This window comes from Hyperolius riggenbachi, chromosome 1 (assembly GCF_040937935.1).
Source record: "Hyperolius riggenbachi isolate aHypRig1 chromosome 1, aHypRig1.pri, whole genome shotgun sequence".
Lineage (NCBI taxonomy): Eukaryota > Metazoa > Chordata > Amphibia > Anura > Hyperoliidae > Hyperolius > Hyperolius riggenbachi.
The window spans coordinates 602581271-602725449 of record NC_090646.1 but is presented as its reverse complement, the minus strand read 5'-3'; the positions used below and the strand labels follow the sequence as shown (position 1 = coordinate 602725449).

Genomic DNA, 144179 nt, shown 5'->3' with positions numbered 1-144179 from the left:
TTTTACTTATCATTTCTATCTTGTTTCTTTTCTTTTATTGCCAAAAAGCAGAGCTAATCATTCTCTTTCTGCTGGCTGACTGACTGTCGTGCAATCATAGTTCCATCCTCACTTGGGAGGCTTCTGCTTTCGAGCTGTGCCAATGGCAGCGCAGCTATTGAGCCCTGCTCCCATCTTTATTTTGTTGTCATCATCCATGAATTATCCTCATTGTTTTCTGCATTACTCTTTCTCTTACATTTTAAGGCTTTTCTTGACATTCTTTAATCAAAGAACGTTCTGTTCATAAAGTAATAGTTAACTAAAACTTTGGGGCTGCACAAATAAACCTCAGGATGGTATCTTTATCACTGCTTGGGCTTATGTAGTGTCAGCATATTTTGCTATACTTTACAGAGTACACTAAGCAATTCTCATTACTCTTTGTGCTTCAAAGGGACTCACAATCGTATTTAATGTCCCATTCAAAATATGAACCGATACTATAATCGATCGAATTTGCTGGAGATCTATTGCACCCAACATATCCAATTGATCCACTTTCAATCAATTTTGGCCAGTTTATTGATAGAAAGTGTAGTCGGACGTGACAAAACAATCTCTGTGGGAGCACACAGAGCAGGAACGGAGGGGTATCAATGAATGCATTGTGTTGCGTTTAACCAAGTAGAGAAATGTTCGCAGTTCAGTAAATGCTCAACAGATTTCTGCTTAAAGCGGATCTGAGATGAAAAACTAATTATAACAAGTAACTTGTCTATATATATCTTATCTAAAGTTTAGACAGCTTCAAAAGTTATGATTATTTATTCCTGTGATTCAATGCGGGCAGCCATGTTCTGTTTGTCGCATTGTCACAGGCTGAGGGCTGGAGATGCTATCAGCTTGCCTGTGTGTAAATTCAGTCTCCTCTGCCTCTGAAATCAATGGCTAGTAACCTCCTCCTCCTCCTGCCCAGACTGAGCTCCCATAAGCCCTTGCTACAGTGCCAAGACACAAAAGGAGCTGTGGGCAAGGCTTGTTTAGTTTAGAGTATTAAAACAAAACAAAAACAAGTATTTGGCTTAGGGAATGTAACGATCGGTGTAACACAGACAGGATCTGATTACCGGTGATCTGCAGTATCACCGAGAATACAGATATATACCCGATTATTGATGATCTGCAGTATCACCGATAATCAGATATATCTCTAACCTCTGGACACCTGAGTAATATGAGTGTTTGGTGCAACAGTAATATTTGGAGGAGGGTCCCCGTAAAGGGGATACAAGGCAGTATGGGATACTGCCCGAAGGACAGGCTCCTTCCTCGGCCTGAGGCTCCCAAAGGGGGGGAGTCAGGCTGAGTGAGGGAAGGACCAGAGTGTGAGTGACACCAAGGGTGGAGTGTCACTGACAGATCTGTGAACTATCTCTAAACAGAGGAGATAGTTCTCGAGGTCGGACTAGCCAGGTCGGCAACAGACAGACAGATAAGGTACAAAGACAGAAGGCTAATTCGGTATCCAAGACAGGCAGGGTTTGGCAAAGGGATATCAGATATGCGTGGTACAGAATCAGAAAGCAGAGGGATGGTCAGGAAAGCAGGTCATAACAGATAATATACAATGCCTAGTCTCGGTGTGAGCTCCGTGATCATCAACACCCTGGAACTAGTCTGAAGAATAACAGAATGATAATACAAGTCCCTAATCTGAGTGTGAGGTCCGTGATCATCAACACCCTGGAACTAGTCTGACGTATATCAGGTTGATAACACAAGTCCCTAATCTGGGTGTGAGCTCCTTGATCATCAACACCCTGGAACTAGTCTGAAGTATAACAGGTTGATAACACAAGTCCCTAATCTGGGTGTGAGGTCCTTGATCATCAACACCCTGGAACTAGTCTGAAGTATAACAGAGATATAACACAAGTCCCTAATCTGGGTGTGAGGTCCGTGATCATCAACACCCTGGAACTAGTCTGAAGTATAAGAGAGATATAACACAAGTCCCTAATCTGCATGTGGGGTCTGTGATCATCAACACCCTGGAACTAGTCTGAAGTATAACAGAGATATAACACAGAATCTGACAAAAGGTCTGAGTGCTTCCACGTAGTGATCGCAACTGCAGACAACCAGAGAATGACCAGCACCCAGTATATATAGCAAAACGCTCTCCAGCGCCTCCCCTAAGTGCTGGACCAATGGGAACTGGTTGAATCGTCAGCTGACTCCCTTCTGGCTGTCATAAAAGTTCTGCCTCTCTGCGCGCGCGCGCGTCCTTCTGAACCTGTGTGGACTATCAGTCCCAGCCACACCAGACATGTGTTGCAAATCACCGCCGCACCGCTATCAAGGCATGCGGTGGTTCCTCCGCGTTCGGCCATCTTACTGGATGTAGGCCTATGCGTGCAAATCGCCGCATTGGACGCGGAATCAGCCGCCCCGTTCTGAGTACACGCGGCGGCTTTTCCGCGTTTCCTCACAGGGAATGCCCTATAAACTATATGAAAGGAACACAATTATGCAATGAGTAAAAGTTTATCTCGGATCCACTTTAAAGAGGACCTAAACTCTTTCACAGGAGACAAGGAAAACACAGAGAAACCCACCCTATTTCTATTTAGAGATAACAGCCTGTCTAATTCTCCCTTATCTCCTAGTAATGAGCTACTGTAATTTGAGCTCTCAGCCCTGTCTGGACTGTGTTGTGGTGTGCTGTTCAGACAAGCTGTATGTAAACACAGGAGGTTATCCCTAAATGTGCTCCCAGCAAACCAGGAAGTAACTACACTGCAGCATCTCTGAGGAGTTGTAACAAATATTTTTTTCTGTAAAGGTTATTATGCAGTTGCTTATCTTTTAGAGCAGAGAGGAAGTCCTGAGTTTAGGTCTGCTTTAAATATGATGTGTTGCTATCTGCTTGAATTCCAATTGGAAAGGTATCGACTGGCTTGGCGAATCAGGTTCTAATCAAACCTAAGGCCAAGTTTGAGGTAATTTATTGAATCTACCAGCATGTTTTTAGGATTTTGAAGAGAACTGGAATAATAAATAAATCCATCCAGGAGAGTTGTATGATTTAAGACTTTCTAGGGCCCACTACAACAGTACCACGGTACCTTGGCTAAACATACTTTGCTCAATCTTTATATGTCATCATTTGTTTTGTTGAAGATATTTCTTTACCCACTTCCAACCAACATGTTTAAAGAAATGTTACATAAATTAAGGTGGCCTTCCTGAAAATGTTTTTATTTTTCAAAGACAAAAATTGGACAAATGTATTCCAAAACAGTTAGGCAACAGTTAGGCAATTCTCACTTCAGAGAAGAGGGAGATGTCCCCAAACTGGTCTTCCTAAAAAAAAAAAAACAACTCAAAGGGGGAGCACTTCTCTTAAAGTGAACCTTAAGCTAGAAAAAAAAAATAATTTTACTCACCTGGGGCTTCTACCAGCCCCCTGCAGCACTCCTGTGCCCTCGCAGCCACTCACTAATCCTCTGGTCCCCCGCTGCCAGCTAGTTTCGTTTTTGCCGACAGGCACATCAGGACTGGCCATGCGTATCTTTTTCCGCATTACCTACTGTAATTAGCGCTATTGCGTACCGGAACGCGTACAAAGATACGCGTTGCCGCATTACCTACATGTAGATATGCGGCAACGCGTATTTTTGTGCGCGTCGCGGTCCGCAATAGCGCTAATTACAGTCAGGAATGCGGAAAAAGATACGCGTGGCCAGTCCTGACGGGCCTGTCGGCAAAAACGAAACTAGCTGGCAGTGGGGGACCAGAGGATTAGTGAGTGGCTGCAAGGGCACAGGACTGCTGCAGGGGGCTGGTAGAAGCCCCAGGTGAGTAAAACTCATTTTTTTTTCTGGCTTAAGGTTCACTTTAATGCATGTAGTACCCCTTAATATGAGAGGTAGAGGAGAAAGAAGCTGCAGCTTCAGTGGCAGGAGAGCATGTTGGGAGTGTTGGCTGCTTTTCCCTATAGGCCAAGTGTACCCTTCAATCAACTGTGTCGTGAGACCTTCAATTGGTTACCCATGAAAATAGTTCCCTCCTGCCTTATGTGCTGCTTATGGGTTTCCTTATGTGCTGCTGATATAATGTATATATTGAAGATAGCCATGGTTTGATTTTAAAGATCACCTCAAAGGCAGAGGACCAGTTCTCTTTGAGCACCTTGCTCCCTCAACCAGGATGTAGCAGATGAGCAACATCTTTTTCCTCACACTGCCCATTGTTCTGCTAGTCCGTGCCTACACCCCATGTTTGGTTACGTACCATGTCATTGACCTCCTTATCCCTCTCCTCATCACCAGACTGAAAAAGAGAGACAGTAAGAGATTGCAGTTCAATCTCTGTATTATATAGCTTGGCTATCTCCCTCTGATTGGCCCTTTCCCCAACAACACTGCTACCTGCTGCTGTATGTAACGATCGGTGTCAGCACACAGAGAGAATCTGATTATTGGTGATCTGCAGTATCACCAAGAATACAGATATATACCTGATTATTGATGATCTGCAAAATCACCAATAATACAGATATAGTACTAACCTCTGGACACCCAGCAAAAGAAACACAATAAAGACAGTAATATCACAGAAGTGTGGAAATATCCACCTCACGGCAATTCCTCATATATATCGTGAGTGTTTAGTGCAACAGTATACTTTGAGTAATCCACCTGATGAGCAGGTGGTCCTTGGCAGTGTGGGCAACACTGCTTTTTAGAGAAGCACAAGAACCTTCCAGCAGCCTGTGATCTTCCCAGGGGTGGAGTCTCAGGCTGAAGGTAGGAAGGACCAGTGAATGAGTGACACCTGAAGGTGGATGTCACTAGCTGATCTGGAGACTATCTCCTAAAGGGGAGAGATAGCTCTCGAGGTCGGGCAAGCCAGGTCGGCAACACACGGACAGACAACAAAGTACAAAGACAGAAGACTGATTCGGTATCCAAGGCAGGCAGGGTTGGCAACGGAATATCAGATATGCGTGGTACCGAATCAGCGAGCGGAGGGATAGTCAGGAAAGCAACAGGTCATAACAGATATCAAAAAATGCCTATTCTTGGGTGTGAGGTCCGTGGTCTCTACACCCTGGAACTAGTCTGATGTATAACAGAAAGATACACAAGTTCCCTAATCTTGGGTGTGAGTTCCGTGGTCTCAACACCCTGGAACTAGTCTGAAGTATAACAGAATGATACACAAGTTCCCTAATCTTGGGTGTGAGGTCCGTGGTCTCAACACCCTGGAACTAGTCTGAAGTATAACAGAATGATACACAAGTTCCCTAATCTTGGGTGTGAGGTCCGTGGTCTCAACACCCTGGAACTAGTTTGAAGTATAACACAATAATAACACAGTTGTAATCTGGCTCAGTGTGAATTCCCAGGTCCTCCTGGTTCAAACACACTGTTGGATCTGAGGGTCAACACACACCATACAATCTTGGTTGTTCAATCTTACCACTTTCATGTAGTATAAGAGCTTATCCAATCAATCATTCAAGGTATTTTCAATCTGTTGGCCCTTATACTACATACATTTGGTAAATCTGTACAATATTTAAACACACCTGAATTCAATATATTCACAACTAAGTACCTTTTGGAGGAACCAATAGAATAAAACGTAACTTTTACTTATTTATTAGATTAAAAGGAAATCGGCGCAGACATTACTAATAGTGAACATGTGAAACAATTGGGTTGGCGGACAAGGGTTAGTTGTCACACGGACAGGCCTGCCAAGATCCCAATAAGAAATTATTAAACCCCTACACCCAGAAACCCTACATGTTTCGTTTCATTAATAGAAACTTCGTCAGGAGTGAGCAGTAGTAAAGTGTTAGAGTGCCAAACAAAGTGCTAAAATAATAAAGACATATTAACAATCACATGATACACATATTAGAGTAGTAGCTAGTATGGCCCCCAGTTGGCAGCCAAATGAGCACTGACCGTTTGAGCTGTCCTTATATACTGTGGAACCACTCGCATGGAATGCTGGGAGAGGCGGTATCCAGGCACGCCCCAGACAACTCCCCCTCGCCAACCACAGATTGGCTTAGAGGAGCGTCACTCATGACTTTAGCCAATGAGGAGCCCAGCTATAGAAGCCTATAATGTTGCAGAACATGGCTAGAAATTGCATTAGGACGCTCAAATTAGAGCTAACGCTGCTATAAGGAATAACCTACCTAATGTGAAGAACCTGGGTTGCTAACGGCGCATTTGAGGGTATTAAAAGCCTTAGGAAACCCTCGTTCGTAAATGCTGGATCCCCATTGGTCAAAGAAGACGCCAAGGGGCGTGTTGGAAAAGCAGCCTATCAGAGCGCATCCACCGCCATCCGGGCCAATAGGAAGCCGCCGCATGCTCTGCTCGGCCTCCGTGTATCCCCTAATACGCCCTGGCAGTGAATAAATTAAATGACGTCACGCAGAGAGCGGCCGTAGTCGCGTCTATGCACGTAACCAGGTTGCCAGGCCAACCGTCCTTGTAAACAATAACACACGTATCTCTGCCATCAGCGTGTGTAGGCTGGAATTCTGTAGAAGTTACAGTATGGTTTAAATAGAGGATGGTGCGCTATATAGGATATTAGACTCAATCCGAATAAAGAAAATAAATCCCAATATCGGAGTGGTAAGTGGATTGCATATTAACCCTCCGTTACGTATATACCCACCTATGCATTATTAATAAAGGCAAAAGTCCCAAGAGGGGACAATTAAACCATCCAGGGTGCACATGATAATGCAAATTATTTTTAAAAAGGAAAACCTTTATATTATGCCTGTAAAAAAAGGGGGGGGGGGAACGGAGGTGTTATATTGCCACAACCATCAAAGTCACTACCAAACCTCTGTTATTAAATTAAGGAAAACGGTAGGAAAATTCCAAATATAAATGAAACCATTTTCAACGCTACTAATAGCTCATAAAGAGGTCAGGTAAAGCCAGAGGACGAAGGGAATTCCCATGTAGAAAAAGGGGAGAGACAAAACAGCACAGATAAAAAAGGGTAAAGGAGAGCTAAATGAAGGGAGCAAAGGTGAACCCCTCATTCATACCATTGGGACTCAATGTACCCAGACGATAGATCCAACGAGCCTCTAACTGTCTCAATTTTTGGTCCAGGTTACCCCCTCTTGGACCCATCTTCCATCTCTGTATTACCCAAAAGCGTAGGCATGTCGGATCACCACAATGTTTTTCCACAAAATGTTTAGCCACTGATGTTTTACGTTTATGATGGATGTCACCAAGGTGTTCCATGATACGTGTTTTAACTGCCCTAGTAGTCTCACCTATATAGAGTAGGGGGCAGGGGCATTGTATCGCATACACAACGCCTTCTGTCTCACAATTAAAAAAATCAAACAGCTCGAATGTACGGCCGTCTTTGGGGGCGATGAAGTCCTTACATTTCTGTACATTTATGCACGCCTTACATTTCCCGCATTTGTACATTCCTTTTAATGGGCCACTAAGCCAGGTTTTCTTCGCTACTCCTGCGCCCTCACCTTTCATAGATAGAAAGGAGTGTGTTATACTATCACCCAAATTTTTCCCCCTTCGGTAGGTGATTTGTGGTGCCCGTGGTAGGTATGTATTCAATTGTGGATCCAATTTTAGAATTGACCAGTGTCTGCCCAAAATTCTTTTAATATTGTTGGACTGGTTAGAGAAAGTGCTAATCATTCTGGGTTTGTTTTCAACAGACAATCGATCCCTATTTTTTGGTATCAGTAGGTCCTTCCTTTCGATACCCTGTACTTTCTCATAGGCTCCAGATATTACTGTTTTTGGATATCCACGTTCAGTGAACCTTTTTTCCAGAGTAAGACACTCTTTATCAAAATCTGACTGATTTGAACAATTTCTGCGGGCCCTAAGGAACTGCCCCTTGGGGATACCCCTCTTAAGTGGTTCTGGATGGTAACTATCCCATGCCAACAAAGAGTTTGTAGCCGTTGGTTTGCGATATATCTTAGTATCCAGACCACCATGGTCATTCTTGGTGATCTGTACATCAAGGAAACTGATTGTGTGTTTATCAATCTCATGAGTGAAAAACATTCCAATATCATTACGGTTGAGTTGGACTACAAAATCAACGAAAAGATCTCTGGGGCCGTCCCACAAGATGAAGATGTCATCTATGAAACGGCCCCAGAAGATCACATGGGAGGTATAGATCGCAAGTTCCTCTGCGAACACTATGGTGTCCTCCCACCAACCCAGAAACAAATTTGCATATGAGGGGGCACACGCCGTCCCCATAGCGCATCCCCTTACTTGTAGATAGTATCTGTTCTGGAATAGGAAATAATTGTGTGTAAGAATAAATTCAATTAACTCCAGTACAAGAGAGGAGTGATCTTTCATATGAATGCTCCTTGTTCTGAGGAAGTGTTCAGTAGCCCTCAGTCCTAAATCGTGGCCAATGTTATTATACAGAGATTCAACGTCAAGACTGGCCAACCAGACATTTTCTGTAATGTGTACATCATGAAGTTTATTTAGTAGGTCCATTGTGTCCCTAAGGTAGGAAGGCAGGCTTTCCACGAACGGCCGTAAGAAGAAATCAACATATTTACTAGGAAACCCTCGTTCGTAAATGCTGGATCCCCATTGGTCAAAGAAGACGCCAAGGGGCGTGTTGGAAAAGCAGCCTATCAGAGCGCATCCACCGCCATCCGGGCCAATAGGAAGCCGCCGCATGCTCTGCTCGGCCTCCGTGTATCCCCTAATACGCCCTGGCAGTGAATAAGTTAAATGACGTCACGCAGAGAGCGGCCGTAGTCGCGTCTATGCACGTAACCAGGTTGCCAGGCCAACCGTCCTTGTAAACAATAACACACGTATCTCTGCCATCAGCGTGTGTAGGCTGGAATTCTGTAGAAGTTACAGTATGGTTTAAATAGAGGATGGTGCGCTATAATGAAAACACACTAGCCATTTTGAATGACCTAATGGAGGAAAATAGGACAGGGGAAGTACATCTGGGGGCACAGAAAAGCAATCTGACATTAAAAAGTAAATTTTGCCCTAGCATAAGTGGGTATGCCACTATTCAGACCTTTGTAGACACGGTGGTAAGAGATCTAGAGGATCTATCAAGGGAGAAACATAAGAGTAGTCAGAAAAATCTGAACAGGGATGAACAACAGGTACTGGAGAAATTAATGAAAAATGACAATCTAGTCATAAAGAAATCTGACAAAGGGGGAAATATTGTTGTGATGTCTCGTGAGTCATACATTAAAATGTGTACAACAATCCTGTCTGACCATAAACAGTATAGGAAACTGGAAAGTAACCCCACAAGCGTATTTGTCAATAAACTTGAAAAAGTTTTAAAGGAAGCAAAATTGAAAGGAACTCTGGATAAAAATGATTTTGATTGCATTATAAATAAGTCCCCGACGACGGCTACCTTTTATGCCCTCCCTAAAGTACATAAAAATTCCTCCACACCACCTGGACGACCTATAATATCGGGGAATAACTGCCTAACCGAACAGGCTAGTAAATATGTTGATTTCTTCTTACGGCCGTTCGTGGAAAGCCTGCCTTCCTACCTTAGGGACACAATGGACCTACTAAATAAACTTCATGATGTACACATTACAGAAAATGTCTGGTTGGCCAGTCTTGACGTTGAATCTCTGTATAATAACATTGGCCACGATTTAGGACTGAGGGCTACTGAACACTTCCTCAGAACAAGGAGCATTCATATGAAAGATCACTCCTCTCTTGTACTGGAGTTAATTGAATTTATTCTTACACACAATTATTTCCTATTCCAGAACAGATACTATCTACAAGTGAGGGGATGCGCTATGGGGACGGCGTGTGCCCCCTCATATGCAAATTTGTTTCTGGGTTGGTGGGAGGACACCATAGTGTTCGCAGAGGAACTTGCGATCTATACCTCCCATGTGATCTTCTGGGGCAGTTTCATAGATGACATCTTCATCTTGTGGGACGGCCCCAGAGATCTTTTCGTTGATTTTGTAGTCCAACTCAACCGTAATGATATTGGAATGTTTTTCACTCATGAGATTGATAAACACACAATCAGTTTCCTTGATGTACAGATCACCAAGAATGACCATGGTGGTCTGGATACTAAGATATATCGCAAACCAACGGCTACAAACTCTTTGTTGGCATGGGATAGTTACCATCCAGAACCACTTAAGAGGGGTATCCCCAAGGGGCAGTTCCTTAGGGCCCGCAGAAATTGTTCAAATCAGTCAGATTTTGATAAAGAGTGTCTTACTCTGGAAAAAAGGTTCACTGAACGTGGATATCGAAAAACAGTAATATCTGGAGCCTATGAGAAAGTACAGGGTATCGAAAGGAAGGACCTACTGATACCAAAAAATAGGGATCGATTGTCTGTTGAAAACAAACCCAGAATGATTAGCACTTTCTCTAACCAGTCCAACAATATTAAAAGAATTTTGGGCAGACACTGGTCAATTCTAAAATTGGATCCACAATTGAATACATACCTACCACGGGCACCACAAATCACCTACCGAAGGGGGAAAAATTTGGGTGATAGTATAACACACTCCTTTCTATCTATGAAAGGTGAGGGCGCAGGAGTAGCGAAGAAAACCTGGCTTAGTGGCCCATTAAAAGGAATGTACAAATGCGGGAAATGTAAGGCGTGCATAAATGTACAGAAATGTAAGGACTTCATCGCCCCCAAAGACGGCCGTACATTCGAGCTGTTTGATTTTTTTAATTGTGAGACAGAAGGCGTTGTGTATGCGATACAATGCCCCTGCCCCCTACTCTATATAGGTGAGACTACTAGGGCAGTTAAAACACGTATCATGGAACACCTTGGTGACATCCATCATAAACGTAAAACATCAGTGGCTAAACATTTTGTGGAAAAACATTGTGGTGATCCGACATGCCTACGCTTTTGGGTAATACAGAGATGGAAGATGGGTCCAAGAGGGGGTAACCTGGACCAAAAATTGAGACAGTTAGAGGCTCGTTGGATCTATCGTCTGGGTACATTGAGTCCCAATGGTATGAATGAGGGGTTCACCTTTGCTCCCTTCATTTAGCTCTCCTTTACCCTTTTTTATCTGTGCTGTTTTGTCTCTCCCCTTTTTCTACATGGGAATTCCCTTCGTCCTCTGGCTTTACCTGACCTCTTTATGAGCTATTAGTAGCGTTGAAAATGGTTTCATTTATATTTGGAATTTTCCTACCGTTTTCCTTAATTTAATAACAGAGGTTTGGTAGTGACTTTGATGGTTGTGGCAATATAACACCTCCGTTCCCCCCCCCCCTTTTTTTACAGGCATAATATAAAGGTTTTCCTTTTTAAAAATAATTTGCATTATCATGTGCACCCTGGATGGTTTAATTGTCCCCTCTTGGGACTTTTGCCTTTATTAATAATGCATAGGTGGGTATATACGTAACGGAGGGTTAATATGCAATCCACTTACCACTCCGATATTGGGATTTATTTTCTTTATTCGGATTGAGTCTAATATCCTATATAGCGCACCATCCTCTATTTAAACCATACTGTAACTTCTACAGAATTCCAGCCTACACACGCTGATGGCAGAGATACGTGTGTTATTGTTTACAAGGACGGTTGGCCTGGCAACCTGGTTACGTGCATAGACGCGACTACGGCCGCTCTCTGCGTGACGTCATTTAATTTATTCACTGCCAGGGCGTATTAGGGGATACACGGAGGCCGAGCAGAGCATGCGGCGGCTTCCTATTGGCCCGGATGGCGGTGGATGCGCTCTGATAGGCTGCTTTTCCAACACGCCCCTTGGCGTCTTCTTTGACCAATGGGGATCCAGCATTTACGAACGAGGGTTTCCTAAGGCTTTTAATACCCTCAAATGCGCCGTTAGCAACCCAGGTTCTTCACATTAGGTAGGTTATTCCTTATAGCAGCGTTAGCTCTAATTTGAGCGTCCTAATGCAATTTCTAGCCATGTTCTGCAACATTATAGGCTTCTATAGCTGGGCTCCTCATTGGCTAAAGTCATGAGTGACGCTCCTCTAAGCCAATCTGTGGTTGGCGAGGGGGAGTTGTCTGGGGCGTGCCTGGATACCGCCTCTCCCAGCATTCCATGCGAGTGGTTCCACAGTATATAAGGACAGCTCAAACGGTCAGTGCTCATTTGGCTGCCAACTGGGGGCCATACTAGCTACTACTCTAATATGTGTATCATGTGATTGTTAATATGTCTTTATTATTTTAGCACTTTGTTTGGCACTCTAACACTTTACTACTGCTCACTCCTGACGAAGTTTCTATTAATGAAACGAAACATGTAGGGTTTCTGGGTGTAGGGGTTTAATAATTTCTTATTGGGATCTTGGCAGGCCTGTCCGTGTGACAACTAACCCTTGTCCGCCAACCCAATTGTTTCACATGTTCACTATTAGTAATGTCTGCGCCGATTTCCTTTTAATCTAATAAATAAGTAAAAGTTACGTTTTATTCTATTGGTTCCTCCAAAAGGTACTTAGTTGTGAGTAAATCTGTACAACCAAGATTGTATGGTGTGTGTTGAGCTCAAGGTCTGAGTGCTTCCACGTAGTTTTCGCAACGGCAGACAACTCGTGACTGTCCAGCAGTAACTATATATAGAGTAGCGCTCTCTGGCGCCACCCCTAAGTGATAGACCAATAGCCACTTGCTCTGAGGTCAGCTGACCAGCCTGGTCAGCTGATCCCCCCTTGACCGTCATAGAAGTTCTGCCTCTCAGCGCGCATGCGCGTATTCCTGAATCTGTGTGAACTAACAGACCCAGCCACACCAGACGCATGCTGCTGCGTGCAAACCGCCGCACTGGACACGGAACCAGCCGCCTTGCTATCAGTACACGTGGCGGCCTTTCCGTGTCCTCTCACAGTACCAGATGCATGCCTCTGTGTGCACCCCGCCGCGCTAGACGCGGAATTAGCCGCCTTGCTGTCAGCACACGTGGCGGCTTTTCCGCGTTCTCTCACACTGTAGTCTTTTCCTTTTTGTCTGCCTGAAAAGACATGTTGTTCTTACATGTTGCTTCTAAAAACTTCTGTTCTTTGTTTAATTTATTAGCCAATAACCAAGCATATTGTGATAAAGTTCATTATTTTCTGTAATGTACTGATAAACATTAGACTTTCATATATTTTAGATTCAAATACACACAACTGAAGTAGTTCAAGCCTTTTATTGTTTTAATATTGATGATTTTGGCATACAGCTCATCAAAACCCAAATTTCCTATCTCAAAAAATTAGCATATTTCATTCGACCAATAAAAGAAAAGTGTTTTTAAAACAAAAAAAGTCAACCTTAAAATAATTATGCTCAGTTATGCACTCAATACTTGATCGGGAATCCTTTTGCAGAAATGACTGCTTCAATGCGGCGTGGCATGGAGGCAATCAGCCTGTGGCACTGCTCAGGTGTTATGGAGGCCCAGGATGCTTCGATAGCGGCCTTAAGCTCATCCAGAGTCTTGGGTCTTGCGTCTCTCAACTTTCTCTTCACAATAGCCCACCGATTCTCTATGGGGTTCAGGTCAGGAGAGTTGGCAGGCCAATTGAGCACAGTAATACCATGGTCAGTAAACCATTTACCAGTGGTTTTGGCACTGTGAGTAGGTGCCAGGTCGTGCTGAAAAATGAAATCTTCATCTCCATAAAGCTTTTCAGCAGATGGAAGCATGAACCCACTTTTGAACCAGAAACAGCGGCAGAAGCACCTGACCTGGGCTACAGAGAAGCAGCACTGGACTGTTGCTCAGTGGTCCAAAGTACTTTTTTCGGATAAAAGCAACTTTTACATGTCATTCGGAAATCAAGGTGCCAGAGTCTGGAGGAAGACTGGGGAGAGGGAAAAGCCAAAATGCCTGAAGTCCAGTGTCAAGTACCCACAGTCAGTGATGGTCTGGAGTGCCATGTCAGCTGCTGGTCTTGGTCCACTGTGTTTTATCAAGGGCAGGGTCAATGCAGCTAGCTATCAGGAGATTTTGGAGCACTTCATGCTTCCATCTGCTGAAAAGCTTTATGGAGATTAAGTTTTTATTTTTCAGCACGACCTGGCACCTGCTCACAGTGCCAAAACCACTGGTAAATGGTTTACTGACCATGGTATTACTGTGCTCAATTGGCCTGCCAGCTCTCCTGACCTGAACTCCATAGAGAACCTGTGGGATATTGTGAAGAGAAAGTTGAGAGACGCAAGACCCAACACTCTGGATGAGCTTAAGGCCACTATCGAAGCATCCTGGGCCTCCATAACACCTGAGCAGTGCCACAGTCTGATTGCCTCCATGTCACGCCGCATTGAAGCAGTCATTTGTGCAAAAGGATTCCCGACCAAGTATTGAGTGCATAACTGAGCATAATTATTTGAAGGTTGACTTTTTTTGTTTTAAAAACACTTTTCTTTTATTGGTCGGATGAAATATGCTAATTTTTTGAGATAGGAAATTTGGGTTTTCATGAGCTGTATGCCAAAATCATCAATATTAAAACAATAAAAGGCTTGAACTACTTCAGTTGTGTGTATTTGAATCTAAAATATATGAAAGTCTAATGTTTATCAGTACATTACAGAAAATAATGAACTTTATTACAATATGCTAATTTTTTTGAGAAGATCCTGTAAATCATGAATTCGAGTTCACGAGTTCAACAAAGGTGTGTGCATTTTAAAAAGTTGCCTGTTTAAAAGGGGCGCAGAATAGCTGTAGTAGAATATTGGTAAATTGACCAATATTTAATTACATTCATATAGTAAAATATCAGTAATATTTACCAATATTTTACCAGGACCTAAACTCTCCCCACTCTTACACAAAAAGTCAACCCCCCCTCCCCCGTGGTGCCTAACTCTTAACCTCACCTCTCCTGGTGCCTAACTTTTAAATCCTGGTTGGCGCCTAACCTTAATTCCCCTGGTGGGCACCTAATCTTAATCCCTCGCACCTAACCTTAACACCCTCCCCCAACCTAAGCCCCGATGTCTGCACCCGCTATAATAGCAGGTGCTGAAGCCACCTGCTATGTGGAATGCGGCTACTAATAGCAGGCACTTATTAGTTGCCCAGGGGGGTTATTAGTTGCCCGGCGGGGGGTGGGGAGGGGTTATTAGTTGCCCACCAGGGAAGGGTTCTATGTGAATGTACAGGTCCTTCTCAAAAAATTTGCATATTGTGATAAAGTTCATTATTTTCTGTAATGTACTGATAAACATTAGACTTTCATATATTTTAGATTCATTACACACAACTGAAGTAGTTCAAGACTTTTATTGTTTTAATATTGATGATTTTTGCACACAGCTCATGAAAACCCAAAATTCCTATCTCAAAAAATTAGCATATTTCATCCGACCAATAATAGAAAAGTGTTTTTAAAACAAAAAAAGTCAACCTTCAAATAACCTTCAAATAATTATGTTCAGTTATGCACTCAATACTTGGTCGGGAATCATCTTCAATGCAGCGTGGCATGGAGGCAATCAGCCTGTGGCACTGCTCAGGTGTTATGGAGGCCCAGGATGCTTTGATAGCGGCCTTAAAGAGGAACTGTAACGACAAAACGTCCCCTGGGGGGTACTCACCTCGGGTGGGGGAAGCCTCCGGATCCTAATGAGGCTTCCCACGCCGTCCTCCATCCGTCAGGGGTCTCGCTGCAGCCCTCCGTGCAGCGGTGACGTAATATTTACCTTCCTGGCTCCTGCGCAGGCGCTCTGACGGCTGTCGGCTCCGAAGTAGGCGGAAATACTTGATCACCGTCGGGTCTGTTCTACTGCGCAGGCGCAAGTTTCCGGCGCCTGCGCAGTAGAGCGGACCCGACGGAGATCAGGTATTTCCGTCTATATCCGTGCCGAAAGCTGTTCGGAGGGCTGCAGCGAGACCCCCGTGGGACAGAGGATGGCGTGGGAAGCCTCATTAGGATCCGGAGGCTTCCCCCACGCGAGGTGAGTACCCCCCAGGGGAGGTTTTTGTTGTTACAGAGTCTCTTTAAAGAGAATCTGTACGATAACATTTTTACAGCAAAAAGCATACCATTCTATTCATTATGTTCTCCTGGGCCCCTCTGTGCTGTTTCTGCAACTCTCTGCTGCAAACCTGGCTTGTAATTGCCAGTTTTAGGCAGTGTTTACAAATAAACTAACCAGCTTGTGATAGGCTCACATAAGCAGAGTGTGTGAGTCATACAGAGCCTGCAGGGGGTGTGTATAGCTTCTACCAATCACAAGCAGCCCTGCACATTCCACACATTCCAGCCTTAGCCCAACTGTGCCAACAGAAGAAAACAGATTAGATCATATAACAGAGATAACACAGCCACTGTGCAATTAGGAAAAGCTGCAGTAAGACAGAGCACATTAGAACAGGCAAAGGAACTTATAGGATAGAAGAACTAAGGCTGAACATTTTGTTACAGAGTCTCTTTAAGCTCATCCAGAGTGTTGGGTCTCTCAACTTTCTCTTCACAATATCCCACAGATTCTCTATGGGGTTCAGGTCAGGAGAGTTGGCAGGCCAATTGAGCACAGTAATACCATGGTCAGTAAACCATTTACCAGTGGTTTTGGCACTGTGAGCAGGTGCCAGGTCGTGCTGAAAAATTAAATCTTCATCTCCATAAATCTTTTCAGCAGATGGAAGCATGAAGTGCTCCAAAATCTCCTGATAGTTAGCTGCATTGACTCTGCTCTTGATTAAACACAGTGGACCAACACAAGCAGCTGACATGACACCCCAGACGATCACTGACTGTGGGTACTTGACACTAGACTTCAGGCATTTTGGCATTTCCCTCTCCCCAGTCTTCCTCTAGACTCTGGCACCTTGATTTCCGAATGACATGCAAAAGTTGCTTTCATCTGAAAAAAGTACTTTGGACCACTGAGCAACAGTCCAGTGCTGCTTCTCTGTAGCCCAAGTCAGGCGCTTCTGCTGCTGTTTCTGGTTCAAAAGTGGCTTGACCTGGGGAATGTGGCACCTGTAGCCCATTTCCTGCACACGCCTGTACACGGTGGCTCTGGATGTTTCTCCTCCAGACTCAGTCCACTGCTTCCGCAGGTCCCCCAAGGTCTGGAATCGGTCCTTCTCCCCAATCTTCCTCAGGGTCCGGTCACCTCTTCTCGTTGTGCAGCGTTTTCTGCCACCATTTTTCCTTCCCACAGATTTCCCACTGAGGTGCCTTGATACAGCACTCTGGGAACAGCCTATTCGTTCAGAAATGTTTTTCTGTGTCTTACCCTCTTGCTTGAGGGTGTCAATGATTGCCTTCTGGACAGCAGTCAGGTCGGCAGTCTTACCCATGATTGCGGTTTTGAGTAATGAACCAGTAATGAACCAGGCTGGGAGTTTTTAAAAGCCTCAGGAATCTTTTGCAGGTGTTTAGAGTTCATTAATTGATTCAGATGATTAGGTTAATAGCTCATTTAGAGAACCTTTTCATGATATGCTAATTTTTTGAGATAGGTATTTTGGGTTTTCATGAGCTGTGTGCCAAAATCATCAATATTAAAACAATAAAAGGCTTGAAGTACTTCAGTTGTGTGTAATGAATCTAAAATATACTGTATGAAAGTCTAATGTTTATCAGTACATTACAGAAAATAATGAACTTTATCACAATATGCTAATTTTTTGAGAAGGACCTGTAGATAGAGGTTAGGTCATAGTGAAATATCGGCAAATGTTACCACTATTTCACTATATCTATTAAGTTGTAGAATATCTGTAAATTTACCAATATTCTACTACTGCTATAAAATGCTTCCTTAACCAATTTAGTTTCATTTTCACCTGCGCTCAAATTAGCGAATGCCGTTTTCAAATCTACGACCAGGCGCTGATTATCCACCCCGTCATCTACTGCACCACTGTGAGGAAACGCGGAAAAGCCGCCATCTCTCGAGGTGAGGCGGCTGTTTCCGCGTCCAGCATGGCGTCACAACGCGGAAAAAACGCCGCATGCCGCATGGGCAGTGCGGCGGAATCCGCATTGGTAACGGCGGAATATACATCAGAGGCGACCCCCGCATTAGATACATTGCAAAACAGTACTGGTGTGGCTGGGACTGATAGTCCACCAAGATTCAGACTTACACGCGCGCGAGCACAGAGGCAGAGTTTAAATAGCAGTTAGAAGGGTGTCGGCTGACCAGCTGGGTCAGCTGACAAATTCCACTGCTCCCATTGGACCAGCAATTAGGGAGGTCCTGGAGAGGTCCTAGAGTATATATACTGCTGCTTGTTCACTTGCTCCTTGTCTGGCGTTGCGTTCACATATGTGGGAGCACCCAGATCCGTAGTTAGATCCGTTAGTGTGCCGGGACCAGCTGGAGCTGTAATCCTACACTAAGCTAGATTCTGTTGATAGCTAAAGTACTAGTTTGATTGTGATTATCTGTTATGACTTTTGCCTGCCTTGACTATCCTCCTGAACTCTGATCTTGCACCTCGATATTTATGATACTCTGTTGCCGAACCCCGGCTCGTTCCTTGACTCTGCTTCTGCCTCCTGATTTTGTACCCCGATATTTCTGATACCCCGTTGCTGAACCCTGCCTGTACTTTGACTCTGCCTTTGCCTCCTGATCCTGTACTTTATCTGTCCGTGTGTGTACGACCTGGCTTGTCCGACTTCGAGAACCGACCTTACCGTTAGAGGCGGTTCCTCGCTCTGTTAGCGATCCTTCCTCCTGAGGGTCACTTTCAGATATCCCTTCCTACTGTCAGTCTGACTCCTCCCGTCTTGGAGAGCTCAGGTCTGCGGAAGGAATCTGTACAGTACTCCTTACTGCATTGAGGCCTTGTCCTCTAAGTGTTACTGTTACACTAAACACTACACTCTACTCAGGTGATCAGAGGTTAGTTTGTATATCGGATTATCGGTGAGACTGCAGTTCACTTATAATCTGGTATATATCTGTATTTCCGGTGATACTGCAGATCACCGGTAATCAGATACTCTCTGCGCCCACCGATCGTTACAACCAGTAGCCAAAAAGCATGATGCCCAATTAATTTAGTCGGAGCCATCATAGGTACAAATTACATTATGATTTATGGCGACACCTAATGTAAATATCAGGCTCTGCACACTCTTCAGAACACCAACAACAGAGCAGCATACATCCGTCCATCTATCTTCTGGCCATATTGCACAGATTGGGTGGAGCAAATCTGCAGACAGCACACAGAGGTCAGACTGAGTTCAAACTGCTACCGGTTAAGGGCACTGTTTTTGACACAGGAGACCTGGGCTCTTCCTCAGACTCTTCCTGTTCAGTAAGCCAGTTCCTATTCAGTAAGGAGACCTTGGCCCAAACTCCCTAACACAGCTACTGCCTACTGAGCGTGCCCTAGTGGCTGCAGCTCTGGCAATTTGAATATGTCAGGAGAAAAGCGCAATATAAATGTTCTTTGGCATCAATTCACCAAATGCTGTTCGATAAGACTGCATTCGGTATTTTAGACTTTTGTGTGTTAATTCATCAATATTTTCACAGGTTAATTCATCAATATTTTCACAAATTCGGTAGGTTCCCAAAGCCCAGTTGTTGGTAACAGCAGGGTGTGTGTTGTTACATGCTGTTTTCTGTGCAGAAACAGCATTACAATAGTAAGAGGCATCCTGACATCTCATTAGATGTGCATGTCTTGTTATACTGCCTCTGCTTGCTCTGAATCTAGTCTCCATTAGTCTTTCTTAACATTTTATTTATTTGCCACAGCTTAGATGAATTTCAAGAGACTTTACACATGCAATGCTTAGGTTATTTCCCCATTAGCTCCTTATTTCCCCCACTAGCTCCTCTGTATTTTCAAACAGGAATTTAAGATGTTAAACTGCTGAAGGGTGGTAGGAGAAGCCTGTTTTGTACCGTAATATCTCTGCTCACTGCATGGGGGATAGGAAACCTTCAAGTGCTCTGTAAAATCAGCTGTTTTCAGCATTACCAAATGCGGTAATGCTTGGTGAATTGATGCCTTTGTCTTGTCTTGACTTGGGCGATGTCACAGATGGTGAGACTCCAGAGAAATAATGGTGGCATCAGGAAATGGTAGTCTCATTTCCCATTAAAGTTATAATACTGTGCAATTGCACAGGAGATAATGATAAATAAAGGTAATAAATAAAAAAAATACAGCTTAAAGCTACTGTAAAAACTTTTGGTGTGTTACTTTAATTTAGAGCAACATTTCAGAATCTGATACTCAGGATGACTTTTCACGTTGTGTAATTTCATTCCATATCTGTTTCTGATCGTATTAAAAATAACAAGCTGTATCTATCTCAGATTGTGCGAAAATATAACATTCTGGAGCAATACTCCAAAGTTATTAATCATAGCAGACCTGGACCTCTTTCATCCCATAATGTACATTATAGGGCGAGATTTATGTGCTTCTAATTAGCTTTGTGTGGGATTGGAATCAGAGGAGACGGGTGCGTAGTTCTCTCTGTACCTCTGTGTCATAGACGCTAGTACAGTGGGCTCTAAACATAATTTATAATACCCAGTTGAAGGAAGTTTAGAAAACTGAAGGTAACAAATTACCTAACCATGTAAAGGTGAAAAAGAGCAAAGGAATGGTATGTTTCTGTGTCAGTATAACATAAAACCAGGTGTCAGGAGACAGGGCTGTGAACTCTGTGGAGCTGGCTCTGTTTCTAGCAGTCATAACTTATTGTTACGGGTACTTTACTTTCAAATTATGACTGGCCATGCGTTACAATTAGCTGTACGAGCAATAAAGAGACAAATAAAGGGCAGGCGAAGCACTTGAGGAGTAGACGGGGAGGATAATTTGATGTTTCACTCTGTGTAAACACAAGACCATACTTGTAAAAACATTTTTGACACTGTCTTCTTCTTGATGATGACATCTGCCAGTGGGGCTGCCGCATAGGAACACCAATTGGTGTGAAAGTTTTAGAGAAGGCCTTTTAGTGTGCTGGACTTAAAGAGGAACTGTAACTAAGGATTGAACTACTTTCCAATCGGTAGCTGATACTCCCTTCCCCAAGCGAAATGTTTACCTTTTTGCAAATAAATCATCAGGGGAGTCTGTATAGCTGATATTGTGGTGAAACCCCTCCCACAGTGTGATGTCAGTACCTAGGTCCTGACAGTTTCCTGTCTGTGATCCACGCGGCATTGTGGGAAATAACAGCTTTTTCTAATTGCCAAGCAACCAGTATCTCCCTCTGTACATATGTATATCTATAAAAAAAATAACCTTTTCGCCTAACCATTGTTATGGGGTGTGGTTATATATAGTGGCAATTGGTGCTGTCATGTCTGCCAGTAGTAAAGATGAATACATGCAGGCTGATCGTGGATCAAACAATATCAACAAATTACACGGCTAATATCATTCATTTCTTGATCTATCTTCTGTTTTGTAACTTCTTGCAATGCAGGGAGCAAAGGAGTGCCAGGGGCATTTCTAGCCACAAAGATCAGTGGCACATGCCCCTTATATTTTCTGGGGTGCCCACATGTCCCCCAGGTAGTGTAGAGGCACCATGGCACCCAGCATGGCACAACACAGTACCCAGCATGCCCCACAGAGGCACTGCAGCACCCAGCATGGCACTACACAGCACCCAGCATGGCACAACACAGTACCTAGCATGCCCCACAGAGGCACCGCAGCACCCAGCATGGCACTAAACAGCACCCAGCATAGCACTAAACAGCACCCAGCATGGCACAACAGCACCCAGCATAGCACAACAGTACCCAGCATGGCATTACAGCACCCAGTGTGCCCCATAGAGGCTCTATAACACCCAACATGATACCATAGTACCCAACATGGCACCACAGCACACAGCAATGGGGGTATGCTGGGAGCTGTGGTGCCTTGCTCTATGTGGCCATATTGGGTGCTGTGATGCCATGCTAGGTGCTGTGATGCCTTTATGGGGGGCATGGAGGGAGCGGTGGTTGTTCTATGAGGGCATGCTGGGAGTTGTGTGCTTCAATGGGAAGCCTGTGGGAGCATGGGAGGGGGTCCACTAGAAGGTCAGGGAATTCTATGGGGGGAGTGTCAGATAACCTGCAGCAGGCCAGGGCACCCAGAAGTAAGTTGCCAGCGCAGAAGCCAGGTAAATCTTCCTAGTTATGTTTAAGTGGCACTGCCTATTTATGTGATATGCAATTTTTTTTTTGTTTTAAATGGAGAGGTTGATTCATCCAACATTTTGCTTGGCAGGCCTACTTAGACCGCTGTTAATGTAATTTTGGCTCCACCCATGACCTCACCCACATTCTAGTGTATGGCCACACCCCCATTTTGTGGCTGGAGTGCCCAAAAGTACCCCTGATCTCTTAGGACCCTAGCAACGCCCCTGGGGAGTGCACAGCAGTTTTACCATTACTAACACAGGGGGTGTTCTGCTAACTCAGTAACATCTGTGGCGGTAAAGGGTTAATTATTATTGGCTTATAAAGCACCAACATATTCCCGTGGCGCTGTAATGTGTGGTGCTTTACCGGTATTAGTAACGGTAAGACGAGTAACTTTGCTGCTGTGTTGTCCATTAGACCCCAATGATCTCTGCTCCATACTAGATGGTTATTTTAGCTGTGGATGCCCTTCACTGTAAAACATCTGATGACTTTTATATGTGGAAGTCTGTTTAGTATTGGGCTGTCTGCTACACCACTGTTACTGTAGCAGCCAGTGCCACCCACCTCACTACTGGCCTTTTATCCCTTTCTCTTGTATTAAGATGCTGGCAATCTTGCTCCAGGGCTCACTCAGACTTTAAATAGTGAAGGAAAAGTAATAGTAGTAGTAGGGTTTTATGGAAATTACAGACAAACAGGGTAAAAAAGAAAAAATGTGCATGGTGTTTGCTTCCTTCTCTTCACACAAAACACAAGAGGAGAGTGAAAGCCAGACAGATATAATTTCTAGTTGCACTGAGATTTATACACTGAAGTTCAGTAAGGCTGCTGTGACCAACACATAGATTAATAATAATAATAATGGCAGTATTTGTATAGCGCCTTTCTCCTGTCGGACTCAAAGCGCTTGCGAGGCAGCCACTAGAGCGCACTCAGTAGGCAGTAGCAGTGTTAAGGAGACTTGCCTAAGGTCTCCTACTGAATAGGTGCTGGATTACTGAACAGGCAGAGCCGAGATTTGAACCCAGGTCTCCTGTGTCAGAGGCAGAGCCCTTAACCATTACACCATCCAGCCAATGTTAACATAAATTAACATTGGTTGCAATTTACTGACCTACCTAATATAAGTGACAGCAACACAGAAGAAAAGGCATTTATGGTTCATTTTACTCCAGAAGAAACATACTTCTTAATGGTATGTTTACATATATTTTGCATTTTAAGATTTTCACGGCAGAGGTCCTTCAACACGTTCAACTCTGAAAAAAATGGAAAACACTGTGTTACGTTTACCCACATAACCTATACTGGCCCACCACAGAGCAATCGCAACGGGGAACAAGCAAAAAAAGGTTGTAGTGAGGGTGGGTAACCCACCAACCATTTTTTTACAGCCTGTTATGTCTGTCAGCAGCAGTAGAGGTACAAAGGGAAGGCAAAGGGAAGTAAAAAAAGCCTTCTCTTGCTTACCATAGTCACTACTGGCGGGCACAGGAGCAGTTATGAAAAACCTGTGCTATTAGAAAAGAAAAAAGTAAGATACCTACATCAGTAGAGGGAAGCCTCCAGAGGCTACTCTGAGCTTTCTTGGGCCCACTGCTGGTCGCTGGGTTCCTCTTCTTCTTTGCGACTGTGCTCCTGTCCATGAACAAGCATGGCTGCACTGTGCAGGCACTCTGACGGCCCACTGTAACACGGAGCTGCTCATGTACGGAGGAAAAAGCAGTGCTCAAGCTCCATACATGGTCATGGACATATTGTAACCTATTTGAAAATGAAAATGGGTAAAAACCAGCTAAGTCAGGCATGTCCAAAGTCCGGACCGGGGCAAAATCCGTCCCGCCCAGTGGTTCTTGGATATCCCCAATCTTGAATTTTAGTGATCACGAATTTGACTCCGCCCACTTACAAACTGACTTGTGATAACAAAAGGGATATCCAGCTCGAGTGCGGTTTTGAGTCGAATAACCGCACGTAATCACAAATCACGAGTCAGTTTTCGTGATTGAAAACCCGCCGAGTTTAATGGCTAATAGCAGAACTACTGCGCTTGCGCAGTGCGGCGCAGACAGCGTGGCGATGATTGACAGCGGCGCTTCACACAGGTGCAGTTAGGACGCCCTCGAGGTCGGCCTGAACAGCGTGCGGGGAGCCTGGGACGGCGACGGAGAGCGGAGCGGTCAGCGTGGGACAGTCGGCTGCAAGGGGCTGGAGAAAGCCCCAGGTGAGTAAGGCTGATTTTTTAATTTTTCCCTTATGACTTCTTTCAGGCTGCTTACACACAGGGACGTTACAGGCGCATGTTAGTGCGCCTGTAACGCTCCTCCAACGCACAGCAATGTAACACAAGTGGGCTGTTCACACAGCCCACATTGCGTTACATGTAACGCTGTACGTTGCCTGGAAAGTGCAGCATGCTACGGCGTTAAAGCGGCTATAGCCGCGTTAGACTGTTTGCACATGCTCAGTGGGGGGCGGAGAGGAGGCGGGGAGAGCCAGCTACAGTAGCCGCGCACATGGCTACTTAATATTCACTGCACTGGCGGCCGCTGATTGGCCGGCGGGACCACGTGATGCGGAGTGTAGCGCCACTCTGGGAGACCTTATAGGGATAGAGCCGCCTAATGCGGCTCACTCTACCGTCCTTTCTTGCAGCACCATACGTTGTGTTAGGTGCACGTTATGCGACCTTAACGTGGCACCTAATGCAACGTCTTGGTGTGCAAGTAGCCTCAAGGACAACTGAAGTGAAAGGGATATGGAGGTTGCCATATTTATTTCCTTTTAAACAATACCAGTTGCTTGGCTGTCCTGCTGATCCGCAGTAGTGTCTGAATAACACCAGAAACAAGCATGCAGCAATTCTCATCAGATCTGATAAGTTCAGGGTCTATGGCTAAAAGCATTAGTGGCAGAGGATTAGCAGGACAGCCAGGCAACTGGTGTTCCTTTAAAGAACATAAATATGGCAGCTTCAATATCCTTCTTGTTTCAGTTGTCTTTTAATATTAACAGAACACATACATTAACGGAATACGTTTTCAGAACTGCATGGTAGATATTTTATGTTTGTATGTATTTCCATGAATTGTGCACATAAATTGCAACGATAACTTACTTTTTGAAGTTTATGGTATAGAGGGTCGCCGTAATAATGTCTGTAGTATATCAGCCATAAAAACGTTTACATAGACAAAAACTGTGCATCAACACTGGCTGGCTTGCTATAAAACACATATATTCCATATATTTTTTTCATTACATGGTGTCACTCATGCGACTCTGAACTATTCCCATCATTTTTATTTATGGTCTGTTCTTTGTGTTTCATCCTGCATAGGTCTCTCTCTGTGCCAAGTTTACTGAGTTTGTCAAAAACAATATTAAACTGCTTATATACAATATATTTATTCTAACTACGCTGTACATTAGATAAATATTTATCATTATAACATACACCAAACGTTATCCTTGAGTCGTGGCTGTTCAATGACCATGCAAAAAGCATTTACATTATGATATTCAAGTACTAAAATTTTAAAGAAATCTGTAAGATGAGAACCAACAAGTATAAATTAATAGTAAAGATTAGCAGCTGTTGTCCTTAATACACCCCACACGTACAAAAACAAGAAATAGGATTTCATATAAGTAATATACAAAAAAAAAAAAGAAATGAAGTGAAATGTGAGTTAATCACTTTGCAAATGAAAATACAGCAACAAAAACAAAACAAAACAAAAAATGATCTAGATATGAATAGCTAAATAAAAACATGACTTGAGCATCTCGGAGATGTAGATGACATAAATATTTACATATAAAACATTAACATTACAAATACAAAGAACTAGTTGGCTCTCTTAAACTTGCACAGAATAGCCTACCCTTGTGCAAAATCAAGAAATGTTGAATCAGGATGATACCATTTATTGGGTAACTTAAAAGAATAAGAGTAAGCTTTCGGCTACCCAAATCCTGTATTCTTATAAGGAACCTGCCTGTTAATGATAATGTTTCCGCCGAGAGCCAGACGGAATCCGCCGCTTTCGGGTCTCTGTGCTTGTTCCCCGCTAATGACGTAGCTGCTGGAACGCAGGCCGCACATTCTGATAGGCGGAGAGCGTGTTCCCAGTACGCCCTCCGCAGATGTCAACAATAGTGAGCTGACTGCGGTCAGCTGACAGCACGTTGTCAGCTGATGCTACAGCTGACACCTAGGTAGGTGTACCGCTGTGTAATTGGATGTGCGGAGTGTGGCCGGCCACTGATTGGATGAAAGTTGTATTTAAGCTTTCAGAGTGCTCCCAGTTATCGCCCGTGATAAGCATAGCTGTGGCTAGTTGCTGGGTGCGCACTCACATTGTCTGAATTACTGGAACTCGACCTTGGCTTCTATTTGACTAGTCTAGTCTGCTGTTACTAACCCTTGCTTTGTTACCTGGATACTCTTGCCTGCTGCCTGGACCAGCCTCTGCCTGTTACCTGGATACTCTTGCCTGCTGCCTGGACCGACCTCTCTTTGTTACCTGGATACTCTTGTCTGCTGCCTGGACCGACATCTGCTTGTTACATGGATACTCTTGCCTGCTGCCTGGATCGACCCTTGCTTGTTTAATGGACATCCTAGTTTATACCTGGACTGACCCTTGCTTGTTGCTTGGATAATCTTGCATGTGGCCGTGCATGAACTCTCCCACGTGCTTCTTGGATCATCCACTCCCAGTCCCTGAATCATCTGTCAGTACTGCCAATTGACGCTGAGGGCCTCAGCCTCCTAAAATCAAGGTACTAGTCCTGTGTAATACTTATGAACCATTGAACTGTGTTATACTTGCCTCAGTGGTGTTCTGGCGGGTTATTGTCCTCTCTCCTTCAGTCTGTATGCACATTAAAACATGGGGGTACCCGTAGTCAGGAAACAAATAAAGTGTCCTGTTCACGCGGGGGCTTGTCTATAGGTGAAGACTGTGGGCCGGGCTCAGAGCCGTGGCTATAGATTGGGACATAGAGACTGATTGGGGGCATAACCTGTCAGGCCTTACAATCCTGACAGGATGTTAAAGCATGCAGCAGTGGCATAAGGACTGCAGTGGCAGCAGTGGCTGTGACTGGGACTGTGCTCCTGGGGGGCCCGCTTGTCCTCCCTGATGTTGCCCTCCTGAATAAATCGCAGTGGGGGAAGCAGCACACACAACTCTTACAGGTTCCAGGCACTGGGGGTCCCATCTGTCCGCTCTGCACTACCTCTGCTCTGCACATCCTGCTTCTCAGATTGGGCTCTAGTGCAGAGTACAGAGTGGTGCTGATGCAGAGCCGACAGATGGGACCCCTAGCGTCTGGAACCTGTAAGAGGTGAGTGTGTATGCTGCCTCTATCATTCCCCACTCTGTAATGCTCCAGCACGGGGGGGGGGGGGGTCTTTGAGGGAATGGGGGTGCTATCCGCCCATAGCCTTTGTGCAGATGCCAAAGCCACCAATGGCGGCCAGAAGCAGCTGGCCACAGCAATAGCCATACCAGTACAGTGGCACATGCTGCGCGCAGTAGTGATCTAGGGCTTACCCTCCAGTATAGCTTCTCTGGTGGTCTACAGTGGGCCAAACATAATGCAAAGTGGGGAATCCACCCGAGGGCCAAATTTGATGGCTCCGAGGGCCAGATTTGGCCCATGGGCCGAAGGTTGACATGTATGCCCTACATGGTATTTGCTGCATGACAGGTAGCGTTTTGGTCCAATGACATCTTGCAGTAAAAGTGGGCATAGATTAAAGGATTAAAGGAAGCGCGCGTTATTTAGGAGCGCGCACCACACCGCACTACCGCGCGTAGTGTGTGGCGCTGTATTTAGCGGGCATTGGTGTCATTAAGCTCACGCTGCTTTAGCAGCACAACTTAATTAGTCAACCCCAATATATCCTGAAAAGAGCTTCAGGTGTGCAAAACAAAACGTTTGTGTTTTGAAGGGAAACTGAATTTTGTGTGCAAAAGTGTTTCATCCTAAGCTCAGGTACGCTTCAACTTTTTTTCTCTCTCTGGACATCTTTTTGCATGCATATTGTAGGAATATATAAGCTTTCCAGCTGCTCGTCTCCTATGTTTACTTGTAAAACACAACAAATGGAAGTACAGAAGAAAATACAGTAAAAATAGGCCTCACTCTTTGATCAATAAAGGCTTTTGTGTGTAATTAGACAGGGGCTATTATCACCAGCTTTCATCTCTGGGAAAAAAAATAAATAAGTCTTTACGGGACGGAGCACAACGTACCTTACAGGCTACACAGAATCAGTGACATGGGCAGTTTGTGTTAATCCCTCGTTTATTTCGGCTTGTAGTCTAATTCTGCCAACAGGTTTATTCGCCTTTTGAGGAGTACCTTAGGCCTACTTTGCAACATGCATTTTGAATGGGGCTGAAAACATGTTGACAAGTTGGTTCCCCAAACACAGGAAGTCCTGTGGACTCAGAGAAGATTACGTGCCCACATGTTCAAAGTGCTTTAAATACAGACAAATCACCCAGTTGCCCAGGGCAAGCTGGTTCAGACTTCAATACACTGACTGAGATACTAGCGGTGCCTGTTAAATGCAAGCAAATGTTTAATAGAGTAAACTTGTCTAATTGTGGGAGAGGAATGACATTACAACAAATGGGATCAGGTGATTTATAAATGGACCAAATCGTAAACTTGTCTATTTTAAGCTGAACTAAAGATCAAAGTACATGTTTATTTATAACCTAAATTAGCTAAATCAGCCTCTGATCAATAATGCAGCCCACCTACAGCCCGACTCACCCCAGTACAAATGTCAAAAGATGAAATGTTCCCACAGGCCCTTAAAGAGAATCTGTATTGTTAAAATCGCACAAAAGTAAACATACCAGTGCGTTAGGGGACATCTCCTATTCCCCTCTGTCACAATTTCGCAGCTCCCCGCCGCATTAAAAGTGGTTAAAAACAGTTTTAAAAAGTTTGTTTATAAACAAACAAAATGGCCACCAAAACAGGAAGTAGGTTGATGTACAGTATGTCCACACATAGAAAATACATCCATACACAAGCAGGCTGTATACAGCCTTCCTTTTGAATCTCAAGAGATCATTTGTGTGTTTCTTTCCCCCCTGAGGGGGGAGTGCATAGCAGAACCACAACACTGAAGAACTTGGCAGCCTTCCAGACACAGGCTGACAAGTCTGACAAGGGAAAGATACATTGATTTATTACAGAGACTGTGATAGTATAAAGTGCTGCAGTAAGCCAGAACACATTAGAATAGCTTTTGGAACTTGTAGGATGATAAAAAACAGGATGCAATTTTTGTTACGGAGTCTCTTTAAACTCTTCAGCTGTGACTAGCCCCTGGATGCAAGGAGACCACCACTCCCCAACAAACCCACCACAGTATAATAAGGACCATCCCACTACAAAGCCATGATGTAAAATGAAGAACAAGAAAAGCCCTGTGCCCCGAAAGAAGTGGTCAACACTATGCTATCTCCAAACTAGATCCACAGATCCTAACAAGAGCCCAGATAAAGCACACCACAGCCAAGAGCGAAGATGGCTATTGTAGATAAATGGAGGAGTGAAATAAAACAAAATCAAAGAAAATCAAAAAAGATAACCATATACCAGTCCCTACAGAGAGAATGTAAAATGGCCCCATACCTGGAAAATTTCCAAAGCTCTCAAGACAGGCAAATCCTGAGTCTGTCCTGAGTCTCTACAGACTGAGTGCTTACAACCTCGAAATAGAGTCTGGAGACTGAGACAGACGTACAAACCCAGAGAGAATAGAATATACCAACACTGATAGAAAAAGACTCTTGAGGATGAGAATAACTTCCTGCTGCACTGCCTCAAATATACTGGAACCAGGGAGACCTTCTTTAAAGGAAACCAGAACCCAAATGAAGATGAGAAAAAGGGGGGGAGCAGGCATGTATGGATAGCTGTCCTGATGCTCTCTGCTCCCCCTGTTCTCCTTTCTGCCCCATCCGTTACCTGTAATTGCCCTACTGCCCGTCTTCCAGTTGGCTTGGTCGGGCATCATTGCACCTGCGCTTATTACAGCATGCAACCGCTGGCGGAAGCGCTCTGCGCATGTGCATAACATCATTGTGATGTAACGCGCATGCGCAGAGCGTTCCTGGCCACGTGCTGTAGTACGCCTGCAGACCGGCCAACGCAGGTGCACTGATGCCCAACCAAGCCGACCAGAAGATGGGGCCAGAGGGCAATTGCAGGTAAAGTAGGGGGCAGAAAAGTGAACTGGGGAATGGTGAGCATCAGGACAGCTCACCACACATGCCTGCTCCCCCCATTTTTCATCTTCATTTGTGCTCTGGTATCCTTTAAGAAATTGATAGAACTATTTCCAGACTTTCACACATTAGAGGACATTCTACTAGGAGAAGAGGAATCCACAGTGACAATCCCTGCACAATGTGTCACAGCATGCCGCAGACTGAGAGGAGCATACATGAACTGTAAACCTGAAAATGTCCATGGACTGCTTAGCCACTGTACCCCTAACCAACCCCCTTCTATGTCCCCCTTTCCCGCCCTTGTTTTGGAAATGCCTGTATGAATCTTGGTCATGCCAATAAAGCTAAATTTGATTTGATTAGATGAGTTGGTGGTGTGCTCCTCTGTGCTGCGTGTGCGCTCCATTACAACAAGCGTCACATGCTAATCATGTGACGCTTGTTGTAATGGAGAGCACACGCAGCACAGAGGGGTCAGCGTGCTTCTGAGCCTCGCACTATGCGCCGGCCAGAAGAGAAGGGGGAAGGGCATACTGCGCACATAGGGCGCAGTATGTCCGGGACAAAGTTCAGTAAAGTCGCCGCACACCAGCAAGTATAGACTGAGAACAGCGGCAGACGGAGGGGGCAGGAGGAACAGCAGGTATGTGCTGATTACTACCTACACAGTGCTGCAAATTATTTTTACCACAACCCTTTGGTTGTGGTATCCTTTAAATGAGTTTTTTGAAAAATTATAATTTGTAACATAGGTGAGAATCGCAAAAACTGCCCATTGTGGTGCAAAAAGTTAAAATATAGACTATATTTTTCTGAAAAAGCATGGGGAACAGTTTTAGAAACAATTACACAGTTTAAGAAACAATTATGTGTTAAATAATGGGTTATTGCAATTGATAAAGTTGGTGTGGAAATGAAAGGTAAAGGTAACAAGGGATATACAGTAGTTGTTTTATATTTACGTAGCGCCCTTTTTAAACGGTGCCAGTAAAGAAAAGATTTGCATTGATGTGAATGTGGTGACCTTTTTAAAAGGCGCCTTGCAGCGCTGGGTCCCCAGTTTGAATCCCAGCCAGGGCGCTATCTGCACAGAGTTTGTATGTTCACCCCGTGTCTGTGTGGGTTTAATCCGGACACTCTGGTTTCCTTCCACACCCTAAAAATATACAAATAAGTAATTTGACTTTCCCCTTAAACTGCCCGTAGACTATATTGGACTTATGACTATGGTAGGGGTTAAATTGTGAGCCCCTCTGAGGGACAGTTAAAGGTCAAAACTATATAATACGGTACTCTGTAAAGCTCTACAATGTTGAGCACTTTATGGCCACCCTTTTATGTGGATAAAGTGCACAGATTTTATGATTAAAGGGAACCTGAAGCGAGTAAAATTATTTAAAATAAACACGTCATAGCTGCAAATGAATATTACATACTTACCTCATCCGTTCCTCTCAGAAGCTCATCATTTTCTTCTTACAGTGATCCCTTCCAAGTCTGACAAGATTTTGTCAGAACTGAAATATACCAGTTACTGTCAGTTATATATCAGCAGCTGTCAGTTACAACTGAATGTGAAAGGTAATGTCCATGTTTCCCTATGGCTCAAGTGGGTGATATTACAGTTTAACGATGTGCTGACCGGGAAGCTGCTATGGGGTAATGGCCATTTTTAAAATGGAGGACGGAGAATTCCTTTGATCACAGTGGACAAACAGGACACAGGAGAGGAGAAAGCGATTGAGGAGTAGACTACACAGGAGGTAAGTATGACCTCTGTAAGGTTATTTTGACTTTTTATTTTCAGTTCAGGTTCTCTTTAACACTTTGCAGAGTTATCCAATCCATTCCCAGTGAACTCACTGTGTCAAGCTGCTGTTTACAATGCTGAAATATTTAAATTATTTACAGACTATTCTTCAGTGTCTAAAAGTCCTAATTACCCTCCAGTTTTATCTACTGCCATGCTTCACACAGATCTATTGATCTAAATGGTCCTAAAGACTATAATTTTAATTATGACCACCATGTAGTTTTATATTTGTTCCCAAAAGAGCACACCTCTTGTTTTTTTGATCTTTACTGTACTGTCAAATTAGAGTCTGGTGGACATCTGGTTTACAGACCGACCTGTTATCACCCATCTCTCCTCTTGTTTATATCTTTTGCTGTTTTTTTAAACTTTTCTCATACCTATCACCCATTTCCTTATTTATATTGCCACTTTCTGACTGTAAACTAACTGTTTAGGGCAGTTGTGGTCAATTTCATCTCTATAAGTAAACTGCTAAACCTTTCATCTTTAAAGTAGATAGTTCAAGACTAGATAAGACCTTCAACCATTGTACTTGTTAAATATGCACAACTATGTCAAGAGGACATTCATTGCTAAGAGTGCATTGTTGCAATGTTTTTGTTAGGGAAACTGCCTTGCTTAAAAGGCATTTCTTGAGCACAGTTGCAAAATAAGTGGCTCTAGTTCCTTATGGGTTCAGACTGTAGAAAGGTTTCAGTCTACTTGACAAGTTCTGCTAGAATATGTTTTTATTTCTTGTGGATATCTGTAATGGTGCCCATACACGGTACAATAAAAACGTTCGATTTTCCTTTTTATTTGACCAAAAGAATCAAATCGAATGAAAGTTGAAAAGAATCTTTTGTTTTTGATCAAGAAAAAAAAACTATTATCCTGTTTTTTTTAAATAAAATCCGATCGGACATGTTGGAAAAATTTTTTATATTATTGTAACGGAATAATCAAACTAAATTATCTAATCAAAAAAAAAAAAGGAAAAATTGTAGCATGTATAACAATAACAATAACATTTCTATAGCACTTTTCTCCCATAGGACTCAGAGCACTTAGGCTCTCTCAGATTCCGTAGTTGGTAGTAGGATGAAGTATTCACACAACAAAAATTATATTTTTGCAAATGCCAAACTGAACAGGTGGGTTTTCAGTCCGGATTCAAACTCGTCCAGAGATGGAGCTGTCCTGATCTGCTGAGGTAAGGAGTTCCATAACGTAGGAGCAGCATGACAGAAGGCTCTGGGACCAAACGTTTCCAGGTGGGTAAGACTAGGGCACCTTCAGACAGATTGCTTCTGAAAATAAGAGTAAAGCACCTTAGTAAAGAAGAAAGCCCAAAATAAGATCATACTTTTTATAATTTAAATATAGATGTCTGTCCTAATGCAGCAGATAATCCTATTTGTGTCTTATCACAATTTTTAAACACATAAAAAAACAGTAAATTGCACTAAAGATCAGAACACCAAGTGTCCCAGTGGTTCTGGAGGTGTGTTTGGCTTTCAGGAACATAAAAGGATGATTTCCATAGTCAGCAGTGATGCATTATGGGGCACCTCAGAAGCACAATCCAACCTGAATTATCGCAAATACCTTCTGGTTTAAGAAGGCAATTTTCTGTTTTGCATAGCATTTTAGTAACAGGGCTTTTTTGGTCCTTTTTAGCCCCTTAAACAAGCCTAGAAGTTCTGGTTCACCATGAGCTGGCTGAGCAATCTGTTACCCCAATGGTCACAATGTCATCATCCATACATAATATAGATGAAGGGCTGTCACATTCCCAGAAGTTAAATCTTCATGTATCTACTGTTAGTGCACAGAGTTAGACTACCCTGCAAGCGTATGGTGAACCAGAACTCATTAGAGTGTGTAAGGGGCTACAAAGGACTAAAAAGCCCACTTACTAAAATGCTAAGGCACAAGCTTTGACCTGAGGAATCGGTTTTGACCATGAAATGCATTGTCTTGTAAAGTGTTTAATAAAGATATTACTAAACTTTCTGAATACAACCTTGCTTGATGTCTACTCCTTGAAGAAGTTTCTTTTAGGCGCCTCCTACCTTCTACAAACTAAGCACCCAGAGAAAAAGCAGTTTTGACCATGAAACACATTGTCTTGTAAAGTGCATAATAAAGGTATGACGCTTGATGTCTACTCCGTGAAGTGGTTTCTTTAGGGCGCCTCCTACCTTCTTCAAATCTCTGTTCTTCTACTTGTTAAAGTGGTGCCACTAACTACCCTTTCTGACTCTAGAATATACATTTAGATACGGTCCCACCTATGGTTTCATGCTGCTTACATTACACTGCTGATTCTGCACTTGTCCATATCTTCTGCACCTGCAACTCTATCAGTGTTGCATCATCGTTCCACAAAAGAGTCATTATTTCCAAGATGCGACAGTGAGACAAGCATAAAAGAAGATAAACAAGGTAAAAAGTATGTCGGGGAAAACATAGTTCTTGTCAATCTACCACAAATCTTTCTCTTGCCTGAGACATGACTCGTTTCTGGAGAAGTACACAGTTTGAAATCAGAAACCTGAGGCTAAGGAGCACGCATTTTTCAAACACGACCCTTTTGCCAAAGCATAAAATATGTCTTACTGGAACATAGCATTTTCTCCCATGTTTTTGTTGTTTTATATTTGTTTTGAGCGCATTCCCACTAAACAATTTTAAGAGAATAATATTCCTTGCTCCTAGATGAAACTGATGAAAGAAGTGAAGCCAAGTTCATATGCTTCAAAAAAATAAGTAAAGGTCTGCAGACAAGCCATATACAGAAGAAATGTTTTGTTTTGTTAACAGCTAGTAAATCCTGACAACCACGATTGGCAATTAATGTGTGTACACACGCAAGATTACAGTCTCCTGCAGAGATCAGGAATCGATCCATCTGTGACCATTGATGCAGGCACATGTACGGGGTGGGGCTCTGGTTATTCAAGAACCCCCCTTTGTGTGACCCATTACCCTAGGCCCTTCCAATGGACTTCCTCCTTATTATGAGGGTGGAGTCTGTGGTGTGGAGTGGACTGGAGTGCTGCAGCAGACTTGCAGTAATTAACTTATACACACTGATCGCCGACAGATGCAGGGACCCAGGTGCCAACAAGTCGGAAGTTCCGCACATCACGTAGCACTGTTGCCATCCTGACATGACAGCAGAGACGTGGCTGCCAAGGAGACAGAGAAGGGGAGGAGGAAACATTCGGCCACAGGTCTGACTGACTCCACACGATTGAATGCAGCCAGCACCTCTGTGATTGAATGTGTCAAGTAGAGGGGATCAGAGGGATGGTTTGGGACAGTGCCCCAACCCCCTATACCCTTCCCTTATTCCCACAACCCCCTCCCCATGTTAACGTTTGTCTTGCTTTGGCAATGCTAAATGTATTTGGTCCTGCCAATAAAGCTTTTTTGGATTTGGATTGGATTTGGTGCAAGATCCATACAACTCTGGTTTGGTATTACTGTGCATTTCTGGGGGTAGGGGAGGTCACATGTCACTGCAGGACGAGGAGGTTGGGGAGGGGAAGGTCCCCGACCACTTGTTGGTTGGTACTACTGTGCATGGGGGGGTTAAATTTGAGCATCCCCCAGGTGAGGACCCTCTGCACGGCCCTGAGCTCAGGGCCAAGCGTTGTTCAGAAGTGTTTCATCTAGACTACATGCTAATTACACATTCTATAGGGTGAGCTGAGCCGCCCATGAGGCGGGTTCCTCAGGCGGCAAAAGTCGGGCGGGGCTGCATCCACCTGCTGGCCGTGGGTGGGGGGCGCTGAGCTGGAGGGGGTCGCAGGCAGCAAGGGGGCAGCGGGCACAGCGGCCTGGAGGGGGGACAGAAGTATGATCAGGCAGTGGGCGGGGATGACTCACCTCTTCTGCATTCCACTCTCGTCACTTCCTGCAATTCCACCCACTGTACTGTAAGTGGACGGCATTGCAGAAAGTGACGAGAGTGAAACGCACGCTGGAACGCGGAAGAGGTGAGCCATCCCTGCCTGCTGCCTGATCATACTACGCTGTTGCGCCTAATAGCTGGAGGGGGAGCGCAGATCGGAGGACCCAGGTAAGAGGGGGTGAGACCCCCTCCCCGCTGCTGTGCCCACTGCCCACTTTCCTGTCTGCTACCCCTCCAGGCTACCTATTCTGCGGGGGGGGGGGGTGTTATTATACTACGTGGGGGAGGGTGCGGCATCTCACAAGTTTGTCTCAGGCAGGAAAATAATGTGCTCACCCAAGACAATACAGTACTCAGGGCTGGATTTGTACTCTTTACCGCCCAAGGCCACTATCACCAGCCACCCTCCTTCAGTATAGGTAGCGAGATGATCCCTCCGCTCTTCCCTCTAGTATAGGTAGCCAGATAACCACCTCCCCCCTTCCCTCTAGTATAGGTAGCCAGATGACCCCTCCTTTCTTCTCTATATAGGTAGCCAGATGACTCCCTTAATCCCTCCTTTTTCCACCCCACTTTTAGTATAGGCAGCCAGCTCGCCTTTACATTGCAGCAAACATCAGTGTCACTCATTTCTCTGCTTGTTTCCAGTGCAAAATCTTCATCTTCCTTTTCATCGCCAATGCTGCCCAAATCCATAGCGGCCAGCCACAATGCAAACATGCACAGAGAGCAAGGTGGCTGCTGCACAGGTGGCTGACAGCAGAGTACCACGGTCAAGCACTATCCTGATCTACCTGCATTGCATCATGCTGCACCAGTTTAGCCTGCTGCTTTGGTGCCCTTGCTCTTGTGGTGCCCTAAGCCATGGCCAAGTGGCCTTGTCCTAAATCCGGCCCTGACAGTCCTCCGTAATCCAGGTCACTTGCTTATTCATCAAGACTGCAGTACACATGCTAGATTTTCAGCAGAGACAGCCCCAACCAGCTTCCTTAGCCAAGAACCATCTAGACTTCACTGAGGTCCCATCAAGGAGCACCGTGTATTTCTGGATGATAAGGCAAATGTTGTAATCTCTCTGATTAAAATTATTTGGAATACAGAAATAAAATTCACAATGCAAGAACTTGAAGGGGTTTTTCAAAAAACCCTTTAAAGACGAACTGTAGAGAAAATAACCTAGTGAACAAAATTATTATTTTTTTAATATTAATTTATAAATTATATAGCCAGTGTTTTCTAGTTGTGAAAATTATCCTCATCCGGATTTACATTCGATTCAATTTATCAAAGACGGCGACATATTTAGTCCTGTCAGGTACAGCTCTGAGGAATATATGGTAGAGATTAGATTGTGAGCCCCTCTGAGGGACACTTAACCTCCTTAAAGGTAACCCCGTGCTGGACACGGGGTAAGCCGCGCAGGAGGATTTCTCAGGCCCCGCTGGGCCGATCTGCATAATTTTTTTTTTTATACACGCAGCTAGCACTTTGCTAGCTGCGTGTTACTCACGATCGCTGCCGCATCAGAGGGTGCCCCCCCTGAGACCCGTGCGCTGCCTGGCCAATCACTGCCAGGCAGCACTGAGGGGTGGATCGGGACTCCCTCTGACGTCTCGACGTCAATGATGGGGGAAGCCCTCATGGAAATCCTGTTCCACACGGGATTTCCGTATGGGCATACACGCCGGCAGCGATCGTCGCGTACGGGGGGACACCGCAGGGAGGGGGAAGCATGTAGCTAGCGCTAGGCTAGCTACATGCTAAAAAAAAAAAAAAAAAAGGTTAAAAAAAACCTCCTGCGGCCGGAAGGCCACGGGAATCAAACCGCCAGGGAGGTTAAAGGAAATCTGTAACAAAGAAAAGAGCTCCAGGAGGTACTTACCTCAGAAGGGGGAAACCTCTGGGTCCTAAAGACGCTTCCCCCTTCATCCTCAGTAGAGGGGCTCCAGCGCTGGGACCCCCCAAGGTTCTCTTCGTTGGCCACTCGTCGGTCTGTGCACATGCACAGTAGCGACTCTCCACTTGGGCTCTGATGAAAATAGCCGAGCCTGATCTGGTTCTCTCTACTGCTCAGGCAGGAGTGATATGCGCCTGCACAGTAGAGTGGACCTCATCGAGCTAGACTTTTTCAGAGAATCACAGGGGCCGAGGCATGCAGATATGCACATTGTGGAATGCCTTGCCTAGACACCCACAATTTTATCAGGTGCCCCCAGGCATTACAATGTACAATGTTTTTTGACGCAAATTGTCACTTTGCAGTGGGGGTAGGTTAAGGTTAGGTGGGGGTAGTTAAGTGTTAAGGAGGGGAGGGGGGGGGGTTAAGTGTTAGACATAGGTAGAAGGCAGTCTTAGGATTAGGTATCAGTAGAGGGAAGTCCAAGGGTTAGTAATCGGTAGATGGCGGGCTTTGTGTGATTGTAGGATTAGGCTAAGACATAGTAAAATATCGGTAATGATTATTAATATTTTAGTATCGGAATTCGGTAGCAGAATATTGCTTATTTTTGTGAGATTCTACTAGCGGCAATCCCCTGTGCCCTTTTTTCAATCGTCTTTTTTACATGTATGCGGTGCAGTCACTCTCTCCCTGGACCTGGACTGCGTCATTATGTTGCCATAAGCATCTTGTCAATACAGTAGCTGAGCTCTGTTTAAGGGGGAGATAGAGATTTGGAAGGTTCCGAAGGAGAGTTGAGCACCGATGACTTGCTGCATATTTTGCAAAATAAGATGCTGTGAAGCGGAAAAGTTTACATGCTCAGCAGAGATAAAAATACTTGGATTTGGAGAATTATTTTGGGGGCTTTTAAACAAAGTTTCAACAAAGATTTTTAAAATAATAAGACAATGGATCTACTTTTCAGTGTTCAATTTTCTTTTTTATGGGGGGGGATTGATCTCAAACGTTTAACCGCAAATACAGTGTGTAGCAGGCTGTGCGTATAGAGACAAGCAGACCAGGTAACAGGTTAATGCGCAGCGGCCAAGCACAAAGGCAAAACCATTGCATTACGCTGGACTGCTTTTAGCATGTAATGGAATATTTGGATTGAAGCATTGCCTAAAGAAAACATTTGTTCCATTTTTCCCCCCTTCTCCTCTATGGCAAAATAAGACATCTGACTGTTTTCTTACTCCACCAAGGTCAATGGAAAAGGGCATCTGACAGAGCAAGATACAATCTGGCCACTTCCAGTATCCTGCAAAACAAATTGTTTGCAGAGAGAGAGGCCTCTTCTACTTCAGCCCTGTAGCGATGAGAGCGAGCGTGCAAAGCAAACCTCCAAAGAGGCAGGCACTGAATCTCACCCAGAGACTTATTTAAAGAGAAGATACACGGAAAACCTGTTTATGGGCAAGTGGCTTGTTTTCAAAGAAAGTAATGTGTGACTATTGGCAGAAGGCATGATGAATCCATATAGACTCAGGTTGTGGTGAGGTTGGCCAAAAAAAAAATGTTTTTCATATGGTTCAATATGTGTTCTGTTATAGAGCAGGGCCTGTTGTTGTGAGTAGTTTGCATTAAAGCAATTCTGAAGTCTCCCACCAACAAAAAAAAAACGTTAAAATAGTCCAGAGGCTTTCTGGGTCCTTCTTCAGGTCACTGTTCTAGTGCTGAGTCCCCCTATGCTTCTGTCTGGGAGCGCAGCCATGAATTAACTCAATGAGACTGGGCATGTGTGATTATGGTCTGCGCCTGCCCAGTAGAACAGAGCAGTACATGAGCGGTTTCGTTCTACTGGGCATGTGCGGCCCCTGTTCACACATGTCCAGTGCAGATACGCATCTTCACTGCTGTACTCCTAGTGATCATCGTAATCACCTAACTACGATTATGCTAAATTTTGTGTACATTTTTTCGCAATTACAAAATACATATATCCAGGCACATTGCATCTAGTTAGGACATTAAATAAGTTAAGGAAAGGGAGGTGCTGAAGGGGGTGTAGCTAGAAAACAGCAAAAATCTATTAACCCTTCGCACTCTCACATGCAAATGTTCAAACAAATGCATTCACAGATTCACTCATCCAGGCACAACTATCATCCCTACAGCTAAGTTAAAAGCCGGGGTTTTAGTTCACAGAAGAATGCATTCTTATGCTTAGTCACCTATACTGCACAGAAGTACCCAGGTAAACATAGGTGTCCTAACTCTGGCCCTGTAACATGCATATGTGTTTGTCAGCATGCACACAGCTTATGCTGGTGTATGTGCATGGTGCACATGGATACATTACGTTAGCTCCCTTGTGCGATTGGTAAGATTCACTGTCTGTCCCAGGAGAGGACGTCAGGCTGTGTGCTCCTAATCCATTGATAGGTTTGATGCAATGAATGTGTTTGCATGTCTGCACTATGCATGTTACAGGGCCAGAGTTAGGACACCTATGTTTACCTGGGTACTTCTGCGCAGTATAGGTGACTAAGCATAAGAATGCATTCTTCTGTGAACTAAAACCCCGGCTTTTAACTTAGCTGTAGGGATAACAGTGGTGCCTGGATGAGTAAATCTGTGAAAGCATTTGTTTGAACATTTGCATGTGAGAGTGCGAAGGGTTAATAGATATTTGCTTTTTTCGCAATTAAGCCTATACATAAATTCAATTGATTTCGTAGTCATTCGTAATTTCACATAAACTTTTGCGTGATTTTTGCATAATTTTGTGCTGACTTTGGCAGTGAATAGCAAAGCCCCATACATGCTATTTACAGCAAAATTGCTACACATTTAACCACTTCGCAGCCCGGGTACAGTATATCTACGCTCTTTGAACTTCAGTTTCTCACCCAGAGCATAGATCTACGCACCCCTCCCCCCCCCCCCCGCCGCTACCGCCGCTGCCGCCACTGTCCGTGCTCCCGCTCGTGCACCCCGCCTGCCGGTCGCCCAGAGATCAATGGAACAGGAAAATCAATGGAACAGGAAAATCCATTCCCAATCTTTGATCTCTGCCCCCCAGCAATGATCGGCTGCTTCTATGAGAAGCAGCGCGATCATTGTGAAAAAAAAAAAAGTTTCCCAGCCTCCCTGAACTTCCTGCAAGCGTACTTCCTACGCTTGCAGGACGCATTCACAAAAATGTGGCCATCTTGTGGCCAAAAAGTAAAACTACACCCAAAAACATTTTTCCTATACAAATACATTATTTTACAATATAAATTAACTAATTAACTCCCACACTCCCCAATTGTTACCAATTTTTTTTTGTAATAAAAAAAAAATACAATAAAAAACAACAACATAAATAGTTACCTTAGGGACTGAAATCTTTAAATATGTATATCAAGAGGGTATAACACTGTTACTATAAATTGTGGGCTTGTAATTAGGGATGGACGCAAAACTGAAAAAAATGCACCTTTATTTGCAAATAAAATATTGGCGCCAAACATTGTGATAGGGACATAATTTAAACGGTGTAATAACCAGGACAAATGGGCAAATAAGTTACATAGATTTTAATTACAGTAGCATTCATTATTTAAAAACTATAATGGCCGAAAACTGAAAAATAATGATTTTTTTTCCAAATGTTTTCCTATTTTCCCAGTAAAACAAATTTAGAATAAAATAATTCTTGGCATAATGTCTCACCTAAAGAAAGCCTAATTGGTGGCCAAAAAAACAAGATATAGTTTATTTCATTGTGATAAGTAATGATAAAGGTATAGGCGAATGAATGTAAGGAGAGCTGAAAGGAGAAAATTGCTCAGATGCTGAAGGGGTAAAACCCTTCAGTTGTGAAGCGGTTAAGGAGAATGGGTATAAGTCAGAAAAACTATTTTCCCAAAAAACCTTGTAGTTTTTGTGAAAATCGATTTTACAAATGCAAAGAAAAAATGTTTTTTAAACTCAGAAAAATTACAGTTTAAAACACATTTTTCTTTGCATTTTTAAAATCGATTTTCTCAAAAACTACAAAGTCTTTTTTAGAAAATTATTTTTCTGACTTGTACCCACTATTCTCCTTAACATATGTAGTAATTTGGTGTAAATAGCATGTATGGGGGCTTTGCTATTAGCCGCCAAAGCCGGCTTGACTTTTCGGCACGGTGCGAAAATTACACGAAAATGTACGCGAAATGATTTAATAATACTATTACATACAAATTGTATTATGATTTTCTCTGAAATTTTGCATTACGATTACGAGGAAGCAGCACTGAATTGGTAGCCTGGAAAAGGCGTATATATGTTCTGGGTGCAGGGGGAAGTGAGATACGGCTCTCCCCACACTATAGATAAATATATTCCCCTACTGATAACCTAGCCTGTCCTGTGGCAGCGAACTTCTGGGTCCGACTATTGCTGGCACCCAAATTATGGAGATTTCAGGAGAAGTCCCTCCCTGCACCGCTATAGACCGTAATAACATTACTGTCTATGGCGGTGCCCAAATCAGGTGCTATCCAGCTCACTGCCGGCACTGAAACCACCTGTCTTGTGGAGAAGGACCTGGACTAGAGGCTTCCCAAGTGAGTAGCTAACTTTTTTTTTTGTCTGACTTTAGGGTTGCTTTAAAATGAACCTGAGGTTTGAGACCTATGGAAGCTGCCATATTTAATTCATTTGAAACAATACCAGCTGTCCCGTTGATCTTTCTGGTCTGCAGGATCTAAATCGCACTCCTGAAACAAGCATACAGCTAATCTTGTCAGATTTTTCATAGACATCTGATCTGCTGCATGCTTGTTCGGGGTCTAAGGCTTAAAGAGGATCTGTAACATCAAAAGATCCCCTGGGGGGTACTCACCTCGGGTGGGGGAAGCCTCCGGATCCTAATGAGGCTTCCCACGCCGTCCTCTGTCCCACGGGGGTCTCGCTGCAGCCCTCCGTACAAGATGATGTCATTATTTACCTTCCCGGCTCCTGCGCAGGCACTCTGACGGCTGTCGGCTCCGAACTGCACGGAAATACCCGATCGCCATCGGGTCTGCTCTACTGCGCAGGCGCAAGTTTCCGGCACCTGCGCAGTAGAGCGGACCCGACTGAGATCAGGTATTTCCGTGTAGTTCGGAGCGGAAAGCCCCGCTGGAGCCAGCAAAGGTAAATATTGATTTTACAGTCGGGTCTGTCGCTGGCTGTTCGGAGGGCTGCAGCAAGACCCCCATGGGACAGAGGACGGCGTGGGAAGCCTCATTAGGATCCGGAGGCTTCCCCCACCCGAGGTGAGTACCCCCCAGGGGATGTTTTTGAGGTTACAGAGTCTCTTTAAAGTAAGAGAAGCAGAGGTTCAGCAGGACAGCCAGGCAATGTGCATTATTTAAAAGTAAATAAACATGCCAGTCTCCATATCCCTCTCACCTTGGGTTCCTTTTTACCAGTTCACCACTAAGGAGTTTTTTCCCCTTATGGCAATTTTCAATGCTCCCCCCGTTTCTTCACCAATACATTTATCACTATTCATCACAACACAATGATCTATAGTGGCTGGATAGTGTAATGGTTAAGGGCTCTGCCTCTGATGTAGGAGTCCTGGGTTCAAATCCTGGCTCTTCCTACTCAGTAAGCCAGCACCTATTCAGTAAGGAGTTAATTGGGTAAGACTCCCTAACACTGCTACTGCCTACTGAATGCGCTCTTGTGGCTGCCTCGCAAGCGCTTTGAGTCCGACAGGAGAAAGGCGCTATACAAAAAAAAAAAAGGAATTATCTATATCTTGTTGTTTTTTTGTTGTTTTTTTTTGTTTGTTTGTTTTTTGCCACCAATGAAGCTCTCTTTGGGTCATGCGTTTTGCAAATAATTATTTTATTCTAAATGCATTTTAACAGGAATAATTAAATAAAATTGAAAAAAAATATTATTTCTCAGTTTTCTGCCATTATAGTTTTAAAATAAAACAGGCTACTCCAGATAAAACCCACACATTTTATTTGCCCATGTGTCCCATTATTTGCAAAATATAACAGTAATATACCCTCATGACATACATATTAAAAAAGTTGAATCCCTAAGGTAACTATTTGCGTATTTTGTTTTTAAAGTCTTTTTTATATATACAAATGTTTTATTTTGGTAACTATTGGAGAGTGGAGGAGATAAGGAAGTAATTTTAATGGGGGATTTATTTATTTTATTGAATTTAATCTATTAGGGTGTATTTTTACTATTTGGCCATTAGATGTCACCCCACTTTATAGTGGACCATAGCTGGCAACATTGTAGCCTAGGCAAGAAAATGAAAACACTCTATTGGTGGCAATGTGAGCACCTCTATTTATGATTTCCAGTCAGGTGTTATAGAAATAACTTTTCCTATGACAAATGACACAGGGATGTGGACTGCATATCCAGTAAATTCCATTCTTCTTTATTCTAACATACAATGAAATGATCTGGGCCGATTCTCTCATGAAGCAAGGTGAAATATTTGCATCAGGCGCAGAGATTACAGGGGCAGCATGTTTGTACTGTGTGTTTACAGTAACTGGCATGCAGTCAGAGTAGGATGAGAAGTGAGAGGAGAGCAAGGTCGAGAGGTCATCATTGGGGAAAAGCAGCTTGTTGTGCCGTGTGAGGAGTCTGACAGTGAGTAAGGAGGGAGGAGGCAGGAGAACAGCAGTGTTTCAGTTGACTTGCACAGCAGAAGGGAGGAGGTGGCACTGCTGTCCTGACTGAGAAGGAATGGACTGGCTGAGGGTGAGCAGTGTGTTTGTCAGAGACTCACAGCCAGCCAGTGTGCTATTGTGTTGAGCTGCAGCATTTCATGTGAGAACATTAAATGAAGCAGAGTAAATTATCGGGTGCTGTGCGATCATTCAAAATAGTGTGGGGGAAGGGGGGCTTGGGGGGGGGGTGCAACATCACAAGTTTGCCTCAGGCAGAAAAAAGTCTAGAACCGGCCTTGGAAATGATCCCACAATAGAGACAGATAGAAGAATGCACTTGTGTACACAATAGGAGCCTGAGTCATCCGCAGTCAAGAAAACAGATTTATATGTGTTACAGGAAACACACAGACAGATGAGAGAGCTGGCACTTCCAGGGGAGAAACCACAAAATAAGGGAAATGGGAAATGGTGCCCGCGGTGCGATCTTGGCAGTTGTATTTCCACTGCGGTGACAAAAACATTACACAAGTCATGTTAATGCACAGAATACCGCTAGCTGCAACCAAACATGTATACAAATATGGTAAGGATACAGCTAGAAATATAACAGAAATAACACATAAATGTCATTAGCTGGGCAAGTTTAGTATGTGGTTTGTGTCTCGGCTGAGTGATACTCTTTCCTCCTTTGCTTTTGTTGTTTCTTGCCTCATCATTTAACTCAAATATATTATATTGCCCAAATATAACATATTCTGTTTCCTGAAGCCTTAAAGGGACACTTAAGTAAAAAAAAAAAAGAGTTTTACTCACCTGGGGCTTCCAATAGCCCCCTGCAGCTGTCCAGGGCCCTCGCCGTCTCCCTCCGATCCTCCTGGCCCCGCCAGCAGCCACTTCCTGTTTCGGTGACAGGAGCTGACAGGCTGGGGACGCAAGTGATTCTTCGCGTTCCTGGCCACAATTGCGCCATCTATGCTGCTATAGCATATATCATATACCATATAGCAGCATAGAGGGTGCTAATGTGTCTGGGAACGCAAAGAATAACTCGCGTCCCCAGCCTGTCAGCTCCTGTCACCGAAACAGGAAGTGGCTGCCGGCGGGGCCAGGAGGATCGGAGGGAGACGGCGAGGGCACCGGACAGCTGCAGGGGGCTATTGGAAGCCCCAGGTGAGTAAAACTCATTTTTTTTGTTTGACTTAAGTGTCCCTTTAAGCCTGGCACTCTACGCCCGACAGAGCCTGCGACATCCCCTTGACGACGGTCGTCAAGCGACGCTTCTTCCTGCTAGCAGGTATGCAAGACGTCTGGAGCGAACGAGATTTCAAGTGATCGTGGTACTTTGTGTTGGAGTCGTCGAGGATCTTAGTGGCCCGACCTACTGTGATGGTCATTTTTGCGGCATGACGCTAAGCGATGTTTATGTGGTCGTGTGTGTCTGTACCCACATTGCAATATCGCGGAAATGAACGCTTAGTGCTCAAAAATCGTTGGGAAAGTCGCGCTGTGGGTACCTAGCTTAACTGTAAACTTCTTCCTTATGTTTGACTACTTCCTGACCCTAACTTTCATGTTAGCTTTTTACTGTAACCTGTGTTGTTCTTCTAAAAGGTTCTCCGTTACCCTCCTGACTTGAAAATTGCTCTTCTACAGCGTACATGTTATAACACCACCAGTGAGCTGGGCGCAGTGTAAAACGAATGACGGCTCTCCCCGCTGCTCCTCAAATTTTTGGCGGTGTTAAGTACTATTCCCATCCGAGTCATAAAAAACTTAAAGAGAGAAAGTAATTTGGATCCAGCGATTGCTGGAACGCCGAGTTACCCTTGAGTGGGGCACACACTATAGCATTAGTGCTTTAGCGGCACCCAGCACTCGCTGAGCACCGAAACCACATCTGATGGGGATGTTCTGTTTTTGTTTGAGGTGATTTCTCGTTAGCAGTGTCTGTTGTATAAATCTTTGTTTTAAAGTGGACCTGAACTCTTGCACAGGACAGAAGGAAAACATAGAGAAATGCACCCTGTATGTATTTATAGAGTTTAGCCTGTCTAATTCCCCCTCATCTGTGACTAATCACAAGTTGTAATTTGATCACACAGCTCCTGTCAGCTTACTGTCATAGTAGATCAGCTAATTGGTAAACACAGGATGTTAACAATATGTCTGCTTCCATGAATGCAGGAAGTAGACAGACTGAAGATTTCTTGCAGGATGTGGTGCAACAAAGAAATGTTTTTCTTTAAAGGACAACTGTAGTTAGAAGAATATAAGAATATGGAGGCTATCATATGTATTTCCTTTGAAACAATACCAGTTGCCTGGCTATCCTGCTAATCTATTTGGCTGCAGTTGTGTCTGAATAACGCCAGAAACAACCATGCAGATCATCTTGACAGATTTGACAATAATGTCAGAAACACCTGATCTGCTGCATGCCTGTTCAGGGACTATGGTAAAAGTATTACAGGCAGAGAATAAGCAGGAAAGCCTGGCAACTGGTATTGCTTAAAAGGAAATAAATATGGCAGCCTCCATGTATCTCTCATTGCAGTTGTCCTTTAAAGATTATTATACTGTTGCATATCTTTTAGGGCACAGCGAAAGTCCCAAGTTCAGGTCTGCTTTATGTGCAGATGAACTTAGCACTTTTGCTCTGAGGAGTTTTTACAGTAAACAATGGAGATGACATGCAAGTATCTTAAAAACAGAGCTTAAAGAGAAACTCCGACCAAGAATTGAACTTTATCCCAATCAGTAGCTGATACCCCCTTTTACATGAGAAATCTATTCCTTTTCACAAACAGACCATCAGGGGGCGTGTATGGCTGATATTGTGGTGAAACCCCTCCCACAAGAAACTCTTGAGTATGTACTCCTGGCAGTTTCCTGTCTGTGAACCTTGCTGCATTGTGGGAAATAGCTGTTTACAGCTGTTTCCAACTGCTAAAAAAGCATGCAGCAGCTACACCACCTGCCAACAGTAAAAATGTCACTATGTAATAAATGTCAGAATGTAAATCAGGGATTTAAAAGATTTTACAATTGGAAAACACTGACTAAATCATTTATACATAATTATTGTAAAAATGAAGCACTTTTTTATTACATTATTTTCACTGGAGTTCCTCTTTAAACAAATAAACACTAATATATCACATTACTTTTAGGGGCTCATTTTAAGATATTTAAGCCACAGTTATAAGATATGTGTTGCCCATTCGTGATGACCCAGAACCACCCGGATCAGTGAATAATGGTGCACAGCGCCTATGCATAAAAAGGGCGCCACATTAAAAAGATACACTTATCGCTATTTATCGTTAGTACTGCATAATAATGGCGCACAGGGGAAAAAAAAAAGAAAAATGGCACACACTAATGTTATTTATCAATAGTGGCACACACTAACGTTATTTATCAATAGTGCCGTTCATTTGCCAAACAGCAGACGTTATTGCACACAGTAACGTTATTTATCAATAGCGCCCTACATAAGCCAAACTGCAGACGTTATTTAACTGCAAAACTGTGAATGGATTTAATGTAACACTGTCAAGGTTAGGGTTAGGCACCACTGGGGGGGTCTTAGGGTTAGGCACCACCAGGGGGGTCTTAGGGTTAGGCACCACCAGGGGGGTGGTTAGTGTTAGGCACCACCAGGGGGGTGGTTAGGGTTAGGCACCACCAGGGGGGTCTTAGGGTTAGGCACCACCAGGGGGGTCTTAGGGTTAGGCACCACCAGGGGGGTGGTTAGTGTTAGGCACCACCAGGGGGGTGGTTAGGATTAGGCACCACCAGTGGGGTCTTAGGGTTAAGCACCACCAGAGGGGTGGTTAGGGTTAGGCACCACCAGGGGGGTCTTAGGGTTAGGCACCAACCGGGGGTCTTAGGGTTAGGCACCACCAGGGGGGTGGTTAGGGTTAGGCACCACCAGGGGGGGGGTTAGGGGTTAGGGATAGGTACAGAGAGGGTTCTGTGTGTTAACGGTAAATAACAATAAGGCTTTAACGTTAAATAACAATAAGGCTTTAACATTAAATAGCGATAAGTGGCAAATGGATTAGCGGCAACACCGTGCGCCATTATTCGCAGGCGCCATTTTCAGATGGATCCAGAACCACCAGGGCATTGTGTACAGAATTAAGAGGAACCTAAAAGCTCTCTACTGAAAGCAGTGCAAATTACACTACTGTCTTTTATAAGAAAAAAAATACTTTTTGTTATAGAATTGCAAATAAAGATTAATGCTGCCTTTCCAAGTCAATTGCATTTTGAATCCATGGCAATTAGTAATAATAGTATGTAATTGCAGAGTCATTGTTGCTCATAATTTTGTATTCTGTATTTTGGATCATTTTTGTATTTTGTCACTAATTATGTATCCTGTATATTGGTGTACACTATTGTCTGTATTATTATGCACCCCATGTTCGTTTCTTACTTTGTACAGCACCACGGAATATGGTGTCGCTTTGTAAATCAATAATAATAATAATCTATATATATAATAGAGTAAGTGCCTCAACCTTCAAGCAAGAAGAAGTAGCGCCCTGCCCACAGGGCCGGTCCAAAGAAAGAAGAAGGGGCTGGTCCAAGCAAGAAGAAGAAGTAGTGTCATATCAAACCAAGGGCAAAGAGGGATAATTTGCATATTCAGTAGCAGTGCATTGTGGGTAACCACACATGTTCACTTATAGCTGAATTATTGCAGATTTGCTTCTGTTTTAAGAAGGAAAATTACACCAAGCTTTGCTTTTTTTAGTAGGAGGGCTTTTTGGTCTCTTTTTTTTATCCTCCTATACATTCTTAGTAGTTTGAGTCACCCTGAGCTGCTTGGTTAGTCTGTTGTACTGGTCCAAGCCCTATCTCTTACAACCTCAATCCCTGCTATGTACTGATGAGGACCTAATGTCTGAAATATGCTGTCACATGTGCGTTTGATATGACTGTGTAACACTTCAAATGCTTGACTTACCAAGGGTAAAAAGGAATAATTTGCATATTTAGTAGTGGTGCATTGTGGTGGGTAATCACAAATGTTCACTTATAGCTGAATTATTGCAGATTTTCTTCTGTTTTAAGAAAGCAAATTACACCAAGCTTTGTTTTTTTTAGTAGAAGGTCTTTTTGGTCCCTTTCATCCACCTATACATTCCGAGTGGTTTGGGTCACCCTGAGCTGCTTGGTTACTCTGTTGTACTGGTCCAAGCCCTATCTCATACAGCCGTATCAATCCCTGCTATGTACTGATGAGGACCAAAAGTCCGAAACAGGCTGTCTACATGTGGGTTTGATATGACTGTGTAAAATTTAAAGCTATATGCTTGCTATACACCAGTGGTTCTGGATGCTTGCTTGGCTTACTAAGGGTGAAAAGGAATTATTTGCATATTTAGTAGCAGTGCATTGTGGGTAACCACAAATGTTCAATTATAGCTGAATTATTGCAGATTTCCTTCTATTTTAAAAAGGCAAATTTTACCAATACAGTGTGTGGCATTGCAGGAAGAGTTGAGTCGTCCCCGCCCAATGCCTCTTACTAATAGTGGCGGCTGCTACTGTGCTTAAGCAGGAGGGGGAGCGCACATGGGGGACCCAGGTGAGGGGGTTCCTGCTGAGCTTAAGCTGGGGGTAGAGCACACATGGGGGACACAGTTGAGGCCCCCTCCCAACACCCCTCCCGCCGATGTGCCCAATACCCCCTTCCTGCCCTCTACCCTCTTATGCGGCGTATGCTACGCCGCGGGTCGGCTAGTAATCAAAATTCTGACTAATCTAGCAAACTAACGGAGGATCCACTATGAGTTAGCAGCTAAAGCTGTGAGCTCAGTCTCCGATTTCTCAAGTTACCCACAACCCCCAACACCTTGGGCATGGCCAAGAGTAGAAAAATGCAGAATTATGCTTTATTGGAAGGAACCCTTGAAGCCGGTTTTGCACTTGATTAGTGTGATGCAATTTAGTGCGCGCACCGCATTGCACCTCAGAAATGAGACTTCATATGACCCTGTGCCACATTGCACCAACAGGGTCATATGCTTAGGCCCGCCTGCTGGGCAGGAAGTACATCATGGGTATTTCCGCCACGTCGTACTGTTAGCAGTGGTGACAAATCTCTCCCGCCAAATCAAGGCGGTTGGGGATACAGTAGTGGACCTTGAGTGGCAAACTGACACTTTAATGGGTCATGTGTGTGGACAGAGGTAGCCAAAAAAAAAGACGCAACTTTCGCAGACAGCTAGCATCTTCCTTGCAAGCTTCCACCTCTGCCATGGAATAATCTCATTTGCTTCAGGGCCAGTGTTTCTTCTTTTTGTCCATCAACTGGACTGCTATGTTGGTAGCGGAAATTATTCCTCAAAGTCGCAAACTTTGTTGGTCTCATTGTCATGAAGCTCCAAGTTTAGTTTGATCATCTCACAAGAAGAGCTGGTTCATTGACATTCAGCTGGTTATTTACCTTTTTTCATCACTGAGGACAGTATTACTACACTATCCACCTGCCTTTTGAACTAGCTTGAATACCTGATAAGGTGTGCATTAACTCCCCTCTTTCTCCAAATGCCTTAAGGTCCGTACACACGCCGGACTGGAGGCAACGACGTGTCCGTCGTTGCCTCCCGCTGGGTGGGCGTTCCAACGACGGGCGAATCGCTCAGAAACAGCCGTATCAGTCCGCCGACAGTGCGTACACACGCCGGACTGTCGTTGGAACGCCCACCCAGCGGGAGGCAACGACGGACTCGTCATTGCCTCCAGTCCGGCGTGTGTACGGACCTTTAATCCCACTTGTTCAACTGGGCCCATATGCAATTCACTTTTTCTCCTGAGTTTTCTCCAAGGTGATATTTTTCAATGTGTCAATAAAATGCCTTTCAAGCCAACAGAAAGCAAAAAAAAATACTCAGAATAATCTTGATAGTACTATTTAGCTACTTTTCAGTACTTTTCACAGCTGAAAAGTGCTAGAAAGTTATTTTAAATAGAAGATGAAAAATGATCTCCTTGGAGAAAACTCAGGTGAAAAAGAGAATTGCATATGGGCCCCTGGTATCCAAGTTTGTATTCCTCACATGGGGCCATATGCAATTCACTTTTCTACCTAAGTTTTCTCCTAGGTGATATTTTTAAATTTGTCAATAAAATGCAAATCAAGCCACCAGCAAGCAAGAAAATACTCAACATAATTTTGATAGTACTTTTGCAATTACTTCTCAGTACTTTTTCAGTTGAAGAGTGCTGGAAAATTATTTTAAATAGAAGATGAAAATTATCTCCTAGAAGAAAACATAGGAGAAAAGTGGAATTGCATATGGGACATGGGCCCATATGCAATTAACTTTTTCTCCTGAGTTTTCTCCTAGGTGGTATCTTTAAACTTGTCAATAAAATGCCTTTTAAGCCATCAGAAAGCACAAAAATACTTAAAATAATTTTCATAGTAATTTATCATTTACTTTTTGGTACTTTTTTAGTTGAAAAGTACTGAAAAGTTATTTTAAATAGAAGATGAACAATTATCTCCTAGGAGAAAACTCAGGTGAAAAAGTGAATTGCATAATGGACCATGGAGTTAAAGGACATCCGAGGTGAAAAAAAATTATGAGATACAGGGCAGCACGGTGGCGTTGTGGTTAGCTCTCTCGCCTTGCAGCGCTGGGTCCCTGGTTTGAATCCCAGCCAGGGCACTATCTGCAAAGAGTTTGTATGTTCTCTCCGTGTCTGCGTGGGTTTCCTCCGGGCACTCCGATTTCCTCCCACATTCCAAAAACATACGGATAAGTTAATTGGCTCCCTCTAAAAATTGGCCCTAGACTACAGTACTTACACTACATAATATAGACACATGGCAATGGTAGGGATTAGATTGTGAGCTCCTTTGAGGGACAGTTAGTGACAAGACAATATATATACACTGTACAGCGCTGCGTAATATGTCAGCGCTATATAAATACTAAATAATAATAATAATTGTATCTATCCTCCTTTTCCTAAAAATGACTTTTTTTTATCCCAAAGTTTTATTTTATATTTAAATCTAATTTTTAACTTTTTTCTGTTCCATGGCCTATTCTCAATGACACCTTCATTGAAGTATGCCAGAGCTCAAATCAATGAATTATTTACCCATTTTGTCTCTTTCCTGTTCTCAGAAGCCATTTACTGACAGAAAAGTGTTTTATGGCTGTAATTACTTATCATTGAGGGTCCTGACCCAGACAGAAACTGTCACTTGCATACCTGATGTTTAACTCTTTCAGGCAGATAAAGAAAAAAGGTAACACAGCCTACTGATCTGTGTGCTTGACACTGTACATACACATGTCTATCTCATCATGTCACAAGTCACCTTTAACTACTTTATGACCGCCCCACGCCAATGGGCGTGGCCGCGGCGGTAGCCCCAGGACCGTCTAAGTCCAGGGGCTGCAGTTTCCCAGGGAACGGCCGCGCGCAGGCACGATCGTTCCCTGCCGCTTCACGGAATGGAGTTCCGTGAATAGCCTGCTAGCCGCTGATCGCGGCTAGCAGGCTGCTTGTAAACGTAAGGGGAAAGAAATCCCCTTTGTTTACAAGCGTACAGTGCTGCCGGGGGAAGCAGCGCTGTACAGATCGGCGATCACCGGCCTCTGATTGGCCGGGGAGCGCCCTCCTCTCATAGGCTGATGCCTATGAGAGGCGGAACAGGACGGATCGCCGTCCTGTTCCAAACTTAGTGAGGGGAGGAGGGAAGGGGAGGGAGGGGGACGCGGAGACAGAGAGCCTCGCTGAGACTGAAGAAAAAAAAAAAAAAGAAAGCCTGCAGCGAATGGACCCCTCCGGCGGCATGTCCCCTAAGGGACAAAAAAAGGAGGTGAGTCCGATCGCTGGGCTCCTAAGCTGGGCTGTGCAGGAGGCTGAAAAGCCTGCACAGCCCAGCAATGCGAAAATTAGCCCGGTCGTTAGGGGGGGTTACCACTGCGGTCGTCAAATGGTTAAGAATTGTGCAGTGTGCCCTTTTTTATATATGTTCAATTTCAGACCCAATGTTCTGTTAAGGCGCGTACACACGCCGGATTCCTGCAAACGACGTGTCGTCAGACCCGCCCGCGGGGTGGCCGTTCTGCTGACAGTTTATCAGTGTGTACAGTCTGTCAGCAGGCTGATAAGGCTGGTTTTGACAGATCCGCTCGTTTGTATGAATCCGGCTTGTGTACGCGCCTTTATTCATCTTTGGGTTCATTCTCCTTAACTCCATTAACATAGATAGTGTTGGTAAAAATATTAACAAAGGATCATGCTACTCCTCTCTTTCTCCCCTTTATGCTTTTTGCAGTTTTGTATTTTTCACCCCCCCAACCTGGTCCTACTTGGCCCCTGCTGACCCAGTTTAGGGTTATCTTATTATTAATCAAGCTCTGAGGAGTTTGGAGGGTTTTTTGCTGTTACCCCCATTTTGGATTCTTCATGCAGAGAATGTTAATATTGTTCCTGGCATCCTCAATCCTCCCGGAGAGAGGTGTTTTATCTTCTTTACTGATTGTACTTTTGATATTAGTAAGTTTGTGCAAGAACACAAAGTGCAGTTATATTTTATGTTAGCAATAATTCCATTCAAGCACCATGGGTTATTCCCCTATATTCTAACAGATATATACTCAGTAAACACACCCCTTCACTGTCATCCCAGATGTATAGAATAATATATCAGAATGTCTGAGACTTTACTGTTCCAGCCAAGAGGCGTAAGGCATGCAAGACTATGTCAAGAACAGACCACTGACATCATAGCTTTGCAGGAGACCCATTGCATCCTCATTTCCACTCCAAGATGCCTCCTCTCCACTCAAAAAAGTCAAAGGAGTTGCCATTTTGCTTCATAACTCATCCCCCATGATGCTCAGCAGGGCATATATCTTATATTATTGGTTACTCTATATGCAAAACATATATGCATAGTTAATGCACAACTTTTTCTGCTTGTGGTTATTGTTTATTGCACTTGTGTTATGATGTTATGTATTAGTTTCAACATTGCCTTTAATCACCATTTCAATACCTTTACCTTGACCGGATAGGCTAACTAAGCATAAGCAAGGGATTCTCTTGACATATTTTCTTTGGTGGATTTATGGAAGGGGTGCCATAGCAACACTAGAGGTTATACCTATCTATTACACATCATCCATCATAATCGAGGATTGTTGCAATTTTTAGTAATCCGGGCAATATAGTAGACTTGATTTATGATAGTCACGTCGCCTGTTCTTAGTCAGCTCATGACATGGATCTCATTGCTTACCATTCCCCAAGATTTATCAAAAAATCTGGAGGCTTCATGAGTCTCTACTATCTGCCTCTTCAAACTCAGCCAAAAAAGCCATCCTGACTTTTTTTTTTTGTATCAATGAAATGCAGGATGTCTTAGGTTAGGTAAAGCCATATTACTGATATTCAACTAGCGAAACTATCCATTGCCCCATAGCAGAATATCTGTAATATTGCCAATATTCTACTAGGGGATTCACTCCAGATTTCTAGACATCCTCTTTTATTGTACGCTTTAAGGTCCTTCTCTATAAAAAATGTGTTCATATCCCTGCCCTGCATCTGGCCTACTTATGCAATGCTATTATGAAGGGAAAGCCTTTACCATCAGAATTTTTAACTTGCCAATTATAGTGATCGCTATGCCTGAACAGGTGGGTCTAAATCCTTTCTGTCAGGCAACTGACAATATAAGGAAATTACACAACATACGTAATAAGTCATGCCCACTCTACTAAAGGCACTGACATAGAGAGGGTGACTAGAAGATTCAAATGTTGTGTGCACAAAATCTCATGCTTACGGATCATAGGTCCTAACCGCCGAGGTCAGGGCCCAGACCGGACCAAGTAGCGGAAACATGGAGTATTTTGGGGGCAAACAGAGGATTTGGTCCAACACTGCTGCACAGAACTTAAAGCACTAGGTACAGTATGTGAGTTAATACCGCCAATTCACTAGATTTAAGGTTAGGCCCTACCCGGAGAGTCTTAGAGTTAGGCATGGGGGGGAGGGTGTTAAAGATAGGCAGACAGGGTTCTCTGTGAGAGTAGGGAGAGGTTAAGTTATAATAAAATATCTGTAAGTGTTAACGTGTACCAGAGACAAAAAAAAAATAAAAAAGATTTATTCATACCTGGGGCTTCCTCCGGCCCCATGCGCACGTATTGTTCCCACACCGCCGTCCGGCCAATGGAGAGATGCGTAGAGAGCACACTTCTCTTGCGCAGACTGGCCCTGACTGGAGTAAGTTACGGGACCCGATACCGGAGCTGCAGGCAGCGGAGGACAGCAGCGTGGGAGCGATCTTTGCACATGGGGCTGGAGGAAGCCCCAGGTATGTATAAATATTTTTTATTTTTTCATCTCTGGTCTTTAAAGATATTTTACTATATGAATGAAGTAGTACAATATCGGTAAGTTTAAATAATATTTTATCACTTTTACGGTTGCTTATTTTACTTAACCTAAAAATAGAGGCTACAGTGGGGAATTGTAGAATATCAGTATTAGAAGCGATATTTTACAGCATAGCCTGGCCATTTGACTAAATGATAACTTCAATATAATTTATATCTGGCACCGTTTTTAACTGAAGCCTTTATTATATGCACACCATAACAAAAACCCTCCGCCTGTCGATTTGTACTAGTTCATAGACCCTTAGAGACTGCTGCCTGCTCACTCTGAGTCAGTCTAAAACACCCCCTTTAATGGAAATATGAAGTGAAAATAAACTTATGAGATAATTAATTGTATGTGTAGTACAGCTAAGAAATAGAATATTCGTAGCAAAGAAACAAGTCATATATTGTTTCCAGTACAGGAAGAGTTAAGAAACATCAGTTGTTATCTATGCAAAAGAGCTTCTCTGAGCTCTAGGACCCAACTTGGTCACTGAATTCTGGAGCACTTATACATCAAAGAAACAGTAACAGACAGCTTCAGATAAGGTTTTTACTTCAGAGAAGTTCAATGGGTCATTAGCTCTGCAAACCACACTCTGTATTTTAAGCTATAAAACAGAGCAAACTGCAAATATGACAATCAGATGCAATGCTATAAAAAATGCTATATAACTGAAAATAAAAATATGAGACTCTTTTCTTTGCTACTAATGGTCTATTAATTATCCGTACTGCTCATTCAATTCATTATGTCATAAGTTTTTTTCCGCTTTAGTGTCACTTTAACCACTTTCTCCACTGCTACAGTATATCTATGTAATCAGTGGCACCCTCCAAGCCACCATGACGTAGATATACTGACTTGTTTGCAGCCCTGCTGTGCACGATCGAGGGCGCTTCAGAGCGCACCCCCCCCCCCGGCACTTTCAGCTGCATTACTAATTTGTAAAAGGGAACCTGTTCCCTTGTAGCCAATTAGGCCACCCCCCTCCCATGAACGATCGCTGCAGTAGTCAACTGCAGCGATCCTTCATCTGTCCTTCATCTGTCCCCCTCTGTGCAGAAATGATGTCATCAAGCCTGGACCTGGTAACCAGCATTACGCGGCTGACTGCAGAGCAGGGATCCGAGGCTCGGACTTCAGGATAGTTGCAGGAACGAGGTGAGGTTAGTGAGGCTGTTTGTTGGAGTTTTTTTTTATGATTTCTGCACGGAGGGGGCTGCCTGATGGCGGGGGGGGGGGGGGGGGGGCATCTGGCTATCAATAATTGGTAGCGGGGGTAGGATATGTAAAAGGGGGGTACATATTTATTGGGGAGCATCTGATTAACTAAAGGGAGGGGGGATCTGGGCACCTGGGGGGCCATAATCAAATACTAGGGGCTCGTTCGGCTATAATGGGGGGGCAGCGCTAATCCTGGGGGTACATCTGGCTATAATGGGGTAATCCTGATCCCGGAAACACATCTGGCTATAAAGAGGGGCACTATTCCTGGGCGTGCATCTGTCAATCTATTCTGGGGCTGGCAAACACAGGGGACACATGTGGCTATGCTAGGGGGCTGATATTGGGGACACATCTGGCTATACTGGGGGGGTGATACTGGGGACATATCTGGATATCTATACTGGGGTGACTTTAACTGGTGGCACAGTTTTTATGTCAATAGCACTTTTGAAGGACACGGGGGCACGTTATTATACACAGAACATGCCTCCGTGTCCTATTAGAATTTGACAAACACACCTCGGGTTCTCTTTAAACATGTGTGTAAACTTCATTATAATAGACTGTTTATTTGGCTGGCATCTGATGCTTTTTGGTGTGGTGCCCCTTTAACATCTTGGCAGACAGACTGCTTGCTTGTATTCATGGCACAGATTTATAACAATATACTTGAGTTTCTATTCTCTATTCTCAACTGCTTTCTTTGGTTTCCGACTTCCCTTTGAAATCTTTATACCTGGAGTCATTAGCTTTAACTCCACTGCAAAGGCCACAAAAAGCCGGGTGGACAAAAGAAGGAGAAGGGGCCCCTTTGTGAGTTACAGTGTGGAAATGTAATCTGTACATAGCAGGTGTTTCACTGGAAGGTACAGAACCTTGTGGCCTCCCTCTGCACAGAGTTTTGTTTGCTTTGAATCCATCCTGCCTGTAGCATAACAGATAGGAACATTCAGTACTGCAGACTGGCCCAGCAGACCCCATGAAAGCACACGGCAATAGGCATTAAAGGGATACTACCAACTTCTTATTTATTTATTTACATATTGGTTTCTTCGAGTTACAGATTGCCCAGCAAGCTCATGGTGAACAGTTGGACAGCTGTATATTTTTCATTGAAGTGTTTACTTTTTTATAGATTTTTATTTTATTTTAGTATTTTTTATAAATACATTTTTTACTTATTTATTTTTTGGGGAAGGGGTATTGCTGATTAAACTAGCAAGTGTTGCATCAAAAAACTCATTTTTTTCTCTTATCACTTTGCTTTATATTTACAAGAACTCATGGTTAAAGTGGGAGTTGGATTATAGGGATGAGCTGTCGACATTTGCAAAGTCAGATTCGGACAGAACCCGGTTAATTTAATTCATGTACACCATTCAAATTCTTCAGGCAACTGATGCCAAAATTCACAGTAAAAAACATTTCTTCCATGGGAGTGTGTGTGTGTGTGTGTGTGTGTGTGTGTGTGGGGGGGGGGGGGGGGCACAAGTTCAGACACCAGAATATCTGCAGGTATCCTGCAGCTCACAGCACTGCCCCTTCCCTTTCTTTCCAACTACAGTTGAGTTTGGCTGTAGCAGGAGCATGTGTACAGAGCATGGAGCAGCAGTGTGTGTACAGAGCATGAAACAGCAGCGTCTGTACAGAGCATGGCACAGCAGTGTGTGTACAGAGCATGGAGCAGCAGTGTGTGTACAGAGCATGGAGCAGCAGCATGTGTACAGAGCATGGAGCAGCAGTGTGTGTACAGAGCATGAAGCAGCAGTGTGTACAGAGCATGAAACAGCAGCGTGTGTACAGAGCATGGAGCAGCAGTGTGTGTAAAGAGCATGGAGCAACAGTGTGTGTACAGAGCATGGGGCAGCAGCATGTGTACAGAGCATGGAGCAGCAGCATGTGTACAGAGCATGGAGCAGCAGCATGTGTAAAGAGCATGGATCAGCAGCATGTGTACAGAGCATGGAGCAGCAGCATGTGTACAGAGCATGGAACAGCAGCATATGTACAGAGCATGGAGCAGTAGCATGTGTACAGAGCATGGACCAGTAGCATGTGTACAGAGCATGGACCAGTAGCATGTGTACAGAGCATGGAGCAGCAGCGTGTGTACAGAGCATAGAGCAGCAGCATGTGTACAGAGCATGGGGCAGCAGTGTGTGTACAGAGCATGGAGCAGCAGCGTGTGTACAGAGCATGGAGCAGCAGTGTGTGTACAGAGCATGGAGCAGCAGTGTGTGTACAGAGCATGGAGCAGCAGTGTGTGTACAGAGCATGGGGCAGCAGTGTGTGTACAGAGCATGGAGCAGCTCTAGGGAAATTAACAGAATAAAGTATGAGCACAGCCCTGTGCCCTTCTGTGTGAATGCTTCACTTTCCCCTTCATTCACAATGTCGGCTGTCCTCATTATTATCTGTATCCAAACTGCTCCTGATCAATCCCATTGTTGGTCGGTCGCACGGGAAATTGTATTATGTGTACCCAGCATGATGTCGTACCATATTATTACATTGTAATGTGTGTGGCTAGGGAAACAGGAAGTGGCTGCCCGGGACAAGAAGAAAGTGAAACATCTAGCAAGGAGAGCTGCATTGGAGACACTGCCAGGAACGAGAAGAGGTAACTATCCCCACACCCCTTCACACATAACTTGCATATAAGCCGACCCCCCTACTTTTGAGGCACTTTTTTTGTCCCCAAAATTTGGCTTATATGCAAGTATATATACAGTACAGGATCTTCTCAAAAAATTAGCATATTGTGATAAAGTTCATTATGTTCTGTAATGTACTGATAAACATTAGACTTTCATATATTTTAGATTCATTACACACAACTGAAGTAGTTCCAAGCCTTTTATTGTTTTAACCTATTTTGGTTCCTGGACGTAGTTTCTACGTCCAGGAACCATGCGCGCTACCGCGCGCTCCCGCGGCCGATCGCGCGCGTGCACACGCACTACCGGGCCGCGGATTCGGTAGCCAGGGAATCAATGTATCGGGCTACGGAGCCCGATCATTGATTCCTCTCCCCCGCTGAAAAAGCGACAGCTTCTCTCAGAAGCTGCGCCTTTTCTGGCCGTTCCCTTCCCGATGCGCCACTCTAAGCGTGTGTTACGCTTAGATTGACGTCATGTAAACAAACTCATGGCCGCCATCTTGTGGCCAAAAAGTAATACTACACCTTTAAAAAAAAATATTTTAAAATGAACACACATTTACATTATAAATCTATTGTTTACCTCCCACCCTCCCAAAACTACCCAAATAAAATGTTTACAATAAAAAAAAACCATTACAATAAAAAAAACAAACAAACATGTAAATATTTACCTAAGGGTCTAAACTTTTTAAATATCAATGTAAAGATGAAATATTTCTATATTTTTTTTATTTTAAACTTGTAAATAGTGATAGATGCAAAACGGAAAAAATGCACCTTTATTTCCAAATAAAATATTGTCGCCATACATTGTGATAGGGACATAATTTTAACAGTGTTATAACCGGGACATATGGGCAAATACAATACGTGAGTTTTAATTATGGAGGCATGTATTATTTTAAAACTATAATGGCTGAAAACTGAGAAATAATGAATTTTTTCCGTTTTTTCTTATTCTTCCTGTTAAAATGCATTTACAGTAAAGTGGCTCTTAGCAAAATGTACCCCCCAAAGAAAGCCTAATTGGTGGCGGAAAAAACAAGATATAGATCAGTGCATTGTGATAAGTAGTGATAAAGTTATAGGCTAATGAATGGGAGGTGAACATTTCTCACGTGAAAACGACGGAACCTGAATGGGTTAATATTGATGATTTTGGCATACAGCTCATGAAAACCCAAAATTCCTATCTCAAAAAATTAGCATATTTCATCCGACCAATAAAAGAAAAGCGTTTTTAAAACAAAAAAGTCAAGCTTCAAATAATTATGTTCAGTTATGCACTCAATACTTGGTCGGGAATCCTTTTGCAGAAATGACTGCTTCAATGCGGCGTGGCATGGAGGCAATCAGCCTGTGGCACTGCTCAGGTGTTATGGAGGCCCAGGATGCTTCGATAGCGGCCTTAAGCTCATCCAGAGTGTTGGGTCTTGTGTCTCTCAACTTTCTCTTCACAATATCCCACAGATTCTCTATGGGGTTCAGGTCAGGAGAGTTGGCAGGCCAATTGAGCACAGTAATACCATGGTCAGTAAACCATTTACCAGTGGTTTTGGCACTGTGAGCAGGTGCCAGGTCGTGCTGAAAAATGAAATCTTCATCTCCATAAAGCTTTTCAGCAGATGGAAGCATGAAGTGCTCCAAAATCTCCTGATAGCTAGCTGCATTGACCCTGCCCTTGATAAAACACAGTGGACCAACACCAGCAGCTGACATGGCATCCCAGACCATCACTGACTGTGGGTACTTGACACTGGACTTCAGGCATTTTGGCATTTCCCTCTCCCCAGCCTTCCTCCAGACTCTGGCACCTTGATTTCTGAATGACATGTAAAAGTTGCTTTCATCCAAAAAAAGTACTTTGGACCACTGAGCAACAGTCCAGTGCTGCTTCTCTGTAGCCCAGGTCAGGCGCCTCTGCCACTGTTTCTGGTTCAAAAGTGGGTTCATGCTTCCATCTGCTGAAAAGCTTTATGGAGGTGAAGATTTCCTTTTTCAGCATGACCTGGCACCTGCTCAGAGTGCCAAAACCACTGGTAAATGGTTTACTGACCATGGTATTACTGTGCTCAATTGGCCTGCCAACTCTCCTGACCTGAACCCCATAGAGAATCTGTGGGATATTGTGAAGAGAAAGTTGAGAGATGCAAGACCCAACACTCTGGATGAGGTTAAGGCCGCTATCGAAGCATCCTGGGCCTCCATAACACCTGAGCAGTGCCACAGGCTGATTGCCTCCATGCCACGACGCATTGAAGCAGTCATTTCTGCAAAAGGATTCCCGACCAAGTATTGAGCGCATAACTGAACATAATTATTTGAAGGTTGACTTTTTTTGTTTTAAAAACATTTTTATTTTATTGGTCGGATGAAATATGCTAATTTTTTGAGATAGGAATTTTGGGTTTTCATGAGCTGTATGCCAAAATCATCAATATTAAAACAATAAAAGGCTTGGAACTACTTCAGTTGTGTGTAATGAATCTAAAATATATGAAAATCTAATGTTTATCAGTACATTACAGAAAATAATGAACTTTATCACAATATGCTAATTTTTTGAGAAGATCCTGTATATTTTAACTCTCCCTGGTAAACTTCTTGATTTTTTTACACGCCTTATGCCAACTAATTCCTAAAGGATGTTTAATTCAAAATAATCCCCAAATCTACTCAATAGATGTATATAACGTGTAATAAATGGATGTGTGTCAGCATGAATATTTAATTTACAGCTCCCATTGACTTTTAATTTTTTGGAACATGAATGGCGGACCGAAATCACTGATTCCCTCATCACTAGCAGGGAGAAATCACAAAGTGGGCAACAATGACAGTACAAACTATCTGAATTATTGATCAGGCTGTTTTTAAAGCACCAGATGCATAACAAAAGGAGACAATTTTGTGTATCAGAAAAATAAAATATGAGTGAACAATAAAAGCAGTTTTCGCCAGTTACCCTATTATAAAAGGCATATGATAAAAGGGCCAATATGGTATCAGGCAAATTGGACGCATGTGGCTTCTAAACAAATCAACTGCTACCATAGACTATTCGAAAATATCGGCAACAAGGGGGAAATTCAGGCACTAGGCTGAACCCGGTAATTATTGTTTTTTGCTCCACCAGGGGGATCTTACGGTTAGGCAGCACCAGGGGGGTTAGGGTTAGGCACCACCAGGTAAGTTAGGCACCACCGGGGCACTTAGAGTTAGGCATCAGGAGAGGGAGGGTTCTGTGTGAGAGTAGGAGAAGGTTTAGCTATAGTAAAATATCGGTAACAATTACTGATATTTTACTAATGAAGATTAACACTTGAAGTAGTAGAGCAGGCTTTCTCAACCAGGGTTCCTTGAGTACTCTGCAGGGGATCCTTGGCATTTTCCCCCATCGTGGGGTAAGTATGATAGAGCACACTAAAATAGGTGTTACTGTAATAAGAAGCACTACGTTGGGGGTCAGAATAATAATGACCACATTAACCACTTCAGGACCACAGTCTTTTCGCCCCTTAAGGACCAGAGCCTTTTTCTCCATTCAGACCATTGCAGCTTTCACGGTTTATTGCTCGGTCATACAACCTACCACCTAAATGAATTTTACCTCCTTTTCTTGTCACTAATACAGCTTTCTTTTGCTGCTATTTGTTTGCTGCTGCGAGTTTTAGTTTTTATTATATTCATCAAAAAAGACATGAATTTTGGCAAAAAAATGACTTTTTTAACTTGCTGTGCTGACATTTTTCAAATAAAGTAAAATTTCCTATACATTTGAGCGCGAAAGTTATTCTGCTACATGTCTTTGATTAAAAAAAAACCATTCAGTGTATATTTATTGGATTGGGTAAAAGTTATAGCGTTTACAAACTATGGTGCCAAAAGTGAATTTTCCCATTTTCAAGCATCTCTGACTTTTCTGAGCACCTGTCAGGTTTCATGAGGGGCTAAAATTCCAGGATAGTACAAATACCCCCCAAATGACCCCATTTTGGAAAGAAGACATCCCAAAGTATTCAGTGAGAGGCATGGTGAGTTCATAGAAGATTTTATTTTTTGTCACAAGTTAGCGGAAAATGACACTTTCTGACAAAAAAAAGAAAAAAAAAAAGTTTCCATTTCTTCTAACTTGCGACAAAAAAAAATGAAATCTTCCACAGACTCACTATGCTCCTCTCTGAATACCTTGAAGTGTCTACTTTCCAAAATGGGGTCATTTGTGGGGTGTGTTCACTGTCCTGGCATTTTGGGGGGTGCCTAATTGTAAGCACCCCTGTAAAGCCTAAAGATGCTCATTGGACTTTTGGCCCCTTAGCGCAGTTAGGCTGTAAAAAAGTGCCACACATGTGGTATTGCCATACTCAGGAGAAGTAGTATAATGTGTTTTGGGGTGTATTTTTACACATACCCATGCTGGGTGGGAGAAATATCTCCGTAAATGACAATTGTTTAATTTTTTTTACACACAATTGTCTATTTATAGAGATATTTCTCCCACTCAGCATGGGTATGTGTAAAAATACACCCCAAAACACATTATACTACTTCTCCTGAGTACGGCGATACCACATGTGTGGCACTTTTTTGCACCCTAACTGCGCTAAGGGGCCCAAAGTTCAATGAGTACCTTTAGGATTTCACAGGTCATTTTGAGAAATTTCGTTTCAAGACTACTCCTCACGGTTTAGGGCCCCTAAAATGCCAGGACAGTATAGGAACCCCACAAATTACCCCATTTTAGAAAGAAGACACCCCAAGGTATTCCGTTAGGAGGATGGTGAGTTCATAGAAGATTTTTTTTTTTTGTCACAAGTTAGCGGAAATTGATTTTAATTGTTTTTTTTCACAAAGTGTCATTTTCCGCTAACTTGTGACAAAAAATAAAATCTTCTATGAACTCACCATACTCCTAACGGAATACCTTGGGGTGTCTTCTTTCTAAAATGGGGTCATTTGTGGGGTTCCTATACTGCCCTGGCATTTTAGGGGCCCTAAACCGTGAGGAGTAGTCTTGAAACCAAATGTCGCAAAATGACCTGTGAAATCCTAAAGGTACTCATTGGACTTTGGGCCTCTTAGCGCACTTAGGGTGCAAAAAAGTGCCACACATGTGGTACCGCCGTACTCAGGAGAAGTAGTATAATGTGTTTTGGGGTGTATTTTTACACATACCCATGCTGGGTGGGAGAAATATCTCTGTAAATGACAATTGTTTGATTTTTTTTTACACACAATTGTCCATTTACAGAGAGATTTCTCCCACCCAGCATGGGTATGTGTAAAAATACACCCCAAAACACAATATACTACTTCTTCTGAGTACGGCGATACCACATGTGTGACACTTTTTTGCAACCTAGGTGCGCTAAGGGGCCTAACGTCCTATTCACAGGTCATTTTGAGGCATTTGGATTCTAGACTACTGCTCACGGTTTAGGGCCCCTAAAATGCCAGGGCAGTATAGGAACCCCACAAGTGACCCCATTTTAGAAAGAAGACACCCCAAGGTATTCTGTTAGGAGTATGGTGAGTTCATAGAAGATTTTTTTTTTTGTCACAAGTTAGCGGAAAATGACACTTTGTGAAAAAAAAAACAATACATATCAATTTCCGCTAACTTGTGACAAAAAATAAAATCTTCTATGAACTTATCATACACCTAACAGAATACCTTGGGTGTCTTCTTTCTAAAATGGGGTCACTTGTGGGGTTCCTATACTGCCCTGGCATTTTAGGGGCCCTAAACCGTGAGGAGTAGTCTTGAACCCAAATGTCTCAAAATGACCTGTGAAATCCTAAAGGTACTCATTGGACTTTGGGCCCCTTAGCACAGTTAGGCTGCAAAAAAGTGTCACACATGTGGTATCGCCGTACTCAGAAGAAGTAGTATAATGTGTTTTGTGGTGTATTTTTACATATAACCATGCTGGGTGGGAGAAATATCTCTGTAAATGACACATTTTTGATTTTTTTTACACACAATTGTCCATTTACAGAGAGATTTCTCCCACCCAGCATGGATATGTGTAAAAAATACACCACAAAACACATTATACTACTTCTCCTGAGTATGGCGATACCACATGTGTGACACTTTTTTGCAGCCTAGGTGCGCTAAGGGGCCCAACGTCCTATTCACAGGTCATTTTGAGGCATTTGTTTTCTAGACTACTCCTCACGGTTTAGGGCCCCTAAAATGCCAGGGCAGTATAGGAACCCCACAAGTGACCCCATTTTAGAAAGAAGACACCCCAAGGTATTCCGTTAGGGGTATGGTGAGTTCATAGAAGATTTTATTTTTTGTCACAAGTTAGTGAAAAATGACACTTTGTGAAAAAAACAATAAAAATCCAATTTCCGCTAACTTTTGACAAAAAATAAAATCTTCTATGAACTCATCATACACCTAACAGAATACCTTGGGGTGTCTTCTTTCTAAAATGGGGTCACTTGTGGGGTTCCTATACTGCCCTGGCATTTTACGGGCCCAAAACTGTGAGTAGTCTGGAAACCAAATTTCTCAAAATGACTGTTCAGGGGTATAAGCATCTGCAAATTTTGATGACAGGTGGTCTATGAGGGGGCAAATTTTGTGGAACCTTTCATAAGCAGGGTGGCCTCTTAGATGACAGGATGTTTTGGGCCTGATCTGATGGATAGGAGTGCTAGGGGGGTGACAGGAGGTGATTGATGGGTGTCTCAGGGGGCGGTTAGAGGGGAAAATAGATGCAATCAATGCACTGGGGAGGTGATCGGAAGGGGGTCTGAGGGGGATCTGAGGGTTTGGCCGAGTGATCAGGAGCCCACACAGGGCAAATTAGGGCCTGATCTGATGGGTAGGTGTGCTAGGGGGTGACAGGAGGTGATTGATGGGTTTCTCAAGGTGTGATTAGAGGGGGGAAATAGATGCAAGCAATGCACTAGCGAGGTGATCAGGGCTGGGGTCTGAGGACGTTCTGAGGTGTGGGCGGGTGATTGGGTGCCCGCAAGGGGCAGATTAGGGTCTAATCTGATGGGTAACCGTGACAGGTGGTGATAGGGGGTGATTGATGGGTAATTAGTGGGTGTTTAGAGGAGAGAAGAGATGTATACACTGCACTTGGGAGGTGATCTGATGTCGGATCTGCGGGCGATCTATTGGTGTGGGTGGGGGATCAGATTGCCCGCAAGGGGCAGGTTAGGGGCTGATTGATGGGTGGCAGTGACAGGGGGTGATTGATGGGTGGCAGTGACAGGGGGTGATTGATAGGTGATTGACAGGTGATCAGTGGGTTATTACAGGGAATAACAGATGTAAATATTGCACTGGCGAATTGATAAGGGGGGGTCTGAGGGCAATCTGAGCGTGTGGGCGGGTGATTGGGTGCCCGCAAGGGGTAGATTAGGGTCTAATCTGATGGGTAACAGTGACAGGTGGTGATAGGGGGTGATTGATGGGTGATTGATGGGTAATTAGTGGGTGTTTAGAGGAGAGAATAGATGTAAACAATGGATTTGGGAGGTGATCTGATGTCGGATCTGCGGGCGATCTATTGGTGTGGGGGGGGTGATCAGATTGCCCGCAAGGGGCAGGTTAGGGGCTGATTGATGGGTGGCAGTGACAGGGGGTGATTGACGGGTGATTGACAGGTGATTGACAGGTGATTGACAGGTGATCAGGGGGGATAGATGCATATAGTACACGGGGGGGGGGGGGGTCTGGGGGGGGTCTGGGGAGAATCTGAGGGGTGGGGGGTGATCAGGAGGGGGCAGTGGGCAGGGGGGGGGGATAAAAAAAAAATAGCGTTGACAGATAGTGACAGGGAGTGATTGATGGGTGATTAGGGGGGTGACTGGGTGCAAACAGTGGTCTGGGGGGTGGGCAGGGGGGGGTCTGAGGGGTGCTGTGGGCGATCAGGGGGCAGGGGGGGGGAAATCAGTGTGCTTGGGTGCAGACTAGGGTGGCTGCAGCCTGCCCTGGTGGTCCCTCGGACACTGGGACCACCAGGGCAGGAGGCAGCCAGTATAATAGGCTTTGTATACATTACAAAGCCTATTATACATATGTGCAGCGGCGATCCGGGTGGTAGTAACCCGCCGGCGCTTCCGAACGGCCGGCGGGTTACTACGAGCGGTGGGCGGAGCCAGTCCCCGGCGGCTGATCGCGTCACGAATGACGCGATCGCCGCATAGCCACTCCCGCAGCCGCCCCCGCCGATGGGCGTATTGCGGTCGTTTGGGCCCGGACTTTGCCGCCGCCCATCGGCTGGGGGCGGTCCTCAAGTGGTTAATAAAAAGCACTAGAATAAGGGGACAGTATAATGAGGTGCACTGTATTAGGAGATAGTGAAATAAAAGGCCAAAACTACTTTTGAAGTTCATGTCTCTTCCAAAATAAATGCAAGGGTTCCTTGAGATCCAAAAATTATTTGCAGGGTTCCTCCAGGGTAAAAAGGTTGAAAAAGGCTGTTAAGTAGAGTATCAATAAATATAGTAATATTCTACTATCGGCACTGTTCTTGCTCCCAATTTCCCCTGGAGCCTGAAACTCACATACGCTCCCAATATGGGCCTTTTTTTACAAAAAATAATTCTAATACATGTATATCGGTTTGGGAGAGAGTACCCATAATGCCATTTTAAATATTTTCATTATAGGGGTAGTCATGCCTTCTTAAGATTAGCATCGCGCTATGTATTATACAGAATAACTCTCAGCTAATATATTTATCCACCTGTCATTCATTTACCCCATAATATCAATAAGGATAAATTAACATTCTTCCAGTCTGACCTGTATGAAGCACTCTCAGAAGAGTCCTAATAAATACACCATCTGCAGGCTATTACGGATCCCTCTCCATGGAAGGAACATGGAATTCGTTCCGCTGACCTGCAGTATAATAGACCTCACAAAATGTTATAGGAATTTGTTTCCGATTTCCTGATGAAATGTGGAGTCAAATGGAGCTGGTGGTGCATGTGGGAAAGTCAGAGGAGTGGAAACATAAGCTGCTTTTTCAAACTTTTTTTTAAATGCATTCAAATTGGGAACAAATTTTGCTTCTGGCTTTTTCAGTCTTGATGCATTATAAGTAAATGGGTGGTGTGCACGATGGTTTTGTTTATATAAAAAAAAAATCATGTCATCATTTAAAGAGCTCATCATCCCCCATGTGTTGATGGTCTGATCACTGATATCGAATACTGTATTTTTTGGACTATAAGACTCACTTTTTCTCCCCCCAAAAGTGGGGAAGAAAAGTCACTGCGTCTTATAGTCCAAATGTAGGGAGTTCCTGACTTGTAAAGCCTGCCAATATGAGCCTCCAACCCGCGGCAATGTCAGGGACTCCCTGTACTGTACCCATGCAGAGGAGCACACAGGAGACACAAAGGGGCATAGAGGAGGACACAAGGAGGACAGAGACAGACACATGGGGGACACAGGACGACGCAATGGGGACAGAGGAGGACACAGGGAGACACAAGAGGTACAAGGGGGCATGAGGTATAACGTGGGCATAATCCACAAGAAACCCCTTGACCATGGATGCACCAGGATTAGTATATATTTTTTCCCCTGGTTTTTGTCCTCTAAACCTTAGTGCGTCTTATAGTCCAAAAAATACGGTATATGTTTTTGAAGGTCCTTTCGCATCCAGATTATGGTTGGTATTTTTTTATGGAAATCATATTACAATAGTCTACATGAGTATTCAAGAGTTTTTTTAACCACCAATCAAACTACCAGCCAGCATTTGGGCCATAGCTCACTATGCAAATGCAATTTATACTTTCTCTGCTCCTAAGCTAGCTCTGCTGTGGTTTCTCCTATTACATGTGCAGTAGCCATCCTCCCATTACATGTACAGCCCTCTCTTGTGTGTGCAACTTCCATGTGCAGCAGCCACTCTTTCATGCAAGGCTGAGTGAGGCAGCAGCTCCCCTCTTCTTTTTTTATTCCCCATTTGTAGCTTCATTTTTTTCCAATATCAGCTTCCTCTTGCGTATGCAGCAACCCCACATCCATGTTCATCCACGCCCTTGAGCATCGGCAGCCCTAGGCCAGATCCTTTGTGCCCTTCCCAGAAATAAGCTCCTGTAGTTAGGTGTTGAACAGATATTAGAAGTGAAATAAACATTAGGTCCGTAATGCTAAGTACGCACAATTTCCCATCCGATTGACGGAATCGGATGATTATTTCCCATATGTCCGATCTGTTTCTTATTGATAACAGGATTCACTTTGTTAAGTCATTGTTGAAAAATGTATCCCATTATCAATCAGCCATAGTTTGGACGTGTACACACAATACAACTTCCCACCAGATTACCCATTAATCAGGTGGGAAATTGAATCTTGAGTACCCAGCAAAATTGGCTAAGCTTATTTCATGAACTTTGACTTCTTATCATTATCTCACCCTGGGTCTTCTGCACTAAACTTTAATTGTGCCTTCAAATCCTATTTTTTATCACATTTTTAGTTTTTTACTGAGTGAGTTCTTGTTGAAAAAACAAGCAAGTGTCTGAAGGCCTCAGGCTCTGGTCAATATCCCACGGGTTCATCAAGCCTCCCATAAAATACTGTCCGTACGCATACAATCCAAATCTGGACTCGACCTTTCTAGGTGAAATCTTCAAAATATCATTCAAAGAGCGGTGATACAGCAACAAAAAAGCACTTGCTTTTTTCTTGTTCTATCACCGCTCTTTGAGTTCTTGTTGTCTCACAGTTTATTAATATTACATGAGCAAAGTTTTGTATTAAATTCTACCCATGAAAAAGCATATGTCTGCAATTACCCAATATTTACCTCACTTGGTATTGAAAAAGGATTTAAGACAGGTTTTCAACTTCTAGCAGATTTTTCCCCATGCATAACTTAGGAACTAAGAGTGATAATCTTCTGATTTCATAGAAAAATTAGCAAAATTTGAGGTGAAAGTTGGTATTTCAATTCAAATTCTACAAAATCAAATTTTGCTGCCAATTATCTTAATTTCCAAACACAGGTTGAAGGCAGATCCGGTTCTCACATGAAGCAAGGTGAAACATTTGCATCAGGTGCAGAGATTACAGGGGCAGCATTTTTGTACTGTGTTTACACTAACTGCATGCAGTCAGAGTAGGAGGAGAAGCGAGAGGAGGGCGAGGTGAAGAGGTCATTATTGGGGAAAAGCAGCTTGTGCTGTGTGAGGAGTCTGACAGTGCGTGAGGAGGCAGGCAGGAGAGCATCAGTGTTTCATTTTACTTGCACAGCATAAGGTAGGAAGTGGCACCGCTGTCCTGACTGAGGAGGAATGGAGTGGCTGAGGGTGAGCAGTTTGTTTGTCAGAGACTCACAGCCAGCCATTGTGCTATTGTGTTGAGCTGCAGCATGTCATGTGAGAACTTTAACTGAAGCAGAGTAAATTGTCAAGTGCTGTGCGATCATTCCAAATCGGAGGGGGGGGGGGGGGGGGATTGGCATCCTCACAAGTTTGCCTCAGGCAGCAAACAGTCTAGAACCGCCCTGATTGAAGGGTGTGGGCAAATAGAATCGTACGTATTTTTTGTTTCATTTTTATTCAAAATAATTCCCTTTTATTCCCACTTTTCCTGCAAGGAGAAGTTGTCATAGAAAAAAAATTGCTTGTCACACTCATCTAGTTCTCATAGTCTAAGACAAGTTGGCCCTCATTCATGAAGCATGTGGCTTAAAGTGGATCCGAGATGAAAAACTAACTATAACAAGTAACTTGTCTATATATCTTATCTAAAGTTTACACAGCAAATCTAGCTGCAAACAGCTTTAAAAGAAAATTATTATTTCTTCCTGTGATACAATGACAGCAGCCATGTTGTTTGCAAACATTACACAGAGGCAGGCTTATCTGTATCTTGAGCACTCAGCCTGGGAAAAAACCTAATCCCCCTCCTCCTCCCTCCTCCCCTCTGCCTCTGAAATCAAGGGCTAGTAACACCTCCTCCTCCCGCCCAGACTGAGCTCCCATGAGCCCTTGCTACTGCCAAGGCTCTCTGAAAACCTGTGGGCGTGGTTTATTTAGTTTATACGGAATTAGAGTATTAAAACAAAAACAAAAAAGTATTTGGCTTGAGGAATGCCCTATAAACCAGCGTTTTTCAACCAGTGTTCCGCGGCACACTAGTGTGCCGCGGAACGTTGCCTGGTGTGCCGTCCTCTTCTCCCCCTCCCGCCCGTGCCGCCGCTGTTATTAGCATAGCAGCGGCCGCTCTCCCCTCTCCGGCGCCTGTATATTCTAGCAGCGTATCTCCGGCTGCTCTGTCTGTGTGATGCGGAAGGAGGGAGGGCTCGGTTTCCATAGTAACGGCGATACATATCGCCGTTACAGGAAGCCGCTGCCCTCCTTCCTTCCGCATCACACAGACAGAGCAGCCGGAGATACGCTGCTAGAATATACAGGCGCCGGAGAGGGGAGAGCGGCAGCTGTTAAGGTAATAACAGCGTTGGCCGTGGGGACGGGCGGGAGGCACTATACTGGCTATCCTGGGGCACTATTCTGGGGCACTATACTAGCTATACTGGGGCACTATTCTGGCTATACTGGGGCACTATACTGGGGTACTATTCTGGCTATACTGGGGCACTATACTGGGGTACTATTCTGGCTATACTGGGGCACTATACTGGCTATACTGGGGCACTATACTGGGGTACTATTCTGGCTATACTGGGGCACTATTCTGGCTATACTGGGGCACTATACTAGCTATACTGGGACACTATACTGGGGTACTATTCTGGCTATACTGGGGCACTATACTAGCTATACTTGGGCACTATACTGGGGCACTATACTGGCTATACTGGGGGGCTATACTGGGGCACTATACTAGCTATACTGGGGGGCTATACTGGGGCACTATTCTGGCTATACTGGGGCACTATACTGGCTATACTGGGGCACTATACTGGGGGGCTATACTGGGGCACTATACTAGCTATACTGGGGGGCTATACTGGGGCACTATTCTGGCTATACTGGGGCACTATACTAGCTATACTGGGGCACTATGCTGGCTATACTGGGGCACTATTCTGGCTATACTGGGGCACTATACTGGCTATACTGGGGCACTATACTGGGGCACTATGCTGGCTATACTGGGGCACTATTCTGGCTATACTGGGGCACTATACTAGCTATACTGGGGCACTATGCTGGCTATACTGGGGCACTATGCTGGCTATACTGGGGCACTATGCTGGCTATACTGGGGCACTATTCTGGCTATACTGGGGCACTATACTGGCTATACTGAGGCAAGTAAACTCCCTACACTGGGGCAACTATGCTAGCTATGCAGCCGCAACTCCGCCCGTCGCCGCCCCCCCGCGCCGTTCCCCGGAGAAAAATTTGGTCAGGCAGTGTTCCCCGGGCCGGAAAAGGTTGGGAACCACTGCTATAAACAATAGGAAAGGAACACAATTATGCAATGAGTAAAAGTTCACCTCGGATCCACTTTAAGTACGGTACATTTTACCAGCATTTATGTAAGCAATTTAATGGATGTTGCGCAAATACATACCTGTTGCTTGTGTAGTACGTGTTACGCTATTTTGTAAGTGACAGCAACATAGGAAGTAAAAGATTTACAGTATATTTACTGTAGGACCAATGCACATCTTAAATGCATATGCACATATGTGTTTAAAATGTTACTGTATTTCACCATAGTGTCCCTAATAAACTAAGTTCTTACATAATCCAGTAAAAAGTCTTAGGTCATCCACATCCACAGTAATAATCACACTGTCACTCTAGTGTACAGCATTAGGAAGTACACAGCCCACACTGTAAGAACAGGGAGGCTTACCAGGCACTGACAACCCAAGCTACGAGGTTGTCATAAGGTGTTAAGGTGGCCACACACGTTACAAGTATTTACTTTTTTTCGATTTATCAGTTTTGATCACTTTTTTATTTGAATAAAAATTTTGATTCATGGGCCCGATGTACCACACACACACATTCGATTTTGACATAATCATGACAAAACAATCAAATAAAACATATTATCATGCTGGTGCATGAAGAGATGTAGCGCGACAATGCAATACACAGTACTAGTGAGAAAGCGTAGTCAGAGACGAGCCGAGGTCGTACACGAGAGCAGATGGCTACAGTACAGAAGGGCTAGGCAAAATCGTAATCAAATAACAGGCAGAGTCATACACATAGGTCAGATGTCAGTTGTGTTGGAAGGATTAAACAGGAGCGAAGACAGAGTCAGGCGGAGTCATACACAGATATCAGATGGCAATAGTACAAAGGGGCTAGGCAGATTCGAGGTCAAAAAGGCAGGCAAAGGTCGGTACACAGATCAATATACAATATTACAAATATATAATACTGACTGACTAGAATACATATATATTGCGCTTATGTTCACAATTTCTCACTAGCTAAGGGCCAAGAACCAGCGAACTGATTAGTATCAAGGCCAATGAGCAAGTAAACACTCTTGCCTTAAGTACCCAAGAGCCAAAAAGCCCACCCCCAGAATTAATAGCACCTGCTGCAAAAGGGTGTCAGCTGATGACATCATAGCTGACACCCCATCAGACATGCCTCCTCAGCCTATAAAGGCTGCTCTGCCCTGCGCGCTTCTGTCTGGACATACTGCGCATGCGCCCGCGCTAATACACTGCCGCAGGGGTGCCGGGGATGCCACTGGAGGATGGCAGAGCGGGAGTCCCACTACGTGAGCGAGTACCGCCAGAGACGTCGCGGGACTCGTCGTGGGACTTGCCGCAGGAAGGTAAGACTATTACACATACTGTATACTGTATATTAGCTTGAAAGTTAAATTATTGTGGATTATTATTCCAACATAACAATTGCAAAACACACAGCCAATATAAAAAACAAGTGGGTAAAGCAGCAAATAAAAATCCTGGAGACAACCTTTCCACAACTGCATCTATTTGAACATCTTTTAATTATAATACTGTAGATGTACACTCTAGAATTAACTTATTAATCATTAGTATTTATTACTTTTTAATTATTATTACCTAAATCTAAACCGCATTCGGTCCTAGTGGAAATGAACCCTTAAACACAGCACTTTTTTCTTCTGTTAGAAGTTTGTATCCAAAACTAAAGCTGAGGAAATTATTAAATTATCTTGTTAACTACCTACGGACTGACGTAGTTGAAATCTACAGTGGGGAGGGGGCGCTGTTTTTCTGACCGGACGTAAACTCTACGTCCCATTTACCGCGCGCCCCCGCTCGTTCCCGCCGCTGTCGCCGCTCGATCGCCACAATGTGCTGCCCTGCCGCCTCTATGACGTCAGAGCACTGTGAGCCGGGCAGGAGCAGTTTTCATTGGCTCCTGGCCCTGTCATTCATGTAAGCCGTTCCCATTGGCTTGCATGGAGTGACAGGGTCAGGAGCCAATGAAAGCGGCTCCTGACCGGAGCGCAGCGCTCTGCCGTCATAGCGACGGCAGAGAGAGCAGCCTGCGGCGGGGACAGAGCGACGTGACCGGTGGTAGCGCCGGATTTTAGCGGTGATTCGTCGGGAAGCTGCAGTTTACTGGACCATCACCTTCTGGTCCTCAAGGGGGCAGAGGGTTATGGTCCCGAAGTGGTTAATGTTATCTTATCAGCCAGTACAACATTATTGGTAAACATTCCTTACAGTGCTTCAACTGCACACACTAGCAGAAGGTGAAACGTCAAAGAAAAATCTTACTAGATACATTATAATACTGTATACTAGTGACCTTAGCCCGTTTAAAAATGGGCTAGGTCCATCATCGCTGCCAGCGCGCACCCGCCCGTCCGCCACACGCACGCACATGTCCGGTTGCCCCCTGGCTGTCCTGCTCCCTGTCCAAAGGGTGTCCCTGCGGCACATGCGCAGTAGCGCAAGTGCAGGGACACACACACACAGACACATGACGCAGAGACACAGGGGTTTTATTTTAGAGGATAAATACAGTAGCTATGCAAAAAAGATGCAGTGGCAGCTTTCAGAGAAGATAAACTGTACTTTGGGAATTTGTAATTTGTAAACGGATGATAAAACCGATGCACAAAAGCAAAAATGATAACTGTATAGAAAAGAAAAAGTAGGAAAATGTGTTTTTATTGACTATCATGTTGTCAGAGTTTAATCCCGCTTTAATTTTAAATGATTGTAAGTACTTCCAATGTGAATATATAAGAAAGAGAGTGGGTTTTTAAGAAACATTTGGTTTGGGTGCTAGTAAATATATTGGCTGTAAACAATAAAAAAAATAACAGTAAAGAAAAATATGTATTTTGCTGAGGCTATGGACCACCAAGGACTTACAGAGGACCACCAGCAGTAAAATACTGATGTAAGCAGACAGATATTCTCCACACTAAAGCAAAGCAATGCAGTGAGTGCACAACACACAATGGCCAAATTGACAGTCCATTACAGTACCGACAACAACTAACTCCCGTAACTATTGTCTGCAGCCCAGACTGTACATAAAATAAACTCACAGTTGTCACACTAATTATGCTCATACACAGGCTGCGAGCTGTTTTCAAACATTTTAATCACAGTGCAAAATTGGGAACACCTGATGCGAGGCATCCCGTGAGAGCCATGCAATTTTCTCCACAAAACCTTTGCCTCTTTGCAACACATGATTTAGGCAACAGAAACAAAAGCTACGGAGGAAATCAACAAAACTAAACTAATATGATAAAAAGGAGTTGGAGACAAGAAACTTCATCTGTAACCAGTTTAGCAGAATCAACACATATGGATGCTAGGGCCCCCCTTCGGGCACTTTTATAGGGTGTATAATATGTTACATGGCTTCTTCAAGTCATTGCGAGGAGAGAGGCCTTACGTAAGAGCAGACTGTACTGACCTTTCAGAAATCAGGACTTGATTCTTATCTCACCAAAAGGTCTAAAAAAGGAATTAGATTGTGAAAGAGGCAGTCTTTCTAACGCTGACATTTGGCAGCCATGCATTGAGTCTCTATTTTTACTTGGAGAGAATTTGTAGAGTTACTTATTTTTAATCGTTTACTTCCAAGTAAACCCTGATTAATTAGATAAATACCAAATAATGTCTATAAATGTTTCACATGTACTTTGTAAATACAGCAGGTGGCGCTATAATCAATGTGAAGGCAAAAGATAGGGAAAGAAAGTCTGCACTACAGCTCTCTCTGCGTTTGGATGAGGGAGGGTGGCAGGATTTACAGCCTTCTTATCCTTTGGCACAGCCAGCGTGCTCTGGCATAAAATAAACAGTCATTAGATGTGGGAGGAAGAATGGGTGAAAAGTCGGCACTGCTGTACGCTGTCTTTTATTCCAAAGGGTGGTTACACATCATACAACATGTGAAGAAAAAATACACATACCATTATGGTGGAGGCTGTGAGCTGGTGGTGGGTGCTGGGCGCAGAGTAGCCTTATGCCGTTTTGCGCTATGTATGCGCTTCTACGGAGGCTGTGACAGTGCGTACAGCAGTGCCAACTTTTCCCCTTTCTTCCTCCCACAGCTATAATCAATGTACAGTATATGCTGTACCTCCTTAGGTCAGAATATAGGTGTTAGAGTCCAGGAACTGTTGACCTTACCACTGAGATAGAACCACCCCAGCGCAGAGTCTAAGTGACCACGGGTCTTCACCAACACTCCCCTAAAGGGAATGCCGGAACACCCCCCTAATGGGGATGCCGCGCTTCGCTGCCTAGTGCCCACCAGGTTGCGCTGAGAATAGCTCCACAGTGATTCAGAGAACAGGTGAATACTGATGGGTGTAGGGCTGATGATAGCAGGCGTAGTCCACAAGGCAGGTCCAGAGGTCGGGGCAGGCAGAAATCAAGGATGGTCGGGGTCACAAGCTGAGGTCAGGGCAGGCGGCAATCCAGGGTATCGGAATCACAAGCCAGAGGTCAGGGCGGGCAGATATCAAGCGGAGTCGAGGTCACAAGCCGGGTCACAACAGGGAATCAGATAATCAAGGTAGGTAGTATACAGGAAACACTAGCCAAACTGCCAGAACTAGCAGCACTGCAGAGAAGGGCAGAGCTGCTTAAATACTGGTGGCCATTAGAACTCTGGCGCCAAAATCAACGCCTGCGCGTGCGCAGTGCACAATGCTCCGTGCACGCGCGCTCCCGCGCATGCGCCGTGCGCAGCGGCGTGTGCGCGCGCGCTACTTCGTGTATGCGCGCGCAGCGCCCCGCGCCGTGCGCCATCTTGGATCTGAGAGGAACTACTAGGCCCAGCGTTCCTCCGCGCGTGCGTCTGGAAACCCCTGCCTGGGCAAGCTGAGAGTCCTTGGCCTGGTGAGTATAACATTGCCCCCCCCCTACGGGCAACCTCCGGGTGCCCCCAGGTCTAGGTTTCTGTGGGAATCTTTGATGAAACTGTTTTATCAATCTGGGAGCATGAACATTCTGGCCCGGTTCCCAAGAGTTCTCCTCCATCTCAAACCCCTTCCACTTAACCAAATACTGGATGGAATTTCTAACCCTTCTGCTATCAAGGATCTGTTCGACCTCAAATTCCTCCACTCCCTCAACCAGGATGGGAGCTGGAGGACAAGCAGTGCGTCCCGGAAAGTCACTAACCTCAACCTTCTTCAAGCAGGAGATGTGGAACACTGGATGGACCCGTAAGGATCTTGGTAAGGATAGTCTGAAGGCCACTGGATTAATCTGTTCCAGAACAGGAAAAGGCCCAATAAACTTTGGCCCAAGCTTCTTTGAAGGGCAACGCAACTTCAGGTTAGTTGTGGAGAGCCAGACCTGGTCCCCTGGTAAAAGACTTGGCCCCTCCTTTCTGCGTCTATCAGCAAATCTTTTACTCTTTTCTCGGGATGCTTTCAGAGCTTCTTGTATTTTAATAAAGTTTTCAGTGATGAAAGATATTCTTTCCTGGACTCCAGGTAACTTGGATTCAGACTTGATATCCAGTAGAAATGAGGGATGGAATCCATAGTTCATAAAGAATGGGGATTGGTTAGTGGAGGTATGGACCGTGTTATTAAAAGCAAATTCTGCAGTAGCCAGTAGTGAGGACCAGTCATCCTGTGAAGCAGAGGTGAAACATCGGAGGTATTGTTCAAGAGTTTGGTTGGTTCGTTCTGTCTGACCATTCGTTTGCGGGTGATAACCTGAGGATAATGAAGAATGAATTTTAAGTTTCTTGCACAGCTCCTGCCAGAACTTAGAGGTGAACTGGACTCCCCGATCTGAGACAATGTTCTTGGGTAAGCCGTGCAACCTGACTATTTCTTTTAAGAAAATCTCAGCCGTCTCCGCCGCTGTAGGTAACCCTGGGAGAGGGAGAAAGTGCGCCATTTTGGAGAAGCGATCAACGACCACCAGGATAGTTGTGAACCCCTTAGAAGGGGGTAGTTCGACAACGAAGTCCATGGCAATGTCTTCCCAGGGCCGTTCTGGAACTGGTAGTGGGTGTAACAACCCCCATGGCTTGGTGCGGGAACTTTTGGATCGCTCACAAGTCTCACAGGTCTTCACGAAGTGTTTACAATCCTTAGAAATTTCAGGCCACCAAAAGGTTCTTAGAAGTAGGTCGAGAGTCTTGGAAACTCCAAAATGGCCTGCGAGTCTATCATCGTGGCAGGCCTGCAGGACCAGAAGTCGTGACCTGTAGGGAACAAAGATCTTGTCCTGGTGATAGTAAAGTCCATCTTTGAGAAGGAGGTCAGGAGGGTTTTCGAGGAGAGCGGATTCTTGCTGGAGGGAGGTACGTAGACTTGATTGGAGGAGTAGAAAATGTTGTGAGGAAAGTATCTTCTCTGGAACGGAGTTAGGGCTGGCCTCTGAATGGAACATGCGTGATAGAGCATCCGGTTTGGTGTTTTTAGAGCCTGGACGGTAGGTTAAGTGAAAGTTGAATCTTGAGAAGAACAGGGACCACCTGGCCTGTCGAGGTTTTAATCGTTTTGCAGAACGGAGATACTCGAGGTTCTTATGATCTGTGAAGATGAGGATAGGATGCTCTGCTCCTTCTAGCAAGTAGCGCCATTCTTCCAAGGCCGCCTTGATAGCAAGAAGTTCCCGATCTGCCACGTCATAGTTCTTCTCAGCACTGTTAAGCTTCCGGGAGAAGAAGGCAATGGGATGAAGAATATCTTTTGAATCAAACCGTTGCGACAGGATAGCTCCAACAGCTATTTCCGAGGCATCAACCTCCAAGATAAAGGGTCTAGAGGGTTCTGCGTGTCTCAAAACGGGTGCTGAGGTGAAGCAAATCTTCAGTTTTTCAAAGGCTTGCTGAGCTTCGGAAGTCCAGTGAAAGGCTTGTCGGGTACTGGTCAGCCGCGTGATGGGGGCCACAACTCGGGAGAAATTCCGGATGAATCTTCTATAGAAATTCGCAAATCCGATAAACCTTTGCACGGCTCTTCTATCAGAAGGAACTGGCCAGTCCAGAATGGATGAGACTTTCTGTGGGTCCATCTCTAACCCCTCTGGAGAAATCCTCAGACCCAGGAACTGGATAGACCCCTTCTCGAACTCACACTTCTCGGGTTTTGCATAAAGTCCATGAGTTCTGAGTCGCGACAGTATCTTCTTAACATGAATGCGGTGCTCCTCCAGAGATGAAGAAAATACCAGAATGTCATCTAGATACACAACCATGAAGTCATCGATGAAATCTCGGAAGATGTCATTCACGAAGTGTTGGAAAGTGGCTGGGGCATTGCATAACCCGAAAGGCATAACTAAGTACTCGAAGTGTCCGAACCTGGAACGGAAAGCCGTCTTCCACTCGTCTCCCTCTCTTATGCGGATTAAATTGTAGGCTCCACGAAGGTCCAATTTGGAGAATATCCGGGCAGTACGGAGTCTTTGAAATAAGTCCGACATGAGTGGCAAAGGATACCGATTCTTGATCGTGATTCTATTCAGCTCTCTGTAATCAATGCATGGACGGAGGGAGCCGTCCTTCTTCTCCACAAAGAAGATTCCGGCCCCGGCTGGTGAAGTGGAGGGACGGATGAACCCCTTCTTCAGGTTCTCATCAATATAGTCCTTTAATACTTGGGATTCGGGCTCAGATAATTGATAAGTCCTTCCAAAAGGGATAGCAGCTCCAGGCTGGAGATCAACAGGACAGTCGTAGATGCGATGCGGGGGTAAAACATCTGCTCCAGACTTGTCAAACACATCCAAGAAGTCATGGTAGGCCGAGGGAACAGAGTCTTTCTTCTCAGAATTCAGGCAGAAGAGAATACCCGCCCGGGGGAAGCAACTGCGAAGGCAATAGTCTGAATGGAAGGACACTCTCCCCGTTCTCCAGTCGATAGAAGGATTGTGCATCTTCAGCCAGGGCATGCCCAGGATAATTGGGAAGAGAGGAGATGGCAGCAAATCAAAGCAGAGGTATTCCTGATGCTCCTCTTGGATAATAATCTTGAGGGGAAGAGTCTCTGTTGTGATAGGGCCAGAGTTAGTGGAAGAACCGTCGGCTAACTGAATGGTGAGTGGTACCCGTTTACACCGGGTTGGAATCTGAAGTTGAATAGCCAGGTTGATGTCTAGGAAGCAGGAGCAGGCTCCAGAGTCAATAATAGCGTTGACTTTAACGATCTCTCCTCTGGGGCCCTGAAACGAGAGAGTGAGAGGGACATGAGAGACCGCTAGGAGTTGGACAATCCTGTCTTTGCAAGGAGATGGATCAGGCTTACCGGTAGGCCTGACCGGGCAGTTCAGACGGAAGTGACCTGATGCTCCACAGTAGAGACACAAGTTGGCAGACCTTCGGCGTTGTCTCTCCTCTTGAGAGATGGCAGGACGAGCCAGTCCTAGTTGCATGGGCTCGGGGTCATCAGCAGCAGTAGCAGGAGTCGGAACAGTTGGAGAATGGGCAGTCTCAGCCATGGAGGGAAACCACAAGGGACGGGTAGGTCCGGATCTCTCCACCCGTCTTTCTCTCAGTCGTCGATCAATTTGGACAGACAGTTGGATCAGGTCTTTCAGGGTCTCCGGTACTCCCACTCGGGCTAACTCATCCTTTAAGACCTCAGATAACCCTTGTCGGAACTGGAACTTGAGTGCCGGCTCATTCCAGGAAGTGTCACCTGACCAGCGGCGAAAATCCGTCACATATTCTTCCACTGGCCTCTTTCCTTGGCGTAAAGCTTGAAGGGCGGTCTCTGCAGATGCCCCTCTTCCGGGGTCATCGTACAACTCGGCCATGGCCTCAAAGAAGGAGGCGACATTATCAACCACGGGATCCTCCCGTTCGATCAGCCGAAGGGCCCAGGCCTGAGGTTCACCCTGTAAGAGCGAGATGATAGCTCCGACCTTAGTCTCTTCACGGGAAAAGGTTCGTGGCAGCATTTTAAAGTGAAGCTGACAAGCACTCCGGAACAAGCGGAACTTAGATCGGTCCCCTGAAAACCGATCAGGTAAGGGTAATTTAGGCTCCGGTATCACACTCAGGGCGCCTTCCCCAGGAACAGGTGCCAGGTTAGCAGCTGGAGCTTGTGCCACTGCCGCAGGAGGGACAGCCGCAGGAGTCACTGGCTGGCTTCGGAGGAACTCCCGGATCTCGGAGTTCTCTTTCTGAACTTCTGCCACTGAAAGTCTTAATTGAGACACCATCTCGCACAAGAGATCCATCTGGGTTGACCCTACACCAGTATTCATAGTGGCTGCTAGTTACTGTTAGAGTCCAGGAACTGTTGACCTTACCACTGAGATAGAACCACCCCAGCGCAGAGTCTAAGTGACCACGGGTCTTCACCAACACTCCCCTAAAGGGAATGCCGGAACACCCCCCTAATGGGGATGCCGCGCTTCGCTGCCTAGTGCCCACCAGGTTGCGCTGAGAATAGCTCCACAGTGATTCAGAGAACAGGTGAATACTGATGGGTGTAGGGCTGATGATAGCAGGCGTAGTCCACAAGGCAGGTCCAGAGGTCGGGGCAGGCAGAAATCAAGGATGGTCGGGGTCACAAGCTGAGGTCAGGGCAGGCGGCAATCCAGGGTATCGGAATCACAAGCCAGAGGTCAGGGCGGGCAGATATCAAGCGGAGTCGAGGTCACAAGCCGGGTCACAACAGGGAATCAGATAATCAAGGTAGGTAGTATACAGGAAACACTAGCCAAACTGCCAGAACTAGCAGCACTGCAGAGAAGGGCAGAGCTGCTTAAATACTGGTGGCCATTAGAACTCTGGCGCCAAAATCAACACCTGCGCGTGCGCAGTGCACAATGCTCCGTGCACGCGCGCTCCCGCGCATGCGCCGTGCGCAGCGGCGTGTGCGCGCGCGCTACTTCGTGTATGCGCGCGCAGCGCCCCGCGCCGTGCGCCATCTTGGATCTGAGAGGAACTACTAGGCCCAGCGTTCCTCCGCGCGTGCGTCTGGAAACCCCTGCCTGGGCAAGCTGAGAGTCCTTGGCCTGGTGAGTATAACAATAGGGTGGTAAAAGTTATCTTGGCCAATCTCTGAGCAGTCCTTGGAGGCAATCACAACTGGCAACTTCCTTTTCTAGCCCTGGAAAAGCCTTGAACTTTAATAAGTGTAAAAGCAGATAGCACTCTGCCAAGAAATATACTGCTGGATAGATGTCCTCAGTGTTCACAGAGGTTTGCAATGGCTTAAATCTCATAACTGTCACTTTTAATTCCCATAATTCCTTGAAAAAATTATTTGCTTAACCTCTTGACGACCGCAGTGCTAAACCCCCTTAGTGACCAGGCCATTTTTAGTAAAATAGGCCACTGCAGCTTTAAGGCCAAGCTGCAGGGCCGCACAACACAGCACACAAGTGATTTCCCCCCCCCCCCCCCTTTTCTCCCCACCAACACAGCTCTCTGTTGGTGGGGTCTGATTGCTCCCCACATGCTTATTTTTGTTTATATAAATATTTGTATTAGTCTTTTTCTAATAAAAGCTACTGCTTCTTTAACCTCCTTGCCGGTTCAACTCCCGCCGGCAAGGAGGCAGCGCAGCACTTTTTTTTTTATTTTATTTTTTTTCAAATCATGTAGTGAGCCCAGGGCTCGCTACATGATAGCCGCTGAGCGGCGGCGCCGGCATCCCCCCACCCACTCCGATCGCCTTCGGAGATCAGAGTAAGCAGGAAATCCCGCTCAGAAAGGGATTTCCTGCAGGGCCTCCCCGGTCACCATGGCGACGGGGCGGGATGACGTCAGAGGAAATCCTGATCCACCCCTAAGCGCTGCCTGGCACTGATTGGCCAGGCTGCGCAGGGGGCTGGGGGGGGGCGACTCGGCGCAGCGGGTAGCAGCGAATCGGCGGGTAGCGGCGGCGGTCGCATACCACACGCAGCTAGCGAAGTGCTAGCTGCGAGTAGGAAAAAAAATTATGCAAATCGGCCCATTGGGGCCTGAGAAATCCTCCTGTGCAGGTTACCCCGAGCTGAGCTCGGGATAACCGGCAAGGAGGTTAAATACTTTCCCTCCCTCCCCACAGCTGGCCAATCATGGCGATCGGCTGTCATAGGCTTCTGCCTATGAGAGCCGATCGCTCTCCAGTGTCCCAGGGGGACAGCCCAGTACAGCGCTGCTGCTGATCGCAGTGCTGTACAATCAATTTATCGATTTCGCCGTCTGACAGTCTCCCGAGCGGCGATTGCCGCTCGGAAACTGAAGGAGGGGTGGAGTGATTTCCTGCACTGCGATCCCCAAGGACTTTACGCCAATCGTCGTTAGGCGGTCCTGGGGCTGCCGCCGTGGCCACGGCAAACGGTTAAAGGTTTATCTCCCTAATCAGGGCACAGTAATTTTGCTGAGCCCCAAATGAATGTCAATGAACAGGGATAGTCAATGAGATGCAAATAATTAAAGAAATGCAAATAAGAGCTGATGCAGGGTCATGCAAATTCTGTATGCAAAAATATGCAGTTTGAAAATAGAACAATAGAACTCCACCTGTTGAGATTTGATTGTTCCATTTTCAAGCTGCATAAATTTGCACAGAGAATTTGCATACATCCCGATCAATGAACTTCTGTCCAATATTGCAACAAAACATCCTTGACATTTTTTAATTTTCAGTTTCCACAACTGTCACAACTGCTTTTATCAAAACGACATACATTTGCAATGCACATTTTCGCATGCAAGCACAAGTAAACATCTCAAAACTTCAAAAAAGAATACAAAAATTACAAAAGCTGAATTTTGCAATTTCCCCATGCATGATTATGTTTTACGACTTTGTGACAAGTGTGAACTGCCCCTAGGTAAATGGCTAAGTTTAAAATTATGCATTGTTTTGGAGGTAAGGTTAATACTATGCATAGTTTAGGACTAGAGGTAAGGATAGTGTTAGGCATAGGTTGGGGTGGCAATGTTAGGCACTAGTTAAAAGGTTAGATTAGTTGCAGGAATAATAGGTTAGGGATGATGGTGTTAGGCATAGGTCAATAAGACTAGTTTTTGCATAGGTGTATAGAAGGATTAGTGTGGAGCATAAGGACCAAACCAACTGTCAATTTCTGCAATGTCTTTGTTAAAAGCAATTTTTTGTCTACTCAAACACATTTAGTCTTGTTTTTTTCAGAACATATAGGGCTTTCTTTTAGCACCATTGAATGAAAACTCATCTGTAATGTGCTTGTTTTTTTAAGAGAAAACATACTTAAAAAAAGAAGTGAAAAAAAAGTATTTTTTGAATTTTTCATCCAAGAATACTTAAGTATCTCAATTGTAGCAGTAACACTTTCAGAAACGGATTGTTCCATATGTTTCCAATGCAGAAAATGTCAAAATGATGTACAGTAGATTATTTATTTTTTTAGGTACACTGCAGGGGCACTAAATACAGGTGAAAAATAAGATTTTAAAACAGAAAAAGTGTTAATTATGCGATCCTAGTGATCAGATGACCAGGAACCAATCAAAACTACTCTTCATTAATTCCAGAAGGTATCAGCTGTCAAAGCGCGCAAGAATGCTGTAGTAAAAATCTACTATGTGTCAGAAACTAGCATTCATATAAGGTCAGTTAATTTTACAATGGGTGGTCCTAAAGTATTTAGGATGCAAGGTTAGACGACACAACTGGAGTATAACACAACTGGTGAAAAGCCCTATTACAGCATAGTCCCCAGTATCCGGCACCGGAGGAGATCGCCTGATGCAGGTTACATGAGCTTTCCGAGTTGCTTGAGCAACCAGCCAAAAAAGCATTAATCCCTCCCCTAGGTGAATACTCACTGAGCCTCCACCGATTCTCTAGGCATGTTCTTTATCACCTCATGGGTTCCTAGTGGCTTTCCGTGCATGGAAGCCAGAGTGTCATCTGACCCACATCAGGTCATGTGACATGACCTACTTGTGTGCACAAACGTTGGAAGCCGCTAGGAGCCTGCGCATTGATGCAGGTTGTCACTGGAGGATCAGTGGAGACTCAGTTAGTATTCTATGCTGGGCAAACCCCCCAGAACGCCGAAAAATAGGGTAATTGATTATTAAATAAATAAATAATAAAATAAATATTTGCTTTTATTGACAATCTGCCCTCAATGCTTATAGCTCTGTGCTGAGATAAACAGATGCCAAGCTTTCAGCACCGAGACCCAAAATGTTTCTCCATTTTATCATCTACGTATTTAGCGTTTCCCCTGAAATTCAACTGTAAAATGTATATTTTATGTCCTATACAAGTTTTATTCGAACACAAGAAAAAAGCAAAGGGAGAGTAGCTTTGCTAGCTTTGCACTGTGCTCACAGTCAGGACACATGGATCTAATTTATGGCTGTGTACACATCTTTCACTGGAGGCCATGTACTAAGATGTCTTGGCTGTAGAAGGGAACAGAAATAAGAAATCCTCCTCAGGACGGAGCGCATAATCACACCAATCAGAGCAGATAAGCAGGGTAGCATTTTTATCTGTCTCAGACTCTCCATCGTAGCCTTCACAGGGAATATCATAGCCGCCCAGTGTATACATTGATCAACCAAACATGAGCATAATGCAAACAAGAGCAGACGTCCCGAGCTAAACCAACACAAATAAAGATTCTTAGCAAGAAAAGCAGCCATGTAAGTATTTGTTTTCCTTGGGCTTTTGGGGGTTTCAGCTTGGATTAAGTCATCCTTGTCACTGAATCAGCCTTAACTCTCTGCACTGAATTAGAATTGAAGTATGCATCTATAGTTATTGTAAGTGGAACAGTCAGCTCAGAGCGGAGTGTAATATAAATAACTTTTAGATGAATGTGTTATAATGCTTAGCTGTTTATGGGCAGATTACAAATCTTTGGCTAACGTCCAAACTAAGGAACTGGTAAAAAGCAGGCTGTCTCATCGCTAAGTACTGTGAATTGCCAACAGGTGGCATAGTTGAGCTCTGCCACTCATTCTGTTGGCTTCTAGAAAGGAAATGACTTTAGGGAAACAGTTACATTGGTTAGAGAAAACAGGGTACTTTGTCAATGGGCATCTCATATACCTCTCCTAAAAACCTACTGACCTAGCTCCAGAGGGCGCTGTTTGTGTACAGAGACCGAATCTTCATTATGATGAATAAGAAGCCAGCCTTTTTAGTAAAACTGGTAATTTTCTTCTACAGACATGGCTGGATTTACCATAAGGCACTGTAGGCACGTGCCTACAGGCGCCTAATATAGGAAAAGGGCTGCTACACATACACTCACCCAGCAATGGGAGCAGGGAGTCCAGACCAGCATCAATTGTACACAAGAAAATCCCGCTGCACCATTGAGTAAGGTGAAAAAATAGAAAATTCTTTATTCCAAGTCCAGCATCACAGTATACAGGTAAAAGGCTCACGCGTATCGGAGCAAGAATGGCTCCTTAACCACCTGAGCGGTCTGGACGAGCTCAGCTCGTCCAACACCGCCGGAGGTCGCCGCTCAGGCCCTGCTGGGCCGATTTTCATCAAATAAAAAGCAGCACACGCAGCCGGCACTTTGCCAGCCGCGTGTGCTGCCTGATCGCCGCCGCTCTGCGGCGATCCGCCGCGAGCAGCGGCGAAAGAGGGTCCCCCCAGCCGCCTGAGCCCAGCGTAGCCGGAACAAAAAGTTCCGGTCAGCGCTAAGGGCTGGATCGGAGGCGGCTGACGTCAGGACGTCGGCTGACGTCGATGACGTCACTCCGCTCGTCGCTATGGCGACGATATAAGCAAAACAAGGAAGGCCGCTCATTGCGGCCTTCCTTGTTTATTCTGGGCGCCGGAGGCGATCGGAAGATCGCCTCCGGAGCGCCCTCTAGTGGGCTTTCATGCAGCCAACTTTCAGTTGGCTGCATGAAATAGTTTTTTTTTTATTTAAAAAAAACCCTCCCGCAGCCACCCTGGCGATCTAATCAGAACGCCAGGGTGGTTAATCATAGCTCACACATAAATGTATCACATGGTATATATAGAGACAGGTAGACACTCCCTATGGGTGTGCCTCTGAGTCTTAAAGGTACATATTTTTGGTAAAACTGTGAAGTATTGAATCAATAGCATACACAAAATAACTGTTAAAAATGTACATACACATAGTAAAAACATACACCAGATAAAAAGGTCTGCATATCATGAATAGTAATGACACAATCTTATTATAAATTCTGGATTGTCATTTAGAGCAACACTCTCTATGTATATTGTATTGTCATAGAGCAAACATACAAATAATGAGGAAAAAACCTCAATAAAACATACTGACATCTGATTTTGCATTTAAAGGGAATGTCCAAGCAAAATAAAAAAATGAGTTTCACTTACCTGGGGCTTCTACCAGCCCCATGCAGCCATCCTGTGCCCTCGTAGTCACTCACTGCTGCTCCAGTCCCCCGCTGGCAGCTTTCTGACCTCGGAGGTCGGCGGGCCGCATTGCGTACATTTTTACGCATTCCGGCTAGTGCAGGAACATTAACACATACATTTTTACACATTACTGGTTCAATGCGTAAAAATTTACGCATTGAACCAGTAACGCGTAAAAATGTATGTGTTAATGTTCCTGCACTAGCGGGAATGCGTAAAAATGTACGCAATGCGGCCCGCCGACCTCCGAGGTCGGCAAGCTGCCAGCGGGGGACTGGAGCAACAGTGAGTGACTACCAGGGCACAGGATGGCTGCATGAGGCTGGTAGAAGCCCCAGGTAAGTGAAACTCATTTTTTATTTTTGCTTGAACCTTCCCTTTAAACCCAAGGGGGCACGTGTGCCCAGTTTCCAGATCCAAAAAGCCTCTCTTCTCAAAAGTAGTTTAAGGATATCTCCACCTCTGGGTGGACGTATAATGCGTTCGATTCCACAAAATGTAAAGCTAGACATGTCTCCCTTATGAGTATATAAAAAGTGTTTGGAAACACTAGACACATGGGTAACATATGACATATTTTTTAAACATCGATTGGCCCCATTAAAATGTTCGGATATTCTTTGTCGCAATGGTCGTGTTGTACATCCAACATATTGGATATTACAACCGACACATGTGATCAGATAGACAACGTTTTCAGTGCCACAATTGATGTATTGTCTGATATCATGATTAGTATGTCCAGACAGAGAGACAAACACGCGAGTCTGGGTATGTACCCTACAATAATGACAAGTGTTGTAGCCACACCTGTAAATGCAAAATCAGATGTCAGTATGTTTTATGTCAGTATGTTTTATTGAGGTTTTTTCCTCATTATTTGTATGATTGCTCTATGACAATACAATATACATAGGGAGTGTTGCTCTAAATGACAATCCAGAATTTATAATAAGATTGTGTCATTACTATTCATGATATGCAGACCTTTTTATCTGGTGTATGTTTTTACTATGTGTATGTACATTTTTAACAGTTATTTTGTGTATGCTATTGATTCAATACTTCACAGTTTTACCAAAAAGTATGTACCTTTAAGACTCAGAGGCACACCCATAGGGAGTTTCTACCTGTCTCTATATATACCATGTGATACATTTATGTGTGAGCTATGATTAAGGAGCCATTCTTGCTCCGATACGCGTGAGCCTTTTACCTGTATACTGTGATGCTGGACTTGGAATAAAGAATTTTCTATTTTTTCACCTTACTCAATGGTGCAGCGGGATTTTCTTGTGTACAATTCCTACAGGCGCCTGTTGATGAAAAGGCAGCTCACTAGTACCTCCCTCTCTTCCCTATACAGAGTCCTGAGTGGAGTGCAAATGAGAGGTTACTCACCCGGGTCTCAGCATTCCACTGACGAGATCTCCCTTCAACTGGGGACACCTCTAGCTACTTAATACTGAGGGTACCTCTGGCTACCTAATACTAAATGTACCTGTAGCTACCTATGACTGGCAAGGGAAGTAAGGGAGAAGTGACAGCTGGGCCAGCCAGCATGCTTATGGTGCAGTGCGGTGGGGGTTTGTAGGTTCATGGAGGGTGAAGTCTAGGGTGCCAGGACATCTGTGCCTATAGGTTCCTGTGAGGTAAATAGAGATGGGCCGAACGGTTCCAGGCGAACTTTGGTGGTTCGCGTTCTTTCCCGGAAGTTCGATTCGCCCCATAATGCACTATGAGGGTCAACTTTGACCCTCTACATCACAGTCAGCAGGCGCATTGTAGCCAATCAGGCTACACTAAGCCCTGGAGCCCCCCCCCCTTATATAAGGCAGGCTTGCTGGCCATTACACTCACTCGTGTGCCTGCTAGAAACAGACTAGGGACAGCTGCTGCAGACTTGTTCTCCTAGGGAAAGATTAGTTAGGCTCTTGGCTTGCCCCTGGCTGATTGTTATTGCTAAAATAGCCCCCCTCAACAGCTCTTTTGAGAGATAATGTTTTCCAGATATGTTTTTTGTTGTGTGTTGCTCACTGACATTATACAGCCCTATCTGTTGCAGCTGGACCTTGGTAATTGTTATTACTGTGCCAGCCAGGCCCTGCCTAACTATCTATACTGGAACACCTACCTACCTACCTAACTACTGGGGCACCTACTTACCTATACGGGGACACCTACCTACCTACCTATACCAGGGGACCTACCTATGCCTACCTACCTATACTGGGTCTCCTACCTATGCCTAGCTAACTACTGGGTCTCCTACCTATGTCTAGCTAACTACTGGGACACCTACCTATGCCTACCTACCTATACTGGGTGTCCTACCCATGCCTAGCTAACTACTGGGACACCTACCTATGATAACCTACCTATACTGGGACTCCTACCTATGCCTAGCTAACTACTGAGGCACCTACCTATGCCTACCTACCTATACTGGGACTTCTACCTATGCCTATCTACCTATACTGGGACTCCTACCTATGCCTAGCTAACTACTGGGACACCTACCTATGCCTACCTACCTATACTGGGTGTCCTACCCATGCCTAGCTAACTACTGGGACACCTACCTATGATAACCTACCTATACTGGGACTCCTACCTATGCCTAGCTAACTACTGAGGCACCTACCTATGCCTACCTACCTATACTGGGACTCCTATCTATGCCTAGCTAACTACTGAGGCACCTACCTATGCCTACCTACCTATACTGGGACTCCTACCTATGCCTAGCTAACTACTGGGACACCTACCTATGCCTACCTACCTATACTGGGTCTCCTACCTATTCCTAGCTAACTACTGGGACACCTAGCTATACCTACCTACCTATACTGGGACTCCTACCTATACCTAGCTAACTACTGAGGCACCTACCTATGCCTACCTACCTATACTGGGACTCCTACCTATGCCTAACTACCTATACTGGGACTCCTACCTATGCCTAGCTAACTACTGAGGCACCTACCTATGCCTACCTACCTATACTGGGACTCCTACCTATGCCTACCTACCTATACTGGGACTCCTACCTATGCCTACCTACATACAAGAAGATAATAAGGTCGTTGCTTCATTGTGGACAGACCAAATTTGATCAGCTGGACAGTCACTGTTGTTCTATCATTGAGCTACCACAGCCCGGCGACCATATGGGCTGGAAAGCTGCCACGGCCTGAACTCTGGCCATGTTGCGCATCAGTCCAGCACGGCCGTCACTACGCAAACAGCTGTTTGCGGTGCGTTACACAGTGAGTTTGGTGTGTCAGTGTGAAGCAGAACTCTAATTACACTCCCTGATTGATGCATACACATGCAAAGATGTTTGAAAGCACTTTAGGCCTGCAATTTAGCATTCAATGTGATTTCTGCCCTTAAAACGCTGCTTTGCATCACATCCAGATTTTTCCCCGGGAATTTGGGCATGTATCCCACTCCGCCATGCCCCCCTCCAGGTGTTAGACCCCTTGAAACATCTTTTTCATCACTTTTGTGGCCAGCATAATTTTTTATATTTTTCAAAGTTCGCATCCTCATTGAAGTCTATTGCGGTTTGCGAATTTTTCCGCAAACCGAACCTTCCGCGAAGGTTCGCGAACCAAAAATCGAAGGTTCGGCCCATCTCCAGAGGTAAATCCGGGACTGCCTACAGAGATGATCAGCCTATTAAGCAGATGCTCTCCTTGCAGGGAACTCATGGAGGAGCATGTCATCGATTTGAGGAGGTGACTGATTTATAAGACTCTGATTGACTGAATATGATCATGCTTTCATGTTTTTATTTGTGCTTCCTGGAAAAGCATGTGATTGAATGTATGAGGTGATTCATTTGTAAGACTCTGGCTGGTCAGGAACAAATGGTCATTTTTCATTTTTGACATGGGGTAAGCTAAGCTATGATTGAGTTCATGAGGTGATTTATTTCTAATACTCTGATTAGCTGGTCGCAGTCATGTGATCATGTTTCATTTGCACTGGCAGCACAGTGGCTGGATAGTGTACTGGTTAAGGGCTCTGCCTCTGACACAGGAGCCCAGGGTTCTAATCCCCGCTCTTCCTGTTCTGTAAGCCAGCACCTATACAGTAAGGAGACCTTGGGCAAGACTCCCATAACACCGCTACTGAGTGTGCCCTAGTGGCTGCAGCTCTGGTGTTTTGCCAGGAGAAAAGCGTAATATAAATACTCTGTGTCTTGTCACTTCTGCCATCTATGCAGGCTGAAACAGAAGCAGAGGTGAAACACGTTTCTGAATAGAAAAATCTCACAGAGGTGCCTGGCTCTTCTACTGACCACATATGCTATTGCTCCGTTGTTATTGCCTGATGAAGCGGGATAAAACCTGTGAAACGCGTTGCATATTTGAAGTTCATAAATAAAATATATTGACTGTCTTTACTACAGTCGTTGTGTGTCTACTTGGAGGAGGTAAGTCCACCACTACCTCCTCAATTTAATTACCAAGAATTTGTTTTTTTAAGCTTTCTTTTATCCTTTTGGCGCCTCTGTTCTCCTGCATAACGTTTCTGAATAGATATTTAAAAACTTGTTTCTACATAAATTCAACTTTTGGAGAATTTCTGTAACATAAACTAATCATATTGTTTCTTTTTGCATACATTCTCCTTGGAGAGAAATAATGGAGAATATGTGACTGGTTATCAGTTAGTCACTGAGGAAAGCAGAGTAGCAGGCCTCCTCTCACAACCTTGTGGCACACCTGCAATGAGGAAGGGGTCTCTGGTCCTGGCCTTAATGGTATAGATGGTCCCCAGACGCTGTGATGTTGTGATGGAGGTGTACTACTGATCATGAATCATCATAGAGATTTGGCGGCAATAACTCACTTGGTAAAGAGTAGGGCTGCTTGAGGTTCCATATGAGGGAAGAATACAGTCAAGGAGGTTTACGTAACAAACGTTTATCACACACTCGATGTTGTTACAGCTGGCAAAGCAGAAGCAGCTTCTAGTCTAGCAATGGAAATGGCAGATAGTAGTAAAGTTATATACAGAACAGCAATGAAATAGGCAGGGTGTTTATAAAGGTGCTAACAGAATAGCAATGACAGAAACAGATAGTGATAAAGCTGCATATAAAATAACAATGCAACATGCAGACGGTCATTTTATTAATCATATTAATTTATACAATGCTGTCTTCTTCCATTAGGCTGCACAGTTAAAGTGATACAAACAATAAATATGTTAAGACTTATGCTGGGCATACACGGCACTTTCTTTCCTTATCAATCGAGCCGCTGATGGTCTCGATTGATAATATCCGAGAGGTCCGATGACCTGCTGGATAGATTCCCCGCTCGTTCCCCGCCGCTCGTTCCCCGCCGGCGGACAATAGCGGGGAATCGAGCGGCTGATAAGGAGCGCCGGCGGGGACGAGCGGGAATCGCGCGGACGAGCAGGGATGCGGCGGCATCGAGCCAACGGCTCGATCCGGCGCATAATTGCATCCAGAAACATGCCGTGTATGCCCGGCATTAGACTACATAGTGCATTACAGGTAATACACTGACTCTCATGTCTCACTTTCAGCTAGATGGACATAGACATACTCCATGTCATTGTTTGGGGTTAACGTTGAACCTCGTACACATGTATGAGGCATGTGCTACGGTGGCGATCAGGGCCCGATCCCTCAGGCCACATTGCAGGGCCGTTTCATCAATGTATTTAGCATTTCCCCTGATATTCAACTGTAAAATGCTTATTTTATGTCCTATACTAGCTATATAAAGAAAGGAAGGAAAAGCAAAAGGAAAGTAGCTTTGTGCTGTGCTTACAGTCAGGACACATGGATCCAATTTATGGTTGTGTGCACATCTTTCACTTGAGGCCATGTACTAAGATGTCTTGGCTGTAGAAGGGAACAGAAATAAGAAAGTGCACCACATAGTCAGTGGTGGCCAGGCCTTCAATGCCATCATCATGCAGCTATTTTGCACTTGTGTCCTCCCATCCTATTCATGGCAGTTACTGTATCTAAGCAGTTATCATGTCCCTGGCACTTAATGTATATGGAAGAGGTGTGTGTGTGGGGGGAGGGTAGCATTGGGATCCCTGCACAGCAATGACTATCTAGTGCAGGTGTTTCAAACATAAATACATAGTGGGCCACAACTGAACTCTGGGACCAAGTCACAAGCCAAACGTAATGCCTAGTGGCCAATTCCGTCACTTATAAAGTTCCCTGGTGACTAATGCCCCTTACCTCCCCTATACAGTTTCCTGGTGTCTAGTGGTCCCCCTCCCTCCCCTATACAGTTCCATGGTGTGTAGTGCCCCCTCCCTTCCCTATACAGTTTTATGGTGTCTAGGGACCCTCCTCCTTCCCCTCTACAGTTCTCTGGTGTCTAATCCCTCCCCCATACAGTTCCCTAGGATCTATTAGCCCTCCCTCCTTTTCCTTTACAGTTCCATGGTGTTTAGTTGCCCTCCCCCCTCCCCCCCTATACAGTTCTCTGATGTTGAGTGCTCCCATCCCTTCCCTATACAGTTCCCTGATGTTGAGTGCCCTCTCCCTTCCCTATACAGTTCCCTTCCCTGATGTTGAGTGCCCCCTCCCTTTCCTACACAGTTTCCTGGTGTCTAGCGGTCCACCCTCCCTCCCCTATACTGTTTCCTGGTGTCTAGTGACCCTCCTCCTTCCCCTCTACAGTTCTCTGGTGTCTAATCCCTCCCCCATACAGTTCCCTAGGGCCTATTAGCCTTCCCTCCTTCCCCTTTACAGTTCCATGGTGTTTAGTTGCCCTCCCCTATACAGTTCCCTGATGTTGAGTGCTCCCCTCCCTTCGCTATACAGTTCCCTGGTGTCTAGTGGTCCACCCTCCCTCCCCTATACTGTTTCCTGGTGTCTAGTGGTCCCACACCCCATACAGTTCCCTGGTGTGTAGTATTTTCTCCCTCCCTCCCCATGTGGCTTCCCTAGTGATCTAGGCTTCACCTCCAATATAACTTATCTGGTGGTCTAGAGTGGGCCAAACATAATGCTAAATGGAGAAACCACTTTACTGATGGCTCTGTGGGCAAGATTTGGCCCACCGGCCAGAGTTTGATATGTATGCTCTAGTGCAGTGTTTCTCAACATTTTATTGGTATGTATCCCTTTTAAAACCCTGTGCTCGCCAAGTACCCCCTAGCATAGTAAATATTATCACAAGTACCCTTTGAGTAAGTATCTATTTAATCGTAGTACATCATAATTGGTTCTAAACAATTTCCAAGAATTACTATTGCTTTGCTAAACATTAATTTGTTTTTTTTTAATAAGATTTATCATTTTCTAAAACTCTAAATGTGTTATTCTTGGTCAAGTATGTCAAGCCTGAGCACCTCCTGGAACCATCAGAAGTACCCCCTGGGGTACGTGTACCACATGTTGAGAACCTAGGCTCTAGTGTAATGATCGCTGCTGCAGCAGGCATTGCTGGAAGTAGTAGTGCTGCAGCTCAGGTAGTTCTCATCTCTTTACATGCAAGCTGCATAGCTTTGTCTGCCTTTCCCTGCTGTCAGCTTGTGACTGATTATCATTCACCTGTGTGGGAATCTGCATGTCTGCTCCCATTGGATGACCTCAGTATAAAGATTTGCTTCCTGCAGGGTTTCCTTGGGTTTTCATAGCTTCAGTTTAAGCCTGTCTTGCTGTCGCTTCAGCCCTCGATCGTGTTTCTTGTTCTAAAGATACTTTGCTGGTCTTTGCATCATATATTGGTTCATTGCCAATATATATGCATACCAGCACGTTTATTATTTTCCTTGTATTTGTGTTACGTTGATACATCAGTGTCGCTGATGTATACGTACACGAACTGTTTATATCCTGTGTGCAGTTAGTCAGCTTTCCAGCACGTTTTGGTAGGTTGCGCGTACCGTGACCACCCGTGCTGAGGTAGTTATCCTGCTCCTGGTCCTGTTCGTGGATTGCGTTTATCTCTGCGAGGAGATAACGAATCCTTCTGAATCCTGTTCTGTTACTGTTTGTGGATTGCGTTCATCTCTGCGAAGAGATAACGAATCCTTCTGAATCCTGTTCTGTTACCATTTGTGGATTGCGTTCATCTCTGCGAAGAGATAGCGAATCCTTCTGAGTCCTGTTCCCTGTATTACTCCAGTCCTAGTCAGCGTTCCTGCTTATGTCATATATCGGTTCATTGCCGATATATACATATGTTAGTCAGACGTTACAAATAGTTTCATTGATAGCTGTAATTGTAATACGCTAGGAAAACATACTTATTGTATATTTGTCTGTGTTACGTTCATCTATCTTGATCCTGCTATTTCCTGACTATCCTGTCCTGTCTTTGTGAGGCACGCCATCGCCGCAACGCATTGGCTGCCTCATTCCAGTCTGTGTTATTGTGGACGCTTGCTTTCACTAAGTAGTGACTAGTTTAGCAAGCGTTCATTCCGTTTACCTGTCCTGATCTCCTCAGTTCTGGTTTGTGCGCTCAGCGCTACTTTGCGCTGAGACGTTATAGCGAAAGCATTGTTTGTGGCTGTCAGATCTGCACCGGCTCTGTGCGCCACAATCTCCTGTTGGAGTCAGTCCTCCCCTCCACTATACTAGGGATAGCCTGTTTCCTTGTGCTAGTGTGTGTACCTCCTCCACGTCAGCTCATGCGTTGCATGCTGACTGTGGAGAATACACCACCAAGCCTTACATCTAGTGGATGAAAGTCATGAAAAAAAACTTTTAGCCACTAGGACACTTAAGCATTAAGCAAGGATTGCAATTGGCCACGCCCCTCATGACAAACACTGTGGTTGCTATACAACTCAAAATGGAGTCTCTGTGTTATCACAATAGTCCTTGGGCCTGATGCAGTAAACTCCAGGAAAGTTGCCTTGCATAGGGAGCTTGATGTAATTTTTTATTCCATTAATAATACAGGGGGACCACCGGCAGTTAACCCATTAGCGGTTCATGCATTACCACGGTGCCCGGCGATAATCAGATCAGATTTTTAAGATCCCCAACGCCTCCCGCGCAAAGTACCATGAACACTTGACTTCCCATTGGTGCCCATTATGTGCCGTAGCGTATTATTATTTATTGTATTTATAAAGTGCCAACATATTACGCAGTGCTGGACATTAGTTTAGGTTACAGACAATATTTAGGGGTGACATACAGCAAAATGACAATACATGAATACAAGAAAGACCAGCTCATGCAGCACAGTATGAGTACAAGGTAATGCTTAGTCACTGGAGGGGAGCATGGAGATTAGGCAAGTTAGGTTAATTAAAATGCATAGCATGATCATGATCAGGTAGGACACATGATCAGATAGGATCAGGTGCAGGATCAGGTAGGACACAAAAGGAGGAGGACCCTGCCCAAAGGCTTACAATCTAGAGGGAGAGGTAGGGACACGAAAGGTAGGGGACCAGAGTTCAGCTGTGGGTTGAGAGCCCTTGTGAGGGGTAGTAGGCCAGAGTGAAAAGGTGAGTTTTGAGGGCTTTCTTGAAGATGTTGAAGGAGGGGGCTGCCCTAATGGGTGGAGGTAGGGAGTTCCATAGTGTTGGAGCAGCTCTTGAGAAGTCCTGGAGGCTGCATGGGACTGGGTGATGCAGGAGGCGTTCAGGCGAAGTTCATTGGAAGAGCGGAGTGAGTGGCTAGGTGTTTACCTCTGAGTAAGATCGGAAATGTAGTTGGACATAGGAGCCCTTTGCAGGTGTTTTGGATTAATTAGCTGCTTAGAGTCTGACACTTTGAGCCTAGAACACTGAACCTTTTCACAAAAATAATAATCAGCAAAATTATAACAAATATGGCTTGAAATATCTCGCTTTGCATGTAATTACTCTATTTTGTACATAAGTTTCACCTTTTAAGTGAAATTACTAAAATATATAAACTTCTGCACAAAATTCAAAATTTTTCAAGCTTCATCTGTAGATCACTTGAAAAAAATCATTTTTAAGCTAAAACTGACAAATTTGAACAGAAATGTGTGTAAATCTGTCAGTGGGACTCACCTCTAATTCTCAGTGTGGCTCTGTATGCTCATGAAAGTATTTGGGGAAAATTAAGGTAAGTTGACTCTCAGTAACCTTACTTGCATAAAGTATAACCTTAAAGGATACCAAAACTGAAACTAATTGAAAAAAAGGGGGGGGGGGCAGCCAGGCATGTGTATGAAGCAGTCCTCATGCCTACCGCTACCCCCGTTGTCTTCTGTCTTCCTCCTATCTCTCACAAATGCCCCTTGCAGCTAATTCCTGGTCTGTGATGTCATGCATTAGTGCACAGGCACTGGCCTGGCTGCGCACGTCCTTGATCACGTGCCCACAGCTGGGTGATCTGCGCATGTGCATGAGGTCCCACTACGTTGTCTTCATGCATAGATTACTCCAGACCATGGGCATGTGATCAAGGATGCAAACAGCCAGGCCCGCACCTGCACACTAATGACCGACCCGGCCGACCAGGAAGCAGCTGTGGGGAGCATTTACAAGAGATAGGAGGGAGACAGAGAAGATCAGGGGGAGCAGTGGGCATGAGGACTGCTTCATATACATGTCTGCTCCCCCCGTTTTTACAATACGCTTCATCTCTGGTATCCTTTAATCAGCACTTTAGGGAGTACAAACAGTGATCCCACAGACAGTGACTTCTTATTATCACTGTTTGACACCTTTGAACATCTGGATTCAATTGCACTGAAAAGGATTCAAAATGCCTCTTCATAAAATATTTGATAACTTTTTCCCCCACATTGAAAAGTAAAATAACAGAAAAAAATGTCAGTTGCCATGAAGTGTAACTCTACCTCCTTCTTCTCTTATTGCGCACAAATATTTTCTGGTCTGACGCCAGACTGAGACAAGCCAATTGCAGTTTTAAACTAGCTGCTCACTTTCCAATGAATGTCATGCTTAGAACTTGTGTTAGTTCCACTGCTTTCTAGTAAGGTCAGATTTATTTTCCCTTAGGTGAACTTTCTTGTGACTTCTATTCCAGAAGAAGCTCTCCCTTTCTATGTGCAGCACCTCCTCCATGTACAGCAGCCTCTGTCTTTCATGTAGATCTCCCTTAGCCAGCAACTTCATTCTTCCATACATTGCTCCCCGTTTGCAGCCATCCTTTTTCATTTGTAGCCTCCTTTTCCATTTGTAGCCTCCTTTTCCATTTGTAGCCTCCTTTTCCATTTGTAGCCTCCTTTTCCATTTGTAGCCTCCTTTTCCATATGCACCAACCTGTGTTCCACATTCAGCCACCCTCTCAGACTGCAGCCGCCCTACACACTGGCCTGTGTGGCTTCTCCAGAAATCTAGCTCTGCTTTCGATATGTGAATAAGGAAATTATTAGGCCGGTTTCAGACTGACGATTGGTGTCCTCGGTGCGGCCCACAGGCCTTTCGGGGATTACCACGCTAGAACGCGGTAATCCCCTTCCATCTGACAGTCAAACAGCAAATGACGCTTGCTTGTGGTCACTTTCTGTTTTGGAAATGCAGAAGTGCACGGAAGCGTGTTGTAAAAATACGCTTCCAACAGGGGCATAGCAATAGGGGTTGCAGAGGTTATGACTGCATCGGGGCCCTTGGGCCAGAGGGGCCCAAGGGGCCCACCCTCAACCACAGTATTAGCTCTTTATTGGTCCTATGCTGATAATATTCACTTCTATAGATTATTAGAATAGCAGTGATCATTAACACACAGTTTCCCATCGCTTCTTGCACCTCTGATACTGTGGTTGTCCTTGATTGGTTTTGGTGTGGCGTACACATTGTTAAGCATAGAGAGCTTGGGGGGCCCCAATGCAAAACTTGCACTGGGGCCCACAGCTTCTTAGCTACGCCACTGGCTTCCACGCATGCGCACCGCATCGCCATCATTTAAAAAAAAAACCTGCGTCAATTTAGACTTACATGACTTCCGGTCCGCCGCGCATCACCGCAGGTCATCGAAGAGGTCACGCAGCAACATAAGTATGCGCTTACTGTAGATCAGTGACTTACGTCACACCACACCACATGCTGTGTGAAAGCAACCATAGGCTTTCACTGACATAGCGATGAGGTACGGTAAAATGACCCACCGAACCGCACCAGTGTGAAAGGCCTCTTAGTGATGACTGAAGATTCACCTGTGGTCCTAATCCTGATCCAAACCCATGTTACCCTCAAAACTGATCATCAGAGCCGGGACAAGGTCCTCCAGCACCCAAGGCTGAGACACCAAAGTGCGCCCCTCCATCCCTGCCACCCCAGCTGTCACACACTGATTGCTATTAGACTAAGAGGTGCCACAGGGCCCACAACCTCCCCAACACCTTAATATCTAGTTATCTGGCTTGCAGTCACTGCCATGTATCCCCTTTTCTTATTTCTTTCTGCTTCAAACACAATTAGGAATGACAGCTGAATGAATTCTGCGCCCCCTCCTACACTGCGCCCTGAGGCTGGAGCCTCTCCAGCCTATGCCTCGACCCGGCCCTGCTGATCATGCATCTACAACACATATCCTAATCTTGATCCTAGCCCATGTTATCCTCAAAACTGATCATGCATCTCCAACACATATCCTAATCCTGATCCTAACCCATGCTACCCTCAAAACTGATCATGCATCTCCAACACATATCCTAATCCTGATCCTAACCCATGCTACCCTCAAAACTGATCATGCATCTACAACACATATCCTAATCCTGATCCTAACCCATGCTACCCTCAGAACTGATCATGCATCTACAACACATATCCTAATCCTGATCCTAACCCATGCTACCCTCAACACTGATCATGCATCTACAACACATATCCTAATCCTGATCCTAACCCATGCTACCCTCAGAACTGATCATGCATCTCCAACACATATCCTAATCCTGATCCTAACCCATGCTACCCTCAAAACTGATCATGCATCTCCAACACATATTCGGAAAAGCAGTAGATGCTTTTAAAATGATCAGATCTCCATTTTATCAATCAAGAAGACCTATCCTATACCGTGTGTGGCCATCTTATATGGAGTATAGCTGTACTGGAACTTATCTCTCTCTCTAGTCATTGTCTGTAGCTAGAATGATTTTACCCAATTTCCTTTAAACAGGTAATATACTGAAAAATACATTTTCCAGATTTTTTTTAACCTGCTCATCTACTGAGGCTCCATCTACCACCAAACAATACCAGAATACCTATAGTTAATAATAAAAAAAACAATCGTAGAAGCAGGCACTAGGTGCATTAAATGCAGACTTTATTGATCCTCAAAATCACATGTAGGATACAAACATCAAGACGGCAGAGGGGGGAAGAGAGAGAGAGTTTTCACAGCCTGACAGCCGTTTTGTGGTACAATGGCTTCTTCAGAGGCCTGATAAAGATTCTCCCTACGATTGATATAGACTCTTCTTATGATTGATTTTGGAAAGCTTCCCTTGCTGTGAGCACAGGTACTGCTAACCAGATCTTCTCACAACCTGCTTGTGTTAAGCACCAGCATCTCACTTCTGTTGTTTTACTAAAAATACAGAATAGCTTTGCACATTTGTTTGAACAGCAGTCCAAAGTCACATTGGCAGCATAATCACAAATAACCTGTAAAATTGCAGTACGCAGACAGCTCACAGAGATTTTACCAGTACTTACTCCATTTATTACCTAGGTACAGGGCCGTGCAGAGGGTCCTTAAGTGGGGGGTGCTCAAATTTAAAAAAGGGGTCTGGCAACATCTTCCCCCGCATGCCCCCCTCCTCGTTTCTGGCTAGCGGGGTATTGGTTGTCATGTTAGTGCTGAATGCAGACGCTGGGTGCCATGTGGGTTCTTCTGGGTGTGAGTACAAAGTGTCATGTGGGTTCTGGCTATGTTTGGGTATCGAGTGTCATGCGGGTGTTGATTGCAAGTACTTAGTGCCATGTACGATCTGGGTGCATGTACTGGATGTCATGTGGGTGCAGGTACTGGATGTGACATGGGTGCGAATACTTGGCGCCATGCCTGTACTGGGTGCTGGTACTTTATGTGCGGGTACGGGTTAAGTGGGTGCTTGGTGCAGATAGTTAGGGCCATGTGGAGGCTGTGTGCAGGTGTGAGTACTGGGTGCAATTTTAGGCATGGGTGCAGATACTTGCAGATACTTATACCTTTATAGCAGTATCAAGCAGACTTTGTGTCTCCTTCCAACCAACTCTTTTGGCGCCACAACCCTCAAATCAGCAGTGATAGGTGCCCACTGTTAGTGGGTTAGAGTGGGCACAGTGGAGCCCACAGTGGAGGCACAGACTCACCTTTCATTACTGGGACCTTTCCCTCTTGATCAGCACCCAAGCTTCTTTTCAGGCAAAGAAGAAGTGGTTACCAATATGCAGTGGTTGCTAAGCATCAGTAGATGCAAAACTGCAGTAAGTGCCAAGGTGCAGTGGGTGCCCAGATACAGTGGGTGGTAAGATGCAAAGGTTCACTTTGTGCTAAGTTGCAGTGGGTGCCGAGATGCCAAAGTACAGTCTGTTCCAAGCTGCTGTGGGTACCAAGGTCCAGTTTGTATTGGGTGTTTATTTGCAGTGGGTGCTATGCAGTATTGGGTGCTGAATGAGTAGCAGATGGTGATAAACAATAGTGGGTGCCATGTGAGTGTTAATTGGTACAGGGATCCATGTGAGTGTTGGACATGAGTGAGTAGGGAGTGTCATGTGTGGTCTGGATGTGTGCCATGGTAGAGTACTCTCCCATATGGGTTCAGACCAAGGATGGGTACTGGGTGCTATTTGGGTCCTGGCCATGGACGGGTACTGGGTGCATATAATGGCTTTGGAACTTGGTGACGTGCGAGTACTGTGCCATGTGGGTGTTGATTATGGGGGTATGTGGGTCTTAGGTGCAAATACTGAGTGCCAAGTGGGTACTGGGGGTGAGTACATGGTGACATATGGGTGATGGATGCTGGATAGTAGGGTATTTGTTGTCATGTGGGTGCTAAAGGCAGATGTTGGGTGCCATGTGGGTTCTGGGTGCTGACACAGGGTGTCATGTGGATTCTGGCTGTATGGGTGTGTATCAACTATCATGAAGGTGTTGATTGCAGGTACTCAGTCCCTTGTGAGTTCTGGGTGCATGTACTGGATGCCATGTGAGTGCTTGGTGTTTGTGCTGGGCACCAAGTGTAGGCTTAGTGCAATTGGAACTACTGCAGATGAAACATGTGGGTGTTGGGTGCAGGTACTGGGTATCACATAGGTGCGAATACTTGGTGCCATGCCTGCACTGGGTGCTAGCTATGGGTGGGCATTGTGTGTTATATGGGTTCTGTGTGCAGGTACTTTGGGTGCTAGTACTAGTTATGTGAGTGCAGATAGTGGGTGCCATGTGAAGGTAGTGTGCAGGTGTGAGTAGTGAGTGCCATGTTGGGACTGGGTGCAAGTACTGTGCCATGTGGTGTGGGTGTGAGTACTGGGTGTCCGCTATAGGGTGAAGGGGTGCAGATACTGAGTGTCATGTGGCTGTTTGATGCAAGTACTAAGTGCCATATTGAGGCCAGATGTGAGTATTGGGTGCAGGGTGCAAGTACTGGGTACTTGCTATAGTGGGGGTTACTGGTTGAATGTAATGTGGGTGCTGAATATTGGTGGGATTGCTGTGGGTGCAGGGGGTGGGAGATCACTGTGGGTACTGCTATAAATGGCATAGTTGCTGCTAGGGGAGGTAGAGGTTAGTGTGGTTGTTGGGGGAGGTAGAGCTCAGTGTGGTTGCTGGGGGAATGGTAGGTCACTGTGGGTGCTGGGGGGGAGTAACTGTGGGTGCTGTGGAAGGTAGAGGTCAATATGAGTGCTGGAGGAAAGGAAGGTCACTGTGGGTCCTTTGGGGAAGGTCACTGTGTGTCTTGGGGGAGGTAGAGGTCATTGTGGGTGCTGGAGGAAGGGGAGGTCACTATGGGTGCTGCTGTGAATGGCATAGTTGCTGCTAAGGGAGGTAGAGATCAGTATGGGTGCTGGAGGAAGGGGAGGTGATTGTGGGTGCTGGGATAGTCAGTGTAGTTACTGGAGGAGGGAGTGGATGCTGGGTGTTGGGAGAGGTCGCTGTGGGCGCTGTCAATGGGAGAGATCACTGTAGGTGCTGTTTTGGGGTTGGGAGGTCCCTGTGGGTGCTGCAGGGGACAGGAAGGTAGCCACTGGGGGAGGGCAAGATCATTGTGGGTGCTGGGGGAGGGATAGGTCAGTGTGGGTGCTGGGGTAGGCAGGATCACTGCTAGAGCTGGGGAGGGAAAGGTTACTGTGGGTGCTAGGTGGAGGGAGAGGCCACTGTGGGTGCTAGGTGGAGGGAGAGGTGACTGTGGGTGCTAGGTGGAGGGAAAGGTCACTGTGGGTGCTGAGGGAGGGAGAGGTCACTGTGGATGCTAGGTGGAGAGAGAGGTCACTGTGGGTGCTAGGTGGAGGGAAAGGTCACTGTGGGTGCTGGGGGAGGGAGAGGTCACTAAGGATGCTAGGTGGAGGGAGAGGTCACTGTGGGTGCTAGGTGATGGGAGATATCACTGTAGGCGCTGGAGAGGGAGAGGTCAGTATGGGTCCTAGGGGGAGGGAGAAGTCACTGTGGGTGCTAGGTGGATGGAGAGGTCACTGTGGGTGCTAGGGGAGGGAGTGGTCACTGTGGGTACTAGGTGGAGGGAGAGGTCACTATGGGTGCTGGGGGAGGTAGAGGTCAGTATGGGTCCTAGGTGGAGGGAGAGGTCAGTATGCCACACTAGGCTTCCTGTTTGGGCCTCTTCACTTCAAAGTGTCCTAGGCGGGGGCGGAGCATCCTGCGGGCGGGGCTTATCGCGGTCTGGGACGGGGCTTATTTTGCGCGCCGAGAGGGGCCTTTTTTGAAGATTTTAAAAGGGGGGTGCCTGGGCACCCAGAGCACCCCCCTCTGCACATGCCTGCCTAGGTAACACACGTTGTTATGGTAACATGCGCTATACATGATATAGACCAGTGTTTCTCAACATTTTATTGGTATGTACCCCTTTTAAAACCCTGTACACACCAAGTTCCTCGTAGCATAGTAAATATTATCACAAGTACCCCTTGACAAAAATATATTTAATCGTAGTACATGATAATTGTTTCTAAATCATTTTCAAGCATTTACTACGACTTTTAATTAGCTAAAATACTAATTTGGTGGTGTTTAAAGTGAACCAGAGACGAAGCATCCTCATGTATTTTACCATATATATCAGTGGGAACATTAGAGAAAACACCTACCCTGCTCTCTGTTTCATTATTTACTGTTCAGATTGCTTCTTATCAGCCCTGATAAAATCCCCGACTGAGCATTCAGTCTGGCTTTGCTATAATGACTCAGCTATAATGATTCCTGAGCACAGCTACAAGGGGGCAGGCTTGGGCTTGAAAAGACACCAGAGAACACAGACTCAGCTATAAATATTCCTGTGCAAAGCCAATCTGAATGCTCAGTCGGGGGATTTTATCATGGCTGATAAGAAGCAAGTTGAACAGTAAATAATGTAACAGAGAGCAGGGTAGGTGTTTTCTCTAATGTTCCCACTGATATATATGGTAAAATACATATGAGGGTGCTTCATCTCTGGTTCCCTCTGGGATACGCGTTCCACACGATGAGAACCTGGGATATAGACTATAGATTACAGGTTAGCTATGCATCTATAAAGAACTCAGCCACAGACTGTTGGCGAGGGATTGAGTTCTGATCCCAAGGGATGGATGTCCTCGATACAGAAATACAGTACTCAAAGATTAATTGTAATAGCTGATACAACTAAGGAGATACAGCAAGACCCCTAAAAGACCCCCCCCCCCCCCCCCCCGCAACTGAAATACTTACCGAACCTCCAGGCGCCACCTTCTACCTTTCCTGTAGCTGCTAGCTGCTTTCTGATGTCCTCTGTGTACGGATACCGGCATGTCATCTGACCTGAATCAGGTCAGGTGACACACCGGGAGCCGTGCATGGATGACGGAAACCAAAGGTAGGTGCAGGAAGGGTAGAAGACGGCGCCTGGAGGCTCGATAAGTATTTTCTACTTTGCAAACCCCGCAAAGCACTGTCCCCGTTATTTCCCTCAAGCATGCCAGTTAGTTGAGATTTCTGGTTGCTTGAGTTTTGTATAATGGGGACTGTATTTTAATTAGTGCATCCTCTAATTCTCCTTTATAAACATCGATGGCTTATAAATGTAACCCGAATGAAACATTCAAACAGTGTTTTAAAAGAAATCTATTTTCTGTTGCTCTCTTAGACATTCAGCAGAGACCCAGACCAAATAAGAAACATTACCTTTCTGAATGGAAGTCATCGTGTTGTTGGAGCACCTCATTGTTCAAGAGCAGCAGAAGACCTGGACATTCTCTTGTGCTGACTCTCGTAGACAGAAAGGGGAAATGGTACAGTGGAAATGGACAGATCTGTTTAAATCCCCCTCTAATCCAGCCCAGAGGGACAAGATCAGCGCAAGTGATGAACATTTTCTTTTATGGTTTATGTTTAATTGTTGTCAGATACATGCTGTGTGCCACTTTCTTATTGTCAGGTTTCATTTTCAGGCAGGAAATTGAAAATAGACATATTTCTCTTCCTATAATCACTCAGCTTTCGCTCTGTTCTTACATCTCTCTGTAGCTTATGGCATTCATATTTTATTTTTAACTGTATTGTTACTACGGTCCTGGTAACATCGACATTCTCTATCTCAAATAAAAAAAATCTATCTATCTATCTATCTATCTATCTATCTATCTATCTATCTATCTATCTATCTATCTATTACACACACACACAAGGTCCTTATTCAATTCACTTTTTCTTGTAAGTGATATATTTTCACACAACCAGAGACGAAAAAAGAAAAGTATCCGTACATACCTGGGGCTTCCTCCAGCCCCCTTCAGGCCGTTGGCTCCCTCACCATCGTCCCAGGCGGCCTCCATACACCTCTGGCTGTCCAGGTATATCTATCAGTTGCCGCCTGTCACCGCATAGTGCACATGCATGGGCTGGCCACGAACGCATGCCCTATCACTCTCCCGTTACCATGAGTATTATGCACATGCGCAGTGCTACTGAAAAGGCGCAGAATGCTCCCGGTGATGGGAGCTTAATGGGGGAGATCGTGCGGCCAGGGCGCAAATGCGCTCTACACACCAACTGGTGGCGAATGACAGGATGGACAGTGGAGGATCAAGGCGGCCCGTGAAGCTGGTGAATGAGCCAATGGCCTGTAAGGGGCTGGAGGAAGTCTTATGTATAGATACTTTTTTTTTTGTCTCAGGTACACTTTAATCAATAAATTGCCTTTTAACAAGCAAGAAAATACTAAGAATAATTTTGGACAGTACTTTTTGACCTACTGTTTTGGTACTTTTTCAGTTGCAGAATGCTGAAAAAATATTTTAAATGGAAGATGAGAAATGATCTGGGAAAAAAGTGAATTGAATCAGGGCCAGTATGTTACATCATCCAAGCAGTCTATAGAAATCATTGCAGACAAAGTACAAAATGTTTCATATTTTATACTTTGCCTAGGCATTTTTCTACATAATACTCAAAGGCGAACCAGACAACGTATGTAGTAAGCAAGGGTGAAGCATTAGTTATATTTATTGTCTTGTTACCAATTATGCTGTTGAATTCCTGGTCTTGGATTTCTTATGATCTTAGTAATATCTGCGTGCAGCTGCATCAAGGGATCTAATCTATGCAAAAATCAAATAGCTCACAATTAATAAAGGAACAAAAATGCTCAGTCTGGACTGTGGCAAATCGGTCAATCAAAATGTGTAGAATTGGAACTGACAGGCTTCAAAACTGATTGTGGCATGTAAAAATGAATAAATGTGTATGAAAAAATGCTGCTCCGCATAAACCATAAACGTAGCCAGAAACCTTCTTGAGTTTTATCTAATTAAGACTAGACCACGCACTTTATCATTTAAAAATCTTTCTACTTGATACATCTGTTCAGAGCACTGTGTTCATGTTAAAGCGGACCTGAACTCAGAACTTCCTCTCTGCTCTAAAAAATAAGCAACAGTATAATAACCTTTAAAAAAAATCTTTGTTGATTTCAGGTGATACAAATCCTGAAATAAATCTGCACTGTTTCGACTTCCTGCTTTCATGGAAGCAGACATATTGCTGACATCCTATGCTTTCAAATCTGCCTTATCTGGCCATGGCAGTCAGGTGACACAGGGTAGAGATCAAATTACAACTTGTGATTAGACACAAATGAGGGGGAATTAGACAGGCTAAACTCTCTAAATACATACAGGGTGTATTTCTTGATGTTTTCCTTCTGTCCTGTGAGTTCATGTCCACTTTAATTTACCTAAAAAGAACCTCATTGTTGTTCCTTATCATAACCTCACCCATTTTGCACTTTGCTTTAATGGGAATTAATCATTCCATAACATGCCTAGGCAAAATATGTAATATTTTAAAATGAAATAAGGCATTTCCAACTTTGCACATATATTTTTTGTTTAAAGGGCACTATGGCGAAAAAAAATGAATACAATTTAAAATATGTGCAAACATGAATAAATAAGAAGTACGTTTTTTCCAGAGTAAAATTAGCCATAAATTACTTTTCTCCTATGTTGCTGTCACTTACAATAGCGGGTAGTAGAAATCTACAGGTTTTGGACTAGTCTATCTCTTCATGGGGAGATTCCCAGGGATTTATTTATTTTCAAAAGCACTTAGTGAATGGCAGTTGCTCTGTCCAACTGCCAAAAAACTGTGTAGCGAGCAGGGAGGCTAGCCAGCATCATGGTTTAAATCCTTTTTAGGGAATATCTTTATAAAGAATAAAAGCCTTGCTGAGGATCCCCTTGTGAGGAAGCGCGGAAAAGCCGCCGTCCCTCAACGTGAGGCGACTGTTTCCGCGTCCAGCATGGCGTCACAACACGGAAAAACCGCCGCATGCCGCATAGGCAGGGCGGCGGAATCCGCATTGGGAACGGAGGAATCCGCATTAGGAACGGCGGAATCCGCATTGGGAGCGGCGGAATCCGCATTGGAACTGGATACATTGCAAGACAGTACTAGTGTGGCTGGGACTGATAGTCCACCTAGATTCAGAGTGACACGCACGCGCGCACAGAGGCTGAGCTTAAAAATAACAGCCAGAAGGGAGTCAGCTGACCAGGCGGGTCAGCTGACATTTTCCACCACTCTCATTGGTCCAGCAATTAGGAAGGTCCTGGAAAGGTCCTTGTGTATATATACCACTGGCTGTTCACTTGCTCTTTGTCTGGCGTGCGATCACATACGTGGGAGCACCCAGATCCGTAGTCAGATCCGTAAGTGTGCCGGCCCGGGACCAGCTGGAGCTGTAATTCTACACTTAGCTAGATTCTGTTGATAGCTAAAGTACTAGTTTGATTGTGATTATCTGTTATGACCTTTGCCTGCCTTGACTATCCTCCTGAACTCTGATCTTGCACCCCGATATTTCTGATACTCTGTTGCCGAACCACGGCTCGTTCCTAGACTCCGCTTCTGCCTCCTGATTTTGTACCTCGATATATCTGATACCCTGTTGCCGAACCTCGCCTGTACTTTGACTCTGCCTTTGCCTCCTGATCTTGTACTTTGTCTGTCCGTGTGTGTACGACATGGCTTGTCCGACCTCGAGAACCGACCTTACTATTGGAGGCGGTTCCCCGTCCTGTCAGGGACACTTCCTCCTGAGTGTCACTTTCAGACCATCCTTCCTATTGTCAGTCTGACTCCTCCCATCTTGAAGAGCTCAGGTCTGCGGAAGGAATCTGTGCAGTACTCCTTGCTGTACTGAGGCCTAGTCCTCTAAGTGTTACTGTTACACCAAACACTACACTCTACTCAGGTGAACAGAGGTTAGCTAGTATATCGGATTATCGGTGATACTGCAGATCACTTATAATCTGGTATACATCTGTATTCCCAGTGATACTGCAGATCACCGGTAATCAGACCCTCTCTGTGCTTCACCGATCGTTACACCCCTATGAAGAGATGGACTAGTCCAAAACCTTCTGTCGCTTCTGTCAGATTTCTACTATCTACTGTTAGTGACAGCAACATAGGAGAAAAGTAATTTATGGCTCATTTTACTCTGGAAAAAATGTACTTCTTTTTTGTTTTTTTCGCCATAGTGCCCCTTTAAGGCTTTGGCATATACTTTCCACCAAAATCTGCATGTCAGATGCTTAGTTTATAGACCTCAGTCCTGACTTCATTGTGTTTTGTATTTTATGGCCAAATTCATTTTCTTGTTTCTACCATTAGACTAAGTTCACGTGGATATTTGAACGGAAACGAAAAAGAACATCAAGTACCAAGTGCCATTTTCTTGGCACTCTGTAAATTTGTTGTACATTTAATGTTGTTTGTCGGTTAGTGTTCTTTTTTTTTTTTTACCAGATGCCTTCAAGAAGACATTTTTTTTAATTCCTGGAAAGGACTCAGACCTTTTTTTTAAAGACCCACTTAAGCCCAAAAACTGAACTCGGCCAATGCTAAAAGTATTTATACTAATTAATATATGGAATTAACTTTTTAAATTGAAAAGTAATTCATGTGGCTGAGCTTGCTGCAGGTGTGCATCAAAATACATTCATGTAAAAAAAAGACGCCCGGGAGAAAGGGTGTGGAAGATTGTTGCTAGCAGAACATGGGTAAAAGTACCAATATTCTACTACTTAATTCTAATAGTAAAATATTGGTAATCTTTACGGATATTATATTGTCTTAACCTAACTCTATTCTCACACAGAACCCTCCCTCTACCGATGCCTAAACCCTAAGACCTCCCTCTGCCGATGCCTAGCCCTTAACCCCCCCCCCCCCCAACCCTAACCTAAACCCCTGCAGCAAAGTCACGATTTGCGGCAAAGAAGGGAAATTTTGGTTCAAGTAGGTGCCCAATAAAATTGCGGTTGGCAAGGCTTGCACATATGCAATTTGTGGTATTACATGGGGGTCTCTCTGTGCCCGATATGTAATGCTGCAATTTGCACATAGGCAAGCCTCGGCCCTCCGATTTTATTGGGAACCTCCATGCGCCCAAATTCCCCTTCTTAGCTGCAAATTGCGGCCTTTGTAATAGGCACCTATGGTGGCACCCTTTTTTCTGCAAGGTCTGCTGCCGCTTTTTTTCCTGTTTTGCTCAAAACAGGCTTAAAGCCTCCCACCTTTTTATTTCCAGTTACCAAAGATGAGGTTTTGCAATGCTAACTACCTACTTTCTGTGAACTACAAGGAACCCCATCCTCATACAGACACAGAATGGCTATCACAAAACTGTATTGTGGATCATCTCATTTTATTTATTTTTACCTTGACTATACAGAGAGATACTTCTTGAGATAAAACAGATATGTGGTAATTTGCGAGATTAAAGTGGACCTGAACTGTTGCACAGGACAAAGGGAAAACATACAGAAATTCACCCTGTATGCATTTAGAGAGTTTAGCCTGCCTAATTTCCCCTCATGTGTGTCTAATTACAAGTTGTAATCTGATCTCCCCCCTGTGTGACATGATTGCCATGGCAGAGATGGCAGATAAGCTCATTTGAAAGCACTGGATGTTAACAATATGTCTGCTTCCATGAAAGCAGGAAGTAGGGACAGTGCAGATTTATTTTAGGATTTGTATCGGCTGTAACAAATATTTTTTCTTCATTAAAGCGGAATCCAAGATGAAAAAACTAACTATAACAAGTAACTTGTCTATATATATTATCTAAAGTTTAGATAGTTTACATAGCAAATCTAGCTGCAAACTGCTTCAACAGTTTATGATTATTTATTCCTGTTATACAATGAGAGCAGCCATGTTCTGTTTGTCACATTACACACAGGCAAACTGCTCTGCATCTCCAGCCCTCAGCCTGTGAAAACTTCACTCTCCTTTCCTCCTCCCTCCTCCCCTCTGCCTCTGAAATCTCTGGCTAGTAACGTCCTCCTCCTGCCCAGAGTGAGCTACCATAAGCCCTTGCTACATGGGTCTGAGTGCCTTGCCGTTTTGGAGAAGCTGTGGGCGAGGCTTGTTTAGTTTATAGGGAATTAGAGTATTAAAACCAAAAACAAAAAAAGTATTTGGCTTGAGGAATGCCCTATAAACAATAGGAAAGGAACACAATTATGCAATGAGTAAAAGTTTATCTCGGATCCACTTTGAAGCTCCCTGCACACTGCATGCAATTCCGATTTTGAATCGTTACTGCATGCTGCGTTTTTTCCCTCCGTTTTTCTGTTGATTGCATGCAGGGAAAATCGGAATTGCAAATCGGAATCGGAATCGCAAAACGGATTTTCATTGTGCAGGGAGCCTAAAGGTTATTGTGCTGTTGTGTATGTTTTAGACCAGAGAGGAAAATATGAGTTCAGGTCTGCTTAAACAAATAAGGAGAGATTACCATAATTTAAAAAAGAAAAGGATAGATAAATCATGAGTTAAGATAAAGGGAGATAAATCATGAGTTAAGAAAGACAAGGTGAGATCATTCCTATCTTTATCCGGATATCTGGATCTTTACTTAAAGAGGAACTCCAGCCTAAACAAACATACTGTCATTAAGTTACATTAGTTATGTTAATTAAAATAGATAGGTAATATAATCTCTTACCCACCCTGTTTTAAAAGAACTGGCAAATGTTTGATTTCATGATGGCGGCCATCTTTTTGGTTGAAAGGAGGTGACAGGGAGCATGAGACACAGTTTCAGCTGTCCTGTGTCCTGAGCACCTCTCCCAGTTGCTAGGCAACATGAACAACATCATAGGAAATCCCATCATGCTCTGCACAGCATCAGGGGAAAAAAGCCCGGGCTTTTCTTCTTTGATGGGTGGAGCTTAGCTAAAAATGCAGCTAAAAATTATGCTTTAGTAAGAAAAACAAAGTTCTGATGCTGTGAAACTGTTAAAGAAACACCAAGCCTTTTCAGTGCTGCTGAGTAGATTTTTAGTCCGGAGGTTCACTTTAACTTCATGAATAAAATTAATTATTTTTTCCAATATTACTTTATAAATCATCTAGTCAGTATTTGCTCACTATAAAATCTGATTTACAATTTTAAATGTATCACATATGGTGACATTTTTACTGCTGGCATGTGCATTACTGCAGAATTTTTTTTGTCGTTTGTTGTGAAGTGAGCAGAAACAACACCGGGTTTCACAGCGTGCTCCGAGGAAGAAGGCATTTTTTGATGACCATCCAAGGTGTGTCAGGGATCAGGCGTGCTCATCAGGGGGCTCTTCAATCAAGGTCTAGAGGATATCTGCATGAACATTATTTTAAAGAATTTATTGGTAGATAAAAATAATAATAAAATACTGTTAAACTGTTTTAGTGCATATGTATATATTTTTTACTCTTTGTGGCAATGGGCAAAGGGTACTAAGGTATCTCAATACCCATGTGTCCCGTGGGGGAGGACATCTGTTAGTTTGCTTGAATTTAAAGGGGGCTTTCAGACACCACCATAATTCCCTCCTCAAGGCCTACTGACACATGCGTGAAGGTTGCTACCCCCCTCTCTAGTGATGAGCATGAATTTTGCATAATCGTTATTTTGCATCGTAATAGCAAAGCCCCCATACATGCTATCATCACCAACATTGCTACAGGAGTAGTGGGAATAAGTTTACATTTTTCGAAAAGACCTTATAGTTTTTGAGAGAATCGATTTCAGTCATTCAAAGAAAAAATGTTTTTTAAACTTAGTAAAATGACATTCTGCACACTAAATTTTTTGCCAAGATTAGAATTTTTTTTTTTATTTTTTACTTGTTCCTTTTATTCCCTTTAATATATGTAACAATTTTGGTGACAATATCACTGATGGGGGCTTTGCTATAAACCACTAAAGTTGACATGAAATAATTCAAAATTACATGTAATTACGCACATTTATGAATGGGTTACGCATAATCACTTGAATTCCCAAAACATAATTATGTGTGGTTGTTACTGCAAAATTTTATGCAACATTTTGTGTAATCATAGTTAGTAAATTACAATCATTACTACCCATTTCCTCTACCAGAAGTGGGGATGAGCCCCTTTTTACATAACCGTGGCCAGGGGTACTCGGGGCAGGGTGATGGAGAGGCTCCACCACATTCTTCACAAAGGTTACCCCTCCAATCTAATAGATCATGTGGGCTGAGGCTGATATTGCCCAGAAGGTGGAGTCCAAGGCTCTGAATTCCCTAAAAAATTCCAAACTGCCTAGGAGACAAGGGGTAAACAGTGCTTGGAAGGTGGGACACTACGCTTTCCATTTTTTTCAATTGTTAAACAACATGCATCTTATGTTTTTACATTTTAAAAGTTTTACCAATTGGAAAAAAAATGTAATCACTCTTAGATGAATGGTTGGGAAAGCTAAAATCAAAGCAAACTGATGCTGCATTGGGTATAAAAAAAAAACAATTTCTTGACCAAAGCAGTAAAATTGATCTTCTGAAAAACAAAGAGGCAGCAAGGTGGCAAAACTGGAGATGATAGCATGTTTGCGGGCAACTGCCAGTTGCTTGTACTCGGGTTGATAAACACAACAAATCAAAAATTATCAAATAAAACACAATGCAGTCTGTGGGACTAAATCACTATTGTACACTGTTAGGTGAATCCAAACACAAGTCCAGTGATTGGTCAATCAAAAGGAAGATAAAAGTAAAAACTAGCTGCAAGGTGGATAAGTTACCCAATATAGTGACAGTTAAAATTTAGACCACGACCATAAATTGGATCAATAAGTCAAATGCCCATGGTACACCAACACACATGAATCCCCAACCATGGCAACCTCCTGCCTTTCCAAGCACTATAGTTCTTATTCCTCAGCTTACTCTTGGAAGTTTTCAAACCTCAGTGTAAAGGATCAATTTAGTATAGTGAATAAACCTCTTCAATTGATGGATATAACCCACACCACCATTGATCTAAGAACCTAAAGGAGGAGATGAGACATTTGATGATGCTAGTGAAACTAGAGGTCAGTATCAATAAAGAAAAGGCAGCAAAAAATGATTCACCAGATGGAAGCCTTTTCTCCTGGACACCTTGTTGACACAGGATTTACACGCCCTGTGGCTCCTCCAATTAAATACAGCTGTTGGTATGCGAAGGCAAAGCTGGCAGGCACACTAGGGCATTTGGAAGCGGAAACTGTGGTTGACCAACCAGGAACAATTGGAGACAACAGTTGAGGGTTTTTGGAGAAAATAGGTTGTGGAAGGAGAAAATGGCTGACCAAGGGGTCTGTTGAAGGGTGGAATAGGGAGGGACAAGGTGGGGGGGGGGGGGGGGTTGAATTTGTTGAAATGTTCACTTGACACTGCATAGGTCATGTTGACCGATAATGTATGTATGGTCTTCTGTGGCTTTCTTCTGTAGTCCAAATCTTCATATTTCGTTACCTTGGTAAATCATCGGGATGCTCCAAATTATTTTTGTTGAATTTTATGCAGGCTATAGAACTACACCTATTTGTATTACACAGTATATTTTCCAGCAACTGGTTAAAGAATTCCTCCTGGAACACAAGATTAAGTGGAAACAAAATTCCTTGCATGAGGTGATACTCATATCCAGATGTGTTGCAGACTTGCTGAGAGCTATGAGTTCCATCATACAATAGTGGCTATTTGACATATACAACAATAAAGCTACACGTATGTAAGAATGACATCACGATTCACAGCTATAAGGGACTGCTCTGAAATGTCACTTCTTTCTCTTTATTTACCTATTTCTGTGTCTCCATTACCTTGTCTCTCATTCTTTCAAATGCAAATAACTTCTATGGCCAGAGCCAGATACATGTATTCATTGCCAAAGCAAAGAATGGTGTGGGAGGATGCCAGTAAACTGCAATAGAGATCTGATAAGGAGAGAGTGCTGGGTTGTTATTTGTGGATGAAACATACACATGGAGCATCATGTTGCATTGAAAATGTGACATGCATTAACATAGTATTCAGCTATTTCTCTCTGTCACTCTGCTCTTGCCTAACTTAAAGAGAAACTCCGACCAAGAATTGAACTTAATTCCAATCAGTAGCTGATACCTCCTTTTACATTTTCACAAACAGACCATCAGGTGGCGCTGTATGACTGATATTGTGGTGAAACCCCTCCCACAAGAAGCTCTGAGTACCGTGGTACTTCTGGCAGTTTCCTGTCTGTGAACCTTGTTGCCTTGTGGGAAATAGCTGTTTACAGCTATTTCCAACTGCCAAAACAGCATACAGCAGCTACATCACTTAATAATAATAATAATAATAATCTGAACATTTGTATAGCGCTTTTCTCCTGTCGGACTCAAAGCGCTCAAGAGCTGCAGCCACTGGGACGCGCTCAGGAGGCCACCCTGCAGTGTTAGGGAGTCTTGCCTTGAACTCCTTACTGAATAGGTACTTGACCTAGCCAGGATTCGAACCCTGGTCTCCCATGTCGAAGGCAGAGCCCTTAACCAGTACACTATCCAGCCACTACTTACCAGCAGTAAAAATGTCACCATGTGATAAATGTCAGAATGTAATTCAGGGATTTAAAAGATTTTACAATGGGAAAACACTGAATCATTTATACATAATTATTGTAAAAATGAAGCACTTTTTTTATTACATTATTTTCACTGGAGTTCCTCTTTAAAGTGGGATAAAACTCTGACATAACATTTAATAAAAACATGTTTTCCTACTTTTTATTATCCATACAGTTATCATATTTGCTTTTGTTAACAAATAATATTGTCTGTCTTCAAATTACAGATTCCCAAAGTACAGTTTATCTGTTCTGAAAGCTGCCATTGCATTTTATTGCGCATCTGCATTTATATATTAAAATCAATCTAGTGATCACTTCTCAGCTCTTTCTGCTTCTCAGCTCAGTTTCTGCAGTTTGCTAATTTTTACTAAATGTATCTGACAAAGGAATGTACACAAAAGATAATGTTATCACCTCTTCGGAAGCGGGCAGAAGATGCCCACTGAAGCAAGGAGCTTTCCACTGCAGAACAGAGTGCTGAGATTAACTGTTTGAATGCTGCGATACGGGGCACAGTAGAATAGATCAGAGGCACGTGCCATAGACTGCAATGCATATTTGTAATGATTAAATTGGGCACCAGAGTTTGGCTAATATACAGCCGAACTGTGGCTATGGTGAAGACTTTGCATTAGAATTATTATTTGTCTTGAGCACATGAGGTTTTACTGGAGCAACTGTTGTTGACAGCTGCAACTTTAACCACTGGTCATACATATGCATATCCTTGAGTGCCTGCACTCCTTCCACTTTGATTAATTCTTCTGTTTACCACTGAATCTTCTTCACCTTGATTCACTTGAATATGACTCAACGGGATGCATGGATTGATTCCATACCTGCCACCTACAATTTGAGCTGCCTCTAGCAGTGTAATTTCAAGGTTGAAAATTATTCTGGGTGATTTTCTAGAAAGGAAGGTTGCTGTTCTGTGCTGTCAATTACGAAAATGTGTCTTCAGTTTCATGATTTATTGTTGTAACACAGTATATTGTGTATATCCAGTCTCTGCAGTTTGGTGTTACAGAGAAGGCAAGGTATCCATTCTGGCCAGGAGGTGGAGAGTTTTTTGCAAGGACTCTATACTTTGAAGCCAGGAGTGGGACAGTAGAATTTCCACTGAAGTATGTTCTGGTGTTAGTCGAGGAGCAGAAATGCAAACATCAAACCAACAAGTGTTGATTCCAGTGATACCTTTAATGACTAACTGTACAGTTAGTCATTAAAGGTATGACTGGAATTAACACTTTTTGGTGTGATGTCTACATTAGAATTTACACTGGCACCTTGTTGCTGGGTTCATGTTGGAGTAGATAGTTTGGTCCAAGAAGGGACCATGGTTGAATGTATTGGCTACAAGATGGAGGCTAACTGTCCATACAAGCAACAGTAAAACCAAATTCATTTTAGTTTGGTGCCAATACACCATCCCCAAACCACCACATGTGATTTTTTACTATTAAAAAAAATAGATCACCAAGTATACTGTGCTTTAGAAGAACTGATGGAACATGTTCTGCAGTTATGAAGGTGTGGACAGTGGAGTAGTAATAGGGGGTGCAGAGGTTGTGACAGCACCAGGGCCCTTGAACCAGAGTACGTCTCCTCAACCACAGTATTAGCTCTTTATTAGTCCTGTGCTGGTAATAATTTATTTATTTACTGTATTTATTTATTGTATGTATAAAGCGCCAACATATTATGCAGCGCTGGATAATAATCATTTCTATAGATGCTTTGAATGGTAGTAATTATTAACAAACTGTCCTCCATCCCCTTCTTACACCTCTGACACTGTAGTTGTCTTCGGCAGGTTTTGGTGTGCCATATCAATTGTTATGTAAAGAGTGCTTGGGGGGGCCCAATGTAAAACTTACCCTGTGGCCATAGCTCCTTAGCTTCGCCAATGGGTGTGGACACACTTCCATGGACATTGTGATGTTGAGCTGGATGCAGAAAGTAAGCCAGGGGTGTAATTTGAGAAGAATAGGCCCTACCTATTCACAAGGGAATCCAGAGCTGTGGGAGGCCCCAACTACCAACCTTCCCTTCCTCCTATACAGGGGACTATACTTGTTATGGGTGTGAAGATCATGATAGTAAAACACTTGTTTTGCGACCCTTGTGTGAGATGGGCCTCCCGTGAAGGGCACCAAGGGGAGGCAAGGGAAGGGGTTTGAACATTGGGGCCCCCAGTAAAGTTTCACAGGGGGTTGGCTTGCTACTATGGATTTTTTTTTAATCCCTGGAAATCAAGCAGTAATCACAGTATTCTTCTTCATCCAACCTATTTAAAGAACACATCTATTCTGCAGAGGTAGATTGACTGCATTCATGTCAGCCCTCATAATTTATTAGCATTTATATTCCTTTTCTTCTCTCCCTCTGGGTAGATTTACTTTATATTTACCTTTTTCATTTCCTACACAGAAAACATTACTTAGCTGTAGTTACATGTGAAGTAATTAGTCTTCCCCCGGCTCTACTAAACATACAAATGGTGTGTCTAATGACACAGATGGGAATGATTTCAAACTTTTACAGAAATGACTTCATCTCTCTGTAAGTTTATGTTGAATCTTGATTTAGCAAACTGCAGTAAGCAAACTCAATTAAACTCTGTACTTCTCACACAAATTCGCAAAAGGTGGTCTGAACTTTTACACTTTAGCAATGATAAACTTTTTGTAGGAACCAACAGAAGTTGGTGTTGAATGTCAAAATTCTACTCAACAGTTTAGTTTGGAGGTCCAGAAATCTTTAGAGACAGCTGCCCACCGATGAAATATGACCACAGTGTCAGGGCTGATTCTAGATAAAATATGGCCCTGGGCAAAAATTAACATTGCCCCCTCCCAGTGGCATAACTACAAATCATGGGTTCCCCAGCGAAACTTTGATGGAGCTCCTTGCCTTCCCTTGGTGCCCCTCATGGCTTTGGGGCCCATCTCACAAGGGTCAGGGCCCAGTGTGCATTAACTCCTCATTTCTACCTTCAGGTCACAAGGACAGAGACGCCACAGGGATAAAAACGGAAGGATGCTGAAGGAAGAAAGAAGGAACATGCTGTCCAGACAGGTGAGAACGCAACAAATCAGCGCCAACCATAGGTGGCAATGTTAAAAGCTGTGAATAGTGGCTATAAACGGTAATTTGGGCACCATGAGGCTCCTGAAGATTATAGCCGCTATTTACCATTATAGCCACTTATACCCGCTGCTTAGAAATTTATAGCCGCTATTAACCACTTATAGATGCTAACTGAGGCTTTTACCATTGCCGCCTTTGGCAGGATTAGGGTTAGGAGGTAGGGGTCTTTAGCATTAGGAGTGTGGGGGGTCCTTAGCAAAGCAGGTAATCTCGGTGCCCAGCGCTCAGTGCCGAGCACCAAAACTGGGCGCAGTCATAGCAGCAATGCTATGATGCGCACCCTGAGCAAGAGTAATTCGGAGATCGAGCGATTGCCAGACTCTGAAGTACACCTCCCACCGAGTTGCTTCAACTCGGAGTGGGAATAGTATTTAATGCCCCCGCAGAGTTTGGCAGCAAGGAGAGCAGTCATTCAGCTCACCCTGCGCCCAACTCACCGGCGGCTAGGGTATACAGTGGTGTGAAAAACTATTTGCCCCCTTCCTGATTTCTTATTCTTTTGCATGTTTGTCACACTTAAATGTTTCTGCTCATCAAAAACCGTTAACTATTAGTCAGAGATAACATAATTGAACACAAAATGCAGTTTTAAATGACGGTTTTATTATTTAGTGAGAAAAAAAACTCCAAATCTACATGGCCCTGTGTGAAAAAGTGATTGCCCCCCTTGTTAAAAAATAACTTAACTGTGGTTTATCACACCTGAGTTCAATTTCTGTAGTCACCCCCAGGCCTGATTACTGCCACACCTGTTCAGTCAAGAAATCACTTAAATAGGAGCTATCTGACACAGAGAAGTAGACCAAAAGCACCTCAAAAGCTAGACATCATGCCAAGATCCAAAGAAATTCAGGAACAAATGAGAAAACAAAAGTAATTGAGATCTATCATTCTGGTAAAGGTTATAAAGCCATTTCTAAAGCTTTGGGACTCCAGCGAACCACAGCAAGAGCCATTATCCACAAATGGCAAAAACATGGAACAGTGATGAACCTCCCCAGGAGTGGCCGGCCGACCAAAATTACCCCAAGAGCGCAGAGAAAACTCATCCGAGAGGCCACAAAAGACCCCAGGACAACATCTAAAGAACTGCAGGCCTCACTTGCCTCAATTAATGTCAGTGTTCACGACTCCACCATAAAAAAGAGACTGGGCAAAAATGGCCTGCATGGCAGATATCCAAGGCGCAAACCACTTTTAAGCAAAAAGAACATTAAGGCTCGTCTCAATTTTGCTAAAAAAAAATCTCAATGATTGCCAACTGTATGTACGCATCCTAAAGGGTTAAGCACCAGGAAGGGTGGGTTTAGGTTAGGTACCGGTGGAGCAGGTTAAGGTTAGGCACCACCAGGGGCGTGTGGTTAAGGTTAGGCATTACTGGGGGGATTAAGTTTAGGCATCACCAGGGTCATGGAGTTAAGGTTAGGCATCACCAAGGGGAGTAAGGTTAGGCACCACCGGGGGGGGGGGGGTCTTGGGGTTAGGCATCGGTAGAGGGAGGATTCTGTGTGAGAGTAGGGATGGTTAGGTCATAGTAAAATATCAGTAAAGATAATTATCGATATTCTACTATCTGTAACGATCGGTGAAGCACAGAGAGGATCTGATTACCGGTGATCTGCAGTATCACTGGGAATACAGATGTATACCAGATTATAAGTGATCTGCAGTATCACCGATAATCCGATATACCAGCTAACCTCTGTTCACCTGGGTAGAGTGTAGTGATTTGGTGTAACAGTAACAATTTGAGGGAAAAGCCTCAGCGCAGTCAGTAGTACTGCACGTATTCCTTCCGTAGGCCTGGACTCTCCAAGACGGGAGGAGTCAGGCTGAAAAATAGGAAGGTTTGTCTGAAAGTGACACTCTGAAAGAAGTGTCACTAACAGGACGGGGAACCGCCTCTAACAATAAGGTCGGTTCTTGAGGTCGGGCAAGCTAGGTCGTAACACACGGACAGAGAAAGTACAGAAACAGTAGGCAGAGGCGGAGTCTAAGGCACAAGCAGGGTTCGGCAACAGGGTATCAGAAATATCGAGGTACAAGATCAGGTGGCAAAAACAGAGTCTAAGGACGAGCCGGGGTTCGGCAACAGAGTATCAGAAATATCGAAGTACAGGATCAGAGCTCAGAAGGATAGTCAGGCAGGCAAACGGTCATATCAGATAATTACAATCAAACTAGTACTTTAAGCTATCAACAGAAACTAGCTAAGTGTAGGATTACAGCTCCAGCTGGTCCCGGAACACTTGCGGATCTGACTACGGATCTGGGTGCTCCCACATATGTGATCGCAACGCCAGACAATCAGCAACTGAACAGCCTGCAGTATATATACACAGGCACCTCTCCAGCACCTCCCTAAGTGCTGGACCAATGAGGAGTGGAACCAGAGTCAGCTGACCAGCCTGGTCAGCTGACTACCTCTGGCTGCCACATAAAGCCTGCCTGAGTGTGCGCGCGCGCATCACTCTAACTCCAGAGGGACTACGTGTCCCAGCCACACCAGCCCCGCTCTGCGGTGCCTCCGCAGCGGGGGTATGCGCGCTAACCGCCGCGTCCAACGCGGCGGTTTTTCCGCGCTCCGCTTAGCCCTGCACGGAGACAGCCGCCTCATACTGAGAGGAGGCAGCTGCCTCTCCGTGTGCAGTGTCCCTATGCGCGGAAAGAGCCGCCTGCCGCTGGCTTATGGCGGCGGCTCTTCCGCGCTTTCTCACACTATCGTAATTAAGTAGTAGAATATCTGTTATTTTAATGATACCCTACTAGCGGCTATCTCCAACTCCTTTTTTAACAAGCACCTTCTTTATATATACGCACCTAGAGAGCCTGTTGTTAGTATCATTAATTGGGTTGCTTAAAACTTTCAAAGCACATATTTTAGCTGCAAAGGTCCTGTTTAACACAGAAAAGGAAAGTATTTTCAAATGGTCTTCACAATTGTAAACTACGTTATGAGCCGCATATAGTAGGAAAGCAGCTCTTCATGTTATCTGCAGAGAGCATCTGATAGGTGAAATTGTGAAGCCATGTCCTGCAATCTCCTGCCTTAAGGCCCATACACACGTCCGTTTTTTGCGAACGACGGGTCGTTTGAACGACCCGCCGTTCAGTCGTTCACTCGCTAAATCGGGCGTGCGTACAGACTGTCGTTCGTGTGATAAGAGTGAGTTTGAGCGATCCGCCGGGCAGATCGCTCAAACTCACTCTTAGCACGCGAACGACAGTCTGTACACATGCCCGATTTAACGGGCGAACGACTGAACGACGGGTCGTTCAAACGACCAGTCGTTTGTAAAAAACGGACGTGTGTATGGGCCTTACGGATTGAGCGCTGCCAGAATGCAAGGCTTCCACTTGCCAGTAGACTTTAATATACATTTGTTCTGCTGTACCCCTTTTCATGCAAAAAACACGCAAAACCGTTGAGTAGAGATGGTCACTGAGATCCAGTTCCAATCTTCATAGAGCTTGCATGAAATCTGCATGTAAAGTGGAATTATCTTCATTGATTATCTATATCGTTTAAGTCATTCTATGTTTCGGTACATTAAACCATCCCCATAAAACAGAACGTAACTGCAGTGCCCATGGCCACTTACCCCTTATTTGAAATTCAGCACCCATAATGCATTTCTTCAAGACAGTGGGCAGAGCCATGTAAATCAGTTCATTTCCCCTTTATGAGCCTGGAATAAATTTAGAATCAGTAGTTTCTCAGACATCTATAATCTTGACTAATCTTGACAAAGAATAATGAACTGAACTTAAATACAGCTGCAGTCAAATAATAAAAAAGCATTGCTTTAACTTAGCAACAATTTTTTAATTGTAACGAGGTAATGGGAATACTCAGACAGTTATATGTATAGTGCATGCAGACAATCAGTGACAATTCATTACGTCTTAAAGAGGAGCTGTTAGGTATAAGGTCTCAGAGAAAATAAACACATATATCAGTAGCTAAAGATTGGCTGTACTTACATTACATATGCATTTCACTGTCCACGTTTGGATTTCACAGAATTTGTATATAGTATATGCAGAGATAGATGCTCCTGACAGCTCATGGCAGGCTCCATGTTTTTCTGTCAAATGTGTCGTCATGTCCTGCCTGCTTCCTGATCACAGATAAGCTCCTACTTGAACAACACAGTGTGCAGTGAATATTAATGAGCCATGTGGCTAGGAACAATAGCTGACTCCTGCAGTGTACTCTGCCCGAGATTTATCAGTGCTACGCGCTGGACTGATTAGAAGCTCCTGTACCGTCTCATTAGCAGCCGAGGGGAGGGCCCCAGAATGCTTTGCAGTTTAGTATGCGGCTTGCGTCCTTATGGTTCTATAACAGCCTTTCTGATAAGCACACATCAAAGGTAACTGAGATTTTTATCTTCACTAATTGCTTTATGGCTTCCTTCTAAACTGTTTAACACAGGAGAATAGAGGTTTAAATTAGCTTCTGCAGCCTGACAGTTACTCTTTAATGTAATGATTATTAAATTGGTTTAATAAACATTAGATTAAAACCTTACCAATTGTCACTGATTGTCTGCATACACAAATTCTAGCCTTGCACATCCAGGGACACGAGTGCAGCAGGAACGTTATTTGGGACAACCAACCTTACACATACACAAGTCATCTCTGCCTGCTGTTGGATTGCCAGAGCCTGATCCCTGGTCACTAAGGCCCCGTTCATATTACCAAACGCGGAGGCCGTGCGATCGGTATGCAACGCACACGAACGCATGCCATCTGCGTTTGCATGCGTTGCATGGCTGATACCCATTCACTGTAGTGAATGGGTCAGCAGCGCGTTTTAGGAAAGAATGCGTGCAGCGTGCGTTCCCGATTCGCACTGGTCCAGAACTCATGCAGTGTGAACATCAGACAGTGCAGTCTATGCACTTCTGATGTCATGCGTTTCTGCCTTCCACACGCATTCCCGAAACACGGACGGCAACGCGTGCAATGTGAACTAAGAGGGACACACGCGTACAACAGCTATTCCAAGTAAACAGCCCACCCATTCAGGTGAGATGTGTTCACTTGGGCAGCCCCTTTAAACTGCCACACAATGTGAGCATTTTTCTGTTTTCTTTTGTCCTTACAAGATATGGGTAAGAACAATAAATCAGGGTTGTATGGTGATGATAAACATTGCTAAAGGCTCTCTCCTCTGTTTAAGGATAGATGTTGCTATTTCACATCGATGGCCTCTTTCAATTGCCTTACTAACTATTTGTTTTTGCATTCCTCTGTTTTCTCTGCCAGGTCCACATCTGGAAGGAGTTTGTATGTTCTCCCCGTGTCTGTGTGGGTTTCCTCCGGGCACTCTGGTTTCCTCTCACATCCAAAAAACATACAGATAAGTTAATTGGCTTCCCCTACAAATTGGCCCTAAGCTTTGATACATGCACTACACGATACATACATAGACATGTGACTATGGTAGGGACTCGATTTTGAGCCCCTCTGAGTGACAGTTAGTGAGAAGACAATATATACTTTGTACAGCGCTGTGTAATACAGTATGTCGGCACTATATAAATACTTAAAGGGATACTGTAGGGGGGTCGGGGGAAAATGAGCTGAACTTACCAGGGGCTTCTAATGGTCCCCCGCAGACATCCTGTGTTGGCGCAGCCACTCACCGATGCTCCGGCCCCGCCTCCAGTTCACTTCTGTAATTTCTGACTTTAAAGTCAGAAAACCACTGCGCCTGCGTTGCCGTGTCCTCGCTCCCGCCGATGTCACCAGGAGTGTATAGCAGAAGCCCAGTATGGTCTGTGCCTGCGCAGTACGCTCCTGGTGACATCAGCGGGATCGAGGACACGGCAACGCAAGCACAGTGGTTTTCTGACTTTAAAGTCAGAAATTCCAGAAGTGAACTGGAGGCGGGGCCGGAGCATCGGTGAGTGGCTGCGCGGGCACAGGATGTCTGTGGGGGACCATTAGAAGCCCTGTGTAAGTTCAACTCATTTTCCCCCGACCCCCCCTACAGTATCCCTTTAAATAAATAAAAAGTATGAGGTAGGATTTGCTGCCTGGAGTAGCAATATGGAATACCCAATAAAGTTATGGTGACTGTATACATTAGAATAAATAGAGTTTAAAAGTCCTTTATAACATCCTGATACTCGTTCTCGGACTCTATAACTCAATTGCGAATCCCATATGTAGCTGTGCATAATCCCATACTAAATTTTATCATCTGACAGCAGCAAAACTAAGAAAGTCCCTCCTCTTTGACTGCATATTCCAACATATGGGGAAAATGTGATCTTCATAAATCCCTTGCAACCTCCTTTCGGTAATTGTAGACTCTTTGCTCTCTACCTGGTTTTTATCTGGGCAAATTGTAAATACGGTATGGGAAAAAAGGGAGAAAAAAACTCTACAAGATTAATATGCTCCTTGCATGTTCCCCGCAAGATGTTGTTTATGCAGGAAAAGTGCTCTCTGTATATAGGTAGGACAATTAGAACAGCACAGCGTAGATTAAAGGAGGAGGTGAGATCATTGTTTAATAATAAAAATCCATCGGCTTCTTTATGGAAACACTTTTTGTCTCAAAAACACAGCAGGAATTTAAATGAGGTTGCCGTGTTTAGTGTAGACAAGATACCAGGATTAAACAGAGCAGTCACACGGGTCGGTGTGAGGTCTTAAGTGATCTTCAAGGTGTGTTTTAAAGTAAATTGTTCAAGCCGAGCTTATGTTAAAGCTGCTTTTTCCATATATGTAAATAAAAAGATAGAGCCACTGCCTGGCATCCATGTGAGCTTTCTAAGAGGTGTCATGGGGAGGGGGTCCTCACTCTCTGTCAATACATATTCATAGTAGCACAAGGCAGGACAAGGAGTTTGTTAACCTCTTGGAGCTATTAAAGTGTACATGCAGCCCAAAACTTTTTTACCCAGTTTTTTGTAGGTACAAAGCAGGGGTGTAACTATAAGTCATGGGCCAACCATAATCACACCTTTCCCTTGCCTCCCCTTGGTGATCCTCACAGCCTGGGAGCCCATCTTGCAAGGGTAATAAAACAAGTGTTAATGACACTGATGGAGGCGCCTTCCACCAGTGTTTTTAGCATAGTCCATACCCTAAGGGGTTCTTAGTCATGAGGACTCATTGGAGTCCTCACCACCAGTGATGCTCACCGGATGAAATCCAAATGGGCTTTATTCGGATTTCATCCAGGTAACTAAAACACCTGAGCGGGTGTGCGAGGTTCGGTTAAATTTACCAAGCAGCCATCTTTTTTACTCGTCCCATGGTGCGTCCCATGCTGCGTTTCAGGCCGCGCCACGTGACTACTACACTTCCTCCTTCAACCTGGAAGAAGAAAGTATTTGTAGTCACGTGACCAACGCTTGGAACGCAGTGTGGAAGGTGCCATGTGATGGATTAAAGAAGATGCCTGCTGGATAAGTTTACCCCCCCCGCCTTGCACATCCGCTCAGGTGCATTAATTATCTGGATGAAATCCGAATCAAACTCATTCGGATTTCATCCGTTTTTAATACGCCGCCAGGGCTGGATTTAGGCCAAGGCCACCTAGGCCATGGCCTAGGGCACCACAGAAGCAGGGGCACCAAAGCAGCAGGCTAAACTGGTGCAGCATTTGCAAGCTTGCAAATGCTGCTATGCAGGGAGTTCAGGTGAGTGCCTGGCAGTAGTACTCTGCTGCTAGCCTCCTGCGCAGCAGCCACCTTGCTCTCTGTGCACGCTTGCATTGTGGCCAGCGGCTATGGACTTGGGGAAGAGGAAGCTTCTGCACTGGAGATGAGTGGAGAAATGAGTGACACTGATGGCTGCTGCGGTGTGAAGGCGAGCTGGCTACCTATCCTAAAAAGGTGGGGGTGTGGGAAAAGGAGGGATTAAGGCAGTCATCTGACTACCTATACTGGAGTGAAAGGGGGAGGGGTCATCTGGCTACATATACTAGAGGGAAGGGGGGAGGAGTCATCTGGCTACCTATACTAGAAAGAAGGGGGAGGGGTCATCTCGGTACCTATACTGAAGGGGGGCGGCTGGTGACAGTGGCCTAGGGCGGTAAAGAGTACAAATCCGGCCCTGTACGCCGCTCATCCTTGCTTACCACTAATCAAGAAGAGTGACCAACCACCAACAGACCAGGGATATTGTACAGCAGAAGGAAATGTCAGCGCTTCCAAACAGACGCTGCACCTGAATTGACTACCTGCACAAGTATGCAGAGCTCGACTAACGGGCAGATTACACACCTTGCATTCAAAACAGGTACAGTAAAGGGGGCGTTAGCTTCAGCATAAGTTGTGCACAAATTATCCCTAATAGACTCTCCTACGGCGGTGACGTGCCCCAACAGGAGAGAAACTAACCACTAATCTAGCAGTGAAACATATCAAAAAGTGAAGCATGTTCAAACAATGAAAATTGTCCAAAAAAAGAAAAAAGGGTTAAAACCTCAAACTAATGTAATGGTGAAGCATATTCAACAGTGAAACATATCCAACAGTGAACCCTAGCTAGTCTAAAATTAAAATCATAATCCTTACCTGGTGCAGCTAGCCATAAATGGTATACACTGTCTTTTAGACCAGGGATATTGAGTGGAGACAGTTTTTTCCCGCAGGCACAGACAGTGGTTGCAAGGTTTGCAACCTACCCTTGTGATATTCATTACACTCGTATTTATTTATTTGCCCCATTGACCATCAATACTGAGCCATTGAACTCCTGGGCCTTGATTAAAAAGGGTGGTAAGTGTTAGCACGCCAGTGAAAAGGCACTTAGGACGTGAAAACAGCTGCTTCACTCGCGAATAAGCATTTGCAAGCATTTGCGTGCGCAAAGGTTAGGGCTGCGACGTCGCATCGTCCGTATGCAAAGTACGCTTACGTGGACGGTGCGACGTTTTGCGTGCACCGGTGTGAGGTTTTGCGTGCACCGCACAGCGCTAAACTTTGCGTGTGACCAGTAACAGCTTTAGACGTGCAAACTACTTAGCACCCTAGTTTGCACGTCCAAAGCTTTTAGGCGTGCTAACTTTTCTGTGTTAGCACCCTTTAATTTGTCTTGTTGCGGGCCTCATGATTGCTAAATGCTGAACAAGGCAAATTCAGCAATCATGAGACCCCCAGCAAGACAAATTCAGCAATCTTGAGGCCCTCAACAAGACAAATTCAGCATTCATGAGGCCCCCAACAAGACATGTGCTTTCATTATTCTGGTATGCTGTGTGGCTGCCTGTAGGAAGTGACTCTCATAGGAATGAAACTGCACTGACTGCACAGTGCACACAGATCACACAACAGCCACACTTGTCTGTTTCAGAGCTTCTTTCTCAGCAGAGCAGCCCCTCCCATGTCATCAGAGCTAAGTCAGAGGCGTAGCTTGGGGTGGGCGGGGTGGGTCATGTGCCCCCGGGCGCTGGGTCCCTAGGGGCGCCACCACAGTGTGCTTATTTTTTATTTATTTTTACTTTTATTTCCGCCGCGCTGGGCCGCCGTCTTCCAGCCCAATCTCCATCTCCCTTTCCCAGTGACGTCACACGTCACATGTCGGCGCACCGCTGCGCAGCGTCTATGATTGCAGTGGAACGCTGCGCAGAGAGGAAAACAGGCAGTCCCAAGGGAGGAGCCAACGACGCTGGGAGCAGGGAGCCAGCACAGTGTGAGTGATCGCAGCCAGCCGTAGACAGCAAGCCACAGCCACCTACCACCAAGCCAGACAGCTAGTAAGTGCACAGCAAGACTCACTGTCTCTAGCACCAGGCCAGCCAGCCGCCGACAGCACCAGGCCAGCCAGCCGCCATGTCATCAGAGCTCTAAGTCAGACACGTAGCTTGGGGTGGACGGGGTGGGTCATGTGCCCCCGGGCGCTGGGTCCCTAAGGGCGCCACTGCAGTGTGCTTATTTTTTATTTTCTTTTACTCTTATTTCCGCTGCGCCGGGCTGCCGTCTTCCGGCCCAATCTCCATCTCCCTCTCCCAGTGACGTCACACGTCACATGTCGGCGCACCGCTGCGCAGCGCCCATGATTGCAGTGGAACGCTGCACAGAGCGGAAAACAGGCAGTCCCAAGCCTTTCGCTCTGCCTGGGTGACGGGGGAGGAGCCGACGACGCTGGGAGCAGGGAGCCAGCACAGTGTGAGTGGTCGCAGCCAGAGCCAGCCGCAGCCAGCAAGCCACAGCCACCCACCACCGAGCGAGACAGCTAGTAAGTGCACAGCACCACTCACTGTCTCCAGCACCAGGCCAGCCAGCCGCCGACTGCCCGACTGACTCATTTGAAAAAATATATACAGTCCAGCCTGGGCCCTGCCCCCCCCCCAGCCAGGAAAAGATCATGAGATCCATTCCCTAGTGGACTGGACACTGGACTGGAATATGGCAGGCAATACTTATATTGACTTTTAATAAGCAAGCCAAGCAATGCAATTAATCCTCCTATTCTGACTGCCCCCCTCCCCCCCTTAAATTCTTTTGGTCCTGCTAGGACAGCAGCCTGCTTGGGTGGGGGGGGGGGGGGGTTGACAGTCAGAATAGGAGGATGTATTAAAGCATTGCTATTTGCTTGCTTATTAAAAACAATATAAATATTGCCAGCCATATTTGCAACATGATTGACTTTTGTATGTTTTTGGCCAGCCTACTGGCTACTTCGACACCCCTCCTCACTCCCAGACACACCAGCAACCCCCCTCCCTTTCCACTGCCCACCAAACCACCAGACAGGCTGTCTGAGCCCAGGCAGCACACCACCACCATGCCTGAGTGAGCCAGAGGCCTCCAGCCAGACCTGACCCACCACCACTGATCTTGGAGGAGCTCACAATCTAATCACTACCATAGTCATAGTAGTCCTAATGTCCTACCATATTATTATTATACCACTGACATCATGATTTTCTGCAGCACATTACAGAGTACATAGTCATGTCACTGACTGTCCTCATAGGAGTGCACAATCGAATCCTACCACACTTCTAGTGTAATGTCCTACCATATTATTATGTATTTATATAGCACTGACAGGTTCTGTAGCAAATTACAGAGTACATAGTCATGTCACTGACTGTCCTCATAGGAGCACACAATCTAATCCTACCACACTCCTAGTGTAATTGTCAATGCAAGGGATGCAGCCGAAGGGGGGGCTTGTCCTGAGAGACTGATGGCGGCCATACATGGTACAATTTTTTTTCATTCAATCTTACCATTTTTATGTAATATAAGGGTACTGCCTAAATTATACTTTCAGTATATTCACTTAATTTACCCTTATACTACATAGAAATGGTAAGATTGTATGAAAAAGTTGTACTATGTATGGCCACCATTAGAGCTAAGGACTAGAGATGTAGCGAACGGTTCGTCGGCGAACGGTTCCAGGCGAACTTTGGGTGTTAGCGTTCGCCTGGACCAAGCAAACTTTTGCGGCAGTTCGGCGAGGAGAACGCCAGCGCATACCACTAAGGCTGCATCTGAAATGACCACCAGCTCAGTGTGTAGCACCTATATAGACTTTCTGCACACTTTACATTCAATTCAGATGCAAATCATATGCAAATCTGCTACTACTTATCATGCAAACAGGAAACTCAGGAGGAGAGGCTGGGAGCAGCTAACCTGACAGCTACATAGTTACAAAGTTAAGGAAAGGTGGGGGGAAAGGCTGCACATCCCTAAACACATGCTGCAATTGAATGGTTAATCGCACAGGCATACACTGCCTCTGCCAGACTGAAAAATGCATGCCATGCATCCAAGACAAGTGCTAACATTTATTAAACTAGGAGGTACTTTAGCTTCCAATATGGTTTGCATGCAAAGTATATTATACTAGACACTTGCGCCACGGTGAGGCAGACCTCCGGGCAAGTGACCTAACCTAAATTTAAAACCTCGGGAGCAGCTAAGCAAAAAAAAATGTGTAACTTACATTTGGTAGAACAGCGAGGAGAACGCCAGCGCATACCACTAAGGCTGCATCTGAAATGACCACCAGCTCAGTGTGTAGCACCTATATAGACTTTCTACACACTTCGCATTCAATTCAGATGCAAATCATATGCAAATCTGCTACTACTTATCATGCAAACAGGAAACTCAGGAGGAGGGGTTGGGAGCAGCTAACCTGACAGCTACATAGTTACAAAGTTAAGGAAAGGTGGGGGGGGGGGGAAGGCTGCGCATCCCTGCGGAAGTTCGATCCCATAATGCATAATGCACTATGAGGGTCAACTTTGACCTTATGCTGCATAAGGTCAAAGTTGACCCTCATAGTGCATTATGCATTATGGGATCGAACTTCCGCAGGGATGCGCAGCCTTTCCCCCCCACCTTTCCTTAACTTTGCATAGGCTATGCATCACAGTCAGCAGGCACATTGTAGCCATTCAGGCTACACTAAGCCCTGGAGCCCCCCCCCCCATATATAAGGCAGATTTGCCGGCCATTACACCGGCCATTACACCCACTCGTGTGCCTGCTAGAGACAGACTAGGGACAGCTGCTGCAGACTTGTTCTCCTAGGGAAAGATTAGTTAGGCTCTTGGCTTGCTCCTGGCTGATTGTTATTGCTAAAATAGCACCCCTCAACAGCTCTTTTGAGAGCTCTAATGTTTTCCTGATGTGTGTTTTTTGTGTGTGTTGCTCACTGAATTATACAGCCCTATCTGTTGCAGCTGGACCTTGGTAATTGTTATTACTGTGCCAGCCAGGCCCTTCCTAACTATCTATACTGGGACACCTACCTATGCCTACCTAACTACTGGGGCACCTACTTACCTATACGGGGACACCTACCTACCTACCTATACTAGGAGACCTACCTATACTGGGTCTCCTACCTATGCCTAGCTAACTACTGGGTCTCCTATCTATGTCTAGCTAACTACTGAGGCACCTACCTATGCCTACCTACCTATACTGGGACTTCTACCTATGCCTACCTACCTATACTAGGACTCCTACCTATGCCTAGCTAACTACTGGGACACCTACCTATGCCTACCTACCTATACTGGGTCTCCTACCTATGCCTAGCTAACTACTGGGACACCTACCTATGCCTACCTACCTATACTGGGTCTCCTACCTATGCCTAGCTAACTACTGGGACACCTACCTATGCCTACCTACCTATACTGGGACTCCTACCTATGCCTACCTACCCATACTGGGACTCCTACCTATGCCTAGCTAACTACTGGGACACCTACCTATGCCTACCTACATACAAGAAGATAATAAGGTTGTTGCTTCATTGTGGACAGACCAAATTTGATCAGCTGGACAGTCACTGTTGTTCTATCATTGAGCTACCACAGCCCGACGACCATATGGGCTTAAAAACCGCCACGGCCTACACTCTGGCCATGGTGCGCATAGTGTTGGGCGAACACCTGGATGTTCGGGTTCGGGCCGAACAGGCCGAACATGGGCCAGATGTTCGGCATGTTCGGCCCGAACGCCGAACTCAATGAAAGTCAATAGGATCCCCGAACATGCCCATTTTTGGGGCCCTATGGGGTCGCAGGCATAAGGGGGGAGCATGCCCCGATCGCGGGGGGGGTCGGAAATTCCCCCCACCCCCTCCGCTAGTGCTCCCCCCTCTGCCCGCTTCCCCATAAAAAAGTTTAAGGCAAGTTAAATAGTACTTGGTGGCTGGCCTGGCACTGGCAGTGGAGTGAGGAGGAGGAGGAGTCCGAGTAGCAGAGTGACGCGTTGAGGCCGGGCAGTGGGCGGTTCAGTGGTAGTACCCTTGTGGTACTTCCGCCCTTTCTCTGACCTCACGTCCTCTGCATACGAGGGTACGCGTCACGCGTACCCTCGTATGCGTCATCACGTAGAGGACGTGAGGTCAGAGAAAGGGTGGAAGTACCACAAGGGTACTACCGCTGAACCGCCCGCTGCCCGGCCTCAACGCGTCACTCTGCTACTCGGACTCCTCCTCCTCCTCACTCCACTGCCAGTGCCAGGCCAGCCACCAAGTACTATTTAACTTGCCTTAAACTTTTTTTATAGGGAAGCGGGCAGAGGGGGGAGCGCTAGCGGAGGGGGTGGGGGGAATTTCCGCCCCCCCCCCCCCCCGCGATCGGGGCATGCTCCCCCCTTATGCCTGCGACCCCATAGGGAGGCCGTATTGCGGCATGTTCGGGCGAACAGGGCCCTGTTCGGCCGAACAGGGGCCCTGTTCGGCCCTGTTCGGCGGCCATTCAGTAGTTCGGGGCGAACCCGAACTTAAAAGGCCGAACACCATCAGGTGTTCGGCCGAACTCGAACATCACCCGAACAGGGTGATGTTCTGCAGAACCCGAACAGTGGCGAACACTGTTCGCCCAACACTAGGTGCGCACCAGTCCAGCATGGCCGTCACTACGCAAACAGCTGTTTGCGGTGTGTTACACAGTGAGTTTGGTGCGTCAGTGTGAAGCAGAACTCTAATTACACTCCCTGATTGATGTATGCACATGCAAGATGTTTTTAAGCACTTTAGGCCTGCAATTTAGCATTCAATGTCATTTCTGCCCTTAAAACGCTGCTTTGCGTCACATCCAGATTTTTCCCCGGGACTTTGGCATGTATCCCACTCTGCCATGCCCCCCTCCAGGTGTTAGACCCCTTGAAACATCTTTTCCATCACTTTTGTGGCCAGCATAATTTTTTCTATTTTTCAAAGTTCGCATCCCCATTGAAGTCTATTGCGGTTCGCGATCTTTTTGGCGAACCAAACCTTCCGCGAAGGTTCGCGAACGGGGTTCGCGAACCGAAAATCGGAGGTTCGCGACATCTCTACTAAGGACAAGGAGAGAGAAAAAACTTTCTGCTCTCTGCACAATTGTTCTAATGACTGCATCTACTCAGCCACTGGTAACGAATCATACAAAGTTTTGTAGACAGAGATTTGTAGACTGTCCCTATTCAGTGTGCAGGGGAAGGGGGTCCCATCCAAAGTTTTGCAGGGGGACCCAGTGATTTGTAGCTACGTCCCTGATTATAGTTGCCAATTAGCAAAGCAGTAAATACTTGTACTGTTTTCTGCATTTAAAGCAATAATTTCTACTCATGGAATGCTATCATATGTACTTTAGAGTAGGCACCTACATTTTAGTTCAGGGAGTTTAATACCAGTTAAACTCAGGCACCACGATATCTAGATTGAGTTGAGTTTGCATAATTACGTACAATAACCTTTTCATAAAGTCAAGAGACTTGTTGACTGTTTGAGTTGCTGTATTAAATTTGATTAGAGAATGTAGTTTAATGAGTGACATAACAATGTAAAGATGACACTGTATATGTGTAATTAAATGTTGAGAAAACTCCCTAGCTCAGTTTAGGGATGGTTATTCCAGGTTGCCTTAAATTGTATTTTTCTCAGTGAGTTAGCTGTTTGCTCTGACTAACATGACTATTTAAAGGGGCACTATGGCGAAAAATTGTAAAATTTAAAATATGTGTAAACACATACAAATAAATAGTACATTTTTTCCAGAGAAAATGAGCTATAAATGACTTTTCTCCTATGTTGCTGTCACTTACAGTAGGTAGTAGAAATCTAACAGAAGCTACAGGTTTTGGACTAGCCCATCTCTTCATAGGGGATTCTCAAGGATTTATTTATTTTCAAAAGCACTTAGTGAATGGCAGTTGCTCTGTCCAACTGCCAAAAAACTGAGTAGCGAGCAGGGAAGCTGGCCAGCATTATTGCATCATCTTTTTTAGGGAATATCTTTATCCTATACAATTAAACGCAAGTGTCCCTGCGTCATCAACTAAATGGTTGTGTGTCCCTGGCTTTTTTGTACTGAGCATGTGCGCAGCCAGGGCAGTTAGGACACATCTGACAGTTTGCTGTGTGTGGTTCACAGAGGTTCTCATTGCATTGTGGAAAATAACAGATTTTTCCAACTGCCAAGCAAGCAGCTCCCTGTGTGCATATACTTCAGACAGTGGTGGGGAACAAGCAAGCGGGATGCGTATGTGCGCGCGTTGCGGGGGATAGCGGCTGTGACCCAGCGCCCATTTTTTAACGGGTGGGCCTTTTTACTAGTCAAGAATAAAAGCCTTGCTGAGAATCCCCTATAAAGAGATGGACTAGTCCAAAACCTGTCACTTCTGTCAGGTTTCTACTACCTACTGCAAGTGACAACAACATAGGAGAAAAGTAATTTATGGCTTATTTTACTCTGGAAAAAACGTACTTCTTATTTGTCTATGTTTGCACATATTTTAAATTTTACAATTTTTCACCGTAGTACCCCTTTAAAGGAAACCTGAGATAAAAATTATTAAAACAATTATACTTACCCGGGGCTTCCTTCAGACTACTCCAGGCCATTGACTCCCTCCTGGCCACTCATCAACTGGCTGGCCCGGTCTCAGTACTACTGTGCAGGTGCAGAACGCTCCAGGCAATAGAAACACGATGCACAGTACAGCACCACTGAGCCAACTGGAAGAAGAGACAGGGCCCACCAGCGGACGATCAGAGCTGCCCAGGAGGAAAGTGAGGGAGCTGGAGGCCTAAAAGCGGCTGAAGCCCCACGTAAATATAAATGCTTTACGGTAATTAATTTTGTCTTAGGTACACTTTAACATTACTGATAACTTCAATAGCACTATAGTGCAATAAGATGCAATAAGGGTAAAAAGGCTACTTGGATTCAGTGCTGGGCCGAAATTACGCATGAGCGTAATTACGCATCGTAATTCAATGTAAATTTACGCGTAAGCGTTACGCGTAACTTACGGTCTTACGCGTAATTATTTACGCATAAGACCGTAAGTGGTATCGTAATTACACTGTCTACCGTAATTGCTAGGCATGCGTAATTTTACGAACACTTACGCGTAATTTTACGCGTAATTACTAACGTAAAATCTCCCATTTTCTAAGAGTAGCCAATCAGTCAACAACCTAAGCAACCAATAGTATCTTCTCCCGCCCTTCAGTATAAGCGTACGTTTTGACGCATACGAATGATATGTACGCAATAACTGTCACATTGACGGCTATTGCGTACATATCGTCCGCATGCGTCAAAAAATACGCATTAATGGGTATTACGGCACTACGCGTAACATCGTAGTGTAAGCGCCTTCATTACGGTATCCTTACGCGTAATTGCGTAAGTTTACGCGTAATTACAGTGATGTACCGTAGATAATTTCCTACGCCGTAACCGTAATTGCGTAATGCGTAATAGCGTAAAATTACGCGTAATGATCCGTAAGCGTAGATTTTTCCATTACGAGCAGCACTGCTTGGATTAGGGGTGAACATTTTGCTAGAATAATTAAAATATTAGTTCAATATTTCCTATTTCCACTACCTATATAATCACATAATTAAATGAGAATTCCTTATTATTAGTATTTTTACATTTCCTTTGATTGGATATATTTGTGCATAGTTTAGGAACTATTTTTTGCACAAACCATTTCCTCTACGGATCTACTCCACCAGAACATGAATAAAAATAATTGTCAACTTGCCACAGAAAAAAGAAAGAATAGTTTATTTTCACAGTGCCAAGCCACAAACAATGCCACAATAAAACATAATTCCATGTTCCAATTTTATATTGCAAAAAAACTTTTTTGACAAAAATGGTCTTGAGAAAGATTTGTTCCTTGACTTGTGAAATCAAGGAGGGAAAACATATACAGAGTTGTTTTGCTTAGTCTGGCTCAACGTGAAATTATAAATTGTCCATTAAAGTAATGACACTTATCAAGCCTGATTTTCCCAGCTCCAAAACAAACAAATGCAATACTTTACCGTACATCGGCGTGTAATCGTGTTTGCTTCATCAGACTTGTGCGCACTGCGTGAACCGTAGCAATCTGCAAGGATCCGTGGCTTGCAGAGCTGTCCAAAATATCAGGTTACCCTTTTATTTTCATTTCTCTGCCTGCACTGGTAGTACTTCATCATAAAATAATAACGCAAACTGTAAACCTAACTCTACTAAATTATATACGTTTAGTATGGAAAATGTTTTTGTGCATGTTTGAAATAAACCTAAATATTTTACAATTACTTACTACAGAAATGAAAACATTAAAATAAGCTTTTTCTCCACATAAATCAATAAGAAGTTCTGTACTGTATCATACTGCTAAATACAAGTTATTTCTATTTTTAAAGTATCATTCTATTATTATTATTATTATTATTATTATTATTATTATTATTATTATTATTATTATTGATTTATAAAGCGCCAACATGTTTTGTGGTGCTGTACAAAGTAAGAACGGAAACATGGGGTATATAATGATACAGAATTGGTCATTACAATGACAAATGTAACATGATGAACAGTGTTGCTCGCAAATTTTTGCCTAAGTCATTTTTGCATTGAAAATGGCATTTTCAATTTTAAGAACATTTTCACGAAAATACAATGGCCTCAATTCAGTAAGATCATGCTGGAGATAATAAGGCAAGAGAATACTTACCTCTACAAAGTGAGAGAGTTATCTTATCTCTTCAGTCCTTAAGTTACCTCCTCTGTAATTAATTTACCTCCTCTGTAGTTATTTTCACACGCAGTTAATTTTTTGCTTGAAAGTCAAATTTAACATTATTTTTCAAAAATTACCGTAATACGAAAAGAATATCTGTATTTTCACTCATCACTAATGATGAAAAAATGTATAAAAGAATGCAAGTTAGGAAATGATTAATAAATTCCAAGATACAAAAGGAGTAGAGAGCCCTGCCCTTGCGAGCTTGCAATCTAAAGGAATAGGAAACAAAAGGTGGGGAAGTATGCAGTATACATGTATTCATTAATTAATGTTAACTTTTTATTTTATTTTATATATCGAATTAATATAAATTAAACTATTAATAATTCATTAAAATGTATTTCATATTTTACAAAGTATTCATTTCTGAAACTAAATGACACCGACTTTTTAGTCCTTCAGAGCAGATGTAAGAATTTAAAGAAAACCTGTAACTAAAAAAAGTTCCCCCGGGGGTACTCACCTCGGGTGGGGAAGCCTCCGGATCTTCCCCCGTCCTCCGGTGTCCCACGGCGGTCTCACTGTGCCCCTCCAAATAGCAGGGATGTAAATATTTACCTTCCCCGCTCCAGCACAGGCGCAGTATTGGCTCTCCACTTAAAGGTAGGCAGAAATAGCTGATCGCTGTCTGTCCGCTCTACTGCACAGGCGGAAGTCTCCTGTGCCTGCATAGTAGAGCGGACTGACAGAGATTGGCTGTTTCCGCCTATCTCCATGCTGAGAGCTGCAACAGCGCCCCCGCTGGAGCCAGGGAAGGTAAACACTGTATATCAAGCCTTGTCAGGCTTGTCGAGCCAGGATTACAGGATGCTTCGGGGGAGCCAGTGCTGGATTGCCTGCAGCTACAGGGGAGGGGGGAGCCTCATTGAGACCCTGAGGCTTCACCCTCCTGAGGTAAGTACCCCCAGGGGACTTTTTTCATTACAGAGTCTCTTTAAAGATGGGATGATTTCATATGGTTCCATCTGTATATATTCCTGCAACGCCTTGGAACTGTATAATAACTTTTCAAGTGCACATTTTTTCCTCATTTATACTCTGAAATTAGCTTGCCAGGTATTGTTCCCTAGAAATGATAGGTGACCACAAAAAATGAAACTAATATGTTGTGAAAAAATTGAAAAATACAGAAGTCCTCTTATGTTAGTAAACAGATTTTCAGTGAAAAACAAAAAAAAAATATATAGTTAAAAAGTGTAATTCAATATGACAGAATGTATTTTTCTTGATTATTAACACCAGAATTTAAGCTAAAACATATTTAAATATCATTGATTAAAATTATTGGGCATTGAAGTGATGTGTAAATAAATACCTTCTATACGGAGGACATGATCATAAAGTAGCTTTGACTTCTTTTTCCTGTTGATGTGTGCTGCTATTGTTTAAGTTATATAGATCAATGATTGCCAAATTATTGCTGTTGTTATTAGGGATGTAACTAAAATTCATGGCTCCTCCCATGTTCATACCCTTTCCTTGCCAACTCTTGGTGACCCTCACAGTCTGGGGGCCCATATTGCAAGGGTCATAAAACAAGTGTGGACGTTGTGATCTTCACACCCGCAACAAGTGTAGCCACAAAAATACCTGCCCTGAAGGACGGATCCCTTTATCAGAGGGAGTGACGTAGTAGTTAGGGCCCCTTTACAGCTCTGGACCCCCCTGCGATTGTAGGGGCTTCTCCTCTGTACTTACCGCCCCGGTTGTTATTATATCATTATGCAGCACAGATTTCTTCCACAGCACCCTACATAGAACATAGTTTTGTCACTACTTGTCGACAGCTCAGAATCTAATCACCACAATAGTCATAATCTAAAGCCAGGGGCTGGAGGCCTGAAACAGAACCCACAGAAACACAGAGAGAACATGGAAAAGTCAAGCAGGACAGTATTCTGACTGACAACAACAAGTGCATTTGCAATAATCACCCTGCCAAACTTGGGCACATGCACTGATTTTTTTTCTGTAGGTGTGGCACTTGCATGTTTTGTAGGATCACTGAGGCTCACCACTGCACCAAAGCTTCAGCATGTATACGTCTATCATTACATTGGAATCATTTATAGAAACAAATTAGCACTTTATTTATAAATTTCAATTTTTGGACTGTATTTTTTATGCTTCTTGGTCTTTTATCTATATAGTATATTGCAGCGCTGAACATATAACATAGTCTCTGACAATTTAAAAATAATTCCTTCCCTTTAAAGCCCAATGGGAAAATGTACTTCATTTGTTGATTTTTACAGGAATTTATTGCATATCTACAAGCAGGGCCGAGACAAAAAAAAGTAATAGCTTCTCTGTGGAGAAAAAGAGAGGAGCTAGAAATCCCATCAAGTTTTTAGTGCTTTCCATCTCCTCCTGTCCTAGGGCTTCCACGGTTTATATTAATGTCATGAAGGTGTATAGGAAGTGCTAGGGAGTCCCAGTGGTAACACTGACAGCAGTAAATACCAAGAGCCTGCTCTGGATCCATTAAATGTAGCGTTGAGCTCAAATATTCACTAAATCCATTTTCTCATGAAAAAAAAGGTTTGATTTCAAAAATATATGCACAAAAGTGTATTTTTGTGATAATTAACATAAGAAAACAAACCACAAAAAAGCAAATTTATGTTCTCCAAAATACGGGTCATATTCAAAATGTGCTTGCTAATGAGAAAATAAATAGGAACTAATTTCCTTTCGCTCCATATTAAGACCAGTGATGAACGTAACCAGCTAATTATGATTACACAAAATTTTGCATACATTTTTACAATTCTGCCTATACGTAATTACAAATTGTTAATTCAACCGATTTTGTATAACCATTCGTAATTATACATCAATTTACGCGTAATTTACACACCATGTTGTGCTGACTTTCGAAGTGAATAGCAAAGAAAAAAAAGAATCTTCCAAAAAGACCTTGTAGTTTTGAAGGAAAAAGATTTTGAAAATGTAAAGAAAATTTTTTTTTTTAATCTCAGAAAAATGACAGTTTAAAAACCATTTTTCTGTGCATTTTTAAAACTACATTTTTTTTCTCCAAAACTACAAGGTCTTTTTGAAAAAAATGTTTGACTTGTACCCACTATTCTCCTTAAAGAGAACACGAGTGGGATTTTATTATGCTAGTGGGGCACAGAAGCTGGTTGTGCACACTAACACCAGCCTCTGTTGCCCCATCGTGTGCCTCCAAGACCCCCCTGCTCGCCGCTATAGCCCCCGCAGTGCTAGCGACACACAGCGTGTCGCCAGCACAATGTTTACCTAAGCGCTGTCTGTCAGTGCCGCTCCCCTGCCTCCTCCGTATCGGCGCTACCCGCCCGCGTCACTTCCCTCCAATCAGCGGGGGGTATAGCGGCGCGCAGGGGGGTCTTGGAGGCACACCATGGGGCAACAGAGGCTGGTGTTAGTGTGCACAACCAGCCTCTGTGCCCCACTAACATAATGAAATCCTACCTCAAGTTCTCTCTAAAGGGAATCTGAACTGAGTAAAATTATTTAAAATAAACACATGAGGTAACTTCAAATGAACATTACATAGTTATCTTGCCATCAGTTCCTCTCAGAAGCTCACCATTTTCTTCTGACAATGATCCCTTCCGGTTCTGACAACATTTTGTCAGAACTGAAATATATCAGTTGCTGTCAGTTATATATCAGTTGCTGTCAGTTATAGCTGAGAGGAGAACTGATGTGTCCATGTTTCCCTATGGCTAAAGTGGGCGACATTACAGTTTAACTGTGTGCTGACCAGAAAGCTGGTATGGGGTAATGGCCATTTTCAAAATGGAGGACAGAGAATTCCATTGATCACAGTGGACAAATGGGACGCAGGAGAGGAGAACGAGATTGATGAGTGGACTACGCAGCAGGTAAGTATGACTTGTGTATGCTTATTTTGACTTTTAATTTTCAGTTCAGGTTTTCTTTAACCTCTTGAGGACCGCAGTGCTAAACCCCCCTAGTGACCAGGCCATTTTTAGTAAAATAGGCCACTGTAGCTTTAAGGCTAAGCTGCAGGGCCACACAACATAGCACACAAGTGATTCCCCCCCCCCCTTTTCTCTCCACCAACAGAGCTCTCTGGTGGTGGGGTCTGTTCGCTCCCCCCATGTTTATTTATTTTTTAATAAATATTATTGTTCCGTTCTTTAAAAAAAAAACTGTTTCTTTAAAAATGTTCCCTCCCCACAGCCAGCCAATTATGGCGATCGGCTGTCATAGGCTTCTGCCTATGAGAGCCGATTGCTCTCTTGTCCCCCAGGCTGTCCCCAGTACAGCGCTGCTGCCGATCGCATCGCTGTACATGGAAATAGACGGCGATCATGCCGTCTAACAGTCTCCCGAGCGGCAATAGCCGCTTGGAGACTGAAGGCGGGGCGGAGCTCCGCCCCCAAGCAGGAGATGCGCGCGCGATCTCCTGCAAAACAGAGCCCCAGGACTTTACGCCAATCGGCATTAGGCGGTCCTGGGGCTGCCGCCGCGGCCATGCCCATCGGCGTGATGCGGTCGGCAAGAGGTTAACATGTGTAGCAATTTTGGTAGCAATAGCATGTATGGGGGCTTTGCTATTCACCGACAAATTTGTCACAAAATTACGCGTAAATCCGCGCATAATTACAAATGCTTACAATTACATATGGAATTAATTATGCTTTTCCCAAAAATTTTGCATTACTATTACGATCTAGTCCAAGATGGCGCCTGTGGTGGGCGCCTCGGGCACATGGCTCCTGGCATTTTGTAAATTTAGATAGTTTTTAGATAGTTTTAGTTAGTTTTAGTTAGTTTTAGACAATTCAGAAACACAGTCTCAAACGTGCAGCTTAGTTTAGTATCAGTACCTGAGCTCTGAGGGCAGCGCACTCTGTCCCCGGGACACGGACATCCGCTCCCGGCTGCTGCTACACTGGCTGCGGCTCCTGTCGCTTCCTCTCCCGGGAGAACACAGACACCTCTGCCGACGTCCACGCTGACCGCTCCGCTCCCGGGCCCCCCTGCTGCCTCGACCACCTCTACTGCCACTTGGGCCCACCGCTTCCGCCTCCACTCGGACCTCCGCCGCAGATGAGGCTCAAGAGTCGGCTACCGTCGCTAGCTCTGCCCTCAGGCCCCTCTGCCAC

The 144179-nt window shown here is 44.4% G+C and overlaps 1 long non-coding RNA gene across 2 annotated transcripts; it reads right to left on the bottom strand.

Moving 5' to 3' along the window:
• Positions 1-33261: 33261 nt before the first annotated feature.
• LOC137558954 (uncharacterized) lies at positions 33262-125862 on the bottom strand. Of its 2 annotated transcripts, XR_011029743.1 has the most exons (4): positions 125763-125862; positions 124123-124209; positions 116568-116702; positions 33262-33560 (listed from the first exon to the last, which is right to left on the bottom strand). It is a non-coding gene; the product is annotated as an uncharacterized lncRNA (long non-coding RNA). The 2 variants fall into 2 exon arrangements; XR_011029741.1 differs by lacking the exon at positions 33262-33560 and having other exon boundaries at positions 116205-116702.
• Between the last annotated feature and the right edge of the window lie 18317 nt (positions 125863-144179).